The sequence below is a fragment of the Sphaerodactylus townsendi genome, linkage group LG09, assembly GCF_021028975.2.
Source record: "Sphaerodactylus townsendi isolate TG3544 linkage group LG09, MPM_Stown_v2.3, whole genome shotgun sequence".
Classification (NCBI taxonomy): Eukaryota; Metazoa; Chordata; class Lepidosauria; order Squamata; family Sphaerodactylidae; genus Sphaerodactylus; species Sphaerodactylus townsendi.
The window spans coordinates 62,462,573-62,576,365 of NC_059433.1; the positions used below are offsets into that span (position 1 = coordinate 62,462,573).

Below are 113,793 nucleotides of genomic sequence, written 5' to 3' on the forward strand. Positions count from 1 at the left end.
ATTGTGGCAACACATACTTATTGCAAGTATGTGGCTAATAATGTATCATGAGATGTGACTGTAGCCTACTGGGATCTCATGTTCATAATTGAAATTCTATTAAAGACATTTGAATGGAGATTCTTTAAAAATAGTTTTTAAGCAAACGCATCTACCAAGATGCAAAGAACTAAGCATTAATATGCTGTGTGAACACCAGAATATTCTATTTAAATTTCATTCTAGCCTATATTTCTGCTTCGGTGCAAGAACGACAGCATTTTTGGATAACAGCATTTAACACATTTAAAAGACACAGTGGTAAGCATAAAGAAACCCAGATACTTCAATGCTTGCTTAATCATTTCTATTTAATCCATACTGTGGTATTTATGTAAGTGAATCAAAATAGGTGCAACACTAATGCATGGATTTTGAGAATGTACATAAGGAATCTTTAAAAACCAATATAATCCACAGTATGGAATAATTAATTGATCTTTTAAATGCACAAATGAATCAATTCTTTCAGATGCATTAAAGTGTTCCAACACTGTGGACAAGAGAAAAAACTGACATGATTATACAGTTCTGCAGTATGAACAATATACATAGTTTTCCAACATATACATCAAGTGAAAAAAGTTTTGCGAATATGAAGATATGAGTGAAATATTCAGTAGTTACTGCTCATGCACACTATCAATTTGTAAATATATTTTAGTCACTTGTTGTAGATTAATTTACAAATGAAAATATTATAGAAGAAACTATAACAAGGAATACATGTCCTAATTCCTCAATAGTATTTTTGGCTTAACAGAAATTCAAAAGTAATACATCTCATTTTATAAAGGAGGACTGCAAACGGCTTTACACAAGTTTATATCCACAGCAGTGTAAAACTTTTTAGAGGCCAATAAAGATTCCCTTAACATAGAAAAAGTAACATTTACTTGTTTAAAACATCACCTATCACATTGATAGCTTGTAATTCAGTGCCACCAATGAACACCATTATATTCCCATTTGATTTCTACCCACCCCTGAGTTTATCAATTGTATGTTTAAGATATTTGCAAAGTACACTAGTATGTACATATCTATAAAATTTGCAAGTTTCTATACAGCAGTTAAAAATCTACTAGAACGATCTTCTGCCAACTCTGCTAGGCCTTTTCAAGCTTTGCTGATCTGGTTCTTACTTTAAAAATCAAGTAAGTTTTATTCAGTTCAGACATTCATTTATTTACTACTATGTTTTGATTTTTTGTTTAGTGCAACAGTAAGGCAACATTAAAAAAAGCATTGAAATAGAAAGTTTTGCATATGTGTAAAGGTAGTAAGTTTATAAAATACATCAGTGCTTCCTAAAAAGACAGCCTAGAAGCAGTATCATAAAATTACAGAGGTGAAGAACAATTCACTGCTATTTAACAATTGTTTTTCTGTATAAAAAAAGTAAATCTAGTTGTAATCAGACCTTTGAAGAAAAAACCTGGAAAACTGCTATGGCTGTATGGGACAAGCAAGGTAAGAAAAATATACTTTTGTCTAAACTTAAATAAAAAGATCCACACCTTTTTTTGTCAAAACAGTTCATCTCTGTCCAAAATGTATTTTTTTCCTTTATAATACAGGATTAAAAGACAAGATAATGTTTACAAGGTAAAGAAATAGTTTACAAGAAAATATCTTCTGACAGCTTTTCAGTGAAAATATTGTTTTATAACATTCAAACGTGACATACAACACAAAAGAAACCATGAACTCAAAACAAAAAAAATCCAAACATATAAATAAATGAAATATTGTGTAGGCAACAGGGCTCATGCTGAAGGCTAGTAGGAAATAACAGTGTGCAATCTACTTGGAAAACAGCTCTAGTGTACATATTAACAAGCCCATTCAAGGACTATATTGACAGCAAATCAGTTCCATCACTACCATCTGTTCCCATTTCCAGAACAAATTTTATCTTGATTAAATCATTCCCACCATATTTTAGTCATACCTTTGCTGCAGAAATATAGTGAACACACAAAGGGTATCTATCTCACCACAGGGGTAACATCATATATACCTCTCTGCTGATATAACTTGAAAGTCTTCCATGTCAAAATATTGACAGTTCCATAAATATACAATGATCTTATTAGTCCTTTAGCTAAGCATGTTTTCATTCACGCTGCTAGTCTTATGATCACAGTGCATCGAATCCAAATCTACACAATTAGGTGGCTTTCAAAATGATAAGTTACTTATAATCCACACACTTAAATCTTTTCATAGGCCCTATCATGCATCTACCTTTTCTTGTGGCAGGGGTATAGGTTTCCTGATACAATCTATTGCCGGCAATGGATGTACCAAAACCGTCAAGAATCATATTATTGCACAATATGTGAAGACGTAAAATTCTTCCAAGAGTTTATTTTAAAAATGGAATTCGGATATTTCCCAACACCTGCATTAATACTGTACGACTAAGAAAAGCATGTCAGTAGCGTGGACTGAACCAGCGATCAACATGCGCCCAGAATGCACACTAGTAAAAATGCAGTCAGAGGAAGTAGTCTTCATTGTCTATTGTCACTTCCAGTCAGAGGTTAAAGACTGAATGATCAAAGTGCTCATTTTCTCAGTAGGACTATCTTCTGTTAGGCGAATTTCAAAACGGTGGCATCAACACGTATCATCTTTAAAAGAACACAAACAAATATGTAGTACATACGCATAACATCCAACATATTTTAATAAAGAAACACATAGTGACAACACAGGTAAATATTTGATTTATTTGTTCAGTGGGAATTCAGAAATAGGAAATGCTAACAAAGATTGATCTCAAGTCATTGTACTGTTTTGTTCAAAGAAATTTGAACTGAAATAAATGAGCTCTAGTCAAGAGAACTGATTCTCTAAGGCCTTTTCCACATGCGTAGCTTATCACAGTGGCCAAACATTGTATCTTGGAAACGTTTTCTATGAAATCATTCCGTACATCCCCTTTCTGCATAACTGTCTTGCTGGCTGAGCCCAGCAAGATGGAGAAACAGGCACTGCAGAAGTGAGGGAACAAATGGCATATGCACCACCACACACTCAGGACAGAAACTGAGGTGCCTATGCAGCCAGCCACCCTTTCCAGGTCAGGATGAAGCTGTGTGGCTTGCACACTCTCATCCATGGCAGCACATGGCTTGCACTTAGTGCTCCACCTCACCCCTCCTAGCAGCAAGCAGAAATGGAAGGAATTGTTTTCATTCTTGTCCTCCTTCTCTGGCACATGGTTTAAAGCTTCGGGCGGTACACCCAGCACCTTCCTCAAGTTTTTCTCTCTTTCCCCTCCACACTTGTGGCAGATGAAGTAACCCCCACCATCCACTCTCATTAGCACTATTTTTATTGTAATTTGTGGTTACAGAGCCTTGTGTTTTTTGGGGGGAGGCATCCCTTAACTTGCTTAAGGTTTCCCTCTACCTAGCCATTCCTCTTCCCATCCCTCCTGCACATCCCAAAAGGCAGGTTGAGAAGTGACCTGTTTCTTTTCAGAAGACTGATACAGAAGCCTCCTTCTTCCCTGTCTTCCATAGAAAAAAAGATGCGCATTCTCCAGAACCGTGTAAAGAGCAAGTTTTCCTTTAAGGCTAGACGGAAGAATGTAGTTTCTGCAAAGGACAAGCTTGTCAGCAAGCAGTCCACTGCAGATAACCTGAATATGTTCATAGAAATGCTTGTCTTCTTCCTAAGACCCTTAATATATGAAACGACGTAAAAACAGAATTAATATTAGAAATGTGGCAAGTTCTGAAGGGGCCTTTAAACCCATGTTGCATTGTTAATAATTACAGCCTTGGATTTGGATCTGGCAGACCCCAATTTGAATCCCAACTCTGCCATGGAATCTTGCTGAGCGACCTACTCTCAGGCTACCCTACCCTACCCCCTCGGTTTTGTGAGGATAAAATGAAGGAGCAAAGAATGAGGTATGCTGCTTGGGTCCTTTTTGGGGAGAAATGAAGTTGTTGTTTTTTTTTTAATGTTGCTTTGGGAACAGAATCCCCACCCCACCTCAATTCTCCCAGCAGGGGCAGAACTGGGCATTTGCTTAGGGACAGAGAAGTATATGGGAATGAATTACACAGTTCAGGATAAAGGGTGGGGATTCAGACAAGATCATTCTAATAAATCCTCAAGAATTCATATGATTATGCAAAAACAAAATATTTGCACTACTGTGGCTCTATGGAACGTTGGATCTGTAATGTTTAGTATGTAGCCTCATTAACATGGAGCTGAACTTTCATTTCATGGTGAATTTGTAGGGGTTTATACATTGCCTATTTTTTGGACTACCAACACTGCAGAATGTGAGATGTGAATCACTGAATAATCAACTGCTAAAATGGCTCAATTCAGACAACATGTTGAGCCATGGTTGAGGAAACTTAGCTATGGTTTTGATATTATAGGAATTGACTGTCAAGAGTTACAGCCATCACTCAAGATCCAAAGCCTTTTATTCCAAGGAAAAAAATTAATGAATTTAATGAACCTGAAAGCTGAGAAGATGGAAAAGGAAAGCAGATATTGCATGTTTAAATACAAACCATTCTTTGAGTTCTAACCTACCACTGTTTTGATTTAGGCCTCAACAACTCAGTTTGATTGCTCCTGAAGGATAGCCTCTGTTGGGTTTAGGTTTCTCTTGATCCCAACATTCTTTGGCATCTAATAAATCTAAGTACTCAACACTATTAATTTATCCACACATGGAGACTTCACAGTGCTTTTCAACCAGTTCTTTGCTGTTTCAAACTTCTCTCTAACCACCTAAATTTGGTTTTCCCACTAGGAAATGCTGCTTACTCCCAGTAACACATTGGGACCCTTATATATCATGATCACTGGCTTATTTCACATGCAGATTAGCTTCCTGTACTGTAACAGATGGAAACAATGTGCATATTTTGCAACTAGAGCTGAAATATGTGAAACTAATTTAATTGCTTCCTACTACTCTGCTCAAATGTGGAAACCTACTGTGGCAAAATAGACTTTTTGCATTGGAGGGATGCTCTAAATTTAGATGAGTAGATATAAGGGATTTATTTCTATATATGGTTGATGACCCATTTCAAGGTAAATGCTTACCATGATACCACCATTTAGTTTTCTTTGGATTTTTGTTGCATGTTCTTACATAAAATGAATTATCTGGTGGTCGCCTCTGAAATAAAGAAGCCAAAATGTTTAAATGACTAGGATATTACAGAATGATAATATGGTTTGCATGCATTCAAGAAAACAATTGTGCAGATAGAGAGGTACATTACCAATTTCTTTGGAAAAGAATCCTCAAAATATATCTACAAAAACTAGATAAATTATGGACACGAAAGTTAACCTGCTTGTTAAATAATTTTAATCTTTACTTTTTTTTAAAAAAGGTACTAATGTCATTTTAGCTGTTACCTTTTTAATAAAAAGAAGTTGTACACATCAACTGTAAGAATAGCTAAAAAACAACATAACTGGTATAGCACATAGGCTGAAAATGCACCGCTCCAATTTAGATGCCCAGATTCAACTCGCAAGTCAAAACAGAGTTTCACAAAATATGGTCCAGACCAGCAACAGCCCTGATGATTTAATTTTGGAGCACAGGGGCAGTCCACACTACCCTAACAAACTTTTGAAAAGCTGATGGCATAGAGAAGCAGACTGTCCCATTCTAAAAAGACGCCTTGCATCTAGTGCTAAAATGAGTGATTACCTATATTGTCACTGAACTGATTGACTTTAAGAAAGTAAATTCAACAATACATTATGCTCATGTTCTGGCCCAACTTGCTAAAAAATACACATCTCAAAAGAAGAGAAAGTTATATGCTGAATTTATTGATTTACAAGCTGCATTTGACTCATTCTCTCACTGGTGACTATGAAAGGATTGAATTTAATTAAGTATCGATTATGTATCCTTTGAACTGAGGGTTCACTATGACCTCCAGGTCATATTTAACTAATTCGGTTGTAGTTACCAGGAAGTACACCAGAGACATGTGCTGGCCCCACAGACCCTTAATGACCGCCCTTCAAAACTTACTGTGGTAGATCTCCATGTTCCTAAACTGTCAGTACTTATCTTTCTTTATATTGATGGCGCTGTTTTACACTCTCTCTCTCAGTTGAGGGTTTGGGGTGAACTTCAAAAATCTTCTCTATTAAATTGTCAAATCTCTTCACATGAATTATCATAAATCCTAAATAACGATTTTTTGTAAATCTAAAATATTTAAGACCTGGCTTCTTGATAAACATTACCTTGAGCAGGTCTATTTGTTTAATGATCTAGGTTTACTATTCTGTGCCATTCCCTCACAGACTCCACATTTTGCTATATCTTATGAAAACCACTGTGGCAGCAAACCAAAGATTCTTAATCTGTGGTAGGCTGCACATCCCATCAGCTTTATAGGCTTTTTCGGCAAAAAACTCCTGTCAGGTTCCCATATGGATCCAAACTTTTTACTCTGCTATAGAAGTTATTCAGTCATCTTTCCTTCATACACAGTTCGAGGCCGCATCAGTTCCCTACAGGAAGATGGTTCACCAAATAACATTTTAACTATTTTTTCTCCTTTCATGCCCTCTCTCTCATCCCTAGACTTGGCTGCACTGACCCATTTAGCAGTGATCAGAACCAGCTTGTGGACTCCATGATTTGCACAATTAGACTTCTTGGTCCCAAATTTAAGTTGCAGATTAACAGAGCTTGAATTAAAATGAATCGACTGGAACCCTCCAATATAAGATGCTGAATGAATCTTTGTTGCCCTATACTTGCGTTTTCAGCATGTCATATTTTGTTGTGAATAAGTATTTATTATCCCTCACAGATCCCTCATGTCATCAGCTATTTTCTTCAGACTGTTCCAATATACTACTAATCACAGATTTATACAGTAGATTTTCCAGTCTTCCATGTGGGCAAATGATGTGCCCATGTGGGTCTGAGGTGACTGAAACCCTGGAATATTTTTTTCTTTTAATGAAAACTCTATGGCAGTTTTAGAGCTTCTTTGATAATCACCTTTCTTGCAATATTTCCCAACTGTCTGGATGACTACCATATATTTACTCTTGTTTCAACATGAGTCCTGGTAGCTCTAAACATCCAAGTTAATACCATTTCTTCAGTCTTAGAATAACCAAGAAATAAGCCTGATGGGCTTGCAGTCTTTATGGATTTTAATCCATGTTACCTTTAAAAAAAACTGTAGCTCTTTCTCCTTTATTTTCAACACTGGGTCTCTGCCCTGTGAATTTTAACCTAATCATTTATACAGTCTAAAATCAAACGTGCTATATATAAATAAATCGGAGTGCATGTTCTATTCATACTTGATACATACAATGGTGTTGTAAAAGTGGCCAATACATTGAAAACACTCTGAAATATGCTGGTAAAATGACAAATCATCAAATCATTCCTTCATACTATTAACTGCATGTTTAAGTTAACACAACAGTAGATCATTTATACAGAATGCTAATCCACAGTTATTGAACATACATCTTAACAATGTCCTAGAGCTTTTGCTTTGTGACTTGTACAACATGTTCATTCCTAATATAGTACACCCAGATATCTCCCTAAAAGTACAGACAGAAGAACACCATATCAAGCCAAGTTCTTCTACATTTGGGAATTAGTAAATTAGTCATATAGTTGGATGGCACCAATTTGGCCCTGAGAAAAATATATTTTCTGACAAAATTTAAATGATGTTATACTTCAACATCCCAATTATAGATTTAGCTTTTAATTAGCCAAGGGCTATTAAACTATTAGGAGATTATCCAAGTCAATAATTTATCTGAAATGGTCCTTCATTGTGACCTAAAGGAGTTTATTAGTGTCAGAAATGTGACCCCCCCCCCACCCCCACAGGAGACAAAATAAGCTATGTGAAATATCACTGTAAAGAATAGAATTTTGAAACCTTCAAATTCATATTTTAAAAACTTCAGCAACCTTTTAAAGTAAGAAAACTAGCTTCAAATAGAACATGAAGAATTAACATTTCTGAAGCGGCAATGATGAGCAAGCAGCTACATTTCTTCCAAACTCCATGCCTATTATAACACAGAACCTACTCTGTAGCTATTAGAATATAGAATCTTATCACACTGACAGACGTATGGATTTCCAAAGTACTACAATGGTGGTTTCCACATGGGCATGGACTAATGTGGTTTGCATGCTGTGGTTGCTTATGAGTGTAGGAGAGTTTTCTATGTGGCAAAGTTTCCCTGCCCCAGGCAGCAGCCATCTTTTCTCCTCAGGCCACTGGGTCTTTCTCCTACAACCCTCTCCAATCAATATTCCTCACAGAACACTCTGTACCAATTGTAATTTCCAAACATTCTTCAAAGACAGCTCCATTGTAGTAATCTAATCTAGGTGTTACCAAGGCATGCACCATAGTTGCAAGGCCTTTTTACTCAGGAAAGGGTGGCTTACCAGCCAACTATTTTTTAAAAGAAGCTCTAGCCCAAGTCTTGTCAGGTTCATCACACACCTTTCTCTATTGTTGCTTTGTTTCCCTTGTCTTTTCATTTTTACAATTCTGTTGAGACTCTCTGAAGAGATGCACATTGAGCATCTTTGGCATCTTGAGAGTTCACACAATAAATAAGTCATCGGAATCCAACAGAGAACACTGTTTTCACCTACACAGTAGATAATGAACTTTGAGATTCAATAAGATGGGTGATCTTGAGAAGCATAGCTCAGTCATAACAAATGTTAATTCTTCTGAAGTGCCACAGGACATACTTTTGCTGCAAAAGATTAATGAGACTGTTCATCTGGATTTCTGTCTCAATAGATTTTATTTCTAGAAAAAGGTGACTCTGGAAAATATTGTTCACACACCTAATGTGGATTCTTTCATTTTAAAGTTGTTACCACTACACATAACTAATCCAGTAATTGAAATTCACATACTTTCTTAAATCTTGTTTCTTATTTACTCCCTACAGAAGAGAGTACTTTGCCTATTCAAGTCTTGATCCCTGCAATATGCATATCTGATTCTAACAGAACACTTACCTTTCAACTCTAAGGCTATTTTGGAACGTCTAAAAACTTTCATTAATAAGTACTAGGAAAATCTCAGATAAGCATTTAAGATCTTATCGCTGTCATTTACTTTATAAATTTCAAGGTTATTTCTGAAGTCATACCTTTTCTTTGCAGCTGGAAAGCATGCTAATAATGCTAAGACAAACTGATTGCACCGAAAGAGCTGGAGACCAGTCTTCTGTTAGAATAGATAAACAGATATGTCCGTTGCTATAAACATGAGGATGAACCGGAATATTTTCACCAGTAAACATGACCTTTAAAAAAAAGAAAGAAACAAAAGTCAATCAGTGTTTGAATCCAAAAATTAGTTAAAGAACACTTCTTTGAGGACTGCACTCTGTCCTTATAGCAATTATATAGAATTTCACATTTATTAGGTCCACTGACTTCTGCGGGATCTAAAAAATGAAAGCATCTTAAATGTGAGAAAAAATGTATGGAAAAATGGCTAGTGAACTCTTGAAAAAAAAGAGCAGAAGAAGGTAAAAGCGGCCACATTTCAGTACATCACAAGTGATACAACAGTCTTCTGAAGGCCTATGGTTGCTTACTTGGTATATTATTCAGTGCATTTATTGATGTACTACAAAACAAAAGCATTTAAAATGAAGAAAAACTGATTTGGTAAAGTGCCTAATAAACATGTGTTTTATCCCACCAACTTCCCCACATTCCCCCTTCCTGCAGCAGTTCTTTTTTACTCTAAAGAAGCTGAAGCTGCAGGTCACAGGGCCTGCATAGATGAAAAGACAGAATGCAAAGAGATAAGTCAGTAAATGGGGAAATTGGGCAAAAAAACCTTCTTTTCTGCCAGACCGGCCTCAGTGCAAACAGGAGTAAGTGATGATTTCACCTGATTCCTACTTCTCCCTGCAACCCTCTTGCCTCATATTACTTTTTGCATAATTTTTGAGGATCAGAAGACATTACTGGAGAAAGAATAACACAGGGAGTAACATCTGTCCACCAGCTGGCAGTTGGTAGGATACAACTCATACAGTGGTTAATCCTGCACACACCAACAAATGCTGCTTACTAAATAGGAAGCAAAATAATGTTATTTTGATTATGTTTAATCTAAATTAGGGCCTGTCTTAGCACAGAGATCTTCAGAGCAAACAGGATCCTACTGGAGTCTTTGGCAAAGTTAATTAGAAGGTGTTCATATCACAACTGCAGTACCTGGAGGCAGTCTGCAGAAATGGAAGTAGTGAGGAAAGGATATCTCAAAATGCTAACAGGCAGTTTCATCTCCTATTCAGCATGTGTACAGGAATTTAAGTAAAAATGCAGAAGCCATTATTATACTGATAAAATCTAGCCTCCTTCCCTCTTGGCTAATTCAGTCTGCCATTTAATTCACTTCGAAGCAAAACCCATGGCCTAGATAGATGCAATACATTAAACTGACTGGCCCCAGTCAAAAGGAAAGTAAAATGGTCAACTGCTTCTCTATGGTCCATCATAATTGATTACAGTCTCTAGTATCTGAATTTTTAGCTTGAATCAGCCCATAAAAACATTTAGAATTCTAGGTTCCGGGCTGGGCATGCCTCTCTGCTTCCTCAGAGCGAAGAAGAAGAAGAAGAAGAAGAAGAAGAAGAAGAAGAAGAAGAAGAAGAAGAAGAAGAAGAAGAAGAAGAAGAAGAAGAAGAAGAAGAAGACGAAGAAGACGAAGAAGAAGAAGACGAAGAAGAAGAAGAAGAAGAAGAAGAGGAAGAAGAGGAAGAAGAGGAAGAGGAAGAAGAGGAAGAAGAGGAAGAGGAAGAGGAAGAGGAGGAGGAGGAGGATTTATATTCCCCCCTTTCTTTCCTGTAAGTAGACTCAAAGGGTGGGTGGGGCTGAGAAAGCTCCAAAGAACTCTAAAGGTCACTCAGCTGGCATGTGTTGGAGTGCACAAGCTAATCTAATTCACCAGATAAGCTTCCACAGCAAAAGTGGCAGAGCGGGGAATCAAACCCAGTTCTCCAGATTAGAGTGCACCTGCTCTTAACCACTACATCAAGCTCTCAGTGGGGCATCATGCAATGGTGGTCCTTCTTCCTTGCAAAGTGGCAGCCAGGGCCAGGGTGCCCCAGCCATGTGGGACTTGGGGGAAAAGCCCTGGCTTGCCCCACCGCGTTCCATGCCTGGTTCCAGCAGCAGTTGGGTACACTTCATCATGATATTGCAAAATTGTGAGTAGGGTCCTTTCCTTCCAACTAAAAGCTAGCAGCTACAGATTATGAAGACTATTCCAGCATATTCTAGAATTTAAAGCAACATAGATGCAGTGGCCAGGCATATGTCACTAGAACACATAATGTTAATGACCTCTGCCTGCTTCCAATAATACTCCAATAATACTCCAAAACTTGTGGTCATAAAGAAATTAACACCTTTGACCTATACTGAAGCACACTTTAAGATCACATGGACACATGAAACTGCCTTGCATTAAATCAGTCCATTGGTTCATCAAGGTCAGGATTGTCTATTATGACTGAGAGCAGCTCTCCTAGGTCTCAGAGGCTCAGGGCAGCTGCCAGGATCCCACAATAAGGATCTAAACTCTATATCTTTCTACAATAATTTGTTATTCTGTCTTCACAAATGGAGCAAGTGTAATATCAACGAAACGATAGATCTGAGATATGGAATTATTTATCACTAACTGTATTAACGGAATCTTTAGGAAATGTATAGGCTACCTCTCCAAAGATGGCAAAGGCTTGAATCAGAATAGAAATACTGTAATTAATACATACAGCCAACAATAAATGCTAAAAACAAAATAATAAAAACCACCAGAAAGTGCCGGCAATAAAATGGTTGATAGTGCCATGAACAGGCACAAAACGATATGTTATTCAAAAGTTATACAAAAATAGCAGTAATCACAGCAAACGGTCCAGAGGATAAAGGCAATTCAAAAAGGGGATAGGACAAGAGAAAGAAGCCCATGCAAGGAAATATGTTCTGTCTTAATATTTCCAAAAGTACTTAGACAGGCCATTCCCTAGTTACCACAAAGTTCAGCTCTGTAGATAGTGGTACAGAGGAGTCATGAGGAAGATCTTAACTGGCTAACTGGATTATATGGGAAGTACCCAAGTCTGAAGCGATTCAGGGTTTTAAAGAATCAGCAATTTGAACTGCGTCTGAAAACATACAATCAGCAGCACAGATCTTTCAAGTACAGGCATGAATACAACCCCTAAACCCAACCCCTGACAACTGCTTGGCTACTTCCAAGCGAAATTTCTGGACAGTTTTCAAAGGCAGGCATACAAAGTCCATTATAACAGTCTACCCAAAATCTAATCAAAGCATGGACCCTAGTGGCCTATGATGCGTTTTAAGGAACAGTCACAACTGAAGTATCCTGCTGACACTTTGTGGTGTTTGTTATACTTATGTTTCTTGATTCTGATGATATGCCAGGCAAGATTGTGTGTAATTGGTTCTAAATAAATAATAATAACTGAACAAGAACATCAGGGACCCATTAATGAGATGCTACCAGCATTTAGAAGGTGATGGGTGGGAATGAAGAATCTCTGAGAAGCATCTTCTCGCCACCACCATAACCGGGTTTACAATCCCTGCTTTTCAGTACATTGTCAAATTTCAACAGATATAGCTGTATTAGGTTAAACTTCATCATGGTGGACAGGGGTAAAATAAATCCAACAGAATGCTGCAACTATTTATTTATATGCTGCCCCCCACCGAAACTTGTATCACAGCAACTATCTTTAATTAAAAGTGCAAGTTTAAACTGTAAGCAATTTTGAAGTCTAATAAAAAAAACCTCAGCAAGTCCGAACAACAAAAACAGCAGTTTTAAAACTTAAGCTAAACAAAGAACATTGCAAGTTACCTGAGGAGAGTCAAATGGGTATCGACTGCTGAACTTAAACAGCAGCTGAAATTTCTCCCCTTCATATAATGTTCCGGGAGCACCTTCCATGTCTACAATCCACCTTTGGAAATAAAAAGCACAAGAGCATCTCTTAAAGCCCAACAAGACAACAGAATTCACCAAACTAGAATTCACCAAACACTAGAATATATTTCAACATTATCGCCAAGTGTACAACATTCACCACATGTCTTATCACTATACAACTACAACTTATTCAGCCAATTATTCCCAGTGTTTCAAGAGTCTCTTTCATGAAGCGTTGCCTTGAAAATTAAGACAGTTAAATCAATATGGGTGCTCAAAAAAACTTCTGTCAGTGTCTGTCAAGGCACTATAACTGACCTAATATTAAAGATAAACAGATTCATCTACCTTAATGTAAGTCAACTTGCCTTGAAGAACAGTAGTGCTTGAAACACATTATAAATAAAGGATACTTTTTAAATAGAATGGTTGCTTAGAGATTTTTCCCCAGCACTTTTTCCCATTTTTGATTTTTTTTGTTCTGATAATGTTATGTGGCTGTGGCTCTATCATGGACTAAAACAAGAGTCTCCAACAGGTTCCTGGCAACCTACCAGCCATTCTAAGGATGCTGCAGAAACAGCTGCTGCAGCAGAAAAACTCATGTATCCATTATTATTATTATTATTATTATTATTATTATTATTATTATTATTATTATTATTATTATTTATTTATTTATTTAATTTGTATACCGCCCGATCCCCGAAGGGCTCCGGGCGGTGAACAACATTCACTACAACATCAACAGGAGCGGTTAGGTACATTAAATATAAACACATGAGGCTCACATCCCATAAAATGAAGCTTAAAAACTCGCTTAAAACAGCAAAAAACCATAACCCATAATAAACGGCTTCCGACCCCAATTTAAAACCTACCCCCATGGGGGGGGGATGGCAGGACCCCTCAATATGAGGGGACCCTGATGTAACTGCCCTAGGGGCAGGGCAGTAAGGGGGCACCATGTCAGCAGCTGGACACTCCAAAGGCCCGGTGGAACAACACAGTCTTACAGGCCCTGCGGAACTCACCCACACTAAAGATCACAAAAATCTGGTGTATGCTTCTTAAAATCATAGGATTTTACAGCAGTACACAACTGACAGGAGCAAGGAAATAAATCCAGTTCACCACATACAAGTCCACTGCTCATGTGGAGGAGTGGACAATCAAACCTGGTTCTCCAGATCAGAATCAACTGCTCTTAATCACTACACCACACTGGCCCTTCATGTTTCTACCTTAGTAAATTCAATGTACAAGTTATTGGCCTGCGGGAAAATTGCAAGCAGAGTAATAACTTGGAGATGTATCCACTGCCATACACTGGACTTTATATCACTCCTACAAATTTGAGAAGGCCATTTTTCCATTCTTCTTTCCCATGTAGTCGACTCTGAACTGCTGTCAATATTCCATGGCCCTTGGCCACACTCAGTTGTCAACAGACCAGAAAGTGTTTTAATGGCATACCTAAAGTACATGCTATAAATCAGTTAGAGTTGCTATCTCAAGCTTCAGAAATTCCAGAAGTGGTGCCTGGGAAGGGGAAAGTTTGGGGAAGGAACTCATTGGGGATGTGATGCCACAGAGTTCATCTTTCAAAGCTGCCGTTTTCTTTAAGCAAGTTGAGCAGGCCTCACCTGGAGGCTGGCAACCAAATAATCTTGTATATAACATAATTAAAGTCCTACTGTGCATAAAATTCTTGCGAGCAAAGTGCCACTGAGTCCTGGTGAAAACTGGGCTATGTGGGACTAAAGAAGTTACAAACCAATGACTTTTCTTTAGATAACCTAAATTCTGTAAAAAGTCTAGAGTTACAACAAATAAGTGTGGCCTTTGGCACATTAAATACTCACCTGATTATACGACCTTGATCTATTATTACTTAACTAGCAGCAAAACTGAATACTGGGGGAATGCAATGGGCTCTAGAAAGCAGGGGGGTGAGCAAACATTTTTCTGCACAACTGCCACTTTACCCACCCCCTGCTTGCTATCTGCCTCCGCCACTGCCCCCCCTGAAAATGAAAATGAACAAACCTTTCCAGAGTTTGGGGGGGGGGGGGTTGGAGGTTGCCTTGGTGGAGTTCTGGTGGCCGCAGTTGGCCTCTATGCCTGTGGAACATCCTCTGGAGCAAAGTTTGTTGATGGGAGGAGGGGGACTAGGGAGGCAGCTGCCGAGCTAGGTGGGAAGGCAGCTTTGCTGCTGCTGCTGCTGCTGCCCCAACAAGCACAGCTTGGTCTTTGGGGTGTGGGTAAGGGCAGGCAGGAGACTGACAAGGCTGTTGCCAGGCCAGCAGGAAGGCAGCTGTCACCAATGCCCTGCCAGGCCTGGCTTATTCTTGGGGGGGGGGGGGGAGGGAGGGAGGGAAGCGAGGCTGCTGCCCTGCCAGCCCAGCTTGGCATTTGGGCAGAAGAAGGGCAGGTGGGGGAATAGGAATGGTGGTGCTGGGGCCGGCAGGGCAGAAGGCAGCAAGCTGCCACCACCCCTTCGATTCAGTTTTCAACCAATCAGCATGCAGGACTCACTTCCACAGCTGGAAGTGAGTCATGCGCGCCAGTTGTTGGGAAGTGATCATTGATTCATTCCATTCCTTAGTGAATTATTTGTTACGGTTCCATTCAATCTGACTCTTAATGATGTTAGTTATTTTCTGAAATAGCTCTGAAATTTACAAGAAGGCAGAAGACACTTTCAGAAGTAAGAAAGAAGCAAAACAACACAAAATTACCAACTGATTCTGCAAGGTCAGATGAAAAAACCACATGGGAACAGGGAAGCAAGGCCTGTCAATCATACCCAGAACTTGCACAACTGCCTAGAAAGTGGAATTTGACTGTCTTCATTGGCAGGAGCCGTACATTCAATTTTTTGATTTTAAAAATGGAAGCTGGAAACCTGGGCCAGGCAATGTGTCTAGGGCAGTGGTTCTCAACCTTCCTAATGCCGCAACCCTTTAATACAGTTCCTCATGTTGTGGTGACCCCCAGCCATAAATTTGTTTGTTTGTTTGTTTATTATTAAACTTGTATACCGCCCTCCCCCGGAGGGCTCCAGGCGGTTCACAACATAGATATACAACACAGGTAGATGTGTGTCTCGGTTCCTAAGACCATCGGAAATATGTGTTTTCCGATGGTCTTAGGCAACCCTTGTGGAAGGGTCATTCGACCCCCAAAGGGGTTGCGACCCACAGGTTGAGAACCACTAGTCTAGGGAGTATTTGGTAGCGTGTCCATATTCCAGGTAAATCCCAGTGAGCTGGTCAATATGAATATGGTGATCCTATCTGCATAATTTTTCAAACCGGTCAACAAAAACATTCAAACAGCGTATCTAGGATACTGTGCAATTCCCCTATGGAGCTTCCCTCCTTCTGACTACTTCTATTATTATTTCTTTGCAATGTAGCCAATACACAAAAAGCAAAACACTTTAAGAATAGTCTCTTCCAATTACAATTTAGGACTCCACTCAGACCAAACATTGACAATGCTAAATAAAAAAACAGAATATTCTTTAATATTTTAAAGTCTATATACATGGACAGTCATACAAGACTTATCAAATGAGAAAACAGATAGAAATACTGATTCTGCAGCATCCATATACACACACACAAACACACACAGAGCTACAATTAGGAGTAGCATTAATGCATATGCAAGCATCATATACTGCTTTATTTTATTGTACTGATGATAAGAAAATATCATGGTCATTTTCACTTGAAACAGAACTGATAAAATTGTAGACACTCACTGTGTAATTGAATTTTGTACACTCTTCTCATTCAAGGTCATTCCTGGAGGTGGTTCATTCTGTAAAGCCAACAGCTCTTTCTGTAGCCTCTTCTAAAAAAGAAATTGTTTCATGAAAGTATCCATTCCTTAAGGTTGTACACTTGTACATTGTACTGTTGGGTAATGCATTAGACAAAGAACTGGTTTTTCAGAACTAAAGTTAATAATATGATTGCTTCGTTTTCAAAAAAAGTCAGAATGACAAGTTTAATTTTTTCTAATCCACAGATTTTAACGCTACGCTGTGTACGACATTTTACTTTTTGGAAACAATTTGTGACACTGAGAACTCTAACAATTTCTCTTCTGTGTATTGTTGAAGGCTTTCACGGCCGGAATCACTTGGGTGCTATGTGGTTTCCGGGCTGTATGGCTGTATTCAGAGGAAGATGCCAGCCACAGATGCAGGCGAAACGTCAGGAGAGAATGCTGCTAGAACACGGCCATACAGCCCGGAAACCACACAGCACCCAAATTTCTCTTCTGCTCAATGTAGTTTGATACACACAATTCTAAACACTGGTGCAATAATTAATATTCAAAGTGATCATCCAGCTCCTCAAAAAAGTTACAAATTAAATATCAGCTCAATTAAACATATCCATTCATTCTAAATAGATTAACTGAAAGGGCATTTCTGTAAAATGATATGTAGTTGTCCCAAAGGTCAAAGTTTCTGTTTGATTACAGGCCAAAATAACACCCTTCTTCATTTTGACTTTCAAGCTTTGCCTTTCAGGGATGTTGTGGAGTAAAGACAGTTGCAAGGAAAAAAAAACTACATACTGACATTCCAGCATAATTGGAAGGAAAAGAACAACTTCACTCATCAATCAAGAGTGGATTTTTGTTGGAATAACTTCCTGATGACCCATTAATCAACCTTCAAAACATGAATATCCAAGCTAACGGCTATGCACTTAATGTGATGACACAGGAAAAATTCCTGTCAAGTCACAGCTGATGAAAAGCGACCCTGTAGGGTTTTCAAGGCAAGAGACAAACAGAAGTGGTTGCCTGCTTCTCCTTGGTGATCTCCCCAGTACTAACTGTGGTTGTCCTACTTAACTTCCAAGATCCAGCTAACTTGGGCGATTTAGGTCAGAGCAAATAACGTGATGCAGTTACTAGCAAATGACTTCTTACATCAATTTCATATGACAAATTTTGTATGAATGCACCCTCTGGTGGTGATAACTGGTATTTACAATGCACAAGAAAGGTGACCAGAAAAATGCCCTCAGTCATGAATGTCTATAGGAAAAATGACCACACAGAAAACTGCCCATACAATTTTCAGAAGGCCTGTATGACTGCAGTGAGGGTTGCCTTTCCACACACTGAGGTCAAAGGGTATTCTTTTCATCTGTATTTCACCAGGAAAATAAAAAAAATGTTGGCTTGGACACTGAATATGGAACAAATATCAACATATTACACTGAAATTTCTTGCTGCACTAGCTTTTATCGCAATTGAAGATGTGAGAAATGTTTTTGATGAGATTGCTGCCACATTTCCAGGTGAAGACAACTATAATGAGATGCTCACATACTTCTTTTTTACATATATTGAGAGTGCAGCTGGTGGGTATCTCAGTTTCCTATAAAATATGGAATCATTATGATGCACCCTGGAACAGTTGCCCAAAACTACAAACTGTTGTGGGGAATCTCACAGTGGTCTTACGGTCTCATCAAAAGGGCCCCCCAGATCTGTTGAGGAATGTATCCACTGGCAGCTGACTGCTGCAGTCCTCCCAAATGGCTTCTCTGTGGGGGACAGAGGGGTTCATGCACACTTTTTCAGTTGCATTTCTGTCAGTGACAAATGATTTTCAGTCTTTACACTGGCTCAGTAAGCATCTTTTAAAATCCAGTGTCTTCTCTTTGAGAGGTGAAAACACTGCTTTGTCCTAGCTGATTTAATAGAACTGTTATGATGTCCTACAATACAGTTTTCATGGATTCCAGAAACATGCCCGCAGTTTATTACAGGAAAATTTCCCTTGCCAATGACCACATCATTTTCAAACCATATCAAACAAAGTTTACCTTTTCAAAATTTACTGAAGTGTGAACTCAATGAATTTACTGAATCATCCATGTTGGTGGGGTTTTTTTAAGGGCAGAACTAGCCCTTCCACACAGAAATGCCTTAAACTTTGAAGAAGAACTATTCACTTTCAAGGTAGTAAAGAGCCCCTCTTCCAACACACAGCAAGGCTATCCCAACTGCAGTAACTGTCTCCACATCACTGTACACTTTTACATTGATCACATCAAATTAAAATTAGTGCCACCTGAAAGCTAGGCAAAAGGAAAGCTAGGCTATTTCTAAGCTTCAGCTTTTTACATGCTGACGGAAAGGCTGTGATCCAGAAAATCACATAGCAAGACAAATGCTGCTACCCTCGGGCCATTTTACAAACTGCTTTTTAAGAACTCAGGGCTGGTTCAAAGCAACTTCCTGGAGTGCATGCTCTTAAACAGCGAATCACAGTCACAAATTATCTGTCAACATTAACGAAGCTGCTCTGCCGCTGTGCCTGCCGACTTGGAATCAGCCTGCAAAAAGACCTGCCAAAATCCAGGATCTTTCCCTGCTGACTGAAGCTGGCTACCTCAGCTGGCAAGATCTGGACTGAGGCCAGCCAGCCAGTCAACTACATAATCAGCATGAGGGCTGAGGCAGTGCCCCTGGGCAGCGGCCAAAGGGCTGGTTTGGGACAGGCCAAACTGTTTTTTTTAAAGTTATTATTGTGTTGGGGTTTTAGTGGGATTAGGGTGTGTTTTTGGGGGGAGGGGTGGGTGAATGGGAGACACTTTGGGGGCTCTGCTTGATCCTCCGGACTGGTTTACCTGGGCTGGGCGCTAAGCCTGCAGGATGCAGAAACCAGGTCAAGGTGGATGGTTGACCTGGGGAGTGGGGGGGAGGGGGTGACTGGGCTGAATGGGAGACAGCTCCAGTCCTCCATTTTCCAATAACATCAGGGAGTCCCAGATACCTGGGTGAGATCCAGGTACTCTGCACCTCCAGGGAACCAATAAGTGGCCAGTGCAGTGGGCACCAGGGATGCAGGGGTGGCCATTAGGAGTGTAGGGATAGGATCTTGGTGATCATAGGCAAAGTGGTGTGTACCAGACACATGGGGGGGCATAGCTGGGTGAGCACAGGCCCGCCTAACTCACCCACCCAGGTCTCTGATGAACACCGGCTTGGCCCTTTCATCCACAATCAACTCATGGATGATAGAGAACTTATTCTGGACCAACCTGGCATTCACCAACAGCACCCTCAGATTACCGTGCTGGCCAATATGGCTTCCTGAGACTTGGGGGGCGAAACAGAAGTAGTAATAGCCTTCAGACATCTAATACCCCTTATGTGCACTCAGCTGTTTTGCCACCCAGCACAATACTGCCCTTTGTCCATGATCATCAAGATCCTGTCACCTGCACTCCTCCCAATCCAACCATATTCCCCAGACAAATGGTGAGGCCATAGTCCACAGAGAGGCGGTTGCTGTCACCAGATGCTGTTCAATGCTGTTCCAGGTGCTGAGTGTGTTCTTTGTCTTTGGCCAGAGAGACAAGAAAGAGGTTGTGTTGGAGGACTTCAATGTCCACACTGAGTACACCTTGTTTGGAGTGGCTCAGGACCTCAGGGGTCCCAGGACAACGCTGGGGCTGGCTCTACACGTGAAACGGGATATACTCTTGATTTGGTGTTTGCAACTGAGCAAAGAGGTGGTGGCCCGCTGGTGGAGGGCTTCAAGATCTGCCCATTGTCATGAACAGATCACCACCTCATGAAATTTGGACTATTGGTGCCACTTGCCACTGCAGGGGCGTGGGGCTGATTGAGATGGTCCACCCTCAGAGCAAGATAACATCTGAAGGATTCCTGAGGGCTCTGGCAGAGTTTCCTGTCAACATGGCTGATGCTCATGTCGAGGCCCTGATGGAATGGCAAAATGACCAGAGCCATTGGCAGATTCTGCATGGGCCCAAAATAGTGGTGTCAAATGGTTTAAAACAGTGTAAAAAGGTTTACACCGTTTTCACACCGCTGTTTTTGGTCCATGCGGAATCTGCCATTGACATGATTGCTCCAAAGCACCCTTGGTCTATTGGTGGAGCCCAGATGGCCTCCTGATATACTGGGGAGCTTAGGACCGATGACTTGAGCACCGGTGGAGGAAAGCCCACTGAGAATCTGACCGGACATCGGTGAGAGCTCACTACTGAGCCAACCAGATGGCGGTGAAGACGGCAAAGAGGGCCTACTTCTCCGCCTCCACTGCGTCTGCAAATAGTTATCTGGCTGAACTTTTCCAAGTGGTGAATGGGTTGGTGTCTGCCATAAGGCAAGGGGGATCGGTTGCACCCTCAGAAGTCAGCTGTGATGATTTTGCAAAACACTTTCAAAGTAAAGTTACTCAGATTGACATGGAATTGGACTCCATGGTTTTGGCTAATCCTGAGGTGGTCTCCAGGGAACCGTTTGGTCAGGTTATATGGGACCAATTTCAATGGTTGCAAAGGTTTTATGGTTTTAGGATTGTTTTTTTATTGTATGGGATTTTATTATGGTTTTTATCGTAACCTGTCCTGAGATTGTAGTAAAGGGCAGAAAATAAATAATAAATAAATACAAATCTTTTCTAACATCTTTTTAAAAAATTACCACACAGGACATAGGGTTTCAATCATCTCAGTCAGCAATCATTTTAACGAAGCCCAGGTAGACAACTTTAACAGACTATTAGAAGTGAAGGACTTGAGAAAGGGACTTGACTAGAGAGTCAGAGAGTTGGATGGATCCAGGCACTGGGCATCCTTTCTCAACTGCTCTGACATTATCCCATGTAGACTGATACTCTCAGGGGCAATTCCTTCTGCCTTTAACACCTCTCCACACCATTTCTCCATCTTGATACCAAGAGGGGAGGACAACTGCAGTATCTCCCTCTACCCTAGTTTGTTAGACTGCATTAGGAAACAATATTTATCCTATCTAGAAATAGAAAGAGTTCCTCAAATAAATGAAGTATATCAATTTGAACAAATAAAAAGCTTCTTCGTAATTTTTGTTTCTGGCACACACAGAGACTAAATGGGCTTTGCTGCCCACAATAAGCCTTTGGCACTCTGCTAAAATACCGGATCCAGAATCTAACATGTTGAAGGGTCAGATTCTGAATCCAACACAGATATGAAACTAATTTTAGTTTCACAAGTCTAAGTAAATATACCAATTATTAGCATGTTTGCTCAAGAATGGATCTAACTTTAATACACGCATCATCAGCAAAAAAAAATAATTGGTTAGCTAGATCATAACCACTACTGTGCTAACTTGCACATCATAGAACATGATATTGGTAAGTTTTTCATGATGGTGGGTTATTTTGCTATATACTGGTAATAATATATATGAGCTAGTTGTTTTCAAACAGGATGTACTCTAAATACTATTGTGAGACGCAGTTCCGAGCAAAAGACTTGCCCAAGGTGATCTAGTAAGCTTTATGGCTCACTAGTAATTAACTGCACCAAATTAGTCCAGTATCTCTAAGCCTTACCTGCCAGTACTGCAGATTAAAAATGCAGAATTTTATATTATTAGTGTTTGACTTCAAAATACCAAAAGATCCAACTTCTACAAACATTCTTCCCTCTTCTGGAAAATTATGGCCACTAAATGTCTAACGTTGTGGACTAGATACTGAAAAGAAATACAAATGACAGAGTTTCTACCTCACCCTCATCAATGGCTTCTAACATACACACTGGAAAACTGGAAGAGAGACCAATGATTCAATAAACTGTTATAATATTTTACTCCAGGAATTCTTTACCGCATAAACTTGGTCCAAGGAATCAAGAATGTTTTGCAATGCTATATAAATAAGGGAAATAAGAAATGCTTAACCCATGCCTTTGATTCCCTGGTCAAATTGTCTAAGGTCATTTGTATTAGTAATTAGTATCACCACCCTGAAATGCAAATTAAGTGGAGCGGGTGCGACTGGTCCAATAAATACTCTCATCATCACAGCCTCTACAATATGATGAGAGCTGTGACAGCTGTATTAATGTGACTTACCAAGGAATAGTTCAAGAAACTTCAATAAGTATTAAACAGTAGCTTGAGTGGAATAGTCTTTCAGTAGCACTAGCACTTTTGTGATCATACAGCTGAGACCCTTGTTTTATTCTGCAACACAGAAACTAAAGCAAAGTCATAGGAAACTGTATGGGAGAGATAGAGCAAAAGAAAAAACCCTTCCTAAAAAAAGAATACCATCAAATCTACGTGCCTTCCATGATAACCGAGTCACTTGGAGTTTTAAAAGCCTATGAGTTTTAAAAGCTTTTTCCTCTCACTGCTGCTTCAATGCACTTTGCAAGTCAGCTTCATGAAAGGCAGAATAGAAAACAGATTGGATAAGCAAAGTGGAGATAAACAAGTTCCTTGGACTTCTGTCTACCAATCTGTTAGTTGTTAGATATTACACATTCTTACTGTGCTATCCTAGACAAAGTTATGCTGTTCTAAGTCTGTTGACTCCAACTGATTTAGAAAGGTGTAATTTTGCTCAGAAGTGCATTGTCAGTGTTTCATTCATCCTCAGCAAATTTTTAGATACTTCGCCCTTAAAAAAAATTACACTCAGTAATTATGCTACTTTTCATGTTTAGCTTGTTTTAGTTTACTATTTACATTAATTCTAAATACAGGCCTGGATTTTTATTTATTTGTTTGCTGTCAAGTCAGAGTGGACATGGCGACCTTGTAGATCGTCTTAAGGCAAGAGACGATCAGAGGTTGTCAACCATTGCTTGCCCCTTGACCCTGGTATATTTAAACACTAAGTAAGGTAGACTCTGCTTAGCTTCCAAAACCTGATGAGATTGGGCTAGTCTGGGTTATCCAGGTCATGCTTGGATAACAAACAAATACAGGATGGTAAAATGTTGTCTTAAAAGCAGTTCTGTGTCACCCTAAAACTAACCGATGACCTGTAGCATTAAGCTTTCATAGGAAAGATTTGTATTTCATATGATATGCTTGTTTAAGCATGGGCAAGCTTGAACTCAATCTCTAAGAGGAGTCATAAATGTCAATAATTAACTTTACAATTATAAAAAATACACAGCGTTTATCTAGAATATTTCCCCAAAATACTTTGTGCTTGTCACAATGCCTCTTACAACAACCCTGCCAAGTAAGCCAACACTGGGGGAAACAGACCATGGTCACTGAACTTTTGACCAGTGAGAGATACAAATAGGAAATTCTCCATGGCACACTCAGTTTGAAGTCTTGGGGAACCACAACAACACCTCACCAAATACAGGAAAAGATACAATGACTGATGCCTGCAAAAATGAATGGAGAAAGACACACATGACATACTTCCTGCCTTTTAAAGCCTCCTCCTCTCCCCCTTCTTCAGTCCTTCCACAGGCACATACCCTACCTATTGTAAAAGTTGCCTTTTTAAAAGAGAAAAATAATCAGTAACATACCACTATAAGCCTGATTTCTCTGGAGCTTCACTCACTCAATAGAGGTGACTGACATGTTCTAATCTAACCCTTAGAAAGGCAGCCAAACTTTAAAAAAATATATCATTTCTCCCTAATGGGGATTCCACAGTGGATAACATCCTAGTCCTCACCTCCATATTATCTTCACCACCCTGAAATGCAAATTAAGTGGAGCGGGTGCGACTGGTCCAAGGTTACCTAGCGAGTTTCCATGGCACCAGGGGGGATTCGAACCCACGTCCCCTAGATAACTAATTCTGACATCAGAACGGCAACTTCCGAAGTGACACGGCGGGGTGGGGGGTGGGGGTCCTCTTTCCCCCTGCGTTCCGCAGCAGCCCCACCATGGAAAGCGTCAATTTAGGGCTTCAATGGAGCGGGATTACCATCCAACCGCAGGCAGCCGCTGAGGTGCGAACAGACCTGTCACAGCAAGCAGGCCGCCGCCGAGCGTCTCTTCCCACGGCCACCGCCAGCCACAGCCCAAACCCACGCCCAGGAGGCAGCCAGGGCCCAGCAAGGCACCTGCTCTTCCGGGAACCAGCCGTACCTGCCGCGACCCTCCTCGCACAGCCCGCTTCTCTTCCTCGGCCCGTCCAGAGAGGCAGGCTGGGTGGCTGGCTGGCTGGCTGGCTTCCCCGGGGCGACGCCTGCCTGCCTGGCCCTCGCTCTCCCTTCCTCGCCCACCCGCAGATTCTCCACCTCCTCCAGTTCCTCATGGCGAGCCCAGCCCGTCCGCACAGCTGCCGCATCCGCAAACGCCCGCGCGGGGCCGGCCGCTCTCCCAACCGTCGCCAAGCCCTCCTCGGACGCTCTCCGGGCTCCCTCCCACTCCCCTGCCCCCCTCAGCGCCGGGTGACCCTCAGGGCGAAAGGACGCGCCAGCCCAGCCCCGCCGCAGGCGACTCACCTGCATAGACGCCATCATGGATCCGCCCCCCGCCCGCCTCTGGTGCTCTGTGCGCGGCCGGCCGGCCGGGACCCGGAGAGACGCAGCGCGGCGGCGCCGGCCCCCCTCCTCGCTCCTCCGACCCCCTCCCCTCCCGTCCGCCCGCCCGCCCGCCCGCCAGCCCGCCAGCCAGCCAGCCAGCCACAGCTTCCTCCGCGTCACGTGGGAGTCCCGGCCGGCCTGAGGAGCGCGCGCGTGCGCGCAGAGCGCTGCCGCCGCCGCGGCTTCCAGGTGGAGGCTGGTGACCCGTTCGCTGTCCTGCGGTTTGTGCTGGAACGTTTTGCTCCGGAGGAGAGGGCTAGAAAGTTGCTGGCTGCATTTCGACAAGTAGATTACGTCGCCTTTAAAAAAACTGGGGAGGGAGAAAGGTTCGGCCACATGCCACTACATCCTCCACCTGATTACTCTCGAGCTTCACTTATTCAGTAGAGGTGACTGCCACGTATCCTTAGAAAAGCAGCCAGACTTCACATCCTAGTCCTCACTTCCATTTTATCTTCGCCACCCTGTTATGTAGATTAAACATAGAGGGTGCGACTGGCCCAAGGTTGCCCAGCAAGTTTCCATGGCACCAGCGGGGATTCGAACCCACCTCCCCCAGATAATTCTGATGTAAGAACTTCAATTTCCGAAGTGACGTGGTTTAGTCTTAAGGCTGCAATCCCAGACTTGACTAGGAAATCTCATTAAACTAATGGAACTTATTTCTGACATGTTTGTTACTGTGATGAATTTCCACCTCTGAAGTCAATTTAACATAGACTGACTCAAACAGCCTCAGGACATTTTGTTTGAGGTTTTTTTAAAGCACATTTCTATCTGGATTCTTCAGAAATCCTGCCGGAGGCAGATTACAGGTTTAACATGATAGCTGTCACATTCCTGCTTTTATAATATTTTGATAAAACAAAGTTGCACTTGCCTGTAACTGCTGTTCATTGAGATCTTTGTTGCAGACACTCAGTTGGGACTGCACCTGAGTGCAGACCTGACATTCGTAAGATTTCCCCTAGCTCCATAGCTAGGGAGGTGACCCTCCTATCTCATTCAGAAACATTGGAGTCCCACCCTCAGAGTCACATGTGCCAGATTGGGGGGGGGGGCACCCCTCCACTCTGCTTCTGCTTTGCTGCCAGGGCCCTCCATTCAAGGGTAAAAGAGCTCCCAGCAGGACAGGAGGCAATGTGTATCTGCACCAGTGCTCTCAATGAACATCAGTTACAGGTAGATGCAACTGTTTTCGATTTTGGTCTTCAGGTGCAGTTAGAATTTTAGTTGGCATTTTAGTAAACTGACTTACAAGGCGGTAGGCTGATGCTGTAATTGAAACAGCCATCTGTAGAACTGCTCTGCCAACATCTGCATTCTTCCTCAATTGCCTGTTCCATGCATGGCCATATTCAGATGCTGGGCCCCCTCCACCTCCCTTGCATGCCATCCCTTACTCCGTCCCTCCCTTTCCCTTGCATTCCGCCCCTCCTCCATCTGCTAGGGTGGGTGGGCCATGTCCAGATGCCGGCCCCCTCCCCCACATTCCAGGGCCACACAGCCCAGAAGACCCACCACAACCAGTTGTGCTTCAGCACCGAGAAGTGGGGAGATCCATTGATCAGGTCGCCACCAAGCTAATCTTGATCAAGGGTACTCTGTGACAGAATGCAGCTGAGGAGCCTTCACCTCCAGTGCGCAATCTGTGCCTGTGGACTTATAACTAAGCATTCAGTAGGGGATTACCAAAGAGTCAGAGAAAGGACATCTTCACTGCTTTTCAGGGGGGAAAAACCAACTGAAAAGCAGAATTTTGAACGACTGTTTTGGTTTGGTCTGTTGTTAATTTTTGTGCACAATAAAGTTGCTTTATACTGAGTCTGACATGTGGCCTAACCAAAGTCAGTATTGCCTACCATGGCTGGCAGCAGTTCTCCAGGGTGTCAGATGAAGATATTTCCCATTACTTGAATGTCAGCAACTGAACCCAGTATGCCAAAAGAAACTTAACATAATAAGCATAAATCATTGCATTTAGTCTCATTTTTCCATTATTTTTTCTCAAAGAAACAAAAAGTCAAGACTTAACGTATTTACTGCAGCACACCCATTTCTGAATTCATTTCTTAAGAGGTGTCAGCAGTGGTAATCTGTTGCAGGCAAAATAAAAAATGCTACAAGACTCTTATTAGGTTTTTTCATGTTACATTCTTGTTTTAAAACACTATACTCAGTACAGCACAATATTTTAAATTAAAAGACCCAAAACAAATTCTAATGTACTCTATTGGTGTGGCCCTAACTATATTCTTAGTATGCTCCAAGATGTATTATACTAAAAAATAACATTAAAAAAGCAGGAACGTCTGTAATATCCCTGTGATAGGTTGTATGATTAATGCATCTTACGAGGTAGTTATTGTATTGTCGAGGTAGTTATTCTTCCAGGCTCATTTCAACCTCTTGTTTGCACAACAGAGTTCAGGAATCACTGCTCGTCAACTTGCAGCAACATTTATCAAGTTGCTTTGTCTTACCATCCTTTCTAACACTTGTTCTGTATCAGATATATTTATCAATACAATCAATCAATTAGCAATCATTGTGCCTTGGATAAACCTAAGTGGTTATGATACTGCCACTGTGCAATATACTTTTAATACACATGTAAAATATTTGGTAGGTTCTGTAACTAATGGGATGATTATATCCCACACCACCTCTGCAGCATAGGTGTTTCACCTCTTACCTCTCCTACCAAAGTTATACATTCATGTGCCCCTCCTGGGCCAGTTGCATAGCAACTGCACTTTGAAGTACCAAAAGGCCACATCTCACAGCACTACCAGCACACCACACTGGAATTCTGGTCATTCTCACATCACTAGCACTTGTCAACTTGCAAGCTACTGAGAGTATGGCTATTCTGAATGGAGCTGGATTCCTTTTACAAGGTATTTTTTCATGTAAGTTTTCTGTGCTGTTCTTCCACCTATGCTTGATTCAGGTAGCACTGAAGGGCACAGCTCACAAAATTATCTTCATTTCCAGCTAAACTTGTTATAGACTAGTTCTGCAAAGCCAGCATCACGAGCATTTATAACTTCAGGAGGTAAACAGATGGGAGAGTGAAACCCAGCAGTGATTGCTGCAACACTGGCATCTGAGTGGACATTGATGGGTGTAAGGTGGGGGGCTGGGCCATTTCCAGGGGTGCAGCCAACTTTAGTCTGCTTCCAGCCATTGCTTTGGACTTACAGCACTTGAAAGGGTAGCGTAACTCAGTTAAGCCATATGAAAAACTTTCCAGGGGGCCAGGGTTTTTAAAATTATTTTTACTATCTCCCTGTGCCACCTGGAAGTGGTGTGGTAGCAGCACTGTCTCCAGCCACCTCAGCTACTGTGGATTCAGTTGTAAATAACATAAATAAATGTAATAATGGCTACTGGTGTAGTCTTGACCCACGAGGCCCCAATGAAGAGACGAGACGCGGAGATTTCATCTGGTGGAGAGAGCCAGCAGCAGGAAGTGCGGGATCCCGTGATCCTGACAACTCTGCCGTGTGCTCGCCCCTCACACCTTTTATTAGGGTTTCAATGGGGGTGTGTAAAGGGGTCGGGCAGGCGGGAGAGCGGGAGGTCGGGAGAGCGGGAGATCATCATGTGATGCATGATCTCATCGGGCTGCTACATGCAGGAGGAAGCATCCTTGTCTGGGTCTAATCCTCACCTGAGGGCAAGGGCCCTTTTGTCCCTTTGTATGGGACACCTGGTGATCGTGAGCCGGGTAGTTCATGACCCGTGACTCACGGGGGAACGGGGGTTGGGGGAGCGTGTGCGCCCGGAAGGCCGTAGCCGGCACCGGAATGCCAGGCGCTCTTTCTGCGGGGTTCGCGGGCTCACCCCTACAACTGGGATCATGAATACTCAAGTAAACATAAAAGTTCAAATAATAAAAAGATAGCAAAGATAGCAATAGTGTTTTCTGGTGTTTCAATCACAGGAATAAATCAGTCAAGTATACACAGTGCTAAAGTGTGAAGAGTTCTGTCACTGCTGAAGGACAAGGCAAACTCATCCATGAATTGACATATTTATTTTTTCAGTTGGTGAGAAGACTGTTATGGGTGTAAGCAGCAAAACAAAATCCAAGCATGCCAAACCACTGCAGATTATGGTCTCTTGCAGTGACTATTACAGTCTTTAACCAAATGTACACAACATGCTATATGAAAAAAAAGTTACTAACTGAGCTATGTGTATTAAATACCGAAAAAAAGTTTACATTTTTATTATAATTTATTTTATTTAACAATCTAAGAAGTTTGCAGCCATCAGCAGTTCCAGTGCAATTTCAGGTGCAATTGGAAATTCAGGAATTTCTGTGGAGCTGTTAGTGTAGCGAACCTTATAGGTGAAATACATGCACACTTTGGATAGGACATGGGAGGGGATCTCTCTGAAATTAACTTCATTTGTTTCATTTTCAGCAAACTGTCCTAGAGAGAGAAATAAAGAGAGATTTTATGTTAGTGTGTAATAAAAATAAGATAGTAAGCATATCAATCCTGCTGTACCTAAAATGATTACAAAAGATTACATTACTGTCTGAATATGAATGTTTCAAGAATGCAGTGTCACTTCAGTATCACTTCAGTATCAGAGCCCTCCGGGGGTTGGGCGGTATAAAAATCCCATAAATAAATAAATAAGAAATGAAAGCATTTGAGTATCCTGCTAGACAATTTTCAGCTAATTAGCCCCACCCTCATGCTGATGTCACTGTCTCAGTCACTAGCTATGGATTCTATGGCACCTTTGCTGCTGTTCTCTTTTGGGGACAACAGTGGAAGCGTTCCCATGTATTTCATAGATCAGCAGCCATCTTGTGAAGTTTGTAGCCTTTGAGCATGACAGAAACATTCCTGTCACAAGTGGTCTGCTAATGTTGCTGTAATGCAAAAACATTAGAGGAACAGGACAAGATAATTTTTTTCTCTCTCTGGCATGAGTAGATACTGAGTAGATACAGAGAGATTAGAATGCACCTGCTCTTAACCACTTAAGTCAGCAGGGTGGGCAAACGCAACAGCACGGCCCTGTGCCAACTCTAAGAGCTGATTTCTGCCCTGCCCTTTCCAAATGTGAAAATTCTAAAAACTAGAAAAGATGCATATTTTAGCTTTTAAAGTATAACATAGCATGCTTAGAACACCCAGATCCAACTCTTATTGTAGAACGTATACTATTAACATACAATTGAAAGCCTTCTCACAAGTGCAGGCTGACCACAAAAACAAATGAGAATTTCCATTCTTCTCAATACAACCAAAAAGCACTACCATTTCTGTTGTTAACTGGTAACTTCAGAATTATTTTTCAAATCCCAGCATGATGAATTATGAAGAAAGATAAAATCTGAACAATTAAGTGTTCCATATGCTACTGGTTTTTTTCCCTCTTGGAGCTTACATGCTAGAAATCCAGGCTCAATATTAATATTTCTTGACAACCTTCCTTTTAATTTGTCTAAAAAATTGGAATCTTTTTTATTTATTCATATTTGACTTCTCTTGACACGAAATATATCTGTCATTCGCACAACAAACTACTATTGCCCATGATTTCAAACCATTAGCTGACTGATCGAAAGAAGCAGACTCAAATGAAAACCTGAAAAAGTATTCAGTTCAGACCCCTGACTATAGAAGACCCAGGGCTTTTAAAATGGCCAAATGGATAAAACCCCAATTTCCAGAAAGTGTTTAGGATACTGTGGGTTCCTGCACTTCTAACTGTCCACTACATTATCTTTGATAGCGAAAGAAGAACAATCCATAAAGTTGAATTTTCACCAAAGAGGCTAGGGAACCAGCTCAATAAATTTTTCCCATGCTCACATTACACTGCACAAAAAAACAAGGAATTTTAAACCCACCATTTGTTGTACATACCTGGGCCGCTCAACATAGCTTTTATTGTTCCTGATGTGAGTGCATGTTCTCGTTTGACAATGAATTCATGGCCATCAGAGGATATCAACTTCACATACATAGCATCAGGGCCTTCACACCCGCCATATGTTTTCTCTTCTCCATCTATAAGACATGGTTACTTTAACTGAGTCTGATTTGAGAACCCCAAATAAAGTTTCAGAGTATAACACTGAATTAAGGAAAAGAAGAACTGTACTATCAAAAATCAACCAGTAATTCTTAACCTGTTCAAAATTCTTCTTTTAGCATTTCATCTCCAATGGATGCCGTTCATTAATTTGAAAGTCTTTTCTCCAGACATGACAGCAAATCACAGTTTACCACTACACATACAAGCCTGAGGATTACTTAGGCTCAAAAACTCCCTCCTCCCCTAGTATGCAGCAAGCTAATCAAACAGTTCTGCTCTCAAAGCAAGTATAGAATCAAACAAGCAAACTGTAATTTACACTTTCCCTTCAAACCAGGATTCTCAAATCCAATTTAATCCTAGTTTGGCATCCTGGTTTACAGGGAAAGTCAAACCCGCAACTTGCCAGTCTCGTCATAACTGTAAATAGTGGCTGACCAGAAAAGCAAAAGCAGCTCTGATGGTTTCAGTCATTTTTGTTCCATGGGATTCACAGCATCACTGTTGGAGAAGCTGTGTCAGAACTCTGTGAGCAGACATGCAGGGTGCTCAGTCCTCTTTCAAAATTAGTTAATCTCCAAATCAGAAAAGATAACCCACAGCCTTGGAATCAAAAGCAATCAACATGCTGATAACAGAGCTTTACATTCCCTTAGCTAACTCTCTAAAAAGAGGCCGATTTCTGCCCTGGGCAAGTGCCTGGATTCCATAATCAAGTTGCCAAGGTGAAAGAAACTGAAGTTTAGCTCAGATAAGATACAGGCAATACTGGTTGGAAAGACTGAAAAGATGGAAAGAGTAGTACAGGCAGGCTCAGGTGGAGTGGGTTAAAAAGAATGAAGACGTTCACGTTTTCCTCCCTGTAGCAGCTGCTTCTGACCCACGGAAAATTCATTCATGGGGTTTCAGAACTGATGTGGACAAATATCCACAAAAGTTGTGGAGATGGAATGAAGACTGTGTGGATGGCAGAATTACAACCAGTCTTCCACCAGCAGATCACGAGATCTAACTCAGCAGCTTTATCTTTGACAAAGGCTGTAAAGAGGATGTGAAAATCCAGCCTTATTGATACCTGGATGTGAAATCCAGCCAATTACACCTGGCATGTAGGCTGACCCTGACCTGGATGGCAGATCTTGTCAGATCTTGGAAGCTAACCATGGTCAGCCCTAGTTAATACTTGGATGACAGCCCCACCAAGGAATACCAGGTTGCTATGCTGAGGCAGGCAATGGCAAACCATCCCTGATGGTCTCTTGCCTTGAAAGGCCCGTAGGGGGTAGTCATAAGTCAGTCACGACTTGATGAGTTTACACACACATACGCAGGCCAACACTTTATTTAGATTACATTGATCTGGCCAAGCGGCATTATGTCACAGTAACCTCGAATTTAAGACATAGGCAATATATTACATATGTTACTGCCCTTTAAATAAAACTTCAAACTTGTACACTATACTGTGGTGCATTTATTAATTAGGATGTATTGTTTTCCACATACTGCATTGTCCTGAAAGAGTTACTATGCCAATGTGTTTCCATTTAAAATGCTATTTTTCATCTTTTATTATGGATATCTAAAGGACTACCTCCCTCTAGATCAGGGGTCCCCAAACTTTTTAAACAGGGGGCCAGTTCACTGTCCCTCAGACTGCTGGAGGGCCGGACTAAAAAAAAACTATGAACAAATTCCTATGCACAAATGATTGTACAATGTTTGATTTCACCTTTCAGCCTTTCTGTCATGGTCTATTTTTAGAACAGTAACCAAAGTATGTCAAGTACAGGGTGGGCTCCAAATATTGTTGGGGAGGCTGTGGAATACCTTCCCCTGTAAAAAAAAGCAGAACTTTCCCAATGAAGCATTCCATCTAACCCAGGATCAGGTATCTTCCTGGGTTCTTTCCTCCCTAGCAGCCAGCGATCGATTCACCAGCCTGGCTGATGCCAATGAGAGTGAGGCGGAACAGAAAGCCTGAGAGCAACACCTGGAGTAGCTGAGAGGGAAGGGCGGCACTGCCACATGTAAGGTTTCCAACTCTGGGTCAGAACATTCATGAAGATTTGGGGGTGCCATCATGTAATTGCAATCAACAGCCGTTGGGGCCAGTTCCTCCTCTCCCTCGAGCCCCCACTGCACATGAATGGAGCCATCGCCGCCATGCCTGGCGGGCCGGATAAATGCCTTCAGGGGGCCACATTTGGCCCCCGGGCCATAGTTTGGGGACCCCTGCTCTAGATGAATTAGTGTGTCATCCCCACTGCAGGTCAGCTCCTGATTTGTATCCCTGGCCATAGAAGTTAGGACAGTGGAAGCCCATTCCAGATTTCTTTCAGTGGCTCCAATCCTTTGGAATGGGATGCCACTGAAAGTATGAATCGTTTTCTTTCTCTGCCTGTAAGCAATTTAAAGCTTCTGTACTTAGAAAATACTTTGGTTAGCCTTGTCTGTGGGTTTTGGTGGAGTTGACACACCAGTTCATACAGGGAGAGGCAGTCAGATAAGAGACAGGTAAGGGTGGTTTGTTGGTTTATTATTGGGCCTACAGTGCAGATATATATGTTGACAGTATTGATGGGTTTATGGATAAGTGTAAAAGTGTGGAGGATGGGGTTTTGGATTACTTTTAACAAACCAGTAAATAAATAACTAATTAGTTGGCGCAGTGTAAGTGGAAAAGGGAGCCTAAGTATTCACTAAGCAGCACACCACAGAGTATACCAATAATTTCTTAGAACTAAAGAGATTTTATTAATTCTCATTATAGATTCTAATGTGTTTTATGCATTTCAAATTGTTGTTAAATTCCTAATGGATTGTGACTGTAGAAGAATGTGAGCTGTAGAAGAATAACAGTGCAATCCTATGCAGACTAATTCCAATAGACATCAGTGGATTTAGAGTGGCATAACTCTTCCTAGGCCTATATTGTCCAATCTGAAGCTGTTAAAGAAAACCTAACCTTTAAATACATATACAATTTCAACACTGTATACACTGTAAATTAAAATAACAAATAGGAGTTTTAAGCAATTTGCTTCTTTGCCTCATGATCTCAATTCCTTCAGATCAATTTTCTAATATGTTTTAGACATTCTATTAATTTATCGCAAAGTGGGTTTCTATCAACTGACTTGAATGCATGATACACAGAGCAGTTCCTTAAAACACATACCCCAAGATGCTTATCAGGGGTAATTTTCACAAAATACTTACCCATCTCTCCTTATCAAATGGTTGTGTTTTTGCTTCTGCAGTTTTTGCAGTAGGAGCTGGAAACAAATGGAAAAGTACATACTTATTCAAGTTCATTAATAAAAGCAAACAAGGTTAGGTGGGAATCTAAGAAGGTCACCAACTTTCTTTAGAGGACGCCAAGTTCTATTTGAATTTAATGCTGATTATGTTTGTAGTGCCACGTTACTAGATTGAACATGATGCCGTTTTTTTGAAAGCTCTTTAATCACCAGCCCAGGTGAGAAATCAAGGTTATTAAAGAATCCCTCCAGTGAAGGAATATACCCATCTATGTATTGTGTGGCCAACAAAACTATACACCCCAAATCTAATTCAGAGCCTATGGGCACATGTCAAAGCTGTACCCTAAACTTAGCTTAAAATTGCTTACTTCCTTATAAGCCTACCCAATTACCATGGTCACATTTGGAAGCCCCCACCTGCTAAGATTTGCTGGAGAGGAGCCTTCTCAGAGCTAGCACTCTGGAACTCTCTATCCTCTTCTGGTACCATCTTCTGTCAGAATGTGAAGACTTCTTTGCTTTGTTTGGCTTTCTCTCAGTGATCGCTCCTTCCTGCCTAATGTTTTAATTGTTATTTTTGTATATATTTTAGCTCTGATTTTAATTGTATCAATTATACATTTTTGTGTGTTTTAATTTAGTAGCCACCTTGAGGGCCCTTATGATGGCAGAAGGCAGTGTATACGTTTTGTTAATTAAATAAAAATAATACAGATATTTCCTCTAAAGCATTGCTTTCTGCTAGCACAATAGGTTGTCAGGTTCCAGTTTGCACCAGATTGGCTGTTGAGGGTTTTCAAGATGTGTGGGCGTGGTCTGGCAGTTGTTGCTCCTAACGCTTGCCTGCAACAATGGCTGGTACATTCCCTACATTTTTAAAAAAACAGAACATGCATTAATAACTTTTTGGCTTAGCTTCAAACCATTAGGAAGGCTTACTGGATACTGTTCAAACCTCCTTGGGTAGACACCCCACACTCTGACAACCTGGACATAGTATAAGAGCAGAATTTCATATATTTTATGCCTGTGGAAGGTAATCTGAACTATGAACTCGGCAAATTTGCTTACAGATCTTTATTTACTCTGCCCAGATCAGGAGTCTGTTACTAATCTTGGAAAGCTATGCCAGACAATGAAGCAGCACCTAATGTAAATGCTGGCCAGCCCTCTTCCCCCTTCCCCTCTACCCCATATATTTCCATGAAAAAATACACAAAGATGTACACATGAATTATTCCTCCATAGCAATATCTGAGCATGAGAATCTGAGCTATATTTTCAATCAACTTATTTCATATTTAAAAATTATCTGCGCTACCAAATACTAATTTATCCACCTCACTTTTTAAGATCTTGTTCCCAGCATTCTGCTTAGTCATGCCATTTCCCTAATCCCCCTCCCATTTCCTAAGGAGTATCTGAGTTATTGTGATGGCTGTTCAATATCCAAGGTTACTAAATTTGAAAGCATCTGCCAGGGCTAAAGTATCAGTAAAATAACCAGCCCTATGTTTAAAAAAATGTATGTGTGGTGGTGGTGGGGAGGCAGAATTCTTCTACTGCTTCAAAAGAATCAATAAATATATCTACCGGTAATTCTCAACATGGCAAATCTGAAGATATTTAAATCCAGAGATGGGACCCAAGCCAGATCATTCTATAAACCTGGAAAACACCCCAGATTTGCAGAAACATCTGATATTCAATACACAAACAGAGGGGATAATCCCCCCCCCCAAAAAAAAATAATAGAAACAGCAGCTGTAGCTTAAACAGTGTGGTTAGAGTGTCAGACTGGGATCTGGGAGACTTGCCATTCAACCATGAAAGTTTGCTGGGTGACCTTGGGGCAGTCACTCTCTCAGCCTACTTTACCTCACAAGGTTGTTGTGCGGATAAAATGGGGGAGAGAAAAAAGGTGTTAACTACTTTGGTCTACATTGGGGAGTAAATAAATATAAGTAAATGAGGTAAATAAATATAACTGAGGTTCAGGGGCAAAACAAAGGTAGGTTAGTGGGTAGGAAATGGGAAAGTGGGTGTGTGGGGATCCCAGGAGAAAAAGAAGAAATAGCATGGAGAGGGGATACAGGGGGAAATGTGGTGTCCCCCACCTCGCTATATAGACTCCTCACTATACTATTCTGCCCAGTGATTGGGTCTGCACAACTGGCAGAGGGAGTTCCAGGCAGAGATTGTCAGGAGGGAAAGCAGAAGCCAGGGAAGCAGGTAAATGTAGGTTGTGGCCATGAAAGAGAAAGTCACAGGAAAAGTGGGATTTCAGGGAAGAAAGAGGGAAAATACTGGAGGGGGGGGAGAATAAGATAGCTGCCGTGTGTGTACTTGTGGGTTCCTTGCTTGTAGGACATTAACAACTCAACAAATTATGCATATGTTCAGAAGGCATGGGCAGAATAAGAGAAAGGATAGTAGCTAATCATGTATAAGCAATAGAAAAACAGTGAGCTATAATGTTTGCTGTAATATAACATGTAACAGATTTAGATGCTTAAGATTCACCAGGTTCACTTGTGTGTGTTTTTTTGAGGAGGAGTAGGTATGCAGCACAGCTCATCACAATTCTGTTGGTCCCCCCCCTTTTTTTCTTTCCCAGCTTTATTAAATTTTAACGGTTTGAACTATCCATCTGTTTGAGGGACAGCATCTGGAATACAAAACTAGAACTACCTTATTTTTGTTAACAAGCAAGGGTTGCAGGTTATTGGTCTCCTAAATGTACAATATTTGTACACAGAGTATCATAGTGACACCCAACAAGGCTTTTCGTGACTACACCAGATGAAAAGGAAAGAAGAACTAGTGTTTTCTGATCCTTTTCCCACTGGGCATCTGCTAATGCATATTTTTACCTTTACCCACTGATTCCTATGGGTCTGCAGGCAGATTAGTTGTCACCAACTTTGCTATCGAACTATCAGAAAACAAAGCAGGCATCAGCAGTTCTGTAGATTATGTAAAAATAGTGACAGTCAACAGCTTTGTTGAGTGTAGGAGTGTATTAGTTCACCGAATCATCTTAAGGGTGGTGGAGGAAGTTGAGTGTAGCTAGGATATACAGCTGAAATTGATTCCTGGAAACTATTTCTTCATTTGCAGTTTCTATTTCTTATTACATCCAGGAAGCAGAAGTAAAGAGATAACATTCCACAAAACAACTAATCACAGGACAACCAAATAAAACAAGCCCATTTTAATTAACCATCGAACTGAATAAAGCAAGTGAGATTTGACTACATTTGTAAACCAAAATAGCTTTTAGCCTGCTTTAGATTGTATTCTCATGACACAGAAGAGGCTTCTTGTATAAACTGTCCCATGTGATGCTTGGCATAGAAATTAATTTTGGTGTAATAGTTGTTTAGGCATGGTGCTCCAGTATACACATCAGGCCTGAACAACCAGAACAGAAATATGGTTTGATAACAGGAGCCCAGCATTTGACCAGCTCTGAATCTCAACACATGCAATTTATGGCTCTTTTTAGTATATAATGCAAACTATCTCTCCGGCCCCTTCCGCACATGCAGAATAATGCATTTTCAAACTACTTTCACAACTGTTTGCAAGTGGATTTTGCTATTCCGCACAGCTTCAAAGAGCATTGAAAGGAGTTTGAAAGTGCATTATTTTGCATGTGTGGAATGAGCCTCCCTTTCACTAATATACTGAGTACCTGAGCAAAACTTCCTAATTTGACCACTACTGCCTTCAAATATGTGATCTGGGAATGTCTTGAAGAAAAAAATATTTAAGTATTTGAAGAATATACTGCCTGGGTTTCCCGGATGAACTGACTAAGTGTCACTATTTTTTTAACCTTTGACAAAATAAACTTTTGATTGGTAATATCTGACTAGGCAATTAACCACTATCCCAACACTGCAAAACAGATATCATATCAAAGAGCCCTTTGGGGATTGGGCGGTATAGAAATCCCATAAATAAATAAATATTAAAGTACAGAAAAGAGTAAGAGGCCAATAACATCTGAAAGACTTAACAACATTTCTGACAGGATATGAACTTTCATGAGTCACAGCTCACTTCTGCAAGTATCTGAAGAAATGAGCTGTGATTCACAAAAGGTCATATCTTGCCAATAATTCTGTTAGTCATTAAGGTACTTCTTGTTCTTTCATCATACTACAGACAGATCAACATAACTACCCAAATTAAATTAAAGACTGTTTTACCTCTGTAGCAGCTGAAGTTGTGATGAAAGTGTACCAGAAAGATCCCTCTGTCCATATGGTTTTAATACATACCTACAAGTAAAACCTCTCTTTACATGATCTCATTATCCCTGTCTCTCTCCACTTAGGTGTCCCAATAATTTTTTGCTCATAGTATTCCTTTCTCTATTTCCACCATCTACAGCTGCCTGGGGTCTCATGTTCCTACAAACAAGGCCATCCTTTATTTTACTTAGCAACCCCATTTTTGCTGATTCCATATCACCAAAGTAATGCCCCCAAATTGTTAAGAATGAATGTGAAAACATTCTGTCTTATAACACAGCTGCATTAAATAACCTTGTAACCCTTTTCAAGTTCTGTAATATTCTGAAGTTTCCTACTGAATCTAAGATTGTCCTTATGTACGCTATGAAGTAAGTCCTACAGACCTCAGCAAAACTTCAAAACATTAATAGAATCAGATATTTTTTTTAAAAAAACAACAGGGGATGCCACACATTGATGCCCAAGCTACAACCCCCGCCCCCAAATATCTTTCAGGCCTTATTCTTATTCTCAAAACTCCAAAATTATTAGAAAAAGGCACAATATAGTACATCACAATATTTGGGAAGACATGGGAGCAAAGTGCCTTGACAAATGACACTGGATAACAAAGGAAAGAAATCATTTGCAGAATACGATAGGAAAGCAGAATTACAGCACAGCAACCATGCTGGAGGTAAAGAAATCTTTGCTTTGAGTCCCATTACATTAGAAATGTAAGACGGAAATCATGCGAGAACGGTCGGTTACGCTTGGAAATAGACTTCTGGGCCAAAAGAAATTCCACAGAGAATGCAACTGGAGGAGGGAAGGAAAGGATAGGGACACATGCATATGTGTGTGTGTGTGTACACCCACCCCCATAAATCACGCTGAGGTCTTCCAGAATACAGGGAAGAACGCGGGGCGTGGACCGTCGTGAGCGATTTTCAGAGAACAAGTCTATCGCTCAAGGCACCGAAGGGGGTTTCCCTGAGGTGAGGGAGCAGTGCTCCAGGTCTGCGTTTCAGAAAGGATAAGAAAACGCCCAGAAGACATTTGGTTCCTGGACCTATTCCAGCAGCTTCAGGAAAACAGACCCCCACAGAAGGCAGGAAGAACTTCGCGCCCTCTCTCGGGCTCCCACTCACCTGCGTCCTGGCAGAGCCCGAGGATATTCACGGGGCCGCTTTGCAAATCCCCGTTGGGTTCCTGCCGGGCCAACTGCCCTGCTCAAACCACTTCCGCTGGGTCACAAGCATAAGCTTCCGGTCGGCGAGGCGCAAGCGCAGAAGGAGCTGATGAGCTGCCAAACTAGCCTTTTATTGCATCAGCAAAGTGTGGAACTGACGGTTGTTTTGTTTGCTGACTGGATTTCCTCGTTATTTTCGACCTCTCGTTTCCGGAAAGAATACATGTTCTATATGTGCCAAATATAACGATTGGAACTCGTTATAAATATGCTGTGCGGGATCACTCTGAGTTAGTCTTAAAACAATCAGATACCATCGCGTGCAAGCTTTTGACTTCACAATTTTTCATCGTCTCGAAAGATCTTGTTACCCCAGTCTCTCTTTTTATATTTTATTAACTCTCCTAATGAAGAGCTTTGGATGCCTAGAAAGCTTTCACAGTACGTTGAATTATTGGCGGGGTGGAGGGGATCTTGACAAAAGGTTACAAAACGGTTTTTGTTGACTGGATTTTCCTTAGCAGAAACACAAGAGTCCCTTTGCTTCTAGTGAGGAGATTTCAGGGGTGGACCATAGTTCCCAACAACCGCTCTACGCCATCTCGTTAGTTCCTTTGAATCCAATGTAAGGCTTTATTAACTCTTATTGCGCATGCTCATTCTAACGGATGTCAAGTTGCACCCTCAGTAGGACAACCTACAAGTTGCGTCTTAACTTCTTGACCCTAAATACAACACTGGTTGGGCGTTTCCGGGTTTGCGAGGCATTCCGGGAAATGTAGTCCTTGTTGTGCGAATGAGCTCTAAGTGTCTATGCGAGGCGAGAATTTTGTACCGCCGTGCGGGATAAAGGACAGATTCACGCGAGACTTAACGGACTGCGCAAGGAAGAAAAGAAGCGCAACTTTGGAAAAAAAACACCCTCGCCTCGCGCGCGCAAACAGGTTTGCTGTGACAGTTTCTGCCGCCCGGTCGTGCAATGTTGTGTCGTTTCACTCGGAGGTGAGTTTAACGGGACTTGCTGCCGAGTCCGTTTTTGCCGAGGAAGCAGTTTTCAAATTGGATTTAAAAATTTTGACCTTTATGTTGCTGAAATTCAGATATGTGTTACCTATTTATCCTTGGCCACATCAATCTTCACTGGAGATCTAGCAAAATTTAAAAGTTCATATGGTGACAGCACCCTGTGGCCTGACAAGCAAATATGAAATTGCGGGAATAAATTAACAAACCTTTAATTTAAACACAACAACTTTCTATCATTTAGCTATAAATAGTGAATACATATATGTATATATGTACAGCACAACTCAATTATACAAAATCTTCAGTGCCTTTTAAGAAAAGTACTCAAAACAGTTACAACTACTAACAGTTCTCAATAAATTAAGAACAGCAAGAAAGTCCAAACTATTAATAAAGCAGGGCTTCTTTATCTCATCTGTTCATCTGCATAGGATGTAGCTGCTGCAGGTCTTTCTTCAACTTGTGCCTGTAAAAAAATAAGTAATTCCCTCAATTGAGCTGTCAGCCTTCCTTCTGTTGCAGGCCAGATCAACTGAGGAGGGTGGGGCTCTTGCTGTTGGCAATAAACAAGCAAGCTTACCAACTGCACATGCTCATTGAACTCTGGGCCCTAAAATCCAAGCAAAACACAAATACTAAAATGTCATGGGTTACAGATGCTATACTTTATTTTGTATTTATTTAACATGTTTAAATGGTATAGTGAATTCCTTAGCAGGCAAATGGATTTTCGTAGGTAGAGAGTGACAAAAACCACCCGGGAGTTCTTAACCCTTTTTTGTGCCAGGGACCCTTCTTAAAATAATGCCTTTACATCCATAAAATAATATACTTAGTGTTAAAAGGAAGCCATATATGTTGATATATGGTTATGTTGAATTTCAGTTAAAGGTCAGTGAAAATAAATATGTCAGTTTTCCCCATTCAAGTTCATAGGCTCCCTGAAATCTGTCCACAGACCCCAACTTAAGAATCCATGCTGTAACCCCTCTAGACTGGAGGTTAAGTAAAATAGATGTAATATAGAAACAAGAAAAGAAAAAAAGTCACTGGCTTATGAAAAAGGCTCAGCCTGCAGTTTTTGTTGGGATTATTATGCAAACATAATTGGATTACACACATGCAAATACTCAGGGCACCTGAATTTCCCAGCCTTTTCTTTTTGTATTTTGTTGAAGGTAGTTGTTTTCTAAATTACTAAATTCACTGACAGAGAGGTGAAATGTAAATGTATCATATAAAACAGGTTTTAAATAAGATCGCTAGGAACCTGCCCATGGCAGGAGGATGGCCTCTGGTATGATCTCCTGCCTCTTTTTCCTGGACTATGCCCTGTTCAGGATAAAGATGAGAGTGTGGTTGTGCACACGAAGTGACAGGAGGCTGCTTCCAGTGGAGAAAATAGTACTGAGTCTAAATAGGCATTAAAGAGTCTTTTCTATGCCCTTCCTGAGCACATACAGCTGTAATGCCCCTGACTGAAATGAGTTCAGTTATTTGCTAGTCAGTCAACTGAGAAAGAGTAACTTGAAGGTCCCTGTAATCATCCCTCCTACTTTGTTTCAACACCCAGGGGCTTGTCACTCTCCAGAACTGGATTCGGGAAGGAGGACTGCCTGAACCCAGAGTTGACCCTCCCTTAGGGAAGCATTTAAAGGGTGTGCCCAGAAGCAGTCAGGATAGAAGAGGCAGACCCACTATAAAGCAGCTGGGAATAGGGAAATGGTGAATAACTGGGTGGTGTGGAACTCTCTCTATTAATCTGTCCTGGGGTGTTGTCTTACAGCAACGGAGACAGCATGTCTTTTCGACAAGTGAGAGAAGCAGGGAGCAACTCTGCCATCCTGTTTCCCCCCAGGCCCTTTTATTGACAGTTTACAAGAGGAAAAACAAACAGGGCAGGCAGGCAGAAGAAACACAATACAATGGACAGGGCAAAGAGCACAGGGGGATTTGGGCAGGAGATTTGGCATTTGCACGTACACACATTGGAGCTAGACGGTCTGCAATGTCAGCAGTTTTCTCCGAAACCACACTTGGGAAGGAGAGGTCAGTTGCACGTGAGAGGCCTTTTTCCAAGCAGTGTATTGCCGTACTCAGGCGCCCCCCCCCCCCCGATGTTGGGGGGCCCTTTTCCAAGCTATGTGCTGCCGTACTCGAGAGCCTCCCGGGCACTGTGAGACCCCTTTCCAAGCAGAATGGCTGCCATACTCGGGAGCCTCCCAGGCACTGTGCCCCCCAACACTGGGGAACTTGCCCTTCTAAAAGCAACCCTAGACTCAGACCTGATAGCACCAGCTGATGACACCAGGTTGAGGATCATGGATATTTTTATTGAACATTTCTTTGTAATACTGCGGTGTTTGGCTATTTGTTGGATAACTGGGTTTTTAAAAATTATTGTTATTGAAATTGTAAATTGTGTAGGAATTTACAGTCCCATATTTGTATTCCTTTTTCTTTGCAGAGATTTAAAGTCGATCACTATGAGCATGTTCTACTTTTGTTTGGTATAGATACTTCAGGAGCCTCCTAGTATAGTCATTAATATCGAAGGTTGTAGGCTGACTCTGAAACCATGAATCGTGGAATTAAGTTTGTGGAAAGTCTGAAGAGGATAGGGTATTCAGAGGTAGCTTCTCTGAATGGAGAAGACTTTGATTGGTTGTTTGAGACGTTGGAAGATAAATCATTTTTGGAATGGTTTTGTACAAATCTGACTGAGCATCATGCATTATCTGAAGAAGAGCTGCAGACTTTTAACAATCTCCTTAATTCTACAAAGCCTGTGCTAGAAGAGGCAGCTCTGGATGAAGTTCTTAAGACCTGTAAGCCCCTCGATTTGAACACCAGTAACTTTGAAGAAGGAAATCTTGAGGCACTAGAAGATGAACTTCAAGCACTCCAAAAGATTAAAAATCTAAAGATTCATCATCGTAACAAACTTCAAGCAATGACTTCAACCAGTAGCCTTCGGTCACTGAAGCTTAAAGAGACTGCAGAGGAAACAACTAAAAGCCTGAAAGATGAGCAGGCATTGTTCACTGGCATGAATACAAAGATAAACAATGAGCTGAAATCTCTTACTGAAAGAGTTCAGAAGTTGACTACTTTCTTTGCTGTTCAACCCAGTCAGAAAGGGCAAGAGCCTCATTCTGTGGTGTTGTCCCAGCTTGCCTTAGATGACTATTTGTGCCAGGAAGAACAAAGCACTGCAGCCCTTACTCTGTATACAAAAAAACAGTTTTTCCAAGGAATAGCCGGGTTGGTTGAAAGTTCAAATGAAGAAAAGTTTCAGCTTGTTGATATAAGGAGTTCGTTCACTGACACTGAGAGCAATTACATTTCTGAGGAGCAGCTCGAGCTTACCAGGCTGCAGATGGCTTATGTTTGTGCTCAGCATCAACTAATTCAGCAGAAAGCCAAGGATCTAAGCATGAGATCAGGTCTTCAGTGGGCAGAGGATAACATTTGCTTTTTAAAGAAGGTGGTAAGTCCTGTTGTTTTCACAATCATAGCCAAGTTTTAGTGCATTGTATTAACATAATTAACAGAATAAAGTTAGTTAATTTCAGTTGCTCCCTGTGCTTAAGAAACTGTTCCCAGGCTTTGACCTTCAAGAACAGTTTGTGTTTTGTGCCATCAAGTGTTTTGTGCCATCAAGTTCCAACAACCTTGGATGAATATTCATGTCCTATCATTAACAGCATTGCTCAGGTGTTACAAACTGAAAGCTGTGGTTTCCTTTGTTGAATCAATCCATTTCATGTTGGATTTTCATACCACCTTCAATTTTTCCTAGCATTTTTATCTTTTTCACTGTGCAGTAGTTTCAGTTTAGTCATTATAGCTTGATTTGAACCAACATGTTTGTCTTTTTGGCAGTCTATTGTATCTGTAAAACTCCACTCCAACACCACATTTCAAGTGAATTAGCTTTTTTTTCTGTCAGCTTTCTTCATTGTCCAACTTTCACATACATGTATAGTTATGGAGAATATCATAATATTAATTATCTTGATATTGGTCACCAGCAGTATTTCTTTTTACTTAATTATCTCTTCTCGTTCCTGACTGCTCTTCCTCTTTTTTAATGAGCTAATTTCATTCAAAATTTTTGTAGTTTCTCTAGAAACTTATTTATTTACATTAGTTATAATTAAGCATGGGCCTTTGGCTGTCAAAATACATGTTCATTAAGAACTCTTTATAAGCATTCATTCTTGGAAAACTGTGTATATACAATTATCCTTTGATAAGAATGGCTCCTGCAGTGATATTTAAATCATGAAAAAAACTTGAATGCTGCCCCTCTATAAAAATAAGTTTATAGTAGTAATTTGGGTTTGTTAGATGTATGAGCACAGACTAGACTAATAAGCATATGGTTTACAGAATCTGGTTTGGTTTTTTTCCAGACTCATGGAAAAGAAAATTTTGAAGCAAGAATTTCTAGTTTGAACAATGAGATCTCAAAAGTAAAAAAACAATTGTCTAAGATAAACAGTGAGACCCTGCCTTCACTAGTAAAGAAGGATGCGGAGTTATTGAATATGCCAGTTGTGAAGGGCAATTTTGATCTACAAATTGCTCGGCAGGACTACTACACATCAAGACAAGACCAAATTTGTCATCAGTTGCTCAAACAGAAGGCGTCGTTTGAAGTTCTTCAGTTGGCTTATGAAATTGAGTTGAGAAAACTTAGGGATAACAGCCGTCTCCTGGAGAAAATGGTACAAGATCTGAAGCAGAACAATAACGTTTTGGAGCGGACTCTAGAAACAATGTCTGATCCATCTATATCCCAGTATAAAATACCAAGAAGCACTATTGACTCCAGAGATAATGCTACACATAGGTAGGCAGCTGCTGATGTTCTGTGAAATTCTGTGTTAATATGTAAAGCGTATTGTTAAAAACTGACAATTATATATTTGTTTACATAATTTATACCCCACCTTTCTGCCCTAATTAGAGATTAAAAACCATTAAAACCAAACAAAAACACATCATTAAAATCACATCTTAAAACAGGGCAAGAAGGAGGGATCACAGAGGGCACAAGAGACAAAACAAAAGTGTGCACAGATTGGTGGGAAATGGCATCAAGAGAAAGATGAGACACCCTGGGGGCAGTGGATTGTCTTGCTGTTAGGACTATGAAGACCCTCTTCTAGGTTGCCACCTGCCTAATCTCAGGAGGTGGAGGCACCCAAAGCAGAACCTCCAAAGATGACTGAAGAAGAGTTGGTTTTTATACCATGCTTTTCTCTATTTTAAGGAATCTCAAAACATCTGACAATCACATTCCCCTCCTGCCTCCACAACAGGCATCTTGTGAGGTAGGTGCGACTGAGAGAACTGTGATTAGCCCAAGGTCACCCAGCAGACTTCATGTGGAGGAGTGCAGAAATAAACCCAGTTCTCCAGATTAGAGTTCACCCTTCTTAACCACTAAGCAGTCATAGCTGGTAAAAGGTGGCATTTCCGGCCACAGTTGCTACCTGCTTATCCAGCAATAGGAGTAGCTCCAGGACATCTCTGAACTACAGTCTTTCCTTCAGGGGCTTACACAAAGATCAGACCTTCCATTTACCAGTAGAAGTTCCACCTTATTGGGAATAAATTTCAGTTTATTAGCCCACATCCACTCCAAAACTCTCCAGGCACCGGTTCAGGGTTGCTGTAACTTTCCTGGAATTAGCTGGAAATATATAGAGCTGAGTGAATATTGCTTATATTGGTGGCAGTTCAGGCCAAATCTTTAAATGACCCTATCCTGCGGTTTCATTAAATCCATTCTATGGAAGTAAGTTCAGCTGAAACCAATGGAATTTTCTTCAGTAGATTGATTTGACCCTTTAATGCACTGATGTAACAATTGGAGTTCTTTCGTCCCTTTGTCTTCCACTAGTAGTCCCTTCCGGAACCAAGGAAAGTGGATTCCTAGTGATTGTTGTACCCATTTAGACAGTAGCTGTTAGGAGGTTGCACTGTGAACAAAGCACAGCTACACTGATGGAATGAGGGACAATTTCACCCTGTCCCCTCTTGGTGCATCTGGCTAAAAGTATCTAACTACCCTAGGAATTGGCTTCAGAAGGGAGGGGAAAGAAAGCTGCCTGACCATCAGTGCATTCTGCCTTCTAAGATTCTGCATTCATGTGTTACCAATCTGTTCAACAATGTTTGGGTTTAAAATTAATTAGTCTGGCTACTAAGAAAATATGTTACTTGTGTACTGCTTTGCCAATGCTTTGTTTTTGGTGTTACAGATCTCCAGTAGGCAAGTCTTGTTTTTTCTTTAACTAACAGTTTTATATCTTGAAGGTTGTATCAGCTTCTGGAAGGAAAGAATGCAAACCAGTTGTTCAGAACTAATGAAGGCCTTGAGCAGGTGGCTGAAAAGCTGCGTCTAGACACAGTGTCATTTCTTGATCAATTAGCAGCGCTGAGTCAAGAGCAAACTCTCCTTCTGTCAAAAATGGATGCTGATATAGTTACTCTTCGTGAGTCTGTGTACTCCAGAGGAGATGCGGTCTCTCTTAGTAACCAGGTAAGCAAGTAGATTAGACTCAAGAATATATTTCTCTTAAATATGCAGGTATTTGGTTTCTTGGGTGTTGGTAGCAAGTTGACAAAATACTATAGCAGGGTATCTAAAAATTAGGTAGCTCGTGGCACATGCTCCTGGTGAATGGCATCCTGGCCTAGGTTAGCCCTTTCTCTCTGCCCTTCCATTCCTCAGTAGCTGAGGCATTCAGTGCTGTACCCTAACTCCTGCTCTGGGTTTCAGTTTTCTCATTACTTTTCCCTTCTAAAGTAATTTGTCTTTTCTCTGGTACCCCAAACCATGCAGCTACAGCAAATGCTGGTCTATCATGCTTCTGTCCTACGTTCATCATGGGAAATGTACGTGCCTAGTGGTCTTGGTGGCTATACCAATTAAAATATGGGTTTTGGTTCAGGCAGAAGCAGCTTCAATGTTTCTAATTGCTTCTGCATCCTGCAAAGCTCAACAATGCACAGGTGTTCCCAAGAGAGCCAAGAATTTGGGACGGAAAAACTTGGTGGTGATTCTCCTAAATGATTCCTTGCCTGTTTCTCCCTAATTCAGCATAAAAGCAGGCTTCCATAGAATCCCAAAGCTTAATATTTAAAGAAGCAAATGGAGGAAACATATGGCTTGTGGCTATTGAAGGCTGGGAACTTAAATTCTAAAATGCAAGTTGCTATTTACCAATATTCATATAAAAGTATAGAAACATGTAAACTTATTTTTGTTTCTGTCTTTTATTTAGGAACTGACCGAGCAGTTTCATCAGCTGGAATTTCAGCTAAATAAACTAAATCAGCTTACTATGGATTTTCTTGCTGATATAAAAGCTAAGAAGAAAGTTTTGGAGAACAATAAATTACAACAGATTGAAAGAAAATTATATGTTTACTTTTTTAAAGATGAAGAACGCTTGAAGAATGTTGTAGAAAGAATGGAAAAACAGGCAAAGACTTAAGTTATTTGTTTGGAAGATTACATTTTTATTTCATAAAACTGAATTTTAATTGGCATGACAAATATTTGTTTTTATGATGAATTTTGAAATGTTGAATTTAACAAATGCAAGGAAGAAAATGACTGTTTCTGCCACAACAATAAAGACACCGAAAACACCTACAAGTACTGTTAGTTGTTTACTGGACAACTTGTTTTGGATTTTTTTAAGGTGCTGCTTTTTGTTCTGTGGCAAATAAAAACCCTAATTTACAAAGCTCAGTGATATAAGACATTTTGCAAGTGCATATCATCTCCATTCCAACAAAAAAGGCAGAGTATCTTTTCACTCTTGGGCTCTTTCCGCATGGGCCAAATGAAGCGTCCCAGGGACGGCAAAAACGCCATCCCTAGGAGAGCGTTCGCATGGCCACCGTTGCTGCATTGCAGCAGCGCCGTCCTCCCTTTCCCCAGGCGGAGTGAAGCTGTCCCTGACAACCTCGCTCATTGAGCGAGGTTTTAAAAAAACTGCGTCTTCCTTGCAGCATGGTGCGAACCGCACCGCAGGGAAGCTGCCCCTTTCCCTGTCACTCCCACTCACCTGCCTCTTCAGCGTCACTGTGGAGGACTGCAAGGACCCGCCCATGCTGTCCTCCGACCTCCAGGGGTCCGAGGGCAGCGTGGGCGGGTCCCTGCAGCCCTCCAGAGCGACGCTGGAGAGGCAAGTGAGTGGGGGAGGGCAACCGAGAGGCGGCTTTGTGTAGAGCCGCCTCTCCAGCTAGGGAGGGAGCCGGGACTGCTCGTGCGAACACCTCCACAGGCATAAATTATGCTGGTGGAGAAGCGCTGTTGCCGCCTTGCGGAAAGGGCCTTGGCTAAAATAGAGAAGGCCCAACACTTACTATGACTGTTTGATGTAGTGTTTTTATGATAGTTCTAATTTTATTCTGCTCATTGCTACCTGATACTCCAATAGTTGGTGGTACCTGTACCCCTCCCCAAAGAATTAACAAATGCTAATGTTACTAAAAAGCAAACTACGTATTAGTAATTGCAAACAATTTAAATGTTCTATTATTATTTTAGCATTCTAGAAAAGACTTTAATCTGCCTTATGTGATTTTGATTTGGCTTTTCACAATAGGTGCCTGCAGGTTTAAGGATTATGGCTGCGTTTTCATGCAGTGCAGAGCATTTGGTCAAGATCTTAAACAATTCTTTTTAAACTCAGTGGGCCTCACTTCTAAGTAATTTAACTGTAAAAGTTGATACTATTAAAATGTGAGTTACAGTTAAATAGATATGTAATTGCGGTGTGCAACTGCTATACATTTTTAACTTCTCAGTGCATTGTGAATATTAAAATGTGTAGATTTTTTTATCACATTCAAATCCTACCAAGGCAAGGTGCTCAGGGTTAGTTTTAGTTCTATTATAATTTCTGCTTCTTTTCAAAGTGCAACTAGTGGGACTGCTTGCTTGAACATACAGGGCGGAAAAACTGTGACATTTCTTCCCACTGGGAGAAAACACCTTTCAGTTCCTATAACTTTTCTCCAGTGAGAGTTAAAAACTGCTGACTGTAAGCAAAGTCACACCCCAAACACAGACAGTTCTCAGCCTTTTAAGGGACTTGTGTGTTTGTGGTAGAGTAACATTTGATTTAACTACTGATCTTTCTGTTGTCAAAGAATGCCATTTTTTACTTTCTTAGCAGAAGGCTTTGATACAGTTTTAAGCTAGCACCAGAGTATGCAGCTCCTCTTGAACTTAGGGCAACGGTGTGTTTCTATCATACCCTAAGAGCATCTGTGTTACTGTTTTGTTTAATAATCCAGCCTGTTGAAGACTAGATACCCTCAAAAACTTGTACATTATTTTTAATAATTTGTTTGGTTTTAATAAACCATATTATATGACTTTGGTTTTGATTACTTTTGTTATTTTATGATTTTTTTGGTTTTTTGTGGAGCAGTACAGCAATCTGCACCATCTGCAGACATGGAATTTACAGTCTCATTAGCATTGCTTCAAAAGAAAGTCATTTATAGACAAAATCCCATTATCTTGTGCAGCCATCACATAGGGTACATAATGGAACAACCCTGGGTTGCCTCCCCATCAAGAAACCCTGTTCTTTTAATAAGATTTGTACCTCCATTCTATGACAAGCTTCTGCTACCCATTTTAATAGGATATTTACCTCCCTGCTATGACAAGATTCTGCTACCCGTTTGCACACCTTAAACCCCTTTTCATGAGACATGACATTTTTATCCAGGCCTGTTGGCAAGTGTGCCTGCTCTTCATTTTCCCTCTATGCCTCTGCCCAGAGGGGAGGGCAGAAGGAACTGCCGGCTGCCAGCTGGGAGCCCAGCTGGTGGGGGGCAGGGGAGAGCAGGGTGGGCCATGCCCTAGGGGAGGCGTGGCCATGCCCTAGGGGCGGGTGTGGCCCCACCCCCGAACTGCCTCCCCTCTAAAAAATCTATACCCACGTCCCTGAGTTAGCTCCCTGCTTTTCTTTTATAGTAGAGCTCAATTTAAGCAGGACCCGTTTAGGATTGCAGACCTTAACCATCGGTATATAGTTACGGTGTAAAATTCAGCCATGATACTTTTGAAACACCCCGGGACAGTCTCCCAGCCGGGGTGGTGCCAGGATTAGGTAGTGAAGGGAATCGCCGACCCGCGCTTCTTTCAGGATATAAATCAGCCAGGAGCACGTTCCTCCCCCCACTGGCTCCCCAGAAACGTGCGCGATAATAAAAGTATACTCGAGCGGAGCTTCTGCAGTTCAATACGAAACTAAGATCCGCAGGCCTTCAAGGCAACATAGGCAGACGCGAGCTGCTTGGCTCCTCCTTTACAGTAAAGCGGCACAGGAAGAGGCAGGGCCCAGTGGGTGGAAAGGCCGCTTGTTCCGCACGGTGGCTTTAGCAGCCTCGCTGGCCACAGGAGAGTGCCGGGCTGGGGCGCGGGCAATGTTGCTGCTGGCTGCGGTAGGAGGGTGCCGAGCGCCAGGGCCAAGGTTGCACGGTGCCGGGCGGTGCAGAGTTCTTCGGCTGCTGGAGAAATGCTCGGTAACCGGCTGGCACCCGCCAGTCCTCGCTCCAGCCTCGGGCTGCAGGCCGGAACCGCGAACTGGATGGCACAAAGCAGCTCGAGCCTTCCCGAGTATGGCGGGAAGCAAACAGGTGCTGCCTCCTTAAACGCTTCCTTCTCCACCCGGGTGACCAGCCGAAGGGAATTTCTGAAGGGCTGAATTTCTAAAAAGTGTCATGGTCAGCGTGGTGGGTGCAGGCTGTGTGTTTGTGGAGTAATGTTTGCGTATGCTCAGGGGCATTCTTTTTAATGTAACTGCTCCCCAAAAAATCCTTTCAGAGACTAAGTTGCACAAGCAACAGTTGAAAGCACAGGGTGAAAAAACCCTGCCAATCTCCTGAAGGACTCAGGGCGGCTTACAAATAACAGCATATTAAAACAATACAATAGAATGCATAATACAAAAAGATATACATTATACATCAAAACCAGATTACAACAGATGGCATAGAAATTTTAATTGCATGTCTTTGAATTTATTCGTTTTCTGTGATCACACTTTCAAGACTGAATCTCTAATAAATGTTTTAGCAAGCACTTTGTTCAGGAATAGGGAATGCAAAGACAGGGCTGCTGTAATCACAGCAAATCTGACAGTAGGAAGAGAAGCCTATAACTGCAGGGCTGGGGGCTTTTGTTCAGCTGTTTCTCCAACAATGTGAAATTTGTTAAGAAACTGCCTTAACCTGTGAATTTGTTAAGAAACTGCCTTAACCTGTGCTGGGTACTTCAGCACCAACAATCTTGGCTTCAAGAGAGGTGTGATGTCTGCAAAGAAGTGGGATTGGGTCTCAAACAGTTAGAGAAACTTGAAAACTATAACTTTTCTTCTGTTTAAATTGGCTCTTAAATGGTGGGAAGTAAATCTACCTCACGTTCCAGATTATGCGGGGGGGGGGGGGGCTGATTATAATTATTCAGTGAAGAAAGACACTTCAGGCATGTTCAAAGATGCTTTGTTTCAGGTTCCTGGCCGAAATTAGAATAAACCCAAGATCAAATAGGTTTTTCCCCTATTTGAATTTGTCCAAATTCAATATTGGTTGTATAGTGTTCTTTAATATTTTAGGGATTAATATAATTAACACTACATACAAAAGGCTACTTGAAAAGTGTGTTTGTTATAGGTATGGTTTTGTTGTGGGATTCACTGTGGACTTCAGTAGATTGTTGTTATAGTCATGAAAATCTAAATTTGAGGGCATGTATAACATTGGCAAATGAACAAGTGAATGAGTGGATATAAGGACAGATCTTGGTTTGTTGCAGGCCCTCGTTGGATACCATCTTGGGGCAAGAAATGGTTTGCCTCCCATTGACTGTGAGAAGAGCATCATTTTCCAGCATGGGTCATTGGTTGTTAATGTGTGTACAGCCAGTTTGAGCTGAGTGCCATATTTTAATGTTCTAAGCTTGTTGTAACCTGCCCAGAGCCCTTTGGGGATTGGGCGGGCGATAGATAGATAGATAGATAGATGGATAGATAGATGGATAGATAGATGGATAGATAGATGGATAGATAGATGGATAGATAGATAGATGGATAGATAGGGATAGATAGATAGATAGATAGATAGATAGATAGATAGATAGATTTAATTAATTAATTAATTAATTAATTGCTGGAAAAGATGCTGACGCCTAATATTGTGCATTATCCTCATCCTCAAGGTTCTGTTTTCTCGTGAGACTCCTCTTTGCTGTTTCAGCACATCATCCCTACATGACAGTTCTGAACTTGGAAGATTGGTTTACTGTGGAAATTTGGCCAAGTTGGTACTCTGTAGGTATTTTTGTGTTTGGCTTTTTTCTGTCTCTTGTTTCTACATCTTTTTAAAATGTTGAAAGTATTTTTCCCCCACGGAAAATGAAACAACAGGTTTCATTTTGGAAGTATATGCTAACAGCAGAAAATGGAATTCTTCATTTAAATGATTTTGCCATGCTAAGCCATTATTTCTAGTCCATTGAATGAAGTAACTCTGTTTAGGGCAGCAATTTTAATTCACAAATGCCAGGCTAGGCCCTTGCCTGGGAAGAGGGGTATCTGCCCCAATTTGTTGCGTAACTCTAAACTAGAAGAAATCCAGATTCTGTCAGCTGCTTATTCTGCCTGTTTTGATCTTTCATACTTGGGCAGGGCGAGAGACAAGGAGATGTATGTATGGTAGCACTATGCATTCTTTGTAGCTTTGGTTCACCACTTCCACAAGATAGTATGGCTAGCAGAAGCAGTCATAAATATTCTGCACAGCTGATCCAGTTAAAGAGCATTATGGCTGGAGTGGGAATATGCTAATGGGTAGTTCAGAACGGGTTGCCAAGAATGGTAGGATTCCCAATGTGCAGTGCTTGTTTAATCAAAAGGAAAAGCATGAATGAGTTTCCAGGTATGTTTTTATAGCTCAGAACATTTCATCGACATCCAAGAGCCTGCGGCCGAGGCCAGTTGCTTCATATATTGTGTCAGGAAAACTCAGGCTTCCTTGGATATACATCTCCCCTCAGCAAACATATATCTAAGGGAGCATGAGTTTTCCGACACAATATATGAAGGTGCTCAGGAGCAGCAGCCGCAGAAGGCCATTGCTTTCACATCTTGCATGTGAGCTCCCAAAGGCAACTGGTGGGCCACTGCAAGTAGCAGAGTTCTGGGCTAGATGGACGCTGGTCTGATCCAGCAGGCTAGTTCTTATGTTCCTTTCGGTGAAGCCTGATGGGTGACCTTCAGCTAGCCACCTACCTATGGGAGGGGAAGGGAAGAAGTTGTAAGCTGCTTTGAGTCTCCTTGTGGTAGAGAGAAGTGGAGTATAAATCCACCTGTTATTCTTCTTCAAGAGCGGCAGACCATCTCCTGGAAGCACCCTAAAAGACTTTGGGTTGGATTATGCAATGCATGGACAGGAAAGGAAAAATAGACTTAGTGCAGCTCTACATGCAAGCAAAACAGCAGTGTACATTTGGAGCAATGAAATGTACAACAGGTTTCATTTAATCTGGTTTTGCAGTTGCATCAGAAGAGATATTGTATGCTATGTTTTGCATATGCAAAAGAGGTAGGGAGGGATACAAGCAGTTTCACTCAGTATAAGCAGATAGTGAGGAGTAATGTTAGCACTTCATTGATGCAAGGATTGTTGTGCATGCAGCATTTGCTGTGGAACCAACCTTATGGGCTGTGTGAGTTATTTAATGGTTGCATGTTGATAAAGTATATTGCAAACTGCAGAGGAGGTTACTGTTAACTTAATTTTTTACCTTTACTGTCTCTTTCTCTTACAGGTGTGAAATTTTTCTCCTACTCTACCAGCATGTTTAGTCTTTGCATGATGCCTTTCATCATCTCCACAACAGGGATAAGTTCTGACAGCCTGCCCTTGCAAATTGCCTTTTATAGTATTATAGGATTCTTTACATTTGTGACACCAATTACCTTGCATTTTATTACAAAGGGCTACGTGATTCGCTTATATCATAAGGCTAAAACGGACACCTACACGGCCATTACATACAGTGCCATTTTGGCAGAAAAGAAAACTGTATTCCATCAGAAGGATGTGAAAATCCCGGACATCAGCAAGATGTTCACAACATTTTACGCTAGAACAAAATCAATGCTTGTAAACCCAGGGCTATTCCATTATGCTGAAGACTATAACCATCTTATGGGATATGATAAGCCCTTCACATTTGACCTGGAAGAATCAAAAGAATCCATGGAAGGCAAACTCTAAAGTATCAGATGGTTGAGTTTTAGAAATTTGTATATGTGCAGATGACTCACAGTTTGCAAAATCCCCAAAGCATTTTCTCCGTTTAAAAAGTTCGCTCACAATGTCTTTAAACATTGATTAAAACTGAAATTAATTTTGAAAAAAGAGTATGTAGAAGGTGCCTTATGTGCGATTAGCATGAGTCCTATCTTTAGTCATTAAGTACATCTGATATTTGTATGTTTCATCTTGCAAACTTTAGAGGGTCATCTGTGTATGGGGAGTACTCTTTTTCTAACTGAGTGTTTGTTCAGGGTGGGCAATGCCCCATGTGAAATTCATAAAATTTTCTTTAGTGTTGTAACCCCTTTGTGTATCCCTTCCAGCCATGGCCAAGTGCATACTATACTAGAAGCATTCTTGTGAAATACAAATCAATGTTTGTTTGTTTGTTTTGCGTCAAGTCATATCTGAGCTAGGGAAGCATCATTTTTTCATCTGTGGGGAACACCCATTTTGATTCAGCTGCCTCCAGGATGATAACTTGAAACCTTGTAACTTTTTGTGATTGGTTCCGAAACCCATGGTAGCCATGTTGAGATGGTGCCCCACTATCTGTTCTCAAAATTCCAAAAGTACTGTGAGGCTCCATAAGGTTTGGGACCACCATGTTAAATCTTGAACAAGCAAGTCTTGCCCTTTGACTGGCAACATATGCTGAAGTACAGCAGCTCCATTTAAAAGACCCTCACTGTATAAGATTCTGGATCCTGGAGTGTTCCTACACATGATCATTCACTTTTTGGTCCCTCAAAATGTTCGTATTTATGTCCAGTTTAGTCTTTGTTTTTGTGGAACAGAAGTAAGAAAAAATGGGCAATTTGTAGTATTAATGTAGGTTGTGGCCAATGTAGGCTTTACATTTGCAAAAACCACTTTGAACCCCATGTGTGAAAAAATTCATTGCTTGTTCCATCTTTCAGCATACTTGAAGAAAGACTTGGCAGTGCTGGGCTGATATTGGTATACTGATTGTGTCCAGAGCTATTGCTCAACATTGGTGAATAGTATTCTTGACGGCTACCACTATAACTGCAATATGACTATGAAGCCTTGGAGGGTGAAAAAGTTCTTGAAATATTTGTAACTTACATGTGAGATGAGTGTATTAAGTTCATAGAAATATTAAACTGGTGTTCTTCTTTGGTGTGTGTATCTTAGACAAATAAAAATATATGATATAGCATATAAAGAATTTTTCACTTGGAAGAACCAATACAACTAAAACTTGTACTCAAATGGCTACCTTTAACATATTTGTCTGATTAGAGGTTTCACCCTTCAGTTGTCTTCTATTAGGATGATTGTGAATGGTGAACCTGCAAATCAGTAGACAACTATTAATGTGAAGGAGTGAAGACTGACATTTATGTAATGGCGACAATCCAGCAAACTGCTGGTTAAATTGATTAAAATAAGTGGGACTTCAGTGTATAGTTACACTAGATGTTCTTCATTAGGATTTAACATTTGGATCCTAAATTTTAGAATTAGTTCTTGTTTCTCCTCAAGTGTGTGTCAAAAGGACATCTGCTTTATGTGTCTGCCAGCATAAGCCACTAGAGGGACACTTTTCCTGACCCAAAACTATGGTATTTTTAAAGTTTCCTTTGTCTAGGAAGTCACCAAGATAAATTATTACATATGAAACTAGATAGGTACATATTTAGACATCAAAGCTCAACTGTCTGTACAATAAGGCATATTCTCAATTGTTTCAATTATATTTTAATAATTTGGGAGTCTAAAAAGGTGGACTGAATTGGTCTTTCTTCCCCCTTAAACTTAAGATTTCTTGTCTCTGTTCAGTGACAGATTGTGAGTGCATCTTGTTGCTAACACCCTTTTAAGATGTTATGTGCAACCTAGCAGCATTACAGCTCCATAAATCCCACCACTTCAAAATATTTCCATGTGGGAAAACTGAAGATGGTTCACAAAGCTGCACATTCATTTATTCGTTCATTCATTTATTAAAACATATCCCACCTTTCCGCACTGTTCAAGGAAGTTTACAATAAGAATTTAAAAACATCAGGTAAAGCCAAAAATAAAGTCCACATCTTTTTCCTCCTTAAAAGATGCTTCCCGTTCAGACCTCAAAAGCAGGCCTTCCCATTCAGATACATGCAGGCCTTGCAGAGCATCCTGAAGATCTCAAGGGGAAGGGGGCTTCCTTCACCTCTTCCGGAAGCCTGTTGCACAGAGCTGGAGCCACAAAGTAAAAGACCCAGGCTCGGATCAATGCTAGATTAGTCACCTTAAGTGGTGAGATGGCCAACAAATGCGGCCTGATGACTATATTTGGAGCACACAGACTTATGGAAGGAGATGGTCATTCATAAGCAGAGATTTCATTTTCATGGATCTACGGGGAAATAGGATAGTCCAGTAGTATATTGCAAGACTAGCAAAATTAATTCTAGCATTCATAACTCACTTCATCAGACCAATTGATCTAAAGTAGTAGTTCCCAGAAAAATCTTGCCTGGAAAGCACATCCATATTAGTACTCAACAGAACCAAGGATCTGACTCTGAGAGTACATCTACAATCATGTGCTGATTCTCTTTAAGTGCTATGGCTTCCTCCAAAGCAGTTGGGAATCCCAGTTTAGTAATGAAATCTCAAGTTTCAGAGAGTTTTTATGGTGATTCTAATCTGGGGGGGGGGCAGGTGGGGAATGCATCGACTTGTGTATGTAGCTTAATGTCAGAGCTTCTGGTTCAAATGAATTGAAGATCTGTTCCAAGATAAGAATTTAAGTGCAAGTGCAACTATTTACCTTTTCACAGATGAAAAACCCTAAACTCAGCTGTTTTTTCAGATAAAATTTTGTACTGTTCGTAACAGTAGACCTCTCCTTGAGCATTTCATTGTTCAAGTCAGCTGCCAACCAGAGCAGAAAACTAGTTCAGAACCAAAGTAATCTGGGTTCTCTAATTGTTAAGGCTCTAGTTCAGATATGCCTCTTGTATTATACCATAATCCAGAATTTCCATACTGATATTTTGTTGACGCTCGTCCAGTCAAAAACTATATTTTCTCACATAGCAGGCATATCAGCAATTGATACATGATAAACTGTGAAAAGATTTTCTTGTTTTTTAGCGACAACAAAGTTTCCATCTACTGCCACTTGATTCTGATGATGTCTTCCTTGTAACATAAATTTACAGAGCAATCCTACAAATGTTTCCTGGGAGTAACTGCCATTGAGTAGATCTGCTTAGCATAGCTCTGAAGGAGAGTAATCTTAAGCAGGTCTACTCAGAATCCTATTCTTTAATAGTTTAATAGTTTTATTAATAATAATTAATAGTTTAATACTCCCAGGAATGTGTTCTTAGGAATACACAGTAAGGCAGTAGTCCTAGCTATTCCTACCCAGTTTCCCCAAAAATAAGACAGTGTCTTATATTAATTTTTGCTCCCAAAGATGCACTATGACTTATTTTCAGGGGATGTATTATTTTTCTGGTCTTCTGTTTGACGGGCATGCTTCCAAACAAAAACTTTGCTACGTCTTACTTTTGGGGGATGCTTTATATTTAGCACATCAGCAAAACCTCTACAAAGTCTTATTTTTGGGGAAACAGTATTTGGAGGTAAGCCCCACTGAAATCAATTAAACCTACTCTCAAGTAAGATTGTTGTATATGCTTTTTTATATGCTTTTGATGACTACTTTCACTACTTTATGAGACGATTATATATAAATAGGATGGCTCAATTATTTCCTCTTTTGTAATTCAGTTGCTGAAAACCATAAATATAGTTTTATCTAAATGAAATTATCTATGAATAAGCTGAGTACTTTTTTTCCCTCCAGAATACAGAATAATACATTTAAGCATCCAGTAGAGATTGGAATATTCAAGAAGAAATATAGACCAGACTCTCAGAAATCACATGACTGAGGAGGGTTGACGAAGCATAGCTTTGTTCCTCTTTACTAAAAGAGAAGTAACTTGCTGTAATTGTAATGTTAAAAAATGGTTTAAGGTCACGTCAATATGTTCCATTGTATTTGTTTTATTCTGTTGGCTTCTGGATTTATTGTGGCACAGGAAAAACATCTGCTTTGTAGCACATCTGATTTGGAAATATTATATTCTTCCTGTGGTAAGAAAATTATCAACTTGATTTCATTTCCCATGCTGTTAAAGACCAGTAATGCGTCTCATTATTAGAAGTGCTAATACTCACATTGCTGTTGTTGCTTAAGGAATACTGCATGTTCTAATTTGTGCTAGAGATTTTGACTTGTCTGTCTTCAAAGGGATAACAACCATTCATTCTTTGTTCCATTTATACTTTGTTGAACTTGAGATTTTTTGAACTTGGCCCAAATTAATTTAGTCTGCCTCCTGAATCGGTCATTTTAGACTGCAGGTTATAGAAGGCCCTGCATCATGCAATGTGCTAACAATATCTTTTAGACTTCCCTTCCTTTATTTTTTATTTATGTATTAATATTGTATGCATATATCATTATAAGGCTGTTGTGGTATTGCTGATTAAAAAAGAAAACACCAAACCATCGGGGTGGAGGTGAGGGAAAGAATGGCAGTCATACTGGCAGAGGCAAGGAAAGTGTGAGAAAAGGTGTAATATGGCTGTTCCTCTGCCATTGCAAATGATTCTGCTATTTATTTACAAAATTTATACCCTGTCTTTCTGCCCTCATCTGGGCGATGGGAGCTACATGGACACAGTTGCCACAGGCCAGGAATAAAATGAACTGCCCTATTAACAGAGGTTTAATGTGTGGAAACAACATGGAGGTAAATAGCATCACGGTGTATATAACACTCCATTAAGCTAGTATAAAAGGGACAGGACATTTTCCCCAGACAGTAAGCAGTACTTTACCTGCATAACTGTTGCCATCTGGAATTGTTTTTGTATTTCAGCATGGATCTAGGAGTGCTCAAATCTTTCCTAGAGTTTTATGACATTGTTAAATTTGTCCTCCCATAGGTTCTACCACTGAAACATTCTTCTTTGGGGTGGAGCCATGTTATCTTAACGGCTTTTCAAAATGGAACGGAACTATATTCTGGATTCCAAGTATGTTGTTCTTGTATTTTTCATAGCATTAGAATAGTTACTTTGCATATCTGAAGAAGGCATACTTTATGGAAATCTGCTTTACTCATCATTATTTCAATGAGTGAAATATGTACGTAGTAAAGGACTGGTACTCTCCAAACTGAATATATAACTCAATCTATCATATTTTAGGCAACCCTTCCCAGAATCCCAGCCAGGCTCTACATATTCTTGGTGGGCTGCAAGTTTTGAAGATCTGCTGTTGTTCAGATTGTTAGTGATTCCTAGTTGTATTAGTGGGACAGTGTCAACTGAGGAAAGCCCTTGAATGGATTGAAGGCTGTCATGTTTATAACTACCTTGCAAGCATCATAAATGTCCACCTTTTCCTTAAATAATTTGTTTATTGTGAAGGTCTGTTAACATTTGTCAGATGCCTTTTGTGAGGAAAACAACAAAATTAAGATTGGTAAACAGACTTTTTGAATTCAGCACATTCAAATTTGGTAGAAAAAGGAGTTCACTGACTTGTTAGAACAAATGCCTGCTACACTGTTCTTTCAAGGAATTTGTGGCATATGACTGAGAAAGTCTCTGAAATGCCAGAATGTCAAGAACTGCATGCTGTATGTAGTCCCGTGAGTAGTTTTTCCAACTTCCATGGTAGACATGATTTAAAAGAAGAGAACCCATTGGAGGGGGAGGAGTGGACTGCTTAGCAAGTTTTTATATTATTCCCATTGAAAGTTGCTTTTATTCCATGCTTTTATTCCTGAGGGGAAAATGTATAACTACTCAAATCCCCTACACCCACCCCCAGTATGGGTAAAACCAGCTCGGCAATTTTGGGTGGACAAGTGATAGAAGTAAAGAGCTAAACAGCCTCTCTCTCACATTAGTTTGCCTCTTTAAATTGCTCCCCTATAGTTGCAAATTTTTTTAAGTTAGGGAAATAATTATGGCATTATGTGTAGTTCCAATGTTGGTGAGCATGTCAACATTTTATTGTTTTCCTGGATCTTCCTTATTTGCTTATGCTTCAGTGAAATGGTTATCCTAGTGTTCAGTGGTGCTTCCATCAGCAAATGTTTAATTTTATGTTTGCTGCTGAAAGAAGATGTTGGGGGATTAGTAGACTGAGAAAGCAGTCTCAGCAGGTCCCCTCTGAATTCTCTCAGGCCTATTTATTACGGATCATTCGCAGGAGTGTTATTTTTTAAAGATGGCTGCATGATTGTGTGAGGAAGAATTTGGTATAACCGGTGACTGTGTGCCTCCATTTTGCTTACATCGCTTCCTTTTTGACACCAAAGTTTTAAGTGTGAGGATGGTGGTACATAGAACAATCATTTTACTTGTCCTGTTTTAAGATGTATTAAGTAATCCATCTAGCCTAGCATTCTACTTCATACACTGGCCAGCAAACAGAGAGGCCAAGGCCTTCACCCAATGTTGGTCCTGGTATTCAGAGGTTTGCTGACTCAGAGTATGGAGGTTCTTCTAAGTCAGGAGTCGGCAACCTTTACCTCCCAAAGAGCGATTTGGACCCATTTTCCACAGCCCCAAAGATCTACCAAGCCGGAGAGGCAGCTCCGCACAGAGCCGCCTCCGGTTCGCCTCCTCCACTCACCTTTCCTTCCAGAGCTGTTCTGGAGGGCTGGAGGGACACGCGCACGCTACCCTCCAACCTCCAGGCTACGCAGAGCCACAGTATAAGGCTGAAAGAGCTGCATACGGCTCCGGAGCTGCAGGTTGCAGACCCCTGTTCTAAGTCATGAGTCAAATTCCCTCTTAAAATTCTCATAAAAATGCGTTTGTGGCTATTGTCTTCAGTGAACTATGCCATTTCATTACTCATTCAGTAAAGTTTTTTTTTTTTGCTGATCAGAATCAACTTCTTTGGGTGCCCCAAAGTATTCTAGTATTTTAGCAAAGAAAGCTCTCTATTCACATTATCTACTTCATGCATAATTTAAGAAACCACTATCAAATGTGAAGGAAAGTGACCAGCCACTATCCAGTTGTGATAGAAAGAATAATGATGCATAATTTGATTTTTCCTAATGCTTGCTATTTTTCTGGCTATGCTGCTGCACATTACAAATATGTTTTCAATCAGATTATCATATAAAATGCATTATCAACAGACTTACCCATTTAAATGAATTGTTCTCTGAGAAAATAAAATGAAAATGGATGTAATCTTTTGAAGTATCTGCATTCTATTTTTATAGAGAGAGATTTAATCTTTCTCAGAGTGACAATAGCCGGATGGTATGAAGCTAAGAAAGTCTTAGAATGGAGATATATTGCTTGCACAGGTGAAGATGATGAATATTCATATTGTGGAGCTCTGAAGGGAGGTAAGAGTGAAATATAAATTTTTGTTGTCATAAAATCTAAATGGAAACTATAGCCTTGCTAGGAGAAGCTATAAGCAAATCAGTGTATATGAGTAGTGTCAATCCTACATTATGGACTGCATCCACGTGGTGAGATTTCAATGTCCTCCATGGGGCAATTAGGCTAATTTTAAAGAAATATATGGTGGACAAGGCTTGGCCAAGGGGGCATGTGGTAGCATGATTATAGATCTGTACTCAGGTAGATCACATGGCAGCCCTGATTTTGGCTTCTTGTTTTTGACCTCTGACTCCAGTTTCCCTAACCTGTGTTGGTGTGGGAGGGGAGGGGGGATTCTGAAGAAACTGATATACTTGCAACTGGGAAAGAATTACAAGATTATGATGGTAGTTTTTATATCTTAATAATAATTCCTCTTTTGCAGAGACTATCAACACAACTGTGACAATCAAAGGTGATAAAGGAAACTATCTAACGGTACTTTTTCAGAGTTATATTTTCACAAATGCTGTTAGAAAAGTTGAGAATTTACTAGTTTACAACTTTTTGGGGGAGGAAACTCAAATTCTTCCATAATCAAACCCAAATGGGTGGATTCAGGCCAACAGTCTTACTGGACTTCAGTTGATTCCATACAAGTACCTAACATCAAGCAGTTCTTGCTCTTGGAATACAAACTCAGTTTCTTAAATTTCTTAATGACTACTAAATTTTAGTTGATTTTTTAACTGCAGTTTGTCAAGTGAAAATGGGAAGCAGTGATTGAGACCTGATCATTAAGTAACTGATTTCCAGCATCACAAAGTAGCCAGAATTAGCTTCTTCTGAAGAAAATTAACAAGTTCAGTCCAATGAATGAACAAGTAAATGATAGATATTCACTGTGGCTTAAAAAAAAAAGTTCTAATAATGAAGATGTAGCCAGTCTATCACTAGGAAGTAGAACTGGCATGCTGATCAAAGACCAATCACACAAAGCTTATAGTTCTTCAATGATACATAAGCTGCCCTCTTCCTAAGGCAGTAGATCACACACAATGATAGATTACAATGCAATGTGTACTGTTATTGTATGGCTTTCTGTAGTAGATCACCAGAAGAACTGCTGTCCTGGAACCAGCCTTTTGAGAGGGTTGCAATGAAATAAACACATCCCAGTTTACATACAAACCCTAGAGCAGTGGGGCAATCTAGTAAGTATTGTGTGATCAATGAAGCTATTGCTTGCCAATGGTCTAGGAGTCAACCTGCTCATAGAGTCAGTCTAGAGTTTGTGTCCACTCCTTGTAGCAGGTAGAGTCCTTGAAATGATGACATTGCTGAGGGAATCCCTGTCTTGTGAATTAGCTTCAGCCTCATTGAATTCAGTAGAACTTGTTCGGTCTGTCTTAGTATATTAATTTGTCTAGTAATTAAATCTTTTCCTTTGTTGTAGGGAGAATACATGGTAACTTTCAAAGGATACTCTGGCCATTCTGAAGCAGATTTGTTTGTATGTATGAATTATACCTTAATTCTTAAAAAGGAGCCTTCCTACGATTTTGTGTGAGTTTCCCTTCTAAACCATTTGTTTGTATAAGTACTGCTTTCCAACACTCCATGGAATTCTAATGGCAGAATCAACTGCTGCCAGGTTTTCCCTTTGCTGGTGGAATTATCTGAAAAATAAAGTCTATTCTTATGTTATAAGCAAAACTAAGTTCACATGACATCTGAGTTGAAATGTACACACACACATACACATATGATCAAAACAGAGCCATGGTAATGAATGAATTTCAACACTGTCTCTGTGCTAGCAGGAATTGGGTCCTTTCATAATTTGCTGAACAAAGCATTTTCTGTTTGTGGCAGAAAATACTGCCAGATTCTGAAATCCTATACTCTTGTTTTTCTTTGTACAACTTCCTTCCCCCACTGTCAATTCAGCAGTGTTTTTAACAATCATTTAATGCCAGTTCACATGCAGCCAAAGCATATAGGTTACATAGGCAATTGGGGTGGGGGAGGGGTTGAAGATTTTAGGGGCTCTTGGGCAAAAGAAGAAGAGTTGGTTTTTATACCTTCTTTTCACTATCTTTAAGGAGTTTGAAAGCTGTTTACAATTGCCTTCCCTTACAGACCCCACAACAGGCATCCCCACAACAGGAGCAGCAGTGGCGTAGTGGTTAAGAGCAGGTGCATTCCAATCTGGAGGAACCGGGTTTGATTCCCCGCTCTGCCACTTGAGCTGTGGAGGCTTATCTGGGGAATTCAAATTAGCCTGTGCACTCCAACACATGTCAGCTGGGTGACCTTGGGCTAGTCACAGCTTTTCGGAGCTCTCTCAGTCCCACCTACCTCACAGGGTGTTTGTTGTGAGGGGGAACGGGAAAGGAGATTGTAAGCTCCTTTGAGTCTCCTACAGGACAGAAAAGGGGGACATAAACTTTTCTGTTCTTCTTGTGAGGTAGGTGGGGCTGACAGAGTTCCGAAAAAACTGAGACTGGCCCAAGGTCACCCAGCTGACATCATGTGCAGGAATGGGGAATTGAACCTGGTTTTCCAGATTAGGGTCCGCTGCTCTTAATCATTACACCATGCTGGCAGACTGCTCAGCAGCCCACTCCCCTCACCATTGTTATGTCACTCACAAGTTCTTCCCCAGATCTGTGTGTCCTTTCCCTGCCTACTCATTTCAGGGCAGGCTTGTGGGGGTCGGGAAACAGCAATGTGTCACACCAGAAGTCTGGGCTTCAGTAGTTGCTCCACAGGCTATGTTGCTGCTAGCCCTGTATAAAATGGCCACAAGAATGAGCCCAAATGCCCAGGCATCCCGACTGCAGACAAATTTTCAAAGTGAATTGAGGTCTATCAATGCAAGTGTATGTATCCAAAGTTTTCGCTCATAATGTTTGCATAATATATTGTACATTGATTGGATTGTTTATACTTAAGAGCCCTGTTGAATCAGTGGTCCATCTAGCCTTGTATGCTGCTTTGCAAAGTTGGCAAGCAGTTGCCCTGGAAGACCAACAAAGAGGGCATGGAAGCAAAGGCCTTCCCTGATGTTACTTCCTAACAATGGTATCATAAAGTCTAATGTCTGAAAAGTGGGCTAAACACAGAAAACATTAAGCAAGACAACAGTTTTGAACGGTCCTACTTGCATAGAGAATTACACACCTAGGCTGTAGGTCGTGCTAAAGATTGTACACTTGGGAGGAGAATGACTAAAACTGCATACTACGTCATGAATACACCTGGCCAATATGTGACTCTAGGATAAGAACATAAGAACATAAGAACATAAGAACAAGCCAGCTGGATCAGACCAGAGTCCATCTAGTCCAGCTCTCTGCTACTCGCAGTGGCCCACCAGGTGCCTTTGGGAGTTCACATGTAGGATGTGAAAGCAATGACCTTCTGCGGCTGTTGCTCCCGAGCACCTGGACTGTTAAGGCATTTGCAATCTCAGATCAAAGAGGATCAAGATTGGTAGCCATAAATCGACTTCTCCTCCATAAATCTGTCCAAGCCCCTTTTAAAGCTATCCAGGTTAGTGGCCATCACTGCCACCTCACCTGTGGCAGCATATTCCAAACACCAATCACCTGCGTTGCGTGAAGAAGTGTTTCAGCTTTTATTAGTTCTGAATTCTTCCCCCCAGCATTTTTCAATGAATGCCCCTGGTTCTAGTATTTGTGAGAAAGAGAGAAAAATTTCTCTCTGTCAGCATTTTCTACCCCATGCATGAATTTTTTATAGACTTCAATCAGTATCCCCCCCCTCAGAGCGTCTTCCTCCCTCCAAACTAAAGAGAGTTCCCAAAGCGGCTGCAGCCTTTCCTCATAAAGGGAAGAAGGTGCTGCAGTCCCTCAATCATCCTCATTAAGCCGCCTTCTCTGCACTTTTTCTATCTCTTCCAATATCCTTTTTTTTGAGGATGTGGCGACTCAGGGAGCTGAACACACAGTACTCCAAGTCGCGGTCGCACTCCACAGCTTTATATAAAGGGCATGACAATCCTTGCGGTTTTATTTTCTCCTCCAATTCCTCTTCCTAATTATCTGGCATAAGAGTTTGCCTTTTCACAGCTGCCATACATTGAGTTTGACTTTTATTCCCATTGGAACTATCAACTAAGGCGCCCAAATCCCTTTCCTGGTCTGTGACTGATGTACCCCTGGACCCTGTAGGCGATGTTAATGTGAAGTTTTGGATTTTTTGCTTATGGTGCATCACTTTGCATTTTGCTACGATGTTGAACTGCATTTTGCCATTTCTTAGCCCACTCACCCTAATTTATCAAGGTCCGCTTGGAGCTCGCGGTCGCAATCCTTTGTGGTTCTCACCACCCTACATAATTTGGTATCATCTGCAAACTTGGCCACCACGCTACCCACCCCTACTTCCAGGTCATCATTTATCTGGAATAGGTTAAAGAGCACTGGTCCCATTATCTTGGATCCTTGAGCAGGGACACCCACTCCCTACATCTCTCCATTGTGAGAATTTCCCATTTACACCCACTCTTTTGCTTCCCTGTTTCTCCAACGCAGTTTTTAATCCATAGGAGGACTTCCCTCTTATTCCTTCATTGCTGAGTTTTTCTCAAGCCTTAGTCTCTGGTGAGGAACTTTGTCAAAGCCTTTTGGAAATCCAAGTAGACAATGTCCACTGGTTCCCCTTATCCCACATGCCTGTTTACATCCCTCAAAGAGACTCTAGTAAGTTTGTAAGACAGGAGTTTGCCTCTCTGCAAAGCCATGCTGACTCTTTCTCAGCAGGTCTTGCTTTTTTCTACATGTTTTATAATTTTATCTTTAATGACAGATTCTACCTAATTCTACCAGGAACAGATGTCAAACTGACTGGCCTGTAATTTCCAGGGTCCCCCCTAGATCCTTTCTTAAAGATTGGTGTGACATTGGCCATCTTCCAGTCTTCAGGGATGGAGCCTGATTTCAAGGATAAGTTGCATATTAAAGTGAGAAGATCAGCAATTTCATACTTGAGCTCTTTAAGAACTCTTGGATGAATGCAATCTGGGCCAATAGGGGATTTGGTAACATTTAGTTTATCAATGGCTGCCAGAACTTCTTCTCTTGTCTCACCACTATCTTTGTTAGTTCCTCCTGGATTAGCCTCCTAAGAAGCTTGGTTCAGGTGCAGGAATTTTCTCTCACCTCCTCTTGGGTGAAGACAGATGCAAAGAATTCATTCAGCTTTTCTGCAATCTCCTGTCATCTTTAGCTTACACCCTTTGTTCCTTTGTCATCTAACTTGGGCCTACCGCTTCCCTTGCTGGCTTCCTGCTTTTGATGTACTTGAAGAACTGTTTGTTGCTGGTTTTGATGTTCACAGCCATTAGCGTGTTCCTCATAATCCTTTTTTTGCCTCTCCCTTACAGCTAACTTCTGCTTCTCTTTTGCCACCATTTGTGTTCTCTCTGGTATTCTTTTTTTATCAGTTAAGTTGGACTTCCATTTTCTAAAAGACATTACCTTTTTTTTCCTAATAATTTCCTCAAAGAGTCCCTTGTTACACCATGGTGGCTTTCTTTTTTGGACTGGGCGCTGCCTTTCCTAACCTGCGTGAACACATTTCCAGCTGAGAGCTTTTGTGACTGTGTTTTTTAAATAACCTCCAAGCATCTTGGACATTTTTGACTCTCTTGATTTTCCCTTTCAGCTTCCTGCGCACTATCCTCCTCATCTTTGAGAAATTTCCCTTTCTGAAGGCAAATGTAACTACATTAGTAGTTGTCACTTGTTGATGCATGCAGAGATACTGAATCTGACAGCATTGTGGTCGCTGTTCCCTATCGGCTCAACAACACTGACTTCCCGCACCAGGTCCTGGGTCCCACATAGAATTAGATCTAGGATCACATCTCCCCTGGGTGGTTCTACAACCATCTGCTCTAAGGCACAGTCATTTAGCATATCCAGGAAAGTTCTCTCCTTACTATGAGCTGAACATGCATTTTTCCAGTTTTATATGGGGATAGTTAAAATCGCCCATTACCACGACATTTTTGCTTTTGTTGGCCTCTCTAATTTCTTTTTCCATCACAGAATCCTCTTGTGCGCTTTGGTCAGGGGACGATAATATATTCCTAATGTTAAACTATGCTTCACCCTGGTATTGATATCCACAGTGCTTCTGTAGGGGAATCAGCTCCTGCATTGTCTATTTTATGTGACATATGCTCTCTTTGATGTAGAGGGCCACCCCAATACGCCCTGTCCTATCCTTCCTGTAGAGCCTGTAACCTGGGATAACAGCATCCCACTGGTTCTCCTCATTCCACCATGTCTCTGTGATACCCACTATATCAATGTCCTCCTTCAAAACTCTGTACTCCAGCTCCCCCCATTTTAGGGTCGTAAGATGCTTTTCTACTATTAGCATAGAGACACTTGTATACTCTGTCTCTGTCCCTAACCTGGGATTTATGTGTTTTGCCCTCTAGCCTTTTGTAGACACCTTACTTCACTTATCACATTGTTAAAGTGCTCTTCACTTGTATGTGGTTGATTTAAAAAAAACCTCCTTCTCTGTCTGCATCCCCATGGACTTCTGTATTCGGAACCGAAGTCACCTCAGCTCCTGTCGGCTTTCCCCCCAGGGATCAGCTTTCTTAAAAGCTGTTCTGCCACCTTTTTTTTAATGTTGAGCGCCAGCAGCCTGGTTCCTCTTTAGTTAAGATGAAGTTCCCTCGTCCCTTTTGTACAGGCCTGCCTTTATCCCAAAAAAGGTTCCCCAGTTCCTGACAAATCCTGAAACCCTCTGCCTTGCACCACCTTCTCATCCACGCATTGAGACCCTGGTATCTCCGCTTGCCTAGCTTCTCGCCCTGCATGCCAGTGGAACAGAGTAGCATTTCTCAGAGAATGCCACCTTGGGGGTCCTGGGATTTTAACCTTTTTCCTAGCAGCAGCTCAAATTTAGCTTCCAGAACCTCCCCGGGCTACATTTCCCAATGTCATTGGTACCAATGAGGACCACAACTGCTGACTCCACCCCAGCACTGTCTAACAGCCTATCTAGACGTAGCGTGACATCCGCAACCTTCGCACCAGGCAGGCAAGTCACCATGCGGTCATCACGCCTGTCACAAACCCAACTCTCTATATTCCTGATGATCGAATCACCCACTACAAGGAGCCCCCCACCTCCCCGAGGGGTATCCTCAGTGCGAGAGGATATCTGACCACCAACTAAGGAAGGGGTCCCATCTAAGGGAACATCTTCCCCCACCGCAGACTGGCACCCTCTGTCACCCAGACTCTCATTCTCCATGACATCTGAAGAGATGTCACCTTGGGAGTGGGACCCGGCTGCTGGGTCCCTGAAAGCCTTGTTTGTTGCCCTCTCTGCCTCTCTCAGCTTCTCCAGGTCTGCCACCTTGGCTTCAAGAGAACGGACACGTTCCTTGTATGCCAGGGAGCTCATTGCAGCGAGGGCACACCCACGACTTCTGGCCTAGTGGCAGATAGTCATACATGTGACACTCAGTGCAAAACACTGGGAAGCCCCCATCCCCTGCTGGCTTCCTGCCTTCATATCTGCTTTTGTTTATATATTTAGATATTAAACTTTTAGTCAGTGCCCCTTTGAGCTATCTGTACCTACTATCCCTCAAAAAATGTCCTTATTAATTAATTAATTTATTTATTTTTTAAAAAAAGAAGAAGAAATTATGCGCTGCCGCTAGGCGCCAAGGCCGCTGGTTCCAGAGACTGAACCAAAGACTCACTGACTCACCTCAGGAGCCCCCCCTTTAGCCGCCCCCGCCAAAGAGTAACCTCTGTTAACCCCTGTTAAGCCCCCCCTCCAGCAGTCCCAGCTCCTAGTAGCCCTAAGCAGAAAAAGAGATCACCCCTGCAAACCCCTGTTAAAAATACACTGTTTTAAAAGATGTGGCTTTGAGAAAAGCCCTCCAAAATGAACACCAGCAGGTCACTCTGCTCTTCCTGGCCAGTTGCCTTGTCCACTGCTGCTCCTTCCTGCTGGTACCAGAGACTGAACTAAAGACTGAATGACTCACCTCAGGAGCCCCACCTTTAGCAGCCCAGGACAAAGAGTAACCTCTGTTAACCCCTGTTAAGCCCCACCTCCAGCAGTCTCAGCTCTTAGCAACCTTACAAGGAGAAAAAGAGAAAACCCCTGCAAACCCCTGTTAAAAATACACTGTTTTAAAAGATGTGGCTTTGAGAAAAGCCCTCCAAAATGAACACCAGCAGGTCACTCTGCTCTTCCTGGCCAGTTGCCTTGTCCACTGCTGCTCCTTTCTGCTGGTTCCAGATACACTAGGATGGTTCAAACAGAATGCCAAACTATGGTTAGATGATCATACAATTGCACAGAGAGATTCTGCCTTAGTGCCACTCATTCCCAAGCAAGCATGCAAATGACTACAGTGGTCTTGTAAAAGAATAATATGCACATTTAGAATTATTTTGAAAGCATTCTAATAGTTTTATGCTCTTTCATCTTCATTTTCAGTGTCATGAGAAAAGTTTGTGTGATTTTCAAATATTTGAACTGGTCTCACTGTCAGCTAAATTATTTTAAAAACAAACATTGAGCTCTCTCCCCATGCTAAAGCTGTTCAAGAAATCCTGAATAGTTTGCCAACAGTGGAGAACAATGTGTTCCTGTGATGAACGGTCACAACAAAACACATGTATGGGAAGAAAACGGTGACATCACACAAGGCTCTACTTACTGCTTTTCATGAGAATGAAAAAGCAGAAGCTGGCCCTTAATTTCAGCTCTCAATGTTTTATTTGTCACAGTTTGGAAGAAGCAGAACAAAAGGGTATTGTGTCATAGTACATATCATTGTTGACTTTCTCTTCTCTCTGATCAACATCACAGTGTTGATCAGTCTAACTGCATATTCCTCTTAACACTAGTATTTAAGCTGGGTAGTTTCCAGTTAGAGATCTTTTAACCCATGTTGTGATTCTTTGGATAATAGAAAAAATTGCTGTTGTAATGGAATCTAAGAACTGTAGAAGTAGCCTAATACTAGCCAACTGAAAGTTACAAAGCAGTGAGCTAGCTTTTAAGTTTCACTGAGTTCTTTGCCAGAAAGAAGGCAAAGAGAAAGACATGGGAGAGAGCAAATGAATGCTGAAACATGATATTGGTGCAACAGGCATAATTGAGATCCGCCTTTCTGGCTTTCAAAGACCTTTCTGTTGGTGATTCAGCAAACTTTTGCAGGCTAATTAAATAACGTTGTGCCAAGAGCGGGGGATCTCAGGTTGCACCAAAGAATAAAAGCTAATTCACTTCTCAGATACTTTCAGTTTTTTGTAATGTTTGGACTTTAATGAGATGGTCTTCCTAGAACAAAAGCTGCACTTTGCACCATAGCCACTAGGCTGCACTGTGTTTCATTGATTATTTCACCAGCAACTTTTTCTCTATTTTAAGCAACTCGCATGTTTTAAGGAACACATCTGAAATTAGACTTTGCATCTTAGGACAAGAGAAAATGTTATATTAGTTTTCTTAGGCTGTGTAGAACCATCTATCTTTTAATCAAATGAGAAAGAGAGAACTAGGCAATTTCTCTCATAGTGAAAATGGAAATGTAGCATCACAGTGACTAAACAACTTCTGTGTATTGCTGTCCATACCCCATCCCAAGAATAAACTTTCTCATGAGCACATACAGTCTGTGCACAGCGTACAACTGATTTTTTAAAAAATATGTTTTTATACATTTGTTGAGATACTTATGTTAAATTTGATGCATGTACAGCTGAACATCTGGTTGAAATCACACATTTATCCGGATATTGGTCCCCAGTTTCATTTGCAGAGTGAATACATGTTAGCTCTTTCCCACAGATGTACATGTGTTCTCTGGAATATGTGAACAGGACTCATGATTCCCACCACAAGATTATCATTATCATCCTATTTCACATGATTACCAAAACATGAGTTGTTTCAAAGCATTTTAATTTCTGCCCAATGTGTGAGATACAGTTATCAAGGAAGATGGCCCCTGCAACACTCCATTAGAAAGGTATGTACTTCCCTGTTTCAAATACATTTTTGTATATACTGCTACAATATTAAGAAAATACATACTATACCTCTTTCGTACAGCTAGGAAGAGAAAACATATGTGAACTTCAGCATCCACTGGTTCGAATATATTCTGTTTATCAACAACAGAAAAAGGAACTCCTAATTTCATTGAATGCAAGGACTCATGGCTTCATCCAGCTGCTCATCATTCCTGCAGTCTGAGTAGAGTTATGTGACAGCTGGCTTTCACTCCTGCATAAAAATATCCCTGACACAGTTGTAGGTCATACTGGGTGATCAACTGTTTGACTGGTTCTACATGTAAGCAGGGAGGAGTTGGTTGTTTGGTTGCCTTTGAACCTGGCTAATTTTTCAGAATGTTCCTGTTGAACATCAGAGCAGAATGCCTGCAGATATATGAAACTGGATACATCCGTGGCTAGCACCAGGCCTTTTTACAATCAGGCACTGTAACTTTTAGTTCAATTGTGGCTATAGTGATTAATGCTGAGAACACTCCAGAGCTAACTGTAGGAATATGGAATACTGCAAAGAAAAACCAGCAGGTTACCTAAACTCCCCCTTTTCAAGCATGTCAGGAAAGGAATGCAAAATAATATACATAATAAACTGTGCAACCTGTCCTTTAAGATAGTTTCAGAGGATAGCTGCATCGGTCTGCTGTAAAAAAGCTAGATTTGAGTCCAGTAGCATCTTAGAGACCAGCAAGGTTTTCAGGATATAATCTTTCAAGAGTCAAAGATCCACCTTTCCAGCACTCCTTCCACCTTTGAGTATTCAGTAATCTCCATGTCTACTTGTATCTAACAAAGAGAGTGCTGAGAATAAGGAAGTAAGGATGCATTAGAAGCTGAAGCTCTTCCAAACTTTGGGCATTGACACATAGACACCTGAAACCCCATTAGATACAGCTTTTCCAGGTGGCCCCTGCTGTTTGCTCTTCATTTAAATCTCTATGGTGGTTGTCTCCTTCGCTCTGTGGTATTAGTTTAAAGCCCTTCTGATGAATCTCCCCAGGTTTTCTGCCTTATATTTCCCTTTGAGGGTCATAAATTGCATAGGTTAAAAATATTTTCCATAAAATCAGTTTTGCTGAGCTCAGTTGGACTGACTCCTGATTAAATCAATTGAATTCAACTGGACAGACTCCTGATTAAAACACTAATAGTTGGGCTACATTACAACATTACACATGGGCTGCTTATAGAATGTGATTAGTGCTACTTGGCTGCAGTTATTAAAGACTATATATAAACTTGATTGCTTTGCTTGATCGGGGCCCACAATTTGGAGTATATGGTAAACTAATACCAACAGTAATGCAAGTGCTAAACTTCATTTAATGCGTTGATCAAACACTCTCTGGAATTTCCATCAGCTACCAAAAGAGAATGATTAATTTCCTGTTTTACTAAACGCTATCCTTTCCCAGGGAAGCCCCCATAACCTTTACTTCCTCATATGTTCCTGTGACCTCTTTCTATTGTTTTGCGAAAAGAGTTTTTAGCTGTTTTCTGTTTCAATGAGAAGTTAATGTTTAATACAGGAATAAGCCTGTGGTTTCTTGCAAAGGGGTATCAGTGTTTGATCGTATTGTATCGCATACGTCTCTGCACATTAAAGTAAAATGGACCAATTCATTTCTTAATCTTGAACCAGAAACCACTCCTTCTTTGGAAAGAACTTGTGTAAAACCAAACAAAGTTGACAAGTTGAATGAGAAGTTGAATGAATTGTTTTATTGTTCTGATCAGTTACTGATTTGCCTGAATTGGAAAGGTATGTAACAGTGTCTATTCTAAGCTTTTTAAAACTACTGCACAAACAGCTAGTGCAGTCATGTTTTTCAGAATTTGTTATTTGGCACACTGCTGAGTCCCGTCAAAACTTCACCTGGGAGTGGACACTGGATTCATCCTGGCCACCTAGCAAAAATTGCTGGATCTCTGAAGACCAGGACTCAACAGGGGTGCAGATCAGAAGGTCTACATCTGACCTCCAGCCCTAGCCTGCCTGGAATACAGCAATATTTGGGTGTGTCAGAAATCCACTCTGAACGGGAACTTGGCAGAGTGGATGGGAGGTCAGAAACCAACTCCCATGTGATCGTAAGGAATCAACTGGGGGTTGACTTCTGATTATCTCCCACTCACCTCCCATCCCCAAATCTTTGCTGTGTTCCAGCAGCCAACTGGAAGTTGGCTTCTGATCCAGCCCCCAAATTTCCCCACACATCACCTATCTCTGCCAAACAGGTATTAAAAGGTCACAAGCAGCCAAGCAGCACCCTGACTGCAACTGCAACTGCTAAACAGGATGTGAGTGAACTGGTGTGTGTGTGTGTGTGTGTGTTGGAGCATCCCTGATTACTTCTTGAACAAGGCTTAGAGGCTGCTGTACAAGATGTTTTTGTTACTGTTTGTGCCATTTAAGCCATTTCACATTCGGTTAGACTTGCTCTGTGGACCTAAGTACCTGCCATAGGAAAAGAAACAATCCGAATGGCAGCACATAGCACATAGCCACAGGCCAAATAAAGGGTTCTTATGAGCTTGATGCAGCTTGCGGTTCTCATGCTTGACACCCCTGATCTAGGAAATAGCTAGACTATCAGGCATCTAACGTGCCATGCATACTTTACATACTGTCCTAAGAGACAGCTGGAGAGTCACCATTTCTGTCTGCTATGCAGTCAATGAAAATAGATTATCAGTAGTTCAAATGTGAATAATAACCCAAGTCCTTAGGCTACTGAATACATCTTCTGTTTGTATTCATGACAGGATGAAAACTGAATAAGTGCCCTGAAACTTATTAGACGATACTGATGGGTCTGTAAGCCTATGATGTCTATGTCCTATTTCATGAATAGGACTGTCAACTCCAGCTTAGAAAATGCCTAGAGGCTTGGGGGTAGTACTTGGGGAGGGCAAAGTTTGGGAAAGGGTGGAAGTTCAGGGGGAATGTGATGCTATAGATTCCACCCTCTGAAGCTGCCATTTTTTTCAAAGGGAGCTAATCTCCATAGTCTGAAGATCAGTCATTTTCTAATGAGCATAAATAGTATGGTAGTGAGGTTCAAGCAATCTGTCTCAAACAAAAACTTCCACCTATTCCTAAGAACAGAACAGCAATGATTTTGAGCATTTTTGAGCATGTAGAACTGCTAGAATATATTAAGTTTGTCACACATATTTCTCAACAGTCCTGGATGGGCAACATGGTTATCTCCATATTGCAAACGATGGAATGGATGATAATGGGTGGTCATATCTTAGCTTAACTAAGACTGCGGAGGAAATTCATAATATCAGTGAGATTTGAATTAGGGACTTTTAAGTTTGTTCAGTGTTAGTAAATGTGCCTGAATCAAATGAGCTTAATCCCAGGTAAGAATTTATGATGTTTCTGGAAGTAAGATCCATTAGATACATTGGTAATTTTTCTGAAGAAGCATATAGGATTGCAGACTCAGTTGTTTACCAATACTACCCCAGGTTAACATCCTTAATAAAACTGATGGAGTGTCCATTGATTCTTCCATGTTCCATCGTGAACTCTTAAATAAAGAGTATATTGAGAACAAAAATCCTTGTTATGTAAAGATCCATGAATTTGTATTTTTTCTCTCTCATACTCAATAACATCTGCTAACTTGATTAAAGAGCCAGTTAAGTTAGCAAACACAATTTCTACTTTGTTTGCAACAGTGATTCCTAGTAGTTAAGTTCAGTTGTCTTATTTCTACCATTGGGTTGGATCTTGTGAAGGATTTCCATTATCAGAAGCAGGGGGAGGGGTGTATGTGTATGCCAATTCTTCTCTTTTGTTGCAGACCTCTCATTCTTCAAGCCATTCTTCAGGGATGGGGCTTTCCCCCAGGAACAACATTTCAAGAGTTATTTGGGGCTGCACTGTAAGTGAAAAGGCGGTAAATTAATGCTTCACTGATGGAAAAATTTCAGTGGGATCTAATGTATTATTTATCGGGTCTAATGTAGACGATTGGGGAAGGCAATGGCAGACGACTCGTAAATATAGTCTGCCTAGTAAATGTCATGATGTGACATCACCCTATGAGTTAGTAATGACCCAGTGCTAGCTCAGGGGTCAGTAATTATTACCTCTAATGATACACCTTGTTCACTTTTCTCATTTCTACAAATCATAAAGAACAAGGCAGAAATATTTTTAAAGTTGATAATGGAGGTTTGTCATGAGCTTCTAAATTATAGGAAAGATTTGGAATTCCCAGCTTGTGAGCCTAGTAGCCCACTACCAATTCTGCTTTGATATTAAGACCCTGGAGAGCTGCTACTAGTCAGACTAAGCCACCTGACATTCTCACATTGTAATAATCTTAAGAATATGATTGTCTGACAATAGCAAATATGATCCACACAGATCTGCTGTCATTTTGACCTACCTGATATGAACTGTTCATGTGTATTCTATAGTCTTAGGGATGCCAACCTTCAAGTGGGCCTTGGGGATCTCCAAAAATTATAGATCACCTCGAGACTACAGTTCCCCTAGAGCAAATGGATGCTTTGGAGGTGCACTCCATGGCATTGTACTCTACTAAGGTCCCTGTCCTCTCCAGGCACCATCACCAAATCTCCAACATGGATCTGACAACTCCACCTCCCATCCTCCTGGCAACCATACATAGGCTGAATCCTAATCTAATCTGGAGAACCAAGGTCAGTTCCCTATTCCTCCACATGAAGTCTTCTAGGTGACCTTGAACTAGTCACAGCTGTCTTAGAACTAAAATAAGTTAAACACTGGAGTTTCTTTATTACCAGCATAGTGCATGGAGAGTCAGCATGGTGAAGTGGTTAAGAATGGTGAACTCTAATCTGGAAAGCCAGGTTCGATTCCTCCACCCTGAACTAGTCACAGTTCTCTCAGAACTACCTCAGCTCCACCTACTTCACAAGGTCTCTGTTGTGGGAAGGGGAAGGGAAGGTGATTGTAAGCTGCTTTGAAACTCCTTTTGGTAGGGAAAAGCGAAGTATGAAAACTGACTCTTCTTCTACCCCATCAGGATGTGAATGGAAACATACATTACAGTAACATATAATAATATAAGAAATTACAAACAATAGCAAATAAATACAAAATGTAATTATTTTGTTTAAAAGCATATGTATTTTCTTAGTTGCAACCTGAGGCTCAAACATTTTCAATATGAAGAAGAAGAGAAGAATAGATTGGATTTATATCCCCCCTTTCTCTCCTGCAGGAGACTCAAAGGGGCTTATAATCTCCTTTCCTTTTCCCCCCTCACAACAAACACCCTGTGAGGTAGGTGGGGCTGAGAGAGCTCCGGGAAGCTGTGACTAGCCCAAGGTCACCCAGCTGGCGTGTGTGGGAGTGCCCAGGCTAATCTGAATTCCCCAGATAAGCCTCCACAGCTCAGGCGGCAGAGCGGGGAATCAAACCCGGTTCCTCCAGATTAGATACACGAGCTCTTAACCTCCTACGCCACTGCTGCTCCTTATACTTAGTTGCAACCTGAGGCTCAAACATTTTTCAATATAACTTATATATGGGCCATGTCTCTTACTACATTAATGTAATATAATTTCATCAAGTATCAGGCTAGTCCAAAGCTTGTTGGTTATTGCAACTGATTGTTCACAGTCATCAAGTGTCAGTGTAGAAATTCTGTAAAATGTAATCATTGCAAACAAAAACTGAATAAAATATGTATTTTTTTTAAAAAATGAAAGCCCTCAGTTTACTAGTTATTTTTTAAACAAAACACAGTTTTCTCACTAGTTAAAACACACACAAACTATCCTCCTTCTGCTCTATCCTCTGATCTGCATGAAATGACACAGCCTGGTGTCCTGTCCCCACGCAGAGTGAGATTTGTGTTGCCAGAGGAACCGTTTGGAAAGAGACAGCAGAGGTTTTAATTAGAAGAACAGAATACAGACTGTCATTCCGTACACTTCTGAATACCGAACATGAATTTAGTGTTAAGTCTAAAGCTACTGATGTTTGTGGAAATATTACTCAAATGATGTTTTTTCCTATATTTTTATATGGATGTTTCCCATCTGCAGCATATGTGATGTTGGCCTTTTTGCTGTAGTTCTGCTGACTCCATTTTGTTTCATCCCCTTTCTTAATTTATTTCTAGCCTATTCCAGATTGGATAAAAACCTAGATATTCCCACATACAATCTGAATTTCACATTTACTGAATTATGAAGCGTTGCCCTGACCTGGATAGCCCAGGCTAGCCTGATTTAATCACATATTGGAAACCAAGCAGGTCCAGCCTTGATTAGTATTTGGATGGGAGACAACTAAAGAAGGCCAAGGTTGCTACACAGAGGCAGGCAATGGCAAATGATCTCTGAATGTCTCTTGCTCTTGCTTGTCCCACCTTGGATAAAAATCAGCCCTTCTGTCTCTCTTTGGCCATTGCTGCATGGGCTGAAATCAACGATTTTGGCCCGGTAAAACACTGTTTTTTGGGGGAGCCTTTGCACAGGCACTGCCGCCAAATTAATGCAGCGCTGCTCCCCCCCGCAAACGGTATTTTTAAACCTCGCTCAGGGAGCAAGGTTTTTGGAAAATGCCAGCTTCCATTCGGTGCTGAGCGAACAGCACTAGGTGGAAGCTGGATTATTTCCCACCGCTCTCCTGGATGCCTCCTACCTCCTGCCACCTTTCGCCCCCTTGTGGAGGCCAGGGGACATGCCTCCTGGCCTCTGACCCCACAGCTGTCGCTTTTGCCACGGGGGCATGTCCCCTGACCTCCACAATGGAACAGAAGGTAGTAGGAGGTAAGAGCCGTTCGGGAGCGGTGCAGCCTGTGCGAAAGCTGCACCACAGGCTGCACAGCCAGCAGGTTCGTTCATGAGAATGGTCTGGGGTGTGTGTGTGCATCAGCATTCCATCTTTTCCTGCACTACGCAACTGCAAAGGGAAGCTGTGAAATGGTGAGACAGAATTCCAAGGCCAAAGGATGAGATAAGCAACCATCTGGCTTGGGCACCAGAGAAAGTAACTTTCCATCCAGACTCCTTGTTCCCCCTCCCAGTTGCCAACAGGCTTCCCTGATGCCAGGCTCCCACCTGACAGAATGCTTCAGATTTTAGAAATCATGTGATAATAACTATAACCAGAAAATGATGGACATAGTTGTTAGTGTGGTGTGTGGATAAGAGCAGTGGATTCAGATTTGAAGAACTGGGTTTGATTCCCCACTCCTCAACATGAAGCCTACTGAATGATCTTGGGCCAACCACAGTTCTCTCAGAACTCTCTCAGCCCCATCCACCTTACAAGGTGCCGATTGTAGAAAGAGAAGGGAATGTGAGTCCAAGCCACTTTGAGATTCCTGAAGATAGAGAAAAGTGGGGTATGTAAAGCATTTATTTTTGTCCTGGTATTTGCCTTATTTATCATCTTGGCTTTTATGTGTGTGTGTGTGTGTTTGCCAGCATGGGTCTTTTTGATGTAAAATGTGGAATTTTTAACACATAGCATATCTAATTGTGCATTTCCCTAGTCTGAATATATTACATTACTGAGGCTGACTTTTGCTACCCATCCAGATTGATACCCAGTTTCTATCGTTTTCAAAGGAGGTTTATTCAAACAGGATAAATCCTGCAATTTTATCTGTGGAGCGTTTTCCTCTTGAAAATATTAACAACTGATACAGATGGTTACTAAACTCACTATACTGTGGTGCTGGATTCTCAAAAGAACAGGTTAACAAAAGGCCCATGTGTGGAAGATGTTTCCAGATGTTTCCAGCTGCAAGTCTATAGTTGCATATCTGTGCACTGGCAGCCTCTTTGCATTTACTGTTGCTCATGCCTCCCCCCACACCCCCAGTTACAAAATGAATGTTTAACTGAAGAGAAGCCAGTTATGCTGGTCTGAGGTGCTGGAGGTCCTGTACGTGCCTTTTACACTGGCAACGGGATTCAAGTACAATTTGTCTGTGAGAAAAATCTGATCCTTGTACGGCAGCCAAAGATATTGCAAGCTGTAATGCCAGCTGCATTGACCTGCCGGAGGCTCTCTAATCATCTGAGCAAGATGCAAGAAAATCTCTGCCATTCGGTTCAGGAATATTCACCATATACTTTCCCAGATTTATTCTGTTTATCTCGAACAGTGGATATTTTGTAGGATAGCTTTGTCTCCTGATTCTCCCCAGCATAGGTATGGACTTGTTACAGAAAATTTTAGCAACAGGTATTTGCTTGAGCATCATGTGAAGATTGTTGTGTGTTGTATAATAATTAAAATATATTTGACAGATGACAGATTTGATACTTATTTTCAGGGTTGTCTTCCAGTTACGGGGAGTCATGCGTAAAATGCTCTTGTTTGCCTGCCCCCACTAGGCATGCTGCAGTCTGTTTGCCTGCCCCCACTAGGCATGCTGCAGTCATCTCTTTCTTGAATTAATATCTGAAATTGCTATCTATTATGGGTGGCACAATAATGTCAGGTGACAAGTGCAGTTTGAAATTCTAAAATATAGTATTTGGGGAAAAGCAGATATTGTGGCTTATAGGAGAATGATGTGATCCATTCCTATGGTCAACGGTCTTACAGGACCCTATACGAGTAGGTTTCAGGGGTCACCAGGTAGCCAGGCTAGAAAAAATTGAATGTATACTTAAAGAACAATCCGCTGGAAGTTTCTGGGGAAAGTAAGAATTTGAATTTTGGTGTATGAAGTGTACAGTTTGATAAGGTTTGAAGGAGACACTGGTGTGATAACTGCGCTCTGATTCTGAAGGGAAGATTTTCTGGGCAATGATAATTAAAATATATTGATCTATGATATCAGTATCTAAGGGAGCCAGCATGGTATAGTGGGTAAGAATCGGGGTAACCAGGTTCAATTCTCCGTTCCTCTATATGAAGCCTGCTAGATGACCTTGGAACAATCACAGTTCTCTTAGAATTTAGAGAATTTAGAACAGAGGCAGGCAATGGCAAAACACTTCCCAACATCTCTTGCTTTGAAAATCTTAAGTGGTTGCGTAAATCAGCTGTGACTTGACAGCATACAAATACACACATGGATATCAGTATCTGAAGAGTGATTTTTCAGGGAGAGGAATATTTTGAGTATAATTTATCCAAGAAATTTCACAGGGTCAGGGAATAAGACTCTGGAGCCTATGAACAAAAGCATAAACATACTTGTGAAAATTACATTCTTATGAAAAATTCTAGAACTGGCTTGTGGATACGCATTTAACCCTTGAGGGCTTCTAGCTCTTTGTAATACATCTGAATTTTGATGAATGGGATAATTTAATTTCCAGCCTAAATACAGGAATTGTCAAAGGTCATCTTGATACCAATCAGAAGGCAACGCAGAAAGAAATGAGATTGAAAGCTGTGCTTTATTACAGCCTAGTGACCTTAATCTGTGCCTGTGGCGACCAGTCAGAACCATACTGTGCTAAAGTGCTCTGACAGGATCGATAATTTGCTCATTGATCTTTTCCTTCCATTATATCTCAAAGCTGCCCAGTCTCGAGAATTGACTACCAAATTAGCCAGGCTGTTTCCAAATAGATCACTGGACACATTCCTAAAAGGGTGGGTGCGTAAAAGAGTGGAACAGCATGACACGTTTCATGTCTAGAGTTTAGATAAGTTACTCTTTATCATCCACCAGGCTATATCTGGCAGCAACCTACCACACAGACTTCACTGCATGCTATCCCTGTCACTTTTGATCTGAAGCACGACTGTACACTCTTGAGGCACCAAATGATCTGAATACCTCACAGATTTAATCCTGTTCTCTGTTGTAAGGGTTTTTGGCCACAGTGTGTCTTTCTGAACACTCTAGCTGCTGGGTGGATGATGAAGCTAGGGTGAGTAATAATCAAAGACAACTTGTCACATGCTGTTGTCAAGTGTCCCTGAGTTCAAATGAAGGACAAAAGCCAAATGACACATCAGGCCATAGACTCCTTGGAGACAAGCATTCAGTTCCTTGCAAGTCCAAGCAGTAGGGGGCATTGCTCATTGCTTAGAAAGTGTGTCCACCCTGAGACAAATGCAGCAAACTTCCCCTACCCTGTGTGCCTGAACATGAGCCCAAAATGCTGTCCTCATCACACAGTCTCTCAACTTTGCCATATTTTGCATTATGATATCCTGGCCTACAGCTAGAATGTTATCACAGCAAGGTTGCCAGGCTATGAAATGAGGAAGGCATTGGTCTTTGTCTTTAGAAGTGCTGGCACTTTGGTGTGATCATAGAGGTAGGACAACAGTAATTTTTTTTTTAAATTCTGTATTCTCATTTATCACACAGTCCACTTGTGGAAATGAGCAAGTCTCATGGATTTCAGAGGGTTTATTGCAGGACACTATTCCAGTAGACCATATTTTTATTCATAAACTTTTTTCAAAACCTTGATGGCGTTATACTGCAGACTTAACATGTAGTTCATACCACTTCATGATTAGTGCTTAATCCAAGTGAACAAATGTGAAATTTGATATTATAGGAAGATTTTCAAGTTCCATAAATGCATCACTATATCTAATCATAAGGCACACATTTTCTATTCAGACAGTGAAATCCGAATAATGGGGACAGTTACAACTATCAACAAGAATTCTACTAATCAAGAAGAACCCACAAGTTTGCTGCAAGATTTAAAATTTGTAAGAAAACATTCCATTTTAGGGATTATTGCAAAGCTGCAAAGATACTTAAAGAGTTACCAGTACAACCATAAGAATGACTTTCCTGGGAGTAAATCATATTGGATAAATATGAGTAGGAGGATCCTGAAGAGCCCTACTCAGAAATGCTGTTTAAATTACTTTCATAACTCTTCCTGTCCTTCTGGTTGCTTACTCTGTACCATTTTGTACAACCGGGCTATGGCTGCCATGTCTAGATTGGGAAATACCTGGAGATTTGGGAGTGGAACCTGAGGAGGATGGGGTTTGCAGAGGGGTGGGACCTCAATGGGGTTTAAAGCCATAGAATCTACCCTTCAAAACAGCCACTTTCTCCAGGGGAACTGATCTCTATAGTTTGGAGATATATTGTAATTCCCAGAGTTCTCCAGGCCCCACCTGGAAGTTGGCAACCCTACACTCAGATGTTTGAGTCACTTGTTAAGTATTTGAAGTTATTAGAAAGAAAAAAATGCCATGGAATAAAAATTATTTTAGAGTTAAAGTGCAGATATGCAGAAGGTCCACAATTGGATACTGATATCTTGATTTTTACTTAGAAGTCGTCAGAGGGAATTCTGAACTGGATGGAAGCAATGACACTGGAGAAACATGCCTGTATTCTCTTTCCCCAGTACTGTTTTCAAACCTAAATGATACTTCAAAGCTACTGTTTGCTCAACTGCAGAAAATATCCACAGTTCATCTAATAGGAAGAAGATCGATGTTACGCTATATCGCCACTGTCTTCCTTCTAACTATTTTATCTGTCCACATACAAAAAGAAATAATTTGCTAATAATAACTAGCCTTCCTTCTGTCAGCAGTAGTGTAATTCACATTCATTTGCAATGAACACTGCATCATGTATTAGGAAAAACTTTTTTTTTTACTTTTGTTCTTTCCGTTCCAAAAGTTCCTCTAATTTCAGAAGAATTTCCCATGTGATCCTATTTGAGAAATATGAATCCAAACTCTCCTTAGACAAACACTGTGTATTTCCCCAGATCCTGAGCTTTTGTCATGATCTCTTCTTTGGGGTTTTCAAATTAAATTTTTGTTTTTCTCAAGAACGTATTTCTCCAAATCATGGGTACATTTCTGAAGGAGTACCCATGCCAGCAAAGTCCAGCTGTAAGACAGGGCTGATGTTCTGAATTTGCACTGAGGGTTCTGCTCATCCTAACCCACTGCCAGTTTAAACCTTTTTTAGAATGATACAAAATGCTCTGGGACTGGATATGTTTCAATTTATTTCAATGGCTGATGAGCTTGTGCAAGATTCTCTGGGGGACCTCATATCCTATCATATATACTTTATTGGATTTGTTATCTTCTACTGAACATGCTACCAAGTTTCTGATTTTTACTCTAGGGATTAAGAAACACATTGCTTGTGGCATCATTTACCTTTCCTTTGTTAATGCAAAATTATTAGCAGTTGACTGACAGAATCAATTTGGTCTACCTCTTTATGTTAGTTAATAAAAAGGTTAAAATATTTGTATTGTCAGCAAAGGGACAATAATTATTGTAAAATTTGTAAAACTTGAGCTCACTCACAATTTGAAGGCCTTGGGAGAGAGTCTGGCTTTTAACTCAGCTCCCTTATTTTTCTCTGTGCTGTTGGAGCAAATAGGAAATAGCAGGACATTTTTCAGGCTGGCCTCCTCCAGACATCCTGTCACTTTCCAAAATAACTCTGGTTACAGTTTGACAGAGGAAGTTTACTTTCTTCAGATGCGGTCACATATTATACAGTGCTAATCAGAAGTCTGGATTGAAAACATGCTTTACATTTATAAGAACTATAAAAAATAAGGCATTTAATCCAGATTTAAAAAATCTTGCAGCAAATGTATTTTTGGAAGAAAGAATGTTCACTTCCCATATCACACAAGTTTGGACAGATTGGTCATAATTATAGTGACCAAGTCCGATGTATTTTAGAAGAAGTGAAATAAATCAACAAGCAGATACATAAGCAAAAAGGATATCATGTACCATCAACTGGAATATAAGCTTTTAAGATAATCAATCATTGCTAGTTTTTGACTTGTTACAACTTCACTTACCTTTATTCATTGCCATGACTAAGATGACAGTGTGGTTTCCTTTTTTCTATCTTTCAGTTTGAATGTTTGTCATTATGTTGTCTTTCTATTTTTTCAAATAGTTTTAATTTTTCTTAACTTTGGTAATATTTTGTTCAATTTTCTCATATTTTACCCAGTGATTTACCCAGTGTTTGTTGTTTGCATTAAAATAATTACAGAAGCTTCAATTTGTCAACAATTTTAAAAAATCCACCCCAGACCTATAAGAAACTTATTTGGGAAGTGAGGCAAGGCAGAAATGGATGGGATTTAGAAAACTAAATTTGGATGTTGGGTGAGAAGCAACCGTAGCCTACAGTTTTAAAACAGATTTTTCACTATTTTAAAAAGAAATTGTCATTTCACAAAATAAAATGTCTGTTATTCAAAAAACAAAAGTCTCACAGGAGGCATACCAGTGGTCCAGGTGAGGGCAACACATCTATCTGCTTATTTTGGCTACAGTCTTGTCCCGGACTGTGCAGTGAGTCAGGCTATATAAAGATCAGCTAGTCAGACCCTTTGCCTGACTCTGGCCTCTTCCACACATGCAGAATAATGCACTTTCAAGCCACTTTCAATGTACTTTGCAGCTGGATTTTACTGTGTGGAATAGCAAAATCCGCTTGCAAACAATTGTGAAAGTGGATTGAAAGTGCATTATTCTGCATGTGCAGAAAGGGCCTCTGTGTGGTACCTCATGAATACTGCAAAAAAAATGGAGACTGAGCTTGGATTCTTAATCACAACTAGAGGTTGCAGCCATGTTTTGACTGGCCCCATTTCATGACTAATGGAAAGCAATGAACAGTCACAAAGACTAAAAGAATTAAATGAGGTTATGCAGCCTTTAAAAACTAACTCAGATTTTGTTTATGGAATTTTTTTCAACGATGTATTTGGTCTATTGATGAATCCCAAATTAAGGCCACACTTTGCTGTATAGGTGAATAGCTGTGTCTTCGAATGACGTACATTAACAAGCAACTCAGCACTCTGCAGATTTAAATCTGATAGGCAATAACAGGTGGTTGCCGTGCAGATTAACCTTGGAAAGATAACCCGCCTGCCCCCCCCCCCCCCACCACCACCACCAAGTGGCTATTAATTTCCATCTGGTAGTTGATAGAGTAAGGGTTAATTAGAAAACTTCCAGAGGGAACACAGGAAATTCAGGTGAACGTTGGAAGGAAGAATGTGCTGACACAGAAACTGAAACAAGGGGGTATACAACAAAAAAGAACAATTAGGGAAAATTTGTCATCTACTCTCCAATTCTACCAGAAGGTTGCAGAAGAGATTTGGGACAAAGACCATCTATAAAGGAGCCAGGCTGAGAGCAAGGCAGCTTTTTATAGAATTATTTATAAGGTTTTTAAAAGCTTTTTGGAAATCATTTCAGTTTAGTAACTGTGCATACAGGGAGTGCAGGGAACAGGAAGAACAGTGGGTTCTGTTTTAAACTGACGCTTGTTCATTTTACGGTTGAATACTTCATTAAATTAGGAACCTAGAGAAGGGAACAATTCTAGTCCCCTTCAATACTTATCACTTGTACAGTGAAAGACATTTGATATAGGGCTTTAGCTATTACTCTGCCAGTGCTTTAAAATCTCTACTGTATTTTGCTAGCATTCTGATTTTGTTTTCTAGATAATCTTAGAGTCATTTGTCTGCCCTTACATTTAGAAACACTAATACTTGGATTTCTGACCTACAATATCAGTACTGTTCTAGCTGTAGCTAGTTCTAGTTTTATAATGAGCTAGATACTAGAGACTCTCTCAAAAATCCAGGAATTCAGATACACATCTAGCTCAAACTAGCAAGTATATTCTTAGCAGGGATTCCATTCCCAACTGAAAACATAGCATGCAGGCTCTGCTAATTTGCTGCTTGCAGTGATACTGCAAGCATGTGGGCTGTGTACTCCACCCAGGCAAAGGAATCTTACAGACAGACAATTCTACTTGAGTTGGGGCATTTTGTTGGCTCAGTACAATGTAGATGGCATAGAAGACTATTCTGCATTGCACCGGAACAGTTGTATAGTAAAAATCAACAGAATATGCATATGTTTTCCAACTCCTCTCTCACTACCAACCGTCTTGAGATTTAATGATTATGACAACTAATTATACACATAAATATTCTGAATAGGAAAATATGTTATGGAAAGTTGGGCCTTTTAAATACAGTTGAATACTTGGTAATGGATGCCATTCTGTGCCAGAATGGCTATTACTGAGCAGCATCTCTAGCCGCACATTTGTTGTGCTGTAGCTGTATATCACATGCAGATTACATCATACGGTAGTTTGTAATCCAATGCCGGTTTCTGCAGGCACAGCAAATTTCAAGACTGTGATGAAGATGAAAGTTCCTCATGGGGTAGATAATTGTAAAAAAGTGGGACAGATCATGGGGTAAAAATTCCAAATGTGTAATGTGTAATGCGAAGGGAAGTTTAAAATTTGAAAAATGTATATTTCTCTAAAGGGTGGAGCATCGCACTTACAATCGCTGCCAAGAACATCCAGTATTGGTTCATGTGATCATGCCAGCCTATCCTTGCTGCAATCTAGGTGCATGATGTCAGTGGGTATTGTGTGTGGGCTCTGAGCATCACGTTTCCTTCTAGCCATGCTGAAAAATGTAGCACTTGCTCTGCCAAAATAAGGACAAGAGAATCTCATGCAGTTACATCACAAGGTAAGAATTCTCCAGGCAGAAACTAAATGGATATGCAAGCCCTGAGTTTTAGCCAGTCAGCATTACGCAAAATATTTCCATGTAAGGCTTCCTGAAAAGAGCACTCCCTTCAACCTCAGAGATATGAGGCAAGAAGCCAGGAGAAAGCACAGCATCTGCTTCCATAGGACTTAGCCATCTTCTTTTCTTAATGTGGCTACAATCTTTTACAACCAACTACTATCTACAGCATATAAGAGATTAAACCTGACATTTTGCCAGTTGCATAAGTAAGAGTTATCCTGAACCATTCTTGCCAAAGGCAATGTTTTAATTAAATAAGAATCTCACTGTGTTGAATGTGACCAAAAGGCTATTAAATTCAGCTTTCAAATGCACGGAAAGGTGACACACAGCAGTCCGAACCATAGTATGCCATGATCAGGAGGAAGCACGACATAACACCTTCAGTTGTAAAAAAAGAATCTGGCAGTCTTAATGAGGATCTTAAAGACACAGCAATGTGTGAAGTCACATAGGTGGTTTCTAATCCTGTCAGCCACTGGGATTTTATATTTTAATGCACATTAACATGAGAGCATCTAGATTATTTGTCTGACAATATAGTTGTAAAATAATGTTGAGTAGCCATGATTTCTGTTCTTTAGAATGACTTTCATGTGGACAATGCACCAGTTTGTTTATTTATTCTTTATATTTATGACCCTCCCCCGAAGGTTTCAGGTCGGCGTACAACATTTGAAAACAACATAAAATCATATAAAACCAGTAAAAACCTTCCAATTAGTAAAACAGATGGCAACCAAATTCACCCCCTCCCCAACGTACACACAGGAAAGCTGAGGTGGTCTTATTTATCTTCCCAGCTAGCCAGGTGGAAATGCTTGATGGAACAAGGTTGTCTTGTAGGTATCGCAGGGCCCTAACCTCCCTAGGGAGCCTGTTCCACCACACAGGGGCCAAGGCTGTAAAAGCTTTGGCCCTTGTAGAGGCCAGTGGGATGTGTCTGGGGCTGGGGACTTCCAGCAGGTACTCCTCCAAAGAGTGGAGGGCACTGGAGGGGCAATATGGGGAGACATGGTCCCACAGGTATGAAGTTGAACCACAGATGTAGAACTGCACCTTGCTTCTCCTTGCTTGGCTCTCACAACACTATGACCTCATACTGGAAAGAAGAGGCTAAAGAGACTATTTTTGGGAATGAGGGAAGAAATACTTATGACCCAATGTAGTGCCTGTGGGTGCTGACAACTCTCCTGGCACAAGCCAAGTTCTTTCAGAAGAAGAAGAGTTTGGCTGTATATCCCCCCTTTCTATTCTGTGGGGAGACTCAAAGGGGCTTACAAACTCCTTCCTTTTCCTCTCCCCACAACAGATTTCTTGTGAGGTTGGTGGGGCTGAGAGAGTTTCAAAGAACTATGATTAGCCTGAGATCACCAACAGGAATGAAGGAGTAGAGAACAAATCTAGTTCACCAGATAATACTACGTAGCTCATGTGGAGGAACGGGGAATCAAACCAGTTCTTCAAATGAAAGTCTACCTGCTCTTAACCACTCACCACTCTTGCCCTCTTTAGAGAATGGGCATGGCTAGGTGAACCAGCAAGGCTTCAGACATCATGTTAAAACAGAGCTTCTCCCTAAAATGTTGAAGAGTTATTATTAAACTTGTATATAATCTTGATCATTGACATTGTGGTTGGGTCTGTCTGCTGCAGCAGCGAGTTTTTAGATTGTGCCTGCAAGCTTAAAAAGGTTGGAAACCCTGGAATTAAGGTTGTATGTTTAAAAGATTGTAAGCCACTTCAATGAATTTATGGGATATTAAATACATATATTCCTAAATGTGGTGGTTGCTTTATGTATACTAGCCTTGAAATGGCCAAGGGAGTAATCTTTTACTTTTCAGGTCAAAGAGTCACTGGGTTGCTGGTTACCTGGATTCAAATTCTCTTTTAGCCATAAATTTCCTAGGTGAATCTGGTCAAGTCATTCTCTATCAGCTACTTAAGCTATTTCTCAGGGCTCTCTATCTAGTCAGAGGACTCCCCAGGCATGCAGAAAATAGTTACCTTGTATGTAAACCCTCCCTCTCAAAAGGGGAAAGCCCTCCCCAACTGTGTGATTAGAACAAAATATAATCCAGAAAGTTGAATGCTTGGAATCAGTTAAAGAAAAGAAGCGAAGGAAGGGAGAAAGTTAGCCTGCTCATGCTAACAGCGTAGAGAATTCTGAGAAGAATATTTGGGCAGGGTAGAATTTCCAAATTGTCTTTCTCGTGTGATGCCTGTCAGCTCTTAGCTTTTATATTCAAGATTGCCATACATAATTGGGAACACAGCTAAAATTTGCAGGCAATACTTAAAGTTCGGCTTACTCATCACTCCATGATTTATTTCAAGTCATTCTGACTGACGTTCCTTAACAAAGACTAGAAATGAGAATAAAACAGAATTCTCTTGGTTAGCAACCATTCTCAACTAGTGTTCTTCAAAATGTATATTCATAGGAACGCCTGTTGTGACTAATGCAAACTGATAGTCCCCCCCAGTGGGATGTTGCAAGCCTGGAGGCATTGACAATTGTTTAAAATGAGTATGCGGAAAGCAACATGACAATGAAGTTCTGGGAGATAGAAATATATGTTGGCATTAATGAGGATGGAAAAATTCTATGGCCCATTAAGTATACATTGAAAGACATTGTTCTAGACAGAAAGCAATCATGGATTTCAGGTTTAGTTAGTAAAATGTAAACATAATACAAATCCAACAACTTTTTACTTTTCTAGCTCATATTAATGAGCGTGCACACACTCACAGCACTATCTCTATGTGGTCATTATGATCTACTGCTCTCATAAGATTATATCTCAATATCAAGAACTCAGCCATTCTTTGTATGGGTTAATTTACAATGTTAAATGGGCTACTATAAGAGAGTTGTGGACTTTTATGTGTGCCTGAGACTTGTGGACTTTTTTGGAGGTTGCTGTAATAGTTGATAGGAAAAAACTGTATAAAACAATGTGCAGGATAATGAAATGAGAAACAAACAACCTTAATACTATACAGCCATTATTATACCTGTTCTCTAAATGGGCTGCTGTCCTGCATTCAAATTCTTCGTTAATATTCCTAGAACTGCTTCCCTTCAGGCCATACTCATGAAATAAAATGGTTCCTACAATTGCTTCAGATGCTCTTTAAACGTGCACACAGTTTTGGATGTTTTCTTTAATTCCCAATTGAAGAACTAAAAAAAAGATACAAGATTCATTATCTCAGCTATTTAAAAAGAAAGAATTTTGTACAGCTTAAATTTTGGCTACTTTTGCAAAGTACTATTTTATTGATGGGATATGGAATGCTATAGCAGATCTCAAAAGTTAAACAGGGTTATTACTTGGAAGAGAGGCTATCAAGGAAGACTCCACGGAGGAAGACAATGGCAAACCACCTCTACTTAAGTCCTTGCCTTGAAAACCCCACCAGGGGTTGCTATAAGCCAGCTGAGATGAGGCATTTCATTCACAAGTATATACACACACCACATTTAATTGAATCTGTTCTCAATATGCCTCATGGCAAATATTAGCTCAAGTTATACCATAGTTAACTTTAAAACATGTCTTTTAACTGAATAAAGTAAAAGCGTATGAAGGCCTTTCCTGCATGCACAGTTTATCACAGATTTTCCCAGTGCCAGTGGTCAAACCTTGTGTCTTGAAAATATTTTCTGAGAAATCATTCTGCACACCTTCTTTCCCCCCATTGATTTGGGTCCCCTTTTTTCTCTTCAGTTGCATTTACTGCTGAAACTGTATTATTCTTGATGATGGTGGAATCTCAGCTGTGACATTTGATCTGCTGTAATGCATGATAGTTACTGCAGCAGTCCCTGATTACATGCAGTGATTTCTCCTAGTATGCCATTAAATCACCCCTATTTTTAAAATCACTCTCTGCCCAAATGTGGACATTTCAAGTTCTATGTGAAATTGACAACGCTGATCCAATTGATCGGGCTAGTTTGTAATTCAGCCTCAGTGTCACATCACTAGTTTAATATGATGAAGAGAAAAAAATTCCTTTTAAAAATGGAAAAGGAAGGGGAAGAGAAAATAGTTAAAAGGGAGGTTGCGCAACTAAATGGGGCATAAATATGGGCCAGGTGTTTGCACAAAATGGAAGCAAAATGGAGCATGCACTATTACCTGAAGAAACAGAAACAAGCCCCCCCCCCCCCCCCGGAATGATATTTTTTAGCCAAATTGGAGATGCAGTAACACACAATAATTACTGCAACAATCTCTTTTCAATTTCCTCCTGCAAAAGTAACTTCCCTTGTCAGTTTCACTTGATCCTAACTGCCTTAAGGTTAGTTTGGTAATTCAAGATTCAATTGACAAAACTGATACAATGGACCTGGCTTGTGTCAGTGCCTTTACATTAGATTGTAGCCCACCCATCCCCTACAAAAATTTACCCTACTTGCTTGCATCTCTGCATGAATGTCCTATTGCAAGTTCTATATGAAACTGCCAAAGCTGATCTAATGAACCCTAATTTTGGGTGTGTTTCTTTCTGAACATTACATCACAAGTTTGAGATGACAAGGAGATTTTTTTTAAAAAATATATCCTTTCAAAAAGTGGAGGAGAAAATGGCTAAAGGTAAGATTGGGCAACTACGCGAGTGTGTGGATAAGGACCAGGTGTTTGTTGGGCCAGAGAAATAAAGAGTTTCAACATGATCACAGGCTCAAGGGAAGCTGGTTTGGAAACAGACTGAAAAAAATTAAAGTTAAAGTACTCAGGAAAATAATGGAGGAAAAATGAAGGGACAATGTTTCTGGAACTAAACAAAGGAAAAATGTGTGGAATTCAAGAACAACAAAAACCTGTAGCATTTGGTGGCAAGATATGTAGTAAGTGACTCATGGGGAAAAGGCTGTTGTGGTGACAGAGCAGGAATGGGTCATGAAAATTTTGGCTATTATATTCTACATAATTGATAAACCTTAGTTTGTGCATAACTGGCAGCTTATCTGCTTCTTCACTTCTTTCTGTCTCCCAGTGGGCATCCTTCCCATTCTGCTCTCTTCATGGTTACAAGAGGGGTGCTACCAACAAATTGTGGTTTGCAACTTTAGTAGTCACAGCAAACTACAATTAGCTCACATTGATTCACAAATCAGTTACAAACCATAGTTTGAAATTATACTTTGGTGCTAAGCAACAAGTTGATTCTTCCCAGAAACATAACACAGCAAAGTAACCTGAATAATTTAAAAGTTACCACACACTTTTACCAGAAAGGAAGCTGAGATTCCAACTGCTAAATGGAGTAGTCTGGGGGGGGAAAAGAACCTAACTGAACAATTGGTGCAGCAGTTGGGTGTCAACATGTATTACTTGAATAGCAAAAGTATTTATTATTGTTTTAAAAAGCACAAGGTATGCCTTTCAGCTGCTGTGGCACGTAGCAATTAGGAGATGGGGCTTTTACTGTTTATACGGCTCTGCAGAGAAGCTAGACTCTAATTCCAATTGACACAGCATAGATTAATTGGAGTCTATCACAATGGAGCTTTAGATTTTTTTAAAATGTTAGCTTTGCTTTCATATCTTACAAAGTGCAAAGACTATCACCAACAACACCAGCTCAGAAGCGCAGGTTCAGGTATGTGTTCTGCTTTTCTTTTTGTTGTGCTGCCCCTGTGTTTGTAAATTCAAAAGGTGGGATTTGAACATCCCCGCACTCCTACATCTCCGGCAAAAGGAATGTGCTTCATACTTATGGCACCCTGGCATCTTGTTTACATGTGCGCAGCACCTGCGGAAGATAAGGACCTTTGAGGAAAAAGTCTTACTCAAGGTTAAGTAAATACATTGTGGTCAGAATGAAACATTTATATGCACATTCCAACTAACCCTCTCATCACACAACAAATAAACATTGCTTTTGAATGGTTAAAATTTTGCTTGTTGCAGTAAGACTGGGATGTAAGCCATCTTGGAGGCCTAGATCAGGTGGACATGATCAGTAGAAATGTACATATTTATTTAGAAAATTTTATACCACTTCTCCAGGGAACCTACAGGAGGTGGTTTGCAAAATAACATATAATAGAAATATAAAATATTAGACTGTAAATTAAAAACCAGCATTAAAAATCTGTTTAAATTGAATTTTATAGTTTTCAGGCTGAAAGCACACTATATGTATTAAAGCCTTTAAATTAAAAAAGGAAATTAAAAAAAACTAAGTCCTCAGGACTATCCACAACATTCTTTTTCTCATGTAAATATGTTTTAATCTGAACAACACATTCATTTTAAAAGCACAGAGATGAAAATCAAATTTGAGGCTCAACAGACTTTGATTGGAATGATGTCTAATTTAATGAAACTGTCTGGCTGCAGAAGTGTTTGGGATAAAACTATTCTTATACATTTGGCAGATTCAAAATAGTAGGGAATTTTTTACAAATATAAATGAGTCACAAAGAAGACAGGCAGGGTCATTGTATTTCAATGATAGACAGAAGATTAAAGACTATGGGGTGTGGTACAAATTCCCAGGAGTTGTTTGATCTCAATTTTTAGGGGGGGGGGAGGACTGTGAATGTTCCTTTGCTAGTTGATGATATCACAATGGTTATAATTGTCTATATAGGTGGTGTGAAAGATAAGAATTTTGGCTGTGTGTGTGAACGCGTGTGTGTGCACACATGAGTGCAGTGGAGTGACTTTGAGGAAGAAAGGGAGAGTCATATGAAATGTTGTGACTGTCAAGAGAGATGTGATTGATGGGGAGATATGTAGATAGATGATATGGATCTACTGAAGAGAATTCAGTATTATATCTGTTTAGGTGAAGCTAGGGTTTTTATACAGAGAGGTAGTTAGGAAGGAAAGACATCAGTGATAGGCTTAGGAAAGATTATGTTCATTAGGTATGTTGAGTTTTACGTGTTCCTCAAAATGAAGTTTGTTCTTATTCAATTTTTTTATAAGGTCTATGTCTTCAACAGTTCTTCTGTGTCCTCCGTAGTTCTACTGAGACTTGTTGAATGGTTTCAGGAGCTCATCTAGTTCATTACCAAATGGTCAAGTGTTTAAATTGCTTTGAGCCTCAGAATGAATTACTTGAAAAAGATAAGTATGTCCTCCAGCAAACTGTACAACAGGTCTTGTTTCTGCTTGCGGGAAGGTACAAGTATGGTTTTATGGGAAATGGGCAGCAAACTTTGACAAAAATTGTCCAAGACCAACAGTGAAACCCCAAGCAGAGTTGACTTCTGTGTACTTAGAAGGGGGTAATTCTAAAAAGGATTACACTGCAATATACTTTTGGAATTGCTGAGGGCAAACCTGCCCATCAGCCATTAAAATGTTCAAGTCAATGCTCAGCAGCTTGTTGCACAGTCTGATGCAATTTCTTGGAAGTTCTGAGGCCCCTTCTGCACAGCACAGGCAGAGCAAATTGCAGTCGTCATAAAGTAACCTGCTGTCCTGTTTTTGCATTCGTATACCTCTGTGCAGGCAGTGAATGGAGCCCGAGGAAACTATGTGAGTTGCTGTTGCCCCTTTGCACGGAGGCACGTCTTTTTTAAAACTTACCTCCCTCCACTGCATAGCTACGCGGGCAGGCGGGCATGGACCCCCACAGCCCTGCTGACATCTCACAATGGCACAAGATGTTCCTGTGGCTCTGTGTGGCCACGCAGCTGTGAGGCAGGGACTTTAAGAAAAAGGGAAGCACGGCCGATTGAAGTGCTTCCTGGCCAGCTGTTTGCTTGTGAGTAACTGCAACCTGGATTTCAACAAAAGAATCATGGATAGAGCGATTCTAAACAAAACTGTTTCAGGGGACTTAACACGGGGCAGCCTAGCTTTAGGGGCAGGGTCCGTGCAAAGTCCCCCCCACCGATGTTTTTTTTCCCGTCCCCAGCCCAGGTTTATTGGCCCATGTGGAAGGGGCCTGAGTGGGACTTACTCCTAGGTAAGTATGCACAGGATTATAACCTTGATCCTGTTTTGTTATCTTTGCCACCTCTCTACGTAGCTAGGTTTATAATGTGAGGTGCCATCTTGGTATTGGACACAAAACAGGTTAACTCAAGATGAGAAGTTCCTATATAAAACAGGAGAAATCGCCACTCTACTTGTTCGTGATTTCCAAAGCTGCAGAGGAACTTCTGAAGGAACCCAGCATTGTGTAACTACCTTCATAATATCTGAAGGTAGAAGAACACACAGCAAGACATTTCCAGATGACCTAGGGTATCATCTTGGAGAAGGAAGTTCTTTCTTTTTTTTAAAAAAGTGACTCATTTCCGTGCAATTATCTCACTCAAAATGACACATTATTGGCAAAAGTAACTTGATATTATTTCAGTCGGTTGCATTCTATGTCTATAAATGTTAAAGCACACACACATACAAGGGGGGAACAAATAGCATACAACTAATTATTCCAATTTTTAAAATTTTGTTTGGAGGCAGCTCATGGATAAAAACAGCCAGTTTAATTGTAGAAAGCAGCAGCTGGTCTCACTATATTTTAGCTGTGCCCCTGATGTTCATATTCTGCATAGTCATGCTAATAACGGAATGATCAAAATAAATTCAGAGAGTGATTATGTGGGATATTGCATACTATCACTGGAATTTCTCTGGAATGCAGTATTACCGATGTATTCATTTAGCGAAGAATTGTTAATACCAACAAAATTCTGCTTGTTTATCTGTTTTCTTAGCATAGCTACATACTATACTTCATAGCTTCAACCCTGTGGTCACTAATAATAAAAAATACAGATGAGCTTCAGAAAGATCTTAATGTCCCAGTAATCCCGCACATATGCAAAGTCTTCTCTCTCAAAATGAGAGGCGTTTAAACAAGCAGTTAGTTGGCCTTAGTTAATAATCCACTGACATTTACAGTAAGCATTGCTCTTGGACGTGGTAATACATATTTGTTGAACATCAGCTACAACTTGAACATACTATGGAAAAATATGAGTCTTTGCTGTGTGGTATACACTGGGTGGCCATGTTGCATCATTCACATGTTCTTGCATCACTTTTGATTATGGATCAAATCAACCGTTCATCTAATTTGGCATCCTGTTTTCCAGGAAGATGCTCCACAAGGTCACAAACCTGCGGCTGCTCCCCCCTACCCCCGACGCATTGGTATTCAGAGGTATACTGACTCTGAACATGGAAGTCCCATTTAGCCTAAAAGTCATTGATAATTTACTGCTCATGATTCAGGAGTGTACTGATGAGCAGATAAAAGGCATGCATTTGGCATAGAGAGTAAATACTCCTGGAAAGATATTTAATAATTAAGAAATGTTAAAGACGTTGTCATGGTTAAGACATATAGTCATATCTCAGTTCCTTCTTAAGGCAACATTTTAAGATCTGTATTCTCATCATATTAGAAATGAAAGTTAAGCTTTTTATGAACAAATGATACCCTTCCATTCCCCATTGTTTTAGTCATGATAAATAATTCTTTTCCGTCATAGACTTTTTCCTTTGTGAAGAATCCATTATGGTGCAGTTAAAATGGTCTTGTATGTTTCATGCAGATGATTCCAAAGTGTATTACATATATTTTTGTTGTATTTCTAGCAAAGTTTATAAATTTATGAGTGGGAGAGAAACAGATACTTTAATGTTGTTCTACTTGAACTTTCAAATGGATTGGAATCTAGTTGATGTCATATGATCCTGACAAGAACAGTGACTGTGAAGTCAAGGATTAATAATGCCTATAATTGCCATGTCCTCAAACAACCTGTACATGTTGTAAAACATCAGGGAGATTTTCAATGGTGAGGAGGCTTAGAGATGAAAGAGGGTTGGAAACTTAAGGAGAGTCTAGAAAACTGTCATTGAAACTTTGAAACAACTAATGAGAAAAACACAATCAACTGTAGCAGGCCTCAAACATTTCTGGTGCAGCTATTATCACCAGTTCTTGTTGCAGAGAAATATTGAATGATAATTTAGGACATGAATCACACAAAAGTAGAAGCTCTTCTCTTTATGAAGACCATGGTAATAGTAATGGTAGAATGTACATGATTAAACATCTGCTGGAACTCCTCTCTGTGTGATCCTGGTATCATTCATCTCACTATTTTGCCAGAGAAGTGGACAGTGGTACTGTGCTAGAATAACCTGCTTTGTTCCCTGTCTAGCTGTGTTTTTAGAGATGATCAGCAAATGGTTAGTTTATACACAAATCACATTTTTCTCCTGGGCTCCTTGTTGCCTAAGAAAGACTGCATAACCCTATATGACTGGCTAACCTATTGCACCACGTCTTCCAATACATCCCCAAAGAATGCTGCACTCATCTGGAAACAAACTGCTGGTGATCCCTGGCCCAAGATATATCCAGATGTCTTCAATCAGAACCAGGCTTTTTGATTCTGGCACCAACCTGGTAGAATTCTCTGACAAGTGAGACCTGGGCCCAGCAGGACTTGGTTCAGTTCCACAAAGCCTATAAGATGGAGAGGTTCCACCAGGTTTATAGTTAAGGGCAACAACAGCTGTATATCTGTTGGTTTTCCTGCTGGACCCTGCTGTTTGTCTTCTCAGCCACCTGAGCTGTGGAGGCTTATCTGGGTAATTCAGATTATTAGCCTGTACATTCTAACACACGCCAGCTGGGTGATCTTGGGCTAGTTCCCACAATAGTTCTTCTGAGCTCCCCCAACCCCTCCTACCTCACAGGGTATTTGTGGTAAGGGGAGGAGGGAAAGGAATTTGTAAACCCCTTTGAGTCTCTTTACAGGGCAGAAAGCAGAGATATAAATCCAACTTCTTTCTTCTTGCTGTGCACTATTACATTGTTATATCTGACCGCTGCTGCTTGTTTACCCTTTGTTAAGGAAAAACTGAGGATGCCATCATTTAACACGTTCCTCCCTGTTGCGGGCAGGTAATCGGACCTTCAAATCGCTGAAAGTCCATACCTGAGCCAGGTAAAACGTCTTTTTCTTGGCGCACCAGGCCATGAAACTGGCTGTGTTTAACTGTCACCCTTAGAATGTTCGTGCAGCATGTCTGTCTGTGGCCTGAGGCCTTGGTATGAGAGCTTAGAATGTTCGTGCAGATGGGCAGAGATGAGCAGTGAAAACAGTAAATAGGTAATACTGTTAGGTAATATGAGTGGAAGTGAAACACATACACACTTTGCCATGTGAGGTCAGGTGGGGTTCCCCCCCTCACACGCAGGTAACTTTCACTCTCTGTGCCTCACCCACTGCTACCACACACAACACACATCCAGCTCATCCTCACACACCTCACTTCTGCTCCTTCCTCACATCCAACCACCCACTTACCCATCACTTCCTCACCCCACTTATTCGCCACAGCTCTCTTTTACTAAAAAAGCTGCAGCTGGAGTTTGCTCTTACCCTTTTCTTCTAAGAAAATCCAAGTGGGGTGCAGGCGAACCAACGCTACCGGCTCTGCTTCTTTTGCACCTGGCTCTTTAAGAACCCAGGGAGTTGGCCTCGATCTGAGCGCCTCACCACCCTGCCTCTGCTGCCTGACTGGGATAGCCTGCTTGCCCCAGTTCTGCCTTACCCAAGCCAGGACTGTGCGTGTCAACCAGCCTCATGGACAGCAGGATTCACATTCTGGACAGTTCTGTTGTGGAATGGAAAGGGTTACCTTATACTAAAAAGACAAGACAGCTCCATATAACGATGTGCATTGAAAAGGGAAAGAGGGATTCCATTTGACCACCCCAAAAGGCTATGCTGGGGATCATTGGACCTGCATGGACATCTGTGTGGGTTGCGGAGTGTGATGAGAAGGACAATTGCCACAGCAACGTATGGTCGGGCCCGCTAGTATATGTATATATATGTGTATATGTGTGTGTGTGTATATATATATGCGCGCGCGCGCACACACACACACACATATATATGCACACACACACACACACATACATATGTGTGTGTGTATGTGTTTTAAATTGGTTTGTATGTCCTGTTTTATTTAATTATATAGAATATTGTTTGATGCTCTGAGACTGAATTTTGTTGGGAAGAGCAGAATAAAAGTCAAATAAATAAACAGGTTTCAAGAGATTCTTTATTCAGTGAAGGCAGCCATTCATTTTATTTGAATTGAATTGTATATGCTAGTAATAGTTTTCTCATGTTTCACTTTGTACAATGACTTGAGCAGGTTTGTTAGAGAAGTGACATAAATAAGTAAAAACAATAGAAACAATGAATGAATTCCATCCTGCAGTTTATTGAAATTTAAGGGGACTTCTCTTACTTTTGTGTGATAGAACTAAACAAGCAAAATTTTAACTTTCTCACATAGACTTCTAGATTAAGAATCATCATTTTATATTCCAATAGTGAAGTAAGCCAAACCTTTGGTGTTCAAATGCAATGACTGGAACCGTGAACAGGCAAGACAGATCTTTTTTCAAACCTGAAAAGGGCCCTGAGTTTGCAGACAAAATATGAAATCTGAAAAAAACAAGGAAGGGATGTTGACCCAAAATGATAAAAGGAGGGCTTATAGCTTTAATGGATTCCTTCAGCAGCTGTTATTTCGCAACTGAGCAAGGGGAGGGCCCAGGGCCCATTCCAGGCTATTTTGACCTTGGAGAGAAGACTCACTGGGTTGTCAACTGGGCCATAGTTCTCTTAGGTTGAGACTGGGAAGGTGGAGAAGAAAAGCTTAGGACAGAGGGGCAAATAAAATTAGGTTGGTTGTTGAATGGGAAGGAGATACGGTTGCCAACTTCAGATGAGGAAATTTGTAGAGATTTTGGGGGTGGAGCCTGGGGATGGTGGAGTTTGAAGAAGCCCTTTATTTTTCCTTTCTATACACTTTTGGAACATAAAGCAAACCCCAAAAATTTCTGATTTTGGTTCCAGCCATTGGGTTCCCAGCTATGCAATGGGCTATCATTACTGGCTCCAAATTCACAGTTGACAAAGTGAGCATTAGAGATCTTTTGTGATTTCTCCTGAAAATGCTGGCTGTTTTGTCTCCTCAGCACTGACATCTCTTCAAGATGAGTACATATCACTTGCTCTAAACTATACCCAAACTTTCTCCCTTTTCCTTTAGTTAGCTTTTTTATGTTCCGTGTGTATGCCAATTGTTTGCAATGCTTTTTAAAAATTTGTTAGTATTAACTTAAATTTTTCACAACTGCCAGTTCATTTTTTCACAACTGCCAGTTCATTCGGAATTCAGTCTCTGGAACCAGCAGAAAGGAGCAGCAGTGGACAAGGCATCTGGGCCAGGAAGAACAGAGTGACTCTGGTGTTCATTTTGGAGGGCTTTTCTCAAAGCCACATCTTTTAAAACAGTGTATTTTTAACAGGGGTTTGCAGGGGTTATCTCTTTTTCTCCTTAAGGCTACTAGGAGCGGAGACTGCTGGAGGTGGGGCTTAACAGGGGTTAACAGAGGTTACTCTTTGTCCTGGGCTGCTAAAGGTGGGGCTCCTGAGGTGAGTCATTCAGTCTTTAGTTCAGTCTCTGGAACCAGCAGAAAGGAGCAGCAGTGGACAAGGCATCTGGGCCAGGAAGAACAGAGTGACTCTGGTGTTCATTTTGGAGGGCTTTTCTCAAAGCCACTCTTTTTAAAACAGTGTATTTTAACAGGGGTTTGCAGGGGTTATCTCTTTTTTTCTCCCTTAAGGCTACTAGGGCGGAGACTGCTGGAGGTGGGGGACTTAACAGGGGTTAACTGATGTTACTCTTTGTCCTGCGCTGCTAAAGGTGGAGCTCCTGAGGTGAGTCATTCAGTCTTTAGTTCAGTCTCTGGAACCAGCAGAAAGGAGCAGCAGTGGACAAGGCATCTGGGCCAGGAAGAATTAGAGTGACTCTGGTGTTCATTTTGGAGGGCTTTCTCAAAAACCACATCTTGCCGTAGTGTATGTATTTATTTTTGTAGGGGTTTGCAGGGGTTATCTCTTTTCTCCTTAAGGCTACTAACTTGGCGGGGAACTGCTGGAGGTGGGGAACTTAACAAGGGGTTAACAAAGAGGTTACTCTTTGTCCTGGAGCTTGCTAAAGGGGTGGGGGGGGGCTCCTGAGGAATTCGAGTCATTCAGTCCACTTTAGTTCAGTCTTTGGAACCAGTGGCCCACAGTGGCGTATGCGCAATTTCTCTTTTTTCTTTTTTTTAAATAAATAAATTAATTAATTAATAAGGACATTTCTTGAGGATGATAGTAGATTTCTTAGATAGCTCCAAGGGGCACTGACTAAGTTTAATATCCTAAATATCTAAACAAAAGCAGATATGAAGGCAGGAAGCCAGCAGGGGGATGGGGGCTTGCCAGTGTTTTGCACTGAGTGTCACATGTATGACTAACTTCCACTAGGCCAGATGTCGTGGGTGTGCCCTCGCTGCAATGAGCTCCTGGCACTCAAGGAACGTGTCCGTTCTCTTGAAGCCAAGGTGGCAGACCTGGAGAAGCTGAGAGAGGCAGAGAGGGCAACAAACAAGGCTTTCAGGGACCTAGCAGCCGGGTCCCACTCCCAAGGTGACATCTCTTCAGATGTCATGGAGAATGAGAGTCTGGGTGACAGAGGGTGCCAGTCTCTGAGGTGGGAAAGATGCTCCCTTAGATGGGATCCCTTCCTTAACTGGTGATCAGCTATCCTCTCGCACTGAGGATACCCCTCGGGGAGGTGGGGGGCTCCTTGTAGTGGGTGATTCGATCATCAGGAATATAGAGAGTTGGGTTTGTGACAGGCGTGATGACCGCATGGTGACTTGCCTGCCTGGTGCGAAGGTTGCGGATGTCACGCTACGTCTAGATAGGCTGTTAGACAGTGCTGGGGTGGAGTCAGCAGTTGTGTCCCACATTGGTACCAATGACATTGGGAAATGTAGCCGGGAGGTTCTGGAAGCTAAATTTAGGCTGCTAGGAAAAAGGTTAAAATCCAGGACCCCTAAGGTGGCATTCTCTGAAATGCTACCTGTTCCACGCGCAGGGCGAGCTAGGCAAGCGGAGATACAGGGTCTCAATGCGTGGATGAGAAGGTGGTGCAAGGCAGAGGGTTTCAGATTTGTCAGGAACTGGGGAACCTTTTGGGATAAGGCAGGCCTGTACAAAAGGGACGGGCTTCATCTTAACCAAAGAGGAACCAGGCTGCTGGCGCTCAACATTAAAAAGGTGGCAGAACAGCTTTTAAACTGATTCCTGGGGGAAGCCGACAGGAGCTGAGGTGACTTCGGTTCGGAATACAGAGTCCATGGGGATGCAGACAGAGAAGGAGGTTTTTTTAAATCAACCACATACAAGTGAGGAACATAGCAATGTGATAAGTGATAGTGTCTACAAAAGGCTAGAGGGCAAAACACATAAATCCCAGGTTAGGGACAGAGACAGAGTATACAAGTGTCTCTATGCTAATAGTAGAAGCATTCGGAGAATGACCCTAAAATGGGGGAGCTGGGTACAGAGTTTTGAAGGAGGACATGGATATAGTGGGCATCACAGAGACATGGTGGAATGAGGAGAACCAGTGGGATGCTGTTATCCCAGGTTACAGGCTCTACAGGAAGGATAGGACAGGACGTATTGGGGGTGGGGTGGCCCTCTACATCAAAGAGAGCATAGTGTCACATAAAATAGACAATGCAGGCTGAGCTGATTCCTCTACAAAATCACTGTGGATATCAATACCAGGGGTGAAGCATAGTTTAACATTAGGAATATATTATCGTCCCCCTGACCAAAGCGCACAAGAGGATTCTGAGATGGAAAAAGAAATTAGAGAGGCCAACAAAAGCAAAAATGTCGTGGTAATGGGGGATTTTAACTATCCCCATATAAACTGGAAAAATGCATGTTCAGGTCATAGTAAGGAGAGAACATTCCTGGATATGCTAAATGACTGTGGCTTAGAGCAGATGGTTGTAGAACCAACCAGCAGATGTGATCCTAGATCTAATTCTATGTGGGACCCAGGACCTGAATGCGGGAAGTCCAGTGTTGTTGAGCCGATAGGGAACAGCGACTACAATGCTGTCAGATTCAGTATCTCTGCATGCGAACAAGTGACAACTACTAATGTAGTTACATTCGCCTTCAGAAAGGGAAATTTCTCAAAGATGAGGGGGATAGTGCACAGGAAGCTGAAAGGGAAAATCAAGAGAGTCAAAAATGTCCAAGATGCTTGGAGGTTATTTAAAAACACAGTCTTAAAAGCTCAACTGGAATGTGTTCCACAGGTTAGGAAAGGCAGCGCCCAGTCCAAAAGAAAGCCACCATGGTTAACAAGGGACGTTGAGGAAATTATTAGGGAAAAAAAGATGTCTTTTAGAAAATGGAAGTCCAACTTAACTGATAAAGAATACCAGAGAGAACACAAATGGTGGCAAAAGAGAAGCAAGTTAGCTGTAAGGGAGGCAAAAAAGGATTATGAGGAACGCATGGCTGTGAACATCAAAACCAGCAACAAACAGTTCTTCAAGTACATCAAAAGCAGGAAGCCAGCAAGGGAAGCGGTAGGCCTGTTAGATGACAAAGGAACAAAGGGTGTGCTAAAAGATGACAGGGAGATTGCAGAAAAGCTGAATGAATTCTTTGCATCTGTCTTCACCCAAGAGGAACTAACGAAGTTAGTGGTAAACAAGGCAAAAGTACTGGCAGCAATCGATAAACTAAATTCCACCAAATCCCCTGGCCCAGATTGCATTCACCCAAGAGTTCTTAAAGAGCTCAAGCATGAAATTGCTGATGTTCTCACTTTAATATGCAACTTATCCTTGAAATCAGGCTCCATCCCTGAAGACTGGAAGATGGCCAATGTCACACCAATCTTTAAGAAAGGATCTAGGGGGGACCCGGGAAATTACAGGCCAGTCAGTTTGACATCTGTTCCTGGTAAATTAGTAGAATCTGTCATTAAAGATAAAATTATAAAACATGTACAAAAGCAAAACCTGCTGAGAAAGAGTCAGCATGGCTTTTGCAGAGGCAAATCCTGTCTTACAAACTTACTAGAGTTCTTTGAGGATGTAAATAGGCATGTGGATAAGGGGGAACCAGTGGACATTGTCTACTTGGATTTCCAAAAGGCTTTTGACAAAGTTCCTCACCAGAGACTATTGAGAAAACTCAGCAATGAAGGAATAAGAGGGGAAGTCCTCCTATGGATTAAAACTGGTTGAGAAACAGGAAGCAAAGAGTGGGTGTAAATGGGAAATTCTCACAATGGAGAGATGTGGGGAGTGGTGTCCCCAAAGGATCCGTATTGGGACCAGTGCTCTTTAACCTATTCATAAATGACCTGGAAGTAGGGGTGGGTAGCGTGGTGGCCAAGTTTGCAGATGATACCAAATTATGTAGGGTGGTGAGAACCACAAAGGATTGCGAGGAGGTCCAAGCGGACCTTGATAAATTAGGTGAGTGGGCTAAGAAATGGCAAATGCAGTTCAATGTAGCAAAATGCAAAGTGATGCACATAGGGGCAAAAAATCCAAACTTCACATACACGCTACAGGGGTCAGTGCTATCAGTCACAGACCAGGAAAGGGATTTGAGTGTCTTAATTGATAGTTCCATGGGAATGTCAACTCAATGTATGGCAGCTGTGAAAAAGGCAAACTCTATGCTGGGGATAATCAGGAAAGGAATTGATAATAAAACTGCAAAGATTGTCATGCCCTTATATAAAGCCAGGTAGTGCGACCACTTGGAGTACTGTGTTCAGTTCTGGTCACCACATCTCAAAAAGGATATTGAAGAGAGATAGAAAAAGTGCAGAGAAGGGCAACGAGGATGATTGAGGGACTGGAGCACCTTCCTTATGAGGAGAGGCTGCAGCGTTTGGGACTCTTTAGTTTGGAGAGGAGACGTCTGAGGGGGGATATGATTGAAGTCTATAAAATTATGCATGGGGTAGAAAATGTTGACAGAGAGAAATTTTTCTCTCTTTCTCACAATACTAGAACCAGGGGGCATTCATTGAAAATGCTGGGGGGAAGAATTAGAACTAATAAAAGGAAACACTTCTTCACGCAACGTGTGATTGGTGTTTGGAATATGCTGCCACAGGAGGTGGTGATGGCCACTAACCTGGATAGCTTTAAAAGGGGCTTGGACAGATTTATGGAGGAGAAGTCAATTTATGGCTACCAATCTTGATCCTCTTTGATCTGAGATTGCAAATGCCTTAACAGTCCAGGTGCTCGGGAGCAACAGCCACAGAAGGCCATTGCTTTCACATCCTACATGTGAACTCCCAAAGGCACCTGGTGGGCCACTGCGAGTAGCAGAGAGCTGGACTAGATGGACTCTGGTCTGATCCAGCTGGCTTGTTCTTATGTTCTTATGTTCATTTGAGAGCTTTTACTTAGAATGATCCTGTTATACAATGGTTGTTTGATCTTAGTTACCTTCTCTAACCCAGCCTGTTTTCAGCTAATTCCCCAAGTTTTTGCAGACATTGTCTGTTCAGGGTAACAACTGAGGCTCAGACAAAACTGGCAAATTTATCCATTCTTCAAATGACCAGCCACCTGCTTAGAACATTGCTTTCAAACCAATGTTGAAAATGTGTTTGATCTGCAGCCTAGTGTCAGGTGCGAACTATAAGAACAACACTGTATTTTTTACCTTGGAGGTGGCATGGCAGTATCTTGAAAATAGCCTTGCTTCTTTTCATCCTTGCCTAATAACACAGCACTGTGTGTCAACAGAGCTTTGACATAAAGCATGTCTGGAATATTGAAAATACCTTTACAGACTTGACACAACTACTGTATGCAAAATATTTGTGATATGCTGGAATAGCTTAAGGTTTCAGGAGATTGCAGCTGTGAGGGTGGGCATATATGCCCTCTAAATATTGAAGTGTTGACATGCCTGCAATAATGCATGTGGCGTGGACAGTCCAAACATTCATGAAGAGAACTAGTTGGGTTTGTGCAGTGTTACTCTTTTAGTCTGGTAGGAGAAAGTTGTCCTCTGGAACTAAACATCCTTATTTTTCCGCCCAGTATTAATAAAACTCTGCTAGTAGCTACAGTTCTTTTAGATTGCACAGTAACTAGCATGGGCAGTGGGTAGATGAGCAAGGCATTTAAAATTAGTATTGTAGGAAAAGAAAATGGTGCAGTTTCTAATCAATATGGCAGAAAGTTATCTTGCTTGGATAAACAGCGATATCACAAGTGGCAACAGGAATGCTTTTTTTGTCCAGAATTTTTAATGTAGTTCCCATATGAACCTATCCATCCACTCTGGTCATCTTCAGAGACTCTACTGTCATCTGAGGTTAGATGGGTGGTAACCTAGGAAAGTTCCTTCTTGATCATGGTGCTGAAACTTTGGAACTCTCTCCCCAAGAAAATTCATCCTCTACTTGTGTCATTTGCCAGAAAGTGAACACTTTTTTGTTTAGTATTTCCTCCTTAATTCTTGTTGGCTCTCCTCCCACACTTTGGTGTTATATGTTTTTACTGAATTATTTTATATACATTTTATTTTAAATGTTTTAATGTGGGAATATTTTAATGTTTTGGTGTTTGCCACCTTGGGAACAAAGGCATCATAGATATGTTTTAGATAATAAATAATGTCCTGATTGCTATTCTGCTTCAAGTTTAGCACACTTAACAGCCAGTGAGCTTTTCTAGTTCATGAAAACAACTGCTTGAGCCTCCTCAAGTGTAATTAAGCCACAACAAAAATAGACAGTTCACCTGGCAGCACTTCTCTATAGCTATGAGACAAGAAGATCAAAAGAAACAGCAGGGTCAGTGCATGACTTCTTATTCCATGGCTAAAGGATGTTAGAAATACCTTACTCATTTCAAGAACTCACCATCAGTGACAAACAAGATTTGCATGCTTTCTTTTAACCTGTCTATATTTGAATTTTCCAAAAACATCTCCTGATATTTTGACCCATTGAGTTAAAGGAACAAGGGATATTAGGCTCACATTACTTAGAAATTCCCAATAAGGGTTTTCATGGGGTTATCAAATGGACAGATGTGTGGGACTTCTTCCACTGTTGCATAATTAGAAATAATCTCAGCTGCAATAAAAGTTGCACTCCTCGTCTGTAAGATTATCTATGAAAAGCTTCCAATGCTAAACCCTCAGGTAAGATAACCCATAAGTGACCAAGAACAAAAAGCTGTTCACAAAGTAACTGGAAATTAACTCTATTTAAACAACATGGGCTGCAAAGCTAGCTGGACTGTCATAAGTAACCATCTATCAGGAATCCTTAGTTTTAGGATTTTGAGAAAAGCCAGTGGACGCCATTACAAAATAACCACCACAGGGATGGAGCTCATCACAAAACATTGAAAGGTTCCAATTTATATGCTCATCTATGCTGGAGATAGCTGCTTCCTAGTGGTTGCTCACTATAGAAACAAAGGTAAAGGGAGCAGCAGTAGTGTAGTGGTTAAGAGCAGGTGTACTCTAATCTGGAGGAAACGGGTTTGATTCCCAGCTCTGCCGCCTGAGCTGTGGAGGCTTATCTGGGGAACTCAGATTAGCCTGTGCACTCCCACACATGCCAGCTGGGTGACCTTGGGCTAGTCACAGCTTTTTGGAGCTTTCTCAGCTCCACCTACCTCACAGGGTGTTTGTTGTGAGGGGGGAAGGGAAAGGAGTTTGTCAGCCCCTTTGAGTCTCCTATAGAAGAGAAAGGGGGGATATAAATCCAACTCACCTTCTTCTTCTTTTAATGCTTCTTGGCTGTTTTGAAGCCACTCTTGCATTGAGAAGACAGAAGGAAGTCAGGATCAGTTTTTTGCTTTGGGGAAAAGATGTGGATAGTTTAATTTCCCAAAGGGGTGGGTCCTCTTCCCATAAGCAACAGGGAGACACAAGAATGTTGGCTGGCCAGTTGAAGATGCACAGTTGTGCTGTACTTATCTGAGATAAACTAGGCACACTGATAAGAAGCCATATGGTGTAGAGTGAGCACAAACTCCATGAAAAAAGAACATTAAAGACTTCAGTATCCAAAATAGTAAGTGGTTGTCATGGTTTCCTTGGGCACCATGTTGAGGATTGCTGACCTAGCTCAACAGAACCTGGGCATTTAAGTTTCTCTTCAGGAACAAAGATATGAGGTATATTTCCCATTAGAACAACCTTTAATTCATTCTGATTGTAGTATACTTGCATGTTTATAGTGGGCAGCCCCATCCAAAGGGCCGGATGCTCAGATTTGGCATCGTGGCCATGCCACCCTGCCATTCCCAAGGGAGGTCACCAGTGGTGGGGGGAGGCAAAGTACAGAAAAAGCTTTCCTGCCACCAGAAAGTCCCCATTGGACATAATGGACTTATACTTCCAAAAAAGTGGCACAAGTCCAAAGTCCTGACTGCCAGTATAATGACATAACTATCATTGGCTTGTCCCCTGGCCACTCGCCTGGACTGCCCCTGCTATGGCTGCTGTGGTGCAGGGCTGCTGGCGCAGTGTTCAGTAAGCCACGGTGGTCGCCCACTAGCAGATCTTCTGTCCACTGGGGCAAATGCCTCAGGGCAGGAACATCTACTAGTGTGGCCTCGTACCATTCCCAATGACAGATTTGGCCTCCCCCTTTGGATGGGGCTATCAGTTGCTACCTTATTTGTGTCATCAAAATCTTTTTATTTTTCATCCTTTTAAATATTTTATTTCTACAAAGATTTAGGTAAATAATTAAAAAGGTGAAACAAAACAACTTTTAGGGCCCTAAAAGAAAGCTGAAGGTAGTTTTTTAAAAAGTAGCATAGGCCACTGGGTGAATAAGTACAATGCACACAAAAAGCTACTACTTTTTACACAACATATTTTATTGTGCTAACAGTGTTACAAGTGATGGTGTACCTTTCAGAGCCCCCTCCAATAACAGGACATAAACTTCTTCATTTTCTTCAATTACTAACAGTCCAATCCAGATGCGGGGCAAATGGGCTATAGGAGTGGTGCTGGGCTGTGTCAACTTTCCCCCCACTCTGCTGGCATAAGGGGAACTCCTGCAAGTGGAGAGGACAGTGATGCTGGTGTCTGGATGCCCCACAGCTCTGCAGTGGGTCCCACTACAGAGAAATGCTGGTGTCTGACAGGATTCTGGTGTTTGGGGGGAGGGCGGCCCTGGTGGTGGAGCCAACTTTAGTCAGCTTCCACTCAGGCTTTTGAGTCAGGAATGCTTTGGCCAAGGCTTCAAGTATACTCCATCCAAAAGTGCAGCATAACTCCATTCAACCCTATGGAGGGCCTTCCAGGTGACCTTTTTGCCGACTCCCCACCCTGCCTGGAAGCCCTCTGGAATTGTCATGGAAGACGTGTTCTCCAGCTGCCTCAGCCTTGTGGATTGGGTTTTATGTTATACACTGAAGAATGCTGTGGTGATAACTTTGAATCATTTGCATTTTTAATTTTTCCACTCCTTTGATTTTATTGGAAATTAAAAGAACGTTCAGTTGAGACCTAAGAACATGACTTGCAATCTATACTGTACAAGTTATTATGTTTTAACTTTGTATATTCTAGTTCTCTGCAACGCTACTGTTAAGCTGTATGTTAATTTTCTTATATTGTCTTCATTATATGTCTGTAAACACTCATACATTTGCTCCAAGTCTACTTCTGCATGGATCTAAAATGGTTTGCATGCATCAGAATGTAAATATTACTAGTCCTGTTAGGTAAAATGCATTACAATGCACGGTTCTGGAAGTACTACCTCAGAAACAAGGTTGCTTGTTGTATGGTATCTGGTAACTGGCTAAAATAGGGAAAATGTTTTTGATGTACTACAGAGTAAAACTCTGGACTCTATATGCTGCTCTAGTCCAATCTTCCTCATAACCTGTTTGAATAAAGCTAGTTTCTGGGAAGCTTTGCAGCTCATTCTGAAATTTTCATAAAGAGTCTAAAGCTTACGTGCTAAATAAAAAAACTGTACTCTTATACCCAGCACTATTCTGATAAAGGTATACTGTAAATTACAGCTATGGTCAGAGAAATGCTTTTTACATCAGGGAAAGTTGTTTTCTCATTGATACCATAATTCTGTGCTCTTGAACCAGCTATTACATCACCATTCCAACATTCATGATTAAAAAGAATATCAATAACTTCTGATTGCCACTCACTCCATCATTTCAAATGATGCCATAAACAAACGGACAAAAAGCCAGAGAAACCCACAGTATAGTACTACTTCCCCTGGAGATTCAGGGCTTAAAATAATTATCACATCACCAGGTCAGAGTAAGACAAGAATTCCCAGAGGATCCATGTTCAATAACATAAAGGTTTAAAGTTCACACTCACAGCAGGAAAATGAGTAACTGTGCACAACCAATATTACATTTGACTTTGTTTTGCTTAATGAAAACATGAACATAGAATATAGAACAAGGCTAGAAAACTAAGTCAGAAACATGTTTAACGGAGGAAATGATACATAAGGATTTAAAGTTTTAAGGAACTAATATATTTAAGAACATATGTACCAAAGAAACGAGTAGAATAGGTTTTTATACCTCATTTTTCTCAAGTCTTAAGGAGTCTCCAAGTGCTGTAAAATCACATTTCTCCCCTCTTCCCACACCAAACAGTAGATGGTGCTGAGAGTGTTCTGAAAGATGGTACTGAGAGAGTTCCAAGAGAACTGTGACTGGGCTAAGGTCACCTTTCTTATGAAGGAATGGAATGGAGAATCAAACCCAGTTCTCCAGATTAGAGTACACCACTCTTAATCACCACACCACACTGGCTGAGGCCACTGAGTGGACTATAGTAACAATATTTTATCACTGTATTTTATGCAATTCTATTGTCTAAGCAGATTAAATTTCACATCAGCTCTGTATATGAACAAATGTCTAATTGATTCACCTTTAATTATGGGTTCTGATATGCTCACACACTTCTGTGTTTCTCAAGGCACGAAACCAAAGTATATTTTAGAGAAGATATTGTACTGATAAGAGACAATTTCTATTGCTGTTGACAATTAATTTAAATGTTGTTAGAAAAAAGTTCTGTTAAATTTTTAATCTTCTGTGTCTTTACATGATAGCAGAGCAAAATGCAGAAAAGTGGGCTGCCTTGATAAGGGCACACTGTGAGGAGAAAGGCCATGACTCGGGGCAGAGAATCTGCTTTGTATACAGAAGACTGCAGACATCTCCAGTTAAAAGGACAAGGTAGTAGTAGGTGATATGACCACTGGAAGCAATCAGAGTAGGCAGTACTGATCCTCAAGGTTTTACCAGTGGTTTGACTCAGTATAAGGCAGCTTCATGTGTTTAGTTCCGCTGTAAATGAGCAAAGTGTGCGGCTTCTGTCATAACTTTATAAAAACAATTAATTCACTAATTCCAGTTGTTACCATTCACAGAAATCGAATTGAAACTATACAAAGGCCAATTACACACAAGGCATCTGCTGTGGGATGGGGGCAAATTTCTGTTGCAGCAAGATTTCTTGTATATATGTACTTCCTCAAGCCCCACTTTCACTTTTTAGTCTCCCCACGGAAAGCAAGATCACTTGTAGCATGAATTTAATTTTGTTTCGCCGCCAGAACAGGGATATTTTCCAGAGAGCACAGCTTTGCCCTGGACCTCTTTCCTTACCCCACGGCCAGCCTGACTAATTCTACCCTTCACACTCCTCGCACTGCCATCCATGCTTTCCCCCTTGCCCCATTTCATGCTGCTTCTCTAATACTCATTTCGATGTATCAATGCAACAGAGTTGGCTTTTGCAAGGAACAGCACAAGCACGGTCTGTTTGTGGCTCCAGCCCATCTTCCCCACTCTGCTTCTGCCTTCCTGATGATTGAGAGAGCTTTTTAAAACTTTTTTTCCAGACAAAACTCTTTTTAAAAACAAGCCTGTGTCCCACAGCATCAGCAAGAGAAGCTGGAACCAGCAGAGAGGAGTTTCAGTCTCCTCTTCTCCACTGCTACTCCTCTCTGCTGGTTCCAGAGACTGAAACCACTAACCTGGATAGCTCTAAAAGGGGCTTGGATAGATTTATGGAGAAGTCGATTTATGGCTACCAATCTTGATCCTTTTTGATCTGAGATTGCAAATGCCTTAACAGACCAGGTGCTCGGGAGCAAAAGCCACAGAAGGCCATTGCTTTCACATCCTGCATGTGAGCTCCCAAAGGCACCTGGTGGGCCACTGCGA

At 41.0% G+C, this 113,793-nt stretch overlaps 5 protein-coding genes across 10 annotated transcripts; 3 read left to right on the top strand and 2 right to left on the bottom strand.

Annotated features, from left to right (window-relative positions):
- Window positions 1-332: 332 nt before the first annotated feature.
- On the bottom strand, window positions 333-25,485 carry UBE2W (ubiquitin conjugating enzyme E2 W). Of its 2 annotated transcripts, none has more exons than XM_048508139.1 (6): window positions 25,350-25,485; window positions 16,843-16,934; window positions 13,002-13,104; window positions 9,238-9,393; window positions 5,137-5,212; window positions 333-2,678 (listed from the first exon to the last, which is right to left on the bottom strand). In XM_048508139.1, the coding sequence occupies exons 1-6, from the start codon at window positions 25,365-25,367 to the stop codon at window positions 2,665-2,667; spliced, it is 459 nt and encodes a 152-aa protein (XP_048364096.1). In that variant the 5' UTR covers window positions 25,368-25,485; the 3' UTR covers window positions 333-2,664. The 2 variants fall into 2 exon arrangements, with proteins under 2 accessions (XP_048364096.1, XP_048364095.1); XM_048508138.1 differs by lacking the exon at window positions 25,350-25,485 and adding an exon at window positions 24,991-25,044.
- Window positions 25,486-29,453: 3,968 nt separating this feature from the next.
- Window positions 29,454-40,302, bottom strand: ELOC (elongin C). Of its 2 annotated transcripts, XM_048507720.1 has the most exons (5): window positions 40,164-40,251; window positions 38,986-39,057; window positions 34,725-34,780; window positions 31,331-31,474; window positions 29,454-29,875 (listed from the first exon to the last, which is right to left on the bottom strand). In XM_048507720.1, the coding sequence occupies exons 3-5, from the start codon at window positions 34,726-34,728 to the stop codon at window positions 29,685-29,687; spliced, it is 339 nt and encodes a 112-aa protein (XP_048363677.1). In that variant the 5' UTR covers window positions 34,729-34,780; window positions 38,986-39,057; window positions 40,164-40,251; the 3' UTR covers window positions 29,454-29,684. The 2 variants fall into 2 exon arrangements, with proteins under 2 accessions (XP_048363677.1, XP_048363675.1); XM_048507718.1 differs by lacking the exon at window positions 38,986-39,057 and having other exon boundaries at window positions 40,164-40,302.
- Window positions 40,303-40,665: 363 nt separating this feature from the next.
- On the top strand, window positions 40,666-49,321 carry HAUS3 (HAUS augmin like complex subunit 3). Of its 2 annotated transcripts, XM_048507717.1 has the most exons (6): window positions 40,666-41,206; window positions 43,698-44,720; window positions 45,649-46,088; window positions 47,561-47,786; window positions 48,532-48,759; window positions 48,924-49,321. In XM_048507717.1, the coding sequence occupies exons 2-5, from the start codon at window positions 43,809-43,811 to the stop codon at window positions 48,742-48,744; spliced, it is 1,791 nt and encodes a 596-aa protein (XP_048363674.1). In that variant the 5' UTR covers window positions 40,666-41,206; window positions 43,698-43,808; the 3' UTR covers window positions 48,745-48,759; window positions 48,924-49,321. The 2 variants fall into 2 exon arrangements, with proteins under 2 accessions (XP_048363674.1, XP_048363673.1); XM_048507716.1 differs by lacking the exon at window positions 48,924-49,321 and having other exon boundaries at window positions 40,673-41,206; window positions 48,532-48,908.
- Window positions 49,322-51,580: 2,259 nt separating this feature from the next.
- Window positions 51,581-56,783, top strand: TMEM70 (transmembrane protein 70). Of its 3 annotated transcripts, none has more exons than XM_048508347.1 (3): window positions 51,581-51,916; window positions 53,496-53,607; window positions 55,107-56,783. In XM_048508347.1, the coding sequence occupies exons 1-3, from the start codon at window positions 51,704-51,706 to the stop codon at window positions 55,556-55,558; spliced, it is 777 nt and encodes a 258-aa protein (XP_048364304.1). In that variant the 5' UTR covers window positions 51,581-51,703; the 3' UTR covers window positions 55,559-56,783. The 3 variants fall into 3 exon arrangements, with proteins under 3 accessions (XP_048364304.1, XP_048364303.1, XP_048364302.1); XM_048508345.1 differs by lacking the exon at window positions 51,581-51,916 and adding an exon at window positions 51,933-52,012; XM_048508346.1 differs by lacking the exon at window positions 53,496-53,607 and having other exon boundaries at window positions 51,659-51,916.
- A 2,597-nt stretch (window positions 56,784-59,380) lies between these two features.
- LY96 (lymphocyte antigen 96) lies at window positions 59,381-64,919 on the top strand. The gene is made up of 5 exons (XM_048507314.1): window positions 59,381-59,722; window positions 60,581-60,670; window positions 62,887-63,015; window positions 63,441-63,493; window positions 64,452-64,919. The coding sequence occupies exons 1-5, from the start codon at window positions 59,614-59,616 to the stop codon at window positions 64,563-64,565; spliced, it is 495 nt and encodes a 164-aa protein (XP_048363271.1). The 5' UTR covers window positions 59,381-59,613; the 3' UTR covers window positions 64,566-64,919.
- Window positions 64,920-113,793: the final 48,874 nt, after the last annotated feature.

What these genes read in the sequence shown, in the direction of transcription:
- HAUS3 (XM_048507717.1), top strand. Translation starts at nt 43,809, where the DNA reads ATGAATCGTGGAATTAAGTTTGTGGAAAGTCTGAAGAGGATAGGGTAT. An exon ending in TTTGCTTTTTAAAGAAGGTG is followed by an intron (nt 44,721 to 45,648) that starts GTAAGTCCTGTT and finishes GTTTTTTTCCAG; the next exon opens with ACTCATGGAAAAGAAAATTT. An exon ending in CGGTCTCTCTTAGTAACCAG is followed by an intron (nt 47,787 to 48,531) that starts GTAAGCAAGTAG and finishes TCTTTTATTTAG; the next exon opens with GAACTGACCGAGCAGTTTCA.
- TMEM70 (XM_048508347.1), top strand. Translation starts at nt 51,704, where the DNA reads ATGTTGCTGCTGGCTGCGGTAGGAGGGTGCCGAGCGCCAGGGCCAAGG. An exon ending in GTATGGCGGGAAGCAAACAG is followed by an intron (nt 51,917 to 53,495) that starts GTGCTGCCTCCT and finishes CTCATCCTCAAG; the next exon opens with GTTCTGTTTTCTCGTGAGAC. An exon ending in TTTGGCCAAGTTGGTACTCT is followed by an intron (nt 53,608 to 55,106) that starts GTAGGTATTTTT and finishes TTTCTCTTACAG; the next exon opens with GTGTGAAATTTTTCTCCTAC.
- LY96 (XM_048507314.1), top strand. Translation starts at nt 59,614, where the DNA reads ATGTTCCATTGTATTTGTTTTATTCTGTTGGCTTCTGGATTTATTGTG. An exon ending in TTGTGGAGCTCTGAAGGGAG is followed by an intron (nt 63,016 to 63,440) that starts GTAAGAGTGAAA and finishes CCTCTTTTGCAG; the next exon opens with AGACTATCAACACAACTGTG. An exon ending in ATAAAGGAAACTATCTAACG is followed by an intron (nt 63,494 to 64,451) that starts GTACTTTTTCAG and finishes CCTTTGTTGTAG; the next exon opens with GGAGAATACATGGTAACTTT.
- UBE2W (XM_048508139.1), bottom strand. An exon ending in GTACAAAATTCAATTACACA is followed by an intron (nt 13,105 to 16,842) that starts GTGAGTGTCTAC and finishes TTATTTCCAAAG; the next exon opens with GTGGATTGTAGACATGGAAG. An exon ending in ACCCATTTGACTCTCCTCAG is followed by an intron (nt 9,394 to 13,001) that starts GTAACTTGCAAT and finishes TTTTTTTTAAAG; the next exon opens with GTCATGTTTACTGGTGAAAA.
- ELOC (XM_048507718.1), bottom strand. An exon ending in AGCTATGTTGAGCGGCCCAG is followed by an intron (nt 29,876 to 31,330) that starts GTATGTACAACA and finishes TTCTCTCTCTAG; the next exon opens with GACAGTTTGCTGAAAATGAA.